This window comes from Rhopilema esculentum, chromosome 11, assembly GCF_057945365.1.
Source record: "Rhopilema esculentum isolate cy_ngs chromosome 11, ASM5794536v1, whole genome shotgun sequence".
NCBI lineage: Eukaryota > Metazoa > Cnidaria > Scyphozoa > Rhizostomeae > Rhizostomatidae > Rhopilema > Rhopilema esculentum.
Window position 1 is genome coordinate 1,310,283 of NC_142825.1, and position 144,179 is coordinate 1,454,461.

Consider the following 144,179-nt stretch of genomic DNA (forward strand, 5'->3'; position numbering starts at 1 on the left):
CATGTAACCAGCATGGCATCCATCATTGCCTGGATCTTTATTGATTTTTAGTAGCTAAGGCTGCTTAATTAACTAAAACGTTTCTTCTTTTGAACAGATTTTACCCCAAATTTTCCACCTAAGCTTGTAAAAACCCTTACACCCACCATTCGTGAGTGTACTAAATATTAACGAGTCATTGCAGTAGATAATAGGCCTTACTAAGCAATAAGAACAAAGGCTACCACACGTGCTTACAAAAAAACAAAATAGCAGCCTAACAACACAAAGCCGCTGACCTAACAAAACAGCTCAACTAGCAAAGTCAACAAGTTAACAAGTTGTAGTTCAACCCAACGAATAGTCATAGTTCATAACAGTGATACCCTTGTGGCAATAGACCCTTTTCACAATCCCTTTTTTGGCCGTTTGACAACGAAGGTGTTTAATGGAATAGAGACAGTTGTTGTTTGGCATAAATCACGTACGCTGCTTCCATGTAAAATATCTACAATTCTTTTAATTAAACCATTTAAACCAAGACAATTTTTTGGAAATAGAGAATAAAGATGTTAAAATGGTAGAAGGTATTTCAAAGACGAAGAAAATATCAGTCGGTAGGCAATGCGCGGCTTATGGGTGTTATAACACCTTTTACAAAACTGATGGATTGCCATCCCGCCTACATTTTCTCAGATTCTCACAAAAGAGCATCGGGAAGCTTTGTTGGTGTAACCTCATAAAACGTGCAGATGGACGTGACGGTATTAATGTTACACTGTCTACATTCCTTTGTGAGAAGCATTTTACTGGTGCGGACATCAGCAGGTATCCAAATCAGTGGCATCTGAAGAGTGGAGCTGTCCTTTCTTTGAATCTGTTCAGTAGCGTCAATTGATTGCCAAGAGTATCCCGCAAAGCCCCAGCTGAGCATACTAGACAGGGAATTTTGCATAACATTCTAGCAAACTGGGTAACCGAAGGTTTTAAAGTTTAAATCATAAGAGTAAAGGCCACTGATCATTCTAAGCCCTGGGAACAAACTGGCAAATGACCGGAAGTTGCGTTTCCGGGAGCATGAAACATGCACGGTCAGCAAAATTTCAACTTTCGAATTTTTCAAATCTGATGATACTATTGGAAAGAACATACAAAACTGAGCAAAAGATTTAAAAAGAGCAATGTGATCTGACCTATAAGCACAAAGTTATGGCTGTGGAAACTTTTCATTTTGTCAAACAACCTGCTTTCTCGAGTTTCCTGATAGTGCAGACGCATAGCGGTAGCATTGTGCATGTTATGGTAACAGCATGAAGTTTGGTACAAGTACACAATCTGATATGCTGAATAAGATGAAGTTCATATCAAGCTTCAAAAAAGCCCCCAAAAGCTATCTTTGGACTGGGGTACTGGTACCCAGTCCTCTTTCTGGTATAGCACTACAACCTTCTTAACATCGCAAGTTATCAAGCTGAAACTTTTTTCTGGCGTTACTTGACGTGCTGTACAAGATGGGATGCAAAAAAGATTTAAAAATTTCACAAAAGCAATTTTTAAACTATGGTTCTTGTACCCAGTCCAAAAGTGGGTCTTGAACTGTAACTTTAAAACTATTCAAGTTGTGAGAAAACTTTCGCTGATGCTGTTTCACCAGTAGATTTGGTCTTTGCTTTGGTCTACAAGTTGATCTATATGTAAATGTGGGCTAATTCAAATCTTCTATGTAGCAAAAATGTAGAGCGTATCCCTGCTGTATTTCATGAAATGCTCTTATCTTTGTTACCAGGTGTGAAAGTTTGTTGTCAAACAAATGCAAATTAATCTACAGAATATGAAATCCCTCATTTCAATTTTAAAGATTTGAATCTTATTTGCTTGGCTTGCAACTGTTCATGATATCCAGTTAGCTATAGGCCAAAATCTTTAATATTAAACCCTAAATCTATACAAAATTGAGCAATTTTCCCTATAGTCCAAGTAACAGTATCGTCATATTTTGTTTATCAATGTAGATCATTTAATTTGAATTTTGACTCGTTTTTTTCTTGTTGTTTTGGCTCTTTTGATGTACGAAACCTAATTTTTTTCTTCATTTTGCATTTCTTAATTTTACATTACATCGGAAATTCTAGAACAAATGATGCTTGGCAATCTTCATGTAGAGGAGGGAGACAAAGAAATAAACGCAGGTGAGTTTACCTTTTTTGATTGTGTTTCATCAGTTATTTTCTATGAGATTCAATAGTGTCAGAGGATCATTCGAAAAGGTTTTATTACACTTACTTTGAAGACAACTTTTCAAATAACTGTTCTTAGTTGATAATCAGTTTGAAAATTGTCTGAGATTTGTGTAAGTCTGAGTTTTAAAGTTGCAGCATTTCCTATAGCGGAGGAATATGCAGATTAATGCTGAAATAGTTGTCAAATACTATCACATGAGTTTAAACATAATTACATTTCTGTACCATAAGTACATTTCTGCGCGAAATTGTCCTAAAATGCACTATTTTTGTTGCGGAATATACGTGAAAACATATAATGCTCTTCCTGTGGTGATGTTTTAGAGACTGCTATGGGGGAGGATGCAGAAGTAGAACCGAATAAAGCTATGTTTCTTGATGTATTAATAATTGTCATAAATTAAACAAGATGGTAGAGAGGCTATCATATAAAAATAATAATTTATGTCTGCTATAGTTTGTCGCTATATATTCCTTTTACATTTTAGAAACCGTGATATTTAATATACTTTTGCACTATTAGATCATTATTATCTTTTCGATGGTTATTGAATCTTTTCCATCCTTTCTTGTAAAGGTTCCCGTAGAGGATATAATGTGGCAATTTTCTTTGCTCATTATAGATCTATTTGGTAAATTTTAGTTTAAAAAGTTTCCTATCCTTGTTTCACAAAATAATAAACCATTATCACAAAAGGGATCATGATACAGCATGTATAAAAACCAAGGAAATATGTTAAGACAATATTTATAAGTTGTAGTTATTTGTACGATTTTGCAGAGTTGGATGTGCGCAATACATGGAAAGGTGGAATTATTATCAATAATATAAATTGGAAAACGAGGAAAGTTGCATTTGGTGATACTACCATTCATAATAATTTTTAGAATGTTAAAATTATCAAAGCATACTCAAACAAAGAAGCATCAAAAATGTTATATAACCTCTCTCTTAGGGCCCTGTGACCTCTGTGTTCATTGATAGAAGTAATTTTAGATAGACCAAGCAGCGAGGTTTGTTTATCAAATTTCTCTTAAGATAGTGACAATTGATATAATATCATGTAGAATTGAAAGTGAACTTCCTTGTGTAGAAGTTTTGATTAATTTTTACGGCTGAGTTAAAGACAGGGTCTTATTAAAAAGTCATTTAGGCCATTTTCTACAACTGTTTGTTGATGTGACGCCTTTGTACAATAAGTTTAAGTAACTCCGTATTATCCACCTTAAGTCAAAACAGAGTATTTGACATTTTCTCCTGATGTTGGCCCAACTCGATGCCATTAACTTGAATATCTTCATGCAATCATCTACGTTCACTAATTGCAGTTTCAGCATTTCTGAACTAAAACTTCCTTTCAAATTACATCAACAACTTTTGCAGATTTCTTTGCAGAATGTCTTACATTTGAAAAATTTAGAAAGCGACAATAATTTCAGCTATATGTGATTTAAAGTTTATTTACCAATGAAAATGATAATGTTGTGAAGATAAATGGTAATTTATCAATGAAAATCTTATGCTATGCTTTCTATTTCCATTTTTCCTTATAGCTAAAGTAGGTGCAAATTTTTTGGCCAACTGTCGCTGAAGAAAATGAAGGCTGGGGAAATTGTTTCTGGAAGGCAACCTTCAAAAAACATTCAAAATATATGGTCAAAGTTAATAGCGGGTGCTACTTAGATACGTATGGGACAGAAGGGTTCAATAAAAATGGTAGCTGCTCGATAGTTCGTTCCTTAAACAGTTTAATTAGAGGTTGGAAGATAAGGGTACTCGTTGTGTGATTATAATCAAATCGATAATAAAATGTATATTATTGAGCTATTTAAAAGTCTCGATTAGGAATTCAGCACACTCTTAGACCTGTCTTCTGCCTTCTCTTGAATGACCATCTGCCTCTTGCCCAATTGGCACTCCCATATTGCCAGTGTTTTTGGGACATTATGCTGTTGCAAAATTCACATTTTGTCCATGACATGGTCTTACACCAGCGTAGTAAATAAGGGACAACCTCAGCTTCACAAGGAAGAACATTTTCTAAAAGGCCTAACTGGGAACATGTGTTGCCAATTCTGCTCCCTGTTTTTCTTTTTTTCTATTCTAAGTTTTTGGAAGATTTGAAAAGAGGTTCAGGGTTTGGGGCAAATGAAATTAAATCAGCGTACTTTTCAGGGTTACTAATAAGGGTCTGTGCAGCTTCAAAATTTATTCCAACGGAAAACAGGGCAGCACCAACTTCCACACAGGAACTCAGTTAAGACGACAGCTCTGCTGACAGATTCAAAATTTTGAGAAGAAGATCTCTTCGTTTTCCATCAGTTGGAATAACTGAAGAATCCTTGTGGAACTGCTGCAGCAGTATGGCCAATTTTTCTATGTTTTGTTTGAACGAGGAAAGCTTCCTGTCATCTAGCAGTGCAAGATCTGCATCCAAAACTGGCAGGTTGTCGTTTATTGTTGAAGCAAGTTCTGATATGGCAACATGAGGCCGACGAAGCCACTCACAGCCTTCTGGCCCTAAGCAAGAAAGTGCCACAGTATCAGTAGGGTAGGGCTCTGCCCGTCCGTAAGGCTTTGAGAAGTTCTTCGGGTAATGGTGGAAGTAACAAACACCTTTCATTATTTTCTTCTTTTTGAATGCCATCTAAAAGTAAAAAACGAAGTATTAAGTGAAAAACAATGGTCATAAAAATGGAACTGGAGTGAAATGTGTAGGTGTTAGTGGCACAAGAAAATGCAGGTCATTCAAAGAGTGCACCCACAGGAGTGCGTTCTGTATCTAGCCATAATATAACCTCTGCCTTAATATAGCCATAATATATCTAGACATAAAATAAGTGAGAAACAAAATATTAGTTAAAAAGCAATGGTCCTTGAAGTGCAACTAAAGTGAAATGTGTAGGTGTCAATGGGACAAGCAAATGGAGGTCATTTAAAGAGTGCACTCTGGAGAGAGCAACATGTGCTGTCCCCTCAGGAGTGCTTTTTGTTTCTAGCCACAATATAACATTTGATAATGTCTGACCCTGCACTTTAGAAATTTTTGTTGCATAACCTGGAAGGAAAGGGTATTTTGTGACCAGTATGTCTTCAATAACACTAGTCATGGGAAACACATTGATAACGTGTCCATTGGGATGAATGGCTATTATTGTTTTATTTGAAATGCTCTTGACAGTAACAAATTGGCTGTTTACAAAACCAATGGATTTATTGACATTGCGTGTCAACATGAGTTTCATGTCTTTATGTATTGGAATAAGGGATTCATCGTCTGCAACAACCAGAGCTAATGGATGCTGTTGAAAAGCATTTCTGACGATAACATCGTTAACAAAAGAAGCTGAACGCCGAGTTACTGTAAGAACAAAAGAATGTGGGAATCGTTTCAATATCTCATATAAATTATCCTGAAGTATATCACTATCAGAAAGAATGCGATCTTTGCATAGTTTATTTATCATATCTTGTGTTGGCACGTCATAGTGAATATAATGTAGAAAATCAAGCAGAATATCATCTTGAATTCTATGTTGCTGAGACAAGGTGAAGCATACAAGATCAGAAATGCAATGGCTGCAGGACATTATGTTTTCAGCCTGGACAGTTTTATTGTTCCTAGTGGAAAGCGGCTGTTGTGGACAAAAATCTTTACAAAGAATGAGAATGGGGCGTGTTGATAGAAGGGAAAGGGTGTGTATGACATGATGGATTTCACAGTTTATTCTTTAAGGTGCAGCAAGTTCAAATATGGTCAGCAATTGTGAAAAAAGTATTTGGTTCATGTTTTATTCACAATTGAAATGTTAATTTTCATTTTGCTGCTCAATATATTTCCTTGAAAAACTTTGTAAGCTCAAACTTGCAGCGGCATTAAAGAACTCAAAAGTGTTTTCAAATGTCCCAAAAAACTTGTTTTTCTGGTGTGGTTCACTTTCTAATTGATATATTTGATTTTTCCTAGTTTCTTAGTTTCGTATTTTTTTTTAAAATCTCAACTGTACAAAGTAAACTCTTCAATTTCTGATTTTGTATTTGAAACCAAAAATCTTGAATTATCTTTGTATGAATACAATTTTCTCTGAAACTATGCAAGATACTTAAAACCAACACCAGAGCTAGGGGTGTCAGAAAAGTTACCACAGGGATAACACCTGCCACAAAATTCATCCCGTTCTGCCCACCCTCCCAACCCGAATTATATATTTGACTCAAAGCAGAGAAGGACTCAATAAAATTTCGGTTTCAACAGAAAAAAAAACAAATGGCAATTCTATAAAAAAATAAATTTTAAAAGTCATTTATCCTTCTTCTTTCCTTCACCATTGGTTTTTGCTTGGGGTATGTCTTCATTGTCGATGATGACACGGCTTTTTCTTTTTTTGGTACAATTGGGCTTCACTTCTTGTTTGTCTTCTTTGTTAGTTTTGTGAATGATCGTGGTTGGCGGTTCCGGTGGCACTGTAGGAGAGTTTAGGTTTAATGATTGTGACGGTAAAGGAGGGGGAGGTGGTGGAATAAGGTGGGCGATGGCTTGATAGATTTGAAGAAGTTGTTATTGGTTACAGTTTCTGCAGAAGTGGTTGTAGAGATAAGTTGGGATGAAAGTCGATTGGTATATGTTTCTGTTGAAGTAGCAGTAGAAAGTGGTTGCGTTGACAGTTGGTTTGTCAAGGATTCAGTTGTTGCTGTTGTAGAGAGATCTTGGGGTGATGTTGTATTGGGTAATGTGGTTTCTTGTGTTTGAAGCTGTGAGGTTAAGGATAATCTATTGGGTGATGAAATTGTGGAGGTTGGTTTGGAGTTATGTAGTAAAGGGAGCAAATCAATTATATTTTTCGTAGTCTTGAAAGTCGGTTCCTTGTTGGGTGCAAAAGTTATCATCTCGGCATAGTTATTAGGATTTGAAATGAGTGTCTGTGCCACCTTGAAGTTAATTCCAATTGAAAAAAGTGCCTCACCAAGCTCAACACATTCGTCCAGTTGCGCTCCTAATGTATTCCCGGGATTCAAAAGGGCCAGTAGAAGATTCCGTCTTTTGACATCATTTGGCACAGTTTGACTTTCCTTGTGAAAAGGAGCCAACAGCTGTGCCACAGGTTGTAAGTTCCTTGTGAAGTCCATTTTCTTGCTGTCGTCTAAGAGGAGGCTTGGCTTCTGTAACACTTCCAAATTATCTGTTACTGTAGAACAGAGCTCTGAAGTTGCCACGTGGGGCCTCCTCAGCCATTCGCAGCTTTCTGGCCTTAGGCTTGTAAGGGCTACCTGTTCTGGCGGATATGTCTCAACGCGGCCATAAGGCTTCAAAAAGTTTTTTGGAAAATGGTTAAAGTAACCAACTCCCTTTCCTTTTTTTGATTGTGTGTAGGCCATTTGTAAAAAAAGAGACGCGATAAGTTGACTAATGCAAACAGGAAAAAAACCCATGCAAGTTTTTAGAAAAATTTATATTGAATTTGAAAATAATACATTAAATCAATGAGTATAATTGTAATCAATTATATACTGCTGAGAATTCTGCATGATTTAAAGCGTAATGGAGGGTTTAAAGTGTATATGTCTAGCTAACGTAACTTTAGGAAACTGGTCTAAACTGTGTTTTGTTCAAAGGAGTGAGAAAATGTAGATCTGTTAGTGACTTTACCGGAGACAAGGCGACATAGGCAGTACCCTCAGGAGTGGTTTCTGTGTCAAGCCAAACTATTACTTTCTTTAATGTCTGGCCCTGCACCTTCGAAATTGTTGTAGCATAGCCGGGTAGGAAGGGGTATTTTGTAATTGTCTGTTCATCTACTATGGTTGTCATGGGAAATATATTAATGACATGACCTTTGGAATGTGTGGCAATTATTGTTTTAGAGGAAATACATTTGACAGTCACAAATTGACCATTAACAAAACCAATAGATTTATTCACATTTCTGGTTAAAATCAATCGCATTCCCTTATGAATGGAAATCAAATTTTCGTCATCAGCAACAACGAGGGCCAGGGGATGTTGATGAAATAAGTTTTTAACCAGCAAATTGTTGATAAAAGATGCAGAGCGTCGAGTAACAGTAATTATAAGGGAATCTGGATAATGTTTGAGAGTTTCAAAAACGCTTTCTGTTACTGTATCTGAATTGCAGAGTATCCGGCCATTTGATAATGCATGTAGCATCGAGTTCGTTGGCATGTCATATCGAATATGATGCAAAAATTCTAGAAGAATATAATCCTGGATTCTGAATTGCTGTGAAAGTGCGAACATTACAACGTATGACATGCAGTGGACACAAGAAAGAATGTTTTCTGCTTGTACTGTCTTATTGTTCTGTGTAGCAAGAGGCTGTTGTTTAAAAGTCTCCACAAAGTACAAGGATTGGCCGTCTAGACAAAATGTTGATAGTTTGCAAAACATGATGGAAAAGCTTCTTGCTAACTTGGGATATTTCATCGATGAAAATGACATCATATAAAGAAAGCATTGTATTAATTGATGAAGACATGCTAGCATGACATTTGAAAGAGAAGAGGCTATGAATTGTATCGCAAGTTACATTATCCTCATATAAATCTTTGTACGTGCATGCCAGAGTGCCGGTTGGTGTGGCAACACAAGTTGCAAGATTGTTCTCAACACAGAATTCAATACACTGCTGAATTGTGTAAGATTTTCCAGTTCCAGGTTTGCCAACTACTAAAGGGAAGCGTTTCCAATCAAGAGAGTTTTCAATAACATTGCAATTGGTCAAAAGAGATTGTTCTCGTTGTTCAACTATTTCCTTGAAATAATTGTAAAAAACGAGTTAATTGCCTCTCAAGTTTAGGTTCTGATTAATACGAGCTTCAGGGAGTGTTGATTTGAAAGCACATGGAAGGATTTGTCGTCTATCAGGATTGTTAAGGTCTATCAAGCTTTCCACGAATGCAGAAATAGTTTTGAGAAAATATTCTTTGTGTCCATATATCTCCAAAGTTGCAGCAAAAGAACAGCCATCCGGGAAACAGGTTGGCATTAATAAATGTGCTTTATGAAAATAAAGAATTTGAGATGGTAGAGAATGATCAAGTGGAGGACTAATTTGCTCCAAAGTTTGATGAGGAAAATGGGCAAGAAGGTACTGAAAGAAATATCCGGGATTGAAAATTGATGCGAACTTAAATCCAACTAAAACAACTTTGTCTTTTTTATATTGAGTAGGAACAGCTTCAGTCTCATCAACAATACGTAACCATTGTGCTAAAGAAAAAATCTCAAAATTTGAGGTCCGTGCTTAATATTTTATTAATGTCTGATTATTTTGAGCTGCTTCTGGACATGGCATGCTTAAATGCTGTAGTAGCTGGATTTAAAGAAGATGAATAGAGGGCATCAGTGTGGAAGGATTCTTTTGCTTTGGAAAAATATGATGTTACATAATTTATGAGCATCTGCTTGCCATTGGAAGTCTGTACATCCATAGAGGATTTCAAGGTGGCCAGAACTGTATCTATATATGCACGCAGACCTAGTGCATGGGCAGAAGGAGGGTGCAATATTTTGAGAACAGGAACTAGACTGCTTTCGTCAACATGAGTGTCATTTTCGCTGATGGGCAAGGTTGACCTGTGAACAGTTTGGCACTTTTTAACCAGATAGAAAAGAAGAGGATCATCTTTGGGTATGTCTGCTCTTATATGTTGATAATCAATATACTTAATGTTTTTCAACCAGACAAGAAAATGAATATGCACTGTGCCTCGCTTTTGGAACTCAAAGCGATAGAAATAAGTTAAAATGTTGTTTTTCATCTTGTTGTGATTGTATGAGAAAATATGATCTGCCCATTTTGAATCATTCGACCCAGAAAGATAGCCCCGTACAATTTGTTCCAATACATGAAGAAAATGTAAAGATTCGATAAAAGGGAGATTAGTTGGCCCATATCCAGTCTCCTCACGGATGTCATCCAGCCATAAAGGTGTTGGAAAGGACCATTCAGAGGGACTGATAGTAATAAACAGTGAAGGGAGGCCAAATTGGCAAACGGCATCAATCAAATAAAGGTGTTGCCATTCCCAATAGCCCTTGGAGAATGGCTTATCTTGCAAGGCTTGAAAAGCAGTGACTGGCAGACTAGAGGATAAACGTGAAGAATGTACAGCACCAGTAATGGTCTTATACAGCCAACGGTCAAAATGGAATTGTAAAATATCAAAATGCAAACTATAATCTACAATGGAAGAGAGGCATTTAGCTACAAAAGATACTTTGGAACTTCTCCTGTCTGAAGAGCCATCGTGTATAGTATCACACCAAGATGTGAAGGGGTATAAATTTGGCCATAATGCACACTCTACCCCCTCCCACTTGTATACATCGAAAATATTTGGCTCTTTGTTCAACCTCACCAGATTGTCCCGCAAATCTAAAAACTTTTTGTAAGAAGATAAAGAGTTCGATATTAAGAACTGAAAAGCGGCTGTACAAATAGCACGGTCTTCCTGTGAGGAAAGGTTTTCTATTTTTTCCTGAACAGATTGCTGGGAGCAAGTTAATCGAATAATGCCTTTTTTCTTTCGATAGCCATATTTCATCCTCTCATATTTTCGAGAATCTACATCAAAAGGTCTTAGTGCCAAAATACGTTCTTTTTTAGGGATGATAGCTCTTTTGGCAAATTTTCGAAAATTGGTACCATATATCTATCAGAAGAACAATGGCACTGTGTCTTTGAATTGCATTTTTGCAATTTTGAAAAATTTGGCAAAAGCTTTTCAGTGATTATGCTATTGCAATTTTCACATTTGCTCCAGGAAAGTGTTTGACACCAGCCCAACAAAGACGAGACAACATTACTTTTTTCAGAAATATGTTCTTTAAACTTGTTGGGAACAAATTGTTGCCATTTGAGCGTCCGGTTCTTGTTTGTGACGTTCCCTGGACTGAATGAAATTTGCCATTCTTGTAGTTGCATTGGGACCTTGGTCAAGAACATAGAATTTCCTTCCATTCCAGTAAGACCGTGCTACATCTAAATTCCAAGGTATAGGCATGATAAGGAAAAGAAAGGTTGGTACTTACAGTTTGTAATGCAAGCTTCTTACAAAAACTGTCAAGTTTCTATGAAAAAAAATGATACGTTGACAATAGGTATATTTTAAATGAATTATGTAATATAGCCTAGTAAATTGGAGGAAAAAGGGTGTTACAAGAAAGCAAAATAAATTGGAAATGAATCTTAGTTCAGAGAAAATTGCAATAAATGAGAAACGGTAGAACTTTGTCAATAATAAATGTTTTGAAAATAGATAGAATATGGTACTTACAATGATTTGAAAATGATTTTCTTTCGAGAAAAAGATATCAAAAGCTGTGTAAGGCGTCTACAAAAGAAAGATAAGACAGTGACAAATTTTATATAAACAATATAAAATGTTAAATGCCGTGAATGTATGATAAAAACAAAAACTATGGATGTTTCAGTATATAAAACTAAGCAAATTTATATGAACAAGACAGAATGGTATATATACACAATGTAAAACACTAAATACCCTAAATATGTGCTGTAAACTCTTTACTATTAACGTAAAATATAAAGTACCGTGAGCTGAAGCGAAAAGTAAACCGTCTGCTAGCTGCGAGTATGTGAAATGAGAAAGAAATCTGTGTGCCAATGACTTTTGTTAAAAATATAGTACTAGGACGAAACAGGTATAATAACTTTTCAAAACGTGGTTAAAAAATAAAGTATTTGATACCATTCGATAGAAAAAAATGCGCTGTTTCTAATGATATATACATATGTTATTGTTTGAAAAATATTGAGAGAGGTAGAGGCAAAAAACAATTGCCACTCCTCAATTTCCATGATGGCTGACCAAAAATCATAATGGCTGACCTGAGTCACGAAAATTGTAAATCAAAAACTATAGAAGATATTGAATTGAAAATTAATACACATGAAGATATAGAGAAGAAACGAATAATGCAGAAAACCAAATTTAAATCGGACCTTTGGGCTTGGACTTATGACGTCATATGTCTTTGTCATTCTTAGTACTTAAGCTCTATAGGATTCACAGGCCTGTATCTCACACATCCTTGAAAGTGATGACATGAAACCAATAAAGTTAGTAGCCAACTATCAAGGAGTATTACACCAGGTGACGATTATGTGATATAAGTCATATTTCTAGAGTAGGGGTGGAAAGAAAATTTTCCAGTACTGAAGCCTAATAGCAATGTAAGGTCTATAGACCAAACATCCTTCAGGACAATGACACGAAAATCTGACACAACCTTACAACTATCAAGATGCAACTTTGCACCAAATATCAAAAGGCTATGTGTTTTGACATTGTAACAATAACATTTCTAAATTTTGTTTCCATACTTAAGCCTTACAACAAAAACTTTGACACGCCCATACAGCACAACCCTGACCTGGACCCTGAAAATCTTTCACATGGATTCATCTCTCAACAATGTCAATGCATTGCATTAACTTTGGTTGAAAATAAATTTTGGTCAAAAAAGTTACTTCTATATCTATAGTAATATTGGAAAAAGGCAGTTCAGTATGTTACATACCTAGGTAACAAAATATACCTTGTTATGTATCCAGTTCACGTTAAAAACTCATGGAATGTGTGAATGATCACTGCCTCAATAGCCATGTTTTTATCAAAATCACTAGATTTCACAAAATGAAGATAGTGTCATTGAAGAAACAAACAATTATTCTCACAATATAAACGTGTCATTCACCTGCAGTTGCTTACAAATATTTATTTCAACTGCAGAATGTTTATCTTTTTTCGGTCAATCTTTTTTTGGATTTGCCACTTTTGTTTTTGGCTGTTCTTCATTGTCGCTGTCCAACTTTTTGGACTTTCTCTTCTTTTTCTTCGATTGCATTGTATCTGCTGCTTCTGGCACTGCTCTTGGAGCAACTGAGTCAGCAGCAGGAACAGGTGCTGTTTGGTTTTGTAGGAGGTTTGGAAAATGTTGTGCAAAGAGTTGAAACATTTCAGCAGGGAAAGGGGACTGTTTGGGAGCTGGTTGCAATGGCTGTGTTGTTGTTACTTGGGGTGTTGAAGATGGTGGCGATGTATTTGTTAGAAGGGTGGTCAATGAAGCTGTTGTTGAAGAAGGAGCTGTAGAGGGTGGGTTTTCTGGAGACTGTAAAATTGATATCAGGGAAGAAAGGTTGGTTGAGGGTAGTACTTGTCTGGATTTTGGGTTTGAAAGTAAAGGTAGAACATCTAATAAGTTTTTGGAAGATTTAAAAGGAGGTTCAGGATTTGGGGCAAATGAAATCAAATCGGTGTACTTTTCCGGGTTGCTAATTAGGGTCTGCGCAACTTTGAAATTGATTCCAATGGAAAAGAGCGCAGCGCCAACTTCCACACAGGTGCTCAGCTGAGACGACAGCTCGGCTGATGGATTTAGAATTTTTAGCAAAAGATCTCTTCGCGCCCCATCAGTTGGAATGACTTGAGAATCCTTGTGGAACTGCTGCAGCAGTACGGCCAATGGTTCCATATTTTGTCTGAATGAGGAAAGCTTTCTTTCATCCAGCAGTGCAAGATCTGCATCCAAAACCGGCAGGTTGTCATTTATAGTGGAGGCGAGTTCTGATGTGGCAACATGAGGCCGACGAAGCCACTCACAGCCTTCTGGCCTTAAGCGAGAAAGTGCTACAGCATCAGAAGGGTAGGGCTCTGCCCGTCCGTAAGGCTTTAGGAAATTTTTCGGATAATGGTGGAAGTAACCAACCCCTTTCATCTTTTTGTTCTGTGTGTATGCCATCTGAAAGTGAGAAACAAAATATTAGTTAAAAAGCAATGGTCCTTGAAGTGCAACTAAAGTGAAATGTGTAGGTGTCAATGGGACAAGCAAATGGAGGTCATTTAAAGAGTGCACTCTGGAGAGAGCAACATGTGCTGTCCCCTCAGGAGTGCTTTTTGTTTCTAGCCACAATATAACATTTGATAATGTCTGACCCTGCACTTTAGAAATTGTTGTTGCATAACCTGGAAGGAAAGGGTATTTTGTGACCAGTATGTCTTCAATAACACTAGTCATGGGAAACACATTGATAACGTGTCCATTGGGATGAATGGCTATTATTGTTTTATTTGAAATGCTCTTGACAGTAACAAATTGGCTGTTTACAAAACCAATGGATTTATTGACATTGCGTGTCAACATGAGTTTCATGTCTTTATGTATTGGAATAAGGGATTCATCGTCTGCAACAACCAGAGCTAATGGATGCTGTTGAAAAGCATTTCTGACGATAACATCGTTAACAAAAGAAGCTGAACGCCGAGTTACTGTAAGAACAAAAGAATGTGGGAATCGTTTCAATATCTCATATAAATTATCCTGAAGTATATCACTATCAGAAAGAATGCGATCTTTGCATAGTTTATTTATCATATCTTGTGTTGGCACGTCATAGTGAATATAATGTAGAAAATCAAGCAGAATATCATCTTGAATTCTATGTTGCTGAGACAAGGTGAAGCATACAAGATCAGAAATGCAATGGCTGCAGGACATTATGTTTTCAGCCTGGACAGTTTTATTGTTCCTAGTGGAAAGCGGCTGTTGTGGACAAAAATCTTTACAAAGAATGAGAATGGGGCGTGTTGATAGAAGGGAAAGGGTGTGTATGACATGATGGATTTCACAGTTTATTCTTTAAGGTGCAGCAAGTTCAAATATGGTCAGCAATTGTGAAAAAAGTATTTGGTTCATGTTTTATTCACAATTGAAATGTTAATTTTCATTTTGCTGCTCAATATATTTCCTTGAAAAACTTTGTAAGCTCAAACTTGCAGCGGCATTAAAGAACTCAAAAGTGTTTTCAAATGTCCCAAAAAACTTGTTTTTCTGGTGTGGTTCACTTTCTAATTGATATATTTGATTTTTCCTAGTTTCTTAGTTTCGTATTTTTTTTTAAAATCTCAACTGTACAAAGTAAACTCTTCAATTTCTGATTTTGTATTTGAAACCAAAAATCTTGAATTATCTTTGTATGAATACAATTTTCTCTGAAACTATGCAAGATACTTAAAACCAACACCAGAGCTAGGGGTGTCAGAAAAGTTACCACAGGGATAACACCTGCCACAAAATTCATCCCGTTCTGCCCACCCTCCCAACCCGAATTATATATTTGACTCAAAGCAGAGAAGGACTCAATAAAATTTCGGTTTCAACAGAAAAAAAAACAAATGGCAATTCTATAAAAAAATAAATTTTAAAAGTCATTTATCCTTCTTCTTTCCTTCACCATTGGTTTTTGCTTGGGGTATGTCTTCATTGTCGATGATGACACGGCTTTTTCTTTTTTTGGTACAATTGGGCTTCACTTCTTGTTTGTCTTCTTTGTTAGTTTTGTGAATGATCGTGGTTGGCGGTTCCGGTGGCACTGTAGGAGAGTTTAGGTTTAATGATTGTGACGGTAAAGGAGGGGGAGGTGGTGGAATAAGGTGGGCGATGGCTTGATAGATTTGAAGAAGTTGTTATTGGTTACAGTTTCTGCAGAAGTGGTTGTAGAGATAAGTTGGGATGAAAGTCGATTGGTATATGTTTCTGTTGAAGTAGCAGTAGAAAGTGGTTGCGTTGACAGTTGGTTTGTCAAGGATTCAGTTGTTGCTGTTGTAGAGAGATCTTGGGGTGATGTTGTATTGGGATATGTGGTTTCTTGTGTTTGAAGCTGTGAGGTTAAGGATAATCTATTGGGTGATGAAATTGTGGAGGTTGGTTTGGAGTTATGTAGTAAAGGGAGCAAATCAATTATATTTTTCGTAGTCTTGAAAGTCGGTTCCTTGTTGGGTGCAAAAGTTATCATCTCGGCATAGTTATTAGGATTTGAAATGAGTGTCTGTGCCACCTTGAAGTTAATTCCAATTGAAAAAAGTGCCTCACCAAGCTCAACACATTCGTCCAGTTGCGCTCCTAATGTATTCCCGGGATTCAAAAGGGCCAGTAGAAGATTCCGTCTTTTGACATCATTTGGCACAGTTTGACTTTCCTTGTGAAAAGGAGCCAACAGCTGTGCCACAGGTTGTAAGTTCCTTGTGAAGTCCATTTTCTTGCTGTCGTCTAAGAGGAGGATTGGCTTCTGTAACACTTCCAAATTATCTGTTACTGTAGAACAGAGCTCTGAAGTTGCCACGTGGGGCCTCCTCAGCCATTCGCAGCCTTCTGGCCTTAGGCTTGTAAGGGCTACCTGTTCTGGCGGATATGTCTCAACGCGGCCATAAGGCTTCAAAAAGTTTTTTGGAAAATGGTTAAAGTAACCAACTCCCTTTCCTTTTTTTGATTGTGTGTAGGCCATTTGTAAAAAAAGAGACGCGATAAGTTGACTAATGCAAACAGGAAAAAAACCCATGCAAGTTTTTAGAAAAATTTATATTGAATTTGAAAATAATACATTAAATCAATGAGTATAATTGTAATCAATTATATACTGCTGAGAATTCTGCATGATTTAAAGCGTAATGGAGGGTTTAAAGTGTATATGTCTAGCTAACGTAACTTTAGGAAACTGGTCTAAACTGTGTTTTGTTCAAAGGAGTGAGAAAATGTAGATCTGTTAGTGACTTTACCCGAGACAAGGCGACATAGGCAGTACCCTCAGGAGTGGTTTCTGTGTCAAGCCAAACTATTACTTTCTTTAATGTCTGGCCCTGCACCTTCGAAGTTGTTGTAGCATAGCCGGGTAGGAAGGGGTATTTTGTAATTGTCTGTTCATCTACTATCGTTGTCATGGGAAATATATTAATGACATGACCTTTGGAATGTGTGGCAATTATTGTTTTAGAGGAAATACATTTGACAGTCACAAACTTGACCATTAACAAAACCAATAGATTTATTCACATTTCTGGTTAAAATCAATCGCATTCCCTTATGAATGGAAATCAAATTTTCGTCATCAGCAACAACAAGGACCAGGGGATGTTGATGAAATAAGTTTTTAACCAGCAAATTGTTGATAAAAGATGCAGAGCGTCGAGTAACAGTAATTATAAGGGAATCTGGATAATGTTTGAGAGTTTCAAAAACGCTTTCTGTTACTGTATCTGAATTGCAGAGTATCCGGCCATTTGATAATGCGTGTAGCATCAAGTTCGTTGGCATGTCATATCGAATATGATGCAAAAATTCTAGAAGAATATCATTCTGGATTCTGAATTGCTGTGAAAGTGCGAACATTACAACGTATGACATGCAGTGGACACAAGAAAGAATGTTTTCTGCTTGTACTGTCTTATTGTTCTGTGTAGCAAGAGGCTGTTGTTTAAAAGTCTCCACAAAGTACAAGGATTGGCCGTCTAGACAAAATGTTGATAGTTTGCAAAACATGATGGAAAAGCTCCTTGCTAACTTGGGATATTTCATCGATGAAAATGACATCATATAAAGAAAGCATTGTATTAATTGATGAAGACATGCTAGCATGACATTTGAAAGAGAAGAGGCTATGAATTGTATCGCAAGTTACATTATCCTCATATAAATCTTTGTACGTGCATGCCAGAGTGCCGGTTGGTGTGGCAACACAAGTTGCAAGATTGTTCTCAACACAGAATTCAATACACTGCTGAATTGTGTAAGATTTTCCAGTTCCAGGTTTGCCAACTACTAAAGGGAAGCGTTTCCAATCAAGAGAGTTTTCAATAACATTGCAATTGGTCAAAAGAGATTGTTCTCGTTGTTCAACTATTTCCTTGAAATAATTGTAAAAAACGAGTTAATTGCCTCTCAAGTTTAGGTTCTGATTAACATGAGCTTCAGGGAGTGTTGATTTGAAAGCACATGGAAGGATTTGTCGTCTATCAGGATTGTTAAGGTCTATCAAGCTTTCCACGAATGCAGAAATAGTTTTGAGAAAATATTCTTTGTGTCCATATATCTCCAAAGTTGCAGCAAAAGAACAGCCATCCGGGAAACAGGTTGGCATTAATAAATGTGCTTTATGAAAATAAAGAATTTGAGATGGTAGAGAATGATCAAGTGGAGGACTAATTTGCTCCAAAGTTTGATGAGGAAAATGGGCAAGAAGGTACTGAAAGAAATATCCGGGATTGAAAATTGATGCGAACTTAAATCCAACTAAAACAACTTTGTCTTTTTTATATTGAGTAGGAACAGCTTCAGTCTCATCAACAATACGTAACCATTGTGCTAAAGAAAAAATCTCAAAATTTGAGGTCCGTGCTTAATATTTTATTAATGTCTGATTATTTTGAGCTGCTTCTGGACATGGCATGCTTAAATGCTGTAGTAGCTGGATTTAAAGAAGATGAATAGAGGGCATCAGTGTGGAAGGATTCTTTTGCTTTGGAAAAATATGATGTTACATAATTTATGAGCATCTGCTTGCCATTGGAAGTCTGTACATCCATAGAGGATTTCAAGGTGGCCAGAACTGTATCTATATATGCACGCAGACCTAGTGCATGGGCAGAAGGAGGGTGCAATATTTTGAGAACAGGAACTTGACTGCTTTCGTCAACATGAGTGTCATTTTCGCTGATGGGCAAGGTTGACCTGTGAACAGTTTGGCACTTTTTAACCAGATAGAAAAGAAGAGGATCATCTTTGGGTATGTCTGCTCTTATATGTTGATAATCAATATACTTAATGTTTTTCAACCAGACAAGAAAATGAATATGCACTGTGCCTCGCTTTTGGAACTCAAAGCGATAGAAATAAGTTAAAATGTTGTTTTTCATCTTGTTGTGATTGTATGAGAAAATATGATCTGCCCATTTTGAATCATTCGACCCAGAAAGATAGCCCCGTACAATTTGTTCCAATACATGAAGAAAATGTAAAGATTCGAAAAAAAGGAGATTAGTTGGCCCATATCCAGTCTCCTCACGGATGTCATCCAGCCATAAAGGTGTTGGAAAGGACCATTCAGAGGGACTGATAGTAATAAACAGTGAAGGGAGGCCAAATTGGCAAACGGCATCAATCAAATAAAGGTGTTGCCATTCCCAATAGCCCTTGGAGAATGGCTTATCTTGCAAGGCTTGAAAAGCAGTGACTGGCAGACTAGAGGATAAACGTGAAGAATGTACAGCACCAGTAATGGTCTTATACAGCCAACGGTCAAAATGGAATTGTAAAATATCAAAATGCAAACTATAATCTACAATGGAAGAGAGGCATTTAGCTACAAAAGATACTTTGGAACTTCTCCTGTCTGAAGAGCCATCGTGTATAGTATCACACCAAGATGTGAAGGGGTATAAATTTGGCCATAATGCACACTCTACCCCCTCCCACTTGTATACATCGAAAATATTTGGCTCTTTGTTCAACCTCACCAGATTGTCCCGCAAATCTAAAAACTTTTTGTAAGAAGATAAAGAGTTCGATATTAAGAACTGAAAAGCGGCTGTACAAATAGCACGGTCTTCCTGTGAGGAAAGGTTTTCTATTTTTTCCTGAACAGATTGCTGGGAGCAAGTTAATCGAATAATGCCTTTTTTCTTTCGATAGCCATATTTCATCCTCTCATATTTTCGAGAATCTACATCAAAAGGTCTTAGTGCCAAAATACGTTCTTTTTTAGGGATGATAGCTCTTTTGGCAAATTTTCGAAAATTGGTACCATATATCTATCAGAAGAACAATGGCACTGTGTCTTTGAATTGCATTTTTGCAATTTTGAAAAATTTGGCAAAAGCTTTTCAGTGATTATGCTATTGCAATTTTCACATTTGCTCCAGGAAAGTGTTTGACACCAGCCCAACAAAGACGAGACAACATTACTTTTTTCAGAAATATGTTCTTTAAACTTGTTGGGAACAAATTGTTGCCATTTGAGCGTCCGGTTCTTGTTTGTGACGTTCCCTGGACTGAATGAAATTTGCCATTCTTGTAGTTGCATTGGGACCTTGGTCAAGAACATAGAATTTCCTTCCATTCCAGTAAGACCGTGCTACATCTAAATTCCAAGGTATAGGCATGATAAGGAAAAGAAAGGTTGGTACTTACAGTTTGTAATGCAAGCTTCTTACAAAAACTGTCAAGTTTCTATGAAAAAAAATGATACGTTGACAATAGGTATATTTTAAATGAATTATGTAATATAGCCTAGTAAATTGGAGGAAAAAGGGTGTTACAAGAAAGCAAAATAAATTGGAAATGAATCTTAGTTCAGAGAAAATTGCAATAAATGAGAAACGGTAGAACTTTGTCAATAATAAATGTTTTGAAAATAGATAGAATATGGTACTTACAATGATTTGAAAATGATTTTCTTTCGAGAAAAAGATATCAAAAGCTGTGTAAGGCGTCTACAAAAGAAAGATAAGACAGTGACAAATTTTATATAAACAATATAAAATGTTAAATGCCGTGAATGTATGATAAAAACAAAAACTATGGATGTTTCAGTATATAAAACTAAGCAAATTTATATGAACAAGACAGAATGGTATATATACACAATGTAAAACACTAAATACCCTAAATATGTGCTGTAAACTCTTTACTATTAACGTAAAATATAAAGTACCGTGAGCTGAAGCGAAAAGTAAACCGTCTGCTAGCTGCGAGTACGTGAAATGAGAAAGAAATCTGTGTGCCAATGACTTTTGTTAACAATATAGTACTAGGACGAAACAGGTATAATAACTTTTCAAAACGTGGTTAAAAAATAAAGTATTTGATACCATTCGATAGAAAAAAATGCGCTGTTTCTAATGATATATACATATGTTATTGTTTGAAAAATATTGAGAGAGGTAGAGGCAAAAAACAATTGCCACTCCTCAATTTCCATGATGGCTGACCAAAAATCATAATGGCTGACCTGAGTCACGAAAATTGTAAATAAAAAACTATAGAAGATATTGAATTGAAAATTAATACACATGAAGATATAGAGAAGAAACGAATAATGCAGAAAACCAAATTTAAATCGGACCTTTGGGCTTGGACTTATGACGTCATATGTCTTTGTCATTCTTAGTACTTAAGCTCTATAGGATTCACAGGCCTGTATCTCACACATCCTTGAAAGTGATGACATGAAACCAATAAAGTTAGTAGCCAACTATCAAGGAGTATTACACCAGGTGACGATTATGTGATATAAGTCATATTTCTAGAGTAGGGGTGGAAAGAAAATTTTCCAGTACTGAAGCCTTATAGCAATGTAAGGTCTATAGACCAAACATCCTTCAGGACAATGACACGAAAATCTGACACAACCTTACAACTATCAAGATGCAACTTTGCACCAAATATCAAAAGGCTATGTGTTTTGACATTGTAACAATAACATTTCTAAATTTTGTTTCCATACTTAAGCCTTACAACAAAAACTTTGACACGCCCATACAGCACAACCCTGACCTGGACCCTGAAAATCTTTCACATGGATTCATCTCTCAACAATGTCAATGCATTGCATTAACTTTGGTTGAAAATAAATTTTGGTCAAAAAAGTTACTTCTATATCTATAGTAATATTGGAAAAAGGCAGTTCAGTATGTTACATACCTAGGTAACAAAATATACCTTGTTATGTATCCAGTTCACGTTAAAAACTCATGGAATGTGTGAATGATCACTGCCTCAATAGCCATGTTTTTATCAAAATCACTAGATTTCACAAAATGAAGATAGTGTCATTGAAGAAACAAACAATTATTCTCACAATATAAACGTGTCATTCACCTGCAGTTGCTTACAAATATTTATTTCAACTGCAGAATGTTTTTCTTTTTCCAGTCAATCTTTTTTCGGTCTTTTTTCGGATTTGCCACTTTTGTTTTTGGCTGTTCTTCATTGTCGCTGTCCAACTTTTTGGACTTTCTCTTCTTTTCTTCGATTGCATTGTATCTGCTGCTTCTGGCACTGCTCTTGGAGCAACTGAGTCAGCAGCAGGAACAGGTGCTGTTTGGTTTTGTAGGAGGTTTGGAAAATGTTGTGCAAAGAGTTGAAACATTTCAGCAGGGAAAGGGAACTGTTTGGGAGCTGGTTGCAATGGCTGTGTTGTTGTTACTTGGGGTGTTGAAGATGGTGGCGATGTATTTGTTAGAAGGGTGGTCAATGAAGATGTTGTTGAAGAAGGAACTGTAGAGGGTGGGTTTTCTGGAGACTGTAAAATTGATATCAGGGAAGAATTGTTGGTTGAGGGTAGTGCTTGTCTGGATTTTGGGTTTGAAAGTAACGGTAGAAGGTCTTATAAGTTTTTGGATTTGAAAGATTTGAAAGGAGGTTCAGGGTTTGGGGCAAATGAAATTAAATCGGCGTACTCTTCATGGTTACTAATGAGGGTCTGTGCAACTTTAAAATTTATTCCAATGGAAAACAGGGCAACACCAACTTCCACACAGGAGCTCAGTTGAGACGACAGCTCTGCTGAAAGATTTTAAAATTTTGAGTAGAAGATCTCTTCGGGCCACATCAGTTGGAATCACTGAAGAATCCTTGTGGAACTGCTTTAGCAGTATGACCAATTTTTCTATGTTTTGTTTGAACAAGGAAAGCTTCCTGTCATCCAGCAGTGCAAGATCTGCATCCAAAACCGGCAGGTTGTCGTTTATTGTTGAAGCAAGTTCTGATATGGCAACATGAGGCCGACGAAGCCACTCACAGCCTTCTGGCCCTAAGCAAGAAAGTGCCACAGTATCAGTAGGGTAGGGCTCTGCCCGTCCGTAAGGCTTTAAGAAGTTATTCGGGTAATGGTGGAAGTAACCAACACCTTTCATTATTTTGTTCTGTTTGTATGCCATCTGAAAGTAAGAAACGAAGTATTAAGTGAAAAACAATAGTCATAGAAATGGAACTGGAGTGAAATGTGTAGGTGTTAATGGCACAAGAAAATGCAGGTCATTCAAAGAGTGCACCCACAGGAGTGCGTTCTGTATCTAGTAATAATATAACCTTTGCCTTAATATAGCTATAATATATCTAGCCATAATATAAGTGAGAAACAAAATATTAGTTAAAAAGCAATGGTCCTTGAAGTGCAACTTAAGTGAAATGTGTAGGTGTCAATGGGACAAGCAAATGCAGGTCATTTAAACAGTGCAGTCTTGAATAAGCAACAGATGCCGTCCCCTCAGGAGTGTTTTTTGTAGCTAGCGACAATATAACATTTGATAATGTCTGACCCTGCACTTTAGAATTATGTGCTAGTTATATTTCTCCTTGCTGCATGCTCAGTCGCTTCACATGTGCCTTTACTAGTTCAGCAGTTGGTGGCGCAGGAACAGAAGCTATATTTGGGGGGAGGGCTGCTGTTGCTGTTCTGGAAACTTTTGCTTCTGAAACAGCACTTGTATCCATATGGCGGCGCCACAGAGACTTTGCTATTAAATCTGTAAGGAAAAAGGCCCATATTACAGCAAAGCATAATCTTTCTTATAATGTTATGAATGAAACTCCACAACTGATCACAAACAGTTTTTGTGAAACATGTTTTGTTAATTAAAATTTGATTCAATGGGACTGATATTTGACAAAACTTATAATCATATTAAACTTACCATATTGGTCAATAAATTTTCAGGAACTGTCACAATGATATTGAATTACTTTTTTCATTAAAAACATTTAAATATTTCTCTTGGTCTTTAGAAAAATGAAAGCATCTGATATACCTGGTACATAGCTGTATGATTTTGCAACTGGAACTGGAGTGGCATACCACATTTTTGTTCTCTTGCCAAATCTCCTACCAAATGCCAAAGTCCCATCCTTTCTTTCAAGCTGGGGCCTGTTAAAATGACTATTGTAGTCAAGGTAGGCTAACTGTGTCCTTGTTACAAAAGCATCGTTTTTTAGCCAATTCTTTTGCTACAATATTCCAAGATAACGTTGTGGAATACCTTGAAAAACAAAAGAAATTAGTTGATTCACTTGAACTTTAACAGAACAACAGAATTCAAAAATTTTAATTAGGGTATATTCAGTACCTTTTTTGAAAAAAATCAAATAAGCCAAAGCCGGTGAGTTAAAAAAAGTCAAGCCAAAGTTTTACTTTATACTTTATCATCAAGAACAACTGTCAATGGTAGTAACCTCTAGCATGCCAGTGTGTCGATTCCGGACATAATAGTCCAGGGACTTCAACAACTTGGGGTCATTAACTTGCTCACGAAGCAGTTTCATCGTTGCACCACCAGGCTCTAGCCATTCTTTATTGCCACATGGCTCTTGCATTTCTTCATGTTCACAAAACTGATGGTCATTGGAAACATGGTTGAGAAGTCTCTTCCAGAGAAGTCTTAGCTTAAGGTTATTCTCTTCAGCATGACTACAGCAGTACCAAAAATGATTTCGTATGGATGGAATCCATGGCTGGAGTTTGCTGTGTGCACGTTTCTTTGCAATCTAGTTAGCAAAAATGCAGAATACTTATAATTTGCTAATTTTGTGTTATTCATTTAATATGAAAAATTATGAAAAACTGCAGCAATTTCTAAAAAGAAAGTCTTCAGAATTCAAGCTATTGTGGGTTCCCTGTTGTGTAATTAGTTTGAATAAAAAAATACAGCAGTGATGACTATTTTGTTTTTAAATCTGTTTATAAATGTATGTACCTCATTTGGCTTCGAAGTTTTTTTGCTGGTCTTATGCCAGATATCTTTTGAGTGAAAAATTCCATCGAGTAGAGGATGCTTTGCTGTGAGAAAAATTGAAATTATTGCACCATGAAAAATATTTAGCCAATAGATTAACTTTAAATAGAAGGGTAATTTCATTTTCATCTGCAGTTGAAATTGTTGCTGTTTAGTGGAAATGGTTTTTAGAAACTGTAATAATAACTTACCCATGAGAGATGCAATAGTTACATGGCCATCAGTACAAACTTCTGACAAAGCTATTCCAAATTTTCCCTTTGCCCATTCCATACATTTCATAAACAAGTGTACTTCAAGCTTTGTAGACTTCAAGTCAACCTTAGGACAAATAAGCAGTTTGCATGTAAAGGCATTGATTCCAGTTATAATTCTGAGTCTGGTTATACTAGATATTGAATACAATGTATTTATTGGGTCATTTACATTAGACATCAGCAAAACTATCAGGAAATTCTAAAGCAATCTCCAAAAATCTTGTATAATTCTATTGGTTTAAAGGCATTTTTTAAAATAAGTTTTTTTAAATGCTAAGGAGTTCTTGGGCAAGCAATACCTCAACTGTAATTTGAAACATCTTTCTGGGAATACAGGGTTGGAACAAATGTTCATACAACGAATAGAGTTTAAGTGGAGATTAAAAGGCATACAGGTTTGGTGCATAGTAAATGAATGTCCAGAAGGAATAATCTCCTTATGAAATTACCACAATAAAACAAAGTTTTGACAAAAAAAAGATCTCAGAATGTATTGACCCATCTTTCTTTTGTCTCCACATTCTAATGTAATCAGTTCATTTGTCACATAATTCATAAGGGTGTAGGTACCCTTTGTTGCGCTGAAACCTGGTGAGTCCATGCGACCATCACCACACAAGATTATTTCCACTTCATTCTGGATTAATGCCTTTGAAAGCCTTTCTCGCATCTCTAGAAATTCTTGGTCAACAGTAGGGGAAACATAGAGCCTTTGGTTGCAGTAAAATGATGTGCTGGAACACTTTCCAAGGTTGATAAAATTACAAAACCTTTTGAACTGAGTGACTGTGCCACCTGACAAGAGCAACAACGTGTCTACAAGATAATTAATTGCCAAACCAGCTGCATAAAAAGGACTCAAATACCATATTTGGCGGTGATTATTAGAACAGATCCATTCCAACTACAAGCAGTATTGTAGCGTGAAATGCTGAATGCTAATAATTTTTGCATCACAGACATCAACATGACAATTCTTGCCAATAAGAATCTTGAGCTGATTAACTGCTGCAATACACTTTGTGTCATTGATTTTTTGAAGCTCATCTGTCAAATCTCCATAAGATGCATGAGTAAAGCCTCCACACCAAGAAGGATTCTCAACTTCATTCTGAACAGCTGCGTATTCAGGACATGTATGCATCATTTCAAATTGCTCTTGAAGCAAAGACTCTTCAACATCATCCAGGATACTGTCAATGTGGCTTTCCTCATTTCTGAATGTTGGATAAAGTAAACATTTTTAAGTAGTGATTGAGTGAATAAATAGAAAAGGTTTTTTGTTACAAACTGTAATCTATATCTCCCATTTCTTTTGAGAGCGACACATAGTCAGTATGTACAAATTCTAAAGTAGATTTCAAATGACCATACAGTAGAAGCCATCTGTAACTAAAAATAAAAAAATTAAGAAGAACAAAAATTACCTTGAAGAACAAAAACACTGTTTTACAAACAAAAAACTTTCAGCAACAAAATCCACAATAATTTTACAAAAATCTCACAAGATGATTACCCCCAAAGAGAACCATAAAAAGAACACAAGGGAGATAAAAAGGACAACTGAACCAAGACCTGATCACAAAATAGCATAGAAAGTAACTCACGGTGGACATTGATGAAAAAGACCTGTGGCTTCTACCCTTGTCTCACAGTTGGCTTCCAAAAAACCAGGCATTTCAATGCAGCTACAATGCAAAAGAAATGTAATAGAATGTTTGAATAATTATTTGCTACCCCATTATACTGCTACCCCATAACTTTGCTTATTTAGTTGTGATGCCACCATTCTCTACTAAAGGTTACAAAACCAAATTTGTAGGTGGGGAAAGGTTTGAAAATGAAACTTTATTACTTGAGTTCAAGTTTCATAATAGGCTAGTTGGACACATATTGTAAATAAGAGGGAGTACTGAGATACGGTTGCTACCAAAAATATTTTTTCTAAACATTTAGGCCTGAGTCCTTGCAGGCCAGAGAAATACCTGATGACTTCAGTTGCAATTTTATCCTTCTTGGGCGTGCTGCAAGCTACATTTTCAGGTATAGCTTGGTCAATGTTAATGCCTTCTTAAAGATAGTTGGAGGGCACATCGATTTCAGACCATATCTGTACCATTGATTTGTTGGTCACCGCTTCCGTTACTGTGAACATTTCAGGCCTGAAAACAATAGCGTGGGGGCTTTTAGCTGCTTAGGGATAACGAACAACAAAAATATTAATTTAATAAGTCGAAGAAGATGATTTCATGAGATACAGATATTAATCTAGGTTATTTTCCAATCATTTTAATTTATTCCAATTACAAGAAAACACATTAGACATCAGTTACAATTTCATAATATTGATTAGGCCTTACCTTTCTTCCGTAGGCCTAGCACCTGTGGAAGTGGTAGCAAGGTCGTGTAAATAGCTTGAGAGATTAATCATTACGGATAACGATTCAAGCAGATGTGCACCTACGCTTTCACTAAAGTAAGAAGCGCGCACTGGCTGCCCTCCCACTTTTGGTGCACTAGAGTCCAGTCCCAGTTCGGCCCATCTTTCACTAGCGATGAGCTTCATATGCCGGTCTCCAGTGTGTCCCTTGCCTATGTGCGATGTAAGTTTTCATTCCATCTGTCACAGCCTTCATGCTTACAAGCTTGAGATAATTCTGTGACAGGCCAAGTTCAGTAATTGACTGAAAAGAAAGCAGTGCCATTGGACCCCTCCAATTGACAGCTAAGGCTGTGTACACTACAGCACTATTCCCATGGAGCCTCTGCACGAACTCAGTCACACACTTGCTAACTTTGTTTTGATGCTCGCTATCCAGGTTTGCGTTGTCTGCAACCACGGTAATATCGATAACATATGATGTCCCATCCTTGGAAATCACCAAATCAGGCCTCATCTTGGTGCCATTCGGAAGGTTCATGAATACCTCCTGACTGACACGGTATACCTTTCGTGTTAGCTTTCCAGCTACAAAGTTACAGAGATTGTCATGCCGTTTTATGCGGTGGACCCAGGCTTGCAGACATACCTGGACGATGTTTCTAATGGTTTCAATTCTTCTGTAAGTGTCACAATCGACCCTTCTAGCAGGTCTTCCTCTACTTGCACATTTAGCCATCGTTCATCATGTCCTTTGGAACTCGTAACCAACCCCTTACCGCTGATCTTACGCAACAGTCAGGCCACTTGAGAGTCTTATTGGTCTCATTGAAAAGTACAAGTTATAGTAAATTGCGATAAAAAATGAATTGTTCGAAATTTAAATGTCCAACCGTTATAAATGCGATGAGAGTTTGTGACGTAGCCAATATTTTCTTGAGAGTTCCTGAGCGTTGGTTTTGCGTGGAGGCACTGCAGTGAGTCGAGTGCTGGGATGTGTTTGAGGGCACTACGGTGAGTCGAGTGATTGTTGCTTGTGTTGAAGATCACTACGGTGAGTCAAGTGCTGGTTGTTGACTTGACGAATCCGAATGAGTTGATTTGATGCTGTGCTGACGAATCCTTGTTTGATGAAAAACTTGAGCTGAGGCGTGTGTTTCATGCCAACGAAGCGTTCATGTTGTAGGCGAAGTAGGATTAACCAACGATGGAGTTGCGTGTCACGTCTTGGTCACCATTATAGGAACGCTATTATGGCATGTGACTTTCCTCTGCTATAGGACATCAAGTGAGCTGGGTTTTACTCATATTTCATCCTCATTGCTACCACTTGGTCCAGCCGAAATTGGCTCCATCATGTCTATCGGTGTAATATAAGAGAGTCATAGTTACTCCCGCCCAAGAGAGTCAGTTTATCACCCAACCAAAATAAGGGAGTCATAATCACTCCCGCCGTTTACCCACGCTTGGTTCAATTTCTTCACTTTGACATCATTTACAGTATATACATGACCAGCAATCACCCACACTTTTTTACCTTTTTACTCTTTCTCCTCTTTTTCGCAGGTGGCTCATCATCATCATTTGAAGAGAGATCTTGTGAGATCATAGCGGTATCCTGGGTTCCCTTCTCAGGATGTGCTCTTTTCTGTCCCACCAAGAAGAGTGAGCGGAGGCTCTTAAGCGTCTTCAATTTTTTAAATGCTTTACCTTCCCCAAACTTTATGGAAATGACTTCTGCATGATTCTCTGGATTTCTGAAGAATGAGGGTGCAACTAGATAGTTGCAGCTCATAGTAAACAGTGCTACTCCTAAAAGAAATTCCTCTTCTGCGAAACTACTTATGCTTTCATCATCAGCAATTGTTTTAGGCACTTTGTTGGCATTGTTTTTTGAGGGAACTGCAGTGGGTTCTTTGCTGTTGTAATGCTGCAGCTCGTCAGAGAAAAGATGGATATTTTTGAGAGTGGAAGAATATTTCTTCTTTTTGATAAGGTGACTTTCTTCAAAGATTTCCAAATTATCCTTCACCGTCTGGGAAAATTTGGAAAGGAAAATATGCAGGCAGACAAGCAGCTCACATGACATCGGACTAGTTCTTTTAGAAACAGTCAAGTTTGTTGGAGCATCTTCAGCACATCTTCGGCAAATAAGGTGCTGACTTTAGTGCACAATTGATGAGAGAATGAAACATGAAGACTTAATAACACAATCTTTTAGAAACAGTACTTATTGCTCTGCCAACCTCAAGAGAATGCAAAAAACAGAAACAAACAGATATTAGCAAGGCCTATTGTTGTATATACTTTAAAAATTTAAAATGAATTATTTGCAAAACGTCGGGAAGTACATGGAGGTTTTTACAGTCTTTCATAAACGAGCCTCTAAAGTGAAAATGTGAGAGCTTACACGCTGACATTTTCACACTGACTTGCATGCCAATTGCCAATTGTCTGAATCTGCAGTTCCTCTTGTACTGAGCAGAATTACTTTTGCAATAACACTTCATCGGTAGAAATAGAACTAAACTGTCTCATAACGGTCTAAACCCAGCTCCAGGTTCCCCATTAGCATGTGAACAAAGCGGTGCTTGGTGAATTCTGCTTCACAATGATAGGAAGAGCCAGCATTGAAGGATAAAAAAGCAAGGTTGCTATGAACGCTTGGCTGCCACAAACAAGTTACACACACACTCTTTTCAGAATCTGACTGCGATTTTCTCATTCACGAAATCTCATGTCCTCCATTTTTGTTCACTTTCGCTGATCATGTTCATATGGTACCAAAGTACGAAATTCATTTCAAAGAAGATCTTTCCTTCACAGTTCGTATGCTCCTGTGGAGTCTTCTTGCTTCTCATGCTTTGTACACTGAAAATCAAATTAACATTATCTTTGGAAATTTGCCCGGGTTTACCACATCAGTTTGTTGGTGGTTGCATTGAGCATTTCGTACCCAAGATGTATAACAGCACAGCAGAGAACCCTTCACATCAAAGTAAATGGTATCGCCGACCTTCTTTTCTTGTTTTGATTTCTCAATCTTCTGATTTGAGGCAAAAGTGAGTAGATCTGCTTTTTTTGGGGTTGGAAATGAGGAGATGGGCAACTCGTATATTAAGGCCAATGGAGAAGAGAGCTGCACCTATCTTGATGCACGAGTTGAGCTGGGAGGCAAGGTCTGGAGTGAGCTTTAGTAGATTTAACAGGAGGGAACGTTTGTCGAGGTCAGAAGGGCTTGTGAGAGAGTCTTTGTGAAAATTCTGAAGAGTGAGGGCAAGTGGTTGTATGTTGGAGGAAAAGGAGCTGATTTTATCTTTGTCTCAGAGAAGACTGTCCTCCTGCAGCAAGGGAATGTTTTCTGTAATAGTTGAGCAAAGCTCAGATGTTGCCACGTGTGGTCTTCTTAGCCACTCACAACATTCTGGGCGAAGTCTTGATAGTGCAATTGCATCAGCTGGGAAACCTTCGACACGTCTGTAGGGCTTTAAAAAATTCTCTGGAAAGTGCTGGAAGTAACCGACTCCCTTAAGCTTCTTTGCATGAATGTAAGCTATCTACAAAATGAAAAAAATTTAATTGGCAACAGGGAAAAAACTGGTTTTGTGATAAGGGAATGAAAAAAGAAGATCTGTCAACGATTTAACTCTGGACAATGCAACATATGCTGTTCCCTTGGGAGTGCTGTCAGTATCGAGCCATAATAAATAACTTTACTTAATGTCTGCCCTTGGGCTTCAGATATCGTGGTTGCGTAGCCTGGGAGAACAGGGTATTTTGTTGTTTGAGTGTCGTTGATGATGCTTGTCATAGGAAATATGTTGATGATGTGACCATTGGGGTGAGTGGCAATAATTGTTTTGGATGAGATGGCTGTCACTGTAACAGACTGTCCATTGACAAAGCCAATTGACTTATTGACATTACGAGTGATCATAAGTTTCATGTCTTTATACACTGGAAGTAAACTCTCATCATCTGCAACAACTAAATCAAGGGGATGGTTTGTGAAGATATGTTTCAGAATGATGTCATTAATGTGGGCTGCAGTTTGCCGTGTGACTGTGAAGACGAGAGAGTCAGGATAATTTTTCAATTTATTGTGCAAATCATGAGTGGACAGAATGCTATCAAATAATACTTGACTATGGCAAAGTGACCGGATCATATTATATGAAATGTTCACTATTATCAACATGTGTATTCAGAGCACTTATGGGCAAACTCGATTTATTTGCAACTTGGCATTTGGGTACGTAGTAGAGAAGGTCTGGGTCATCCTGTGGCAAATCACCTTGAATATGCTTGTATTCAATGTAGTTGAAATTTTTCAACCAGATGAGACAATGTATATGCAATGTTCCAGGCTGTTGAAATTCAAACAGATAAAAGTATGTTTTGATATTTCTTGTTTTTTAGAATGATTATAAGAGAGGAGGTGATTTATCCAAGTTGAGTCATTTGATCCTCATAGCGACGCCCGTACAATCTCTTCCAATACATGAAGGAAATGTATAGTCTCAAAAAAGTGAGGTTGGTAGGGCCGTATCCCGTTTGTTCACAAATGTCCTCAAGCCAGAGTGGAAGTGGAAAGTTCCATTCCGAAGGACTTATGGTTATAAACAACGAGGGTAGGCCAAACTGAGGCAAATCATCGATTGAATAGCGATGTTGCCAAACCCAGTAGCCTTTAGAGAAAGACTTATCTTGCAGTGCTTGAAATGCAGAGGCTGTCTCTTCAGTATTATTACGAGAAGCTTGAATGGCACCGGTGCTCGTTTTCTACAGCTAGGGATCAGAGTGGAATAATAGCAAATCAAAGTTCAGTGAATAATCAATTATAGAGGAAGAGCATTTGGTTAAAAACGATATTTTACGACTTTGTCTGTCTAAGAAGCTATCATGAATGGTGTTGCACCAGAAGGTGAAGAGATACAAGTGTGGCCAGAGTGCACATTCGATACGATCCCACCTATATACATCAAAAGGCAGGTTTACACGATAGTTTTTCCTTAAATTTTTTTTCGATATTGGACCGCGAGGAATGACAACGATCGTGTAAAGGCTACATTGCTGAAAAAAGTTTGATGCTATCTGTCGTTTTTAATCTGCTTAATTGGTGATAATGATCCATCGTTGAAGATTTTATTTTGACTCCGGGTCAAAATAAAATCTCTACCATCATTTTTTTTAAAGGGGCCGACAAATTCTGACGGCATGTCAGCCTCGGGGAGAGAATTTCGAGACTTTTTACTAAGTATTCGCGTGAAGAAATGATTAGATTCATGCTCTGAGAACTAAAATAGACCGGGAAGGTAGTTTAAACTATTTTTAGATAAAAAGAGGTTCGGGTCTCACAAGTTTTCTTTGAGAATGGCCTGTCATTAGCTACACATTAAAAGATTTTGAGCAACAGAAATAGAGAAAAATCCATCCAATAGACAAAATGCACAAATAAAAAATTATAACATGATTTACTGCACTAATAATAACTAGGCATACTCATACTAGGCACTTCCATTGCCAAGGGACCTCGCCGGAACAGATAGGAAAAATGTACTTGCCATGCGCAAAGTAACCACAGGGCACCGAGACACACGGACCCAGGGACCTTGTTTATTGCGAAATGCGCCATTATGAAAAGTTGCCGCCATTATGAAATCGTATCTACGCAACAATGAAACCATGAAAAATTTTATTATGTTTACTTTTGAGCAAAGGTGGAAAAAGGAAATAGAAGTGTAGGAGAGTAAAACAAGGAGATAATTTTTAGATAATTGCTAATAGTTTCAAAGGCATCGAAAATGTCTTTAAAGTTCGTACATTTCTTCGTTTTGTTTGTTTTTTCAGTTCCACCTTTTGTTTTTAATATAAAAATTTTTAAATCTGATTGTGGTTGTGCTGGTTGTGGAAAAATATGGCAACGTGACGTAAATTTCAAGAAAACAAGCAATTTTTCAGTTAATGAGTTAAGGAGCTGCTTTGGAAGAGAAATAAGTCAAGGTGATCTATGTTCAAGTTGTTTTCGGGATGTTTATCGATGGCGTGAAAGTGGAAAGGTTTCACTGGTAAGTACCAAACAAGTTTCCTCCATTTTGCTGGCGAAATGTTTCACTAGAAGTACAATATAACTGCAAATACATAAAATAATAAAACACAACAGTATTCCATATCTCCAAAAACGATTTCCAGTTAAACTAATTTTTGACATTTACGATATTCAAAGGCTTTGTGTATCTTAATGTATAGAGTATCTATGCCTACACAGTATTTAAAAAAATTCAAAATACAAAGTGTCAATCCTAATGCCTATGTTGATTTCTTCCATGAATCAGAAAGTTGTACAGAGCGGAGGAAATAAAGGAAGGAAAAGAAAGCGCACATTTGGCGTCGCTGTTGAAAACGAAGTAAGCACTCAGCGTCAAGTCCATGAAACGAAAACCAAAAAATCTGTTTTAATTGACATAACAAATTGGAAAAAGCAGCACAGGCCTTTTGGAGATGTACTTGTCGGTCCATCTGGTCAGGTTCTTCTGGAACAGTGTGCTTTGGATGAATTTGAATCCAAATTTGATTACATGTCAAAACGTACGTAATGAGTTAATGATTACTTTGTAAATATCAGCTAAAATAAAAAACATCAAATATTTTGGCAGATTCCAAAAAGAATCTAGATAAACTAGCTTGAATATATGCTGCTCAAAACTCACAAAACCAAAGCATTTCTTTGTCTGCAGTGAAATGTTTCGAATCCAACATGTTTTTATATCAACCAGTTTATAGGCTTTCAGCAGCTTATAAACACGATAAAGTGAGTCCATCAAATCTTGACTCAGCCTGACCATCACCTTAGCTTCCGTTTATGTACGTTTGTTTCTTGTGCATGGATTATGAACTGAAAGCGTGGTCTCAACCAACAGCTTGTAAAAATTGGAGAGGTTTGATTGGTGGAGACTGTTTTTCAATTGTTGCTAATTTTTTTAAAAGTCAGTAAAATTCATAATGGCACATTAAAGGTTTCATATATTTTGAGCAACAAGGGGGTTTCCGTCTGCAAAGTTAAGCGTCCCTGCAATAATACGATAATAAGCATTTCAATAAACTATAACGATTCACTAAACTGAAAACAATATTAAATTTGTTTTATTTTGCTCTAGGTACAGACCTGAAAATCGAAATCGATAAACTAAAACATGCAATGCATCGCACATACGGCAAAGAACGGCAACAAATTATTTACGACCCAAGAGCGTTTAGAAGATTTTGTAAAGATAATGGTGCACATATAATATTTGACAACATTCTTGGTTCTTTAACAAACAGTCGACAATCTATATCGAAAAGGTGTTCTCAAGAATTTCGAACATTAGAAATAATTTATAAAATGTGCTATTGTAAAAGCCAAAAATGTAATTACATGCAAAAAGATCATGGAATATATTTTAAATTCAGCCATTTGACTCAAGAGGGTATAGATACCGAGTTTAATCTTGGGAATTTCGGTTTGTCATAAAACATTGTCCAGCGAAATTTCAAGATTGTCAAATACTAATAGAGAAACTGTTAATGCAGCTGTTAAAAACGCTATAGAAAACAAGTGGCTATTGATATTTATAATTGACGATTATACATGTGTTCATTCGACCCGTCGTCCAACAAACCAGCAAACATCTTCTTCCATTAATATGTGCACCATAGTCTGTAGAATTTTTCCGAATATCCCTGCCATTCCCTTAAAATCCACCGAAGAACTCCATCACCCAGACGGTATTGGAACTGAAGTTTTGATAAAAAACATGACATCACTTGCGTCAATGCATGCCTTTAGCCAAACTTACGGGAGCTGTATGCCAGAATGGCTAAAGAACACTTTCTTCGATCCAGAGCACGAGCGCCACCGACTGAATGTCCATCAATACCATAGTTCTGAGAACGTCAGAAAAATGCGATGCCTCGACAATTTGTATTTATTGGATTTTTTTGAATAGCCACTGAAAAGTAGAGAAAATTTCGAGGAGGCACTTAAGAGTGTGATGAACTCTGCCATTAAAGAGTACATGTCTAGATATGCAGTTGTAGTCCCAGGAGATTGGCCAGCGCAGTTTTACATCTGCCAGACCGTATACTCTTCTCTGAATTCGAAAAATAGTTCCAAGGTTGAAAAGAGCTTTATTCAAAACCAGTTTCCAGTCCACCATGACTATGCATTTAACCATAACCATAAAGATGTTCACGGGTCAGCTTTTACCAACCCTTTGCAATCTGCAGTACCGATGCTTGGACCGCTGCACGTATCATTAAATGCCCGAGAGGATGTGATGATTAATTTCCATTTATTTTTCAAGTATATTTATGAACTGGTTTTTCCTCACAGTAAACTCGCTGAAAAACCTAAGCCTTGGAGAACATCACTGATCCTTGAAATAGTATACGGTGGATGGACACTGATTCGTTCACAAATCAAGACGAAATTCTCCAAGTGTAAACACCCACTTTATGCCACATTTCTTAATCTTTTAGACAGTTATATTCCCTTGGTTCTCTCTATTTACAGCATTACATTTCGTTCTAATAATTTCGCTGAATATTTTCTTGCAATAAAGTTTGTGTGGATCATGTTCTATTGCTTCAAGCGACGCCACTATGACAAAGCAACATTGATTTGGTTGTCTAATATCCTTCATTGGAAAAATGACAATTTCGATATGTTCAACTGTTTTAGAAACTTTTTGAACATATCTGACGAGTATGGCGTAGAAAACGCTCATTCAATTATTCGCGCTCAAACAAAAGATGGGGATGATCCGTCAACACTAAAGAGAAAAGCTATGGCAGTATTCCAGTCTAAAAAGTCACAGCATAATTTTAGAAGTTCCTTTACCCCTCCAAAGAAATCGTCATTTAGCCATAATCAGTTAAAATCTCTCAAACTATCAGCTGCAACTCATCTCACGAAAATGTTTTCAAGAATATCTTCTCTAAGTTCCTAACCAAATTTTGAAGACAATCCTTTAGATAATATGCTGAAAGCATTCTACTCAACCGACACCAAAATAAATTCCTTTCCTTTTGGTTACCACACAGAATGGAAACCAAATCCTAATCGCTTTTGTGACCTTCCTGCTTGCATTCTTCAAGAAGCAGACGAGGAATGGGGGATGATTGAAGGGTGTGGCCATTCATACCATATAAGATGCCTGAATGATGTGACATATTGTCCGATTTGTAGAGCCTGTATAAAGAAGGAAATAGAAAGACTATCAACTTCAATAATAAATGGAATAAATAGTAACAAAAGAAAAGATCTTCCAACTGTGCAGCTAAATGCTTCCGAAATAGTGGAGGAAAGATATGATGCTAGTGATTTGGATGCAGAAGATATAAAATTTTGCGAAGTTTTAAGCAATGATATAGATAAACTTACCGAATCGATCGAAAGTTTTCAGCCACAAAGCCCACATGACAATTCTGCTGCTGTTTTTACTCCACTCCATAGAGAAAAAAAACCTCCGCATTGTAAGAAATGTGGTCATGCGAAAAAGGGACACAAAAAGGCCAACCAAGGAGGATTAGAGTGTTGCCTTTTCTGCCAAGGAGGTACCTGCAGCATTGCTGGCAAAACCGTTACCTGCAACTGTGATTGGCATACTGATCCACTAAAAGAATTCGAGGGGAAAGGAAAGAATGTCCACAAAGATCGCAAAAGTACCACAACCAAGCTTGGACACATTACTGAGCATCTTTTACCACCAGAAGCGTCACAAGTTGGAGTAAAAGGCTATGGAACAGGGTCAAATTCTTGCACAGCAATCTCTGTTTTGACATGCAAAGCAACATTGAAGCAATCTTTCTTGTCACCTTCAGTGACTGATGATGTCGACGAATTGATAGGCCGCTACTGTGGTATAATAGCAGAGGGAAACATCCTCTATGAGTTCGTTAATTCTTCAGATGATTCTCCAAACTTGATGGTTGAAGAGGTACTTGAAAACTCCGACGTCGAAGTTTATATGCCTCAACCAATGATACCAATTCTGAATAGGGAACATCTCGAAACGAACTTGAAATCGCTGTTGGAAACCACATCAAATCTCGGTTGCGTGCTTATCGTTTATCCAGACAAGGCTATGTCATTATGCGTTTACAATGACAGAATTTGGGTCTTTGACAGCCACCGTCATTTAGACAGAGGCGCTTTAATTGCCTTTACCTCGCAGGACTACATCGATGATTTCTGTAAATATTTAGACACGGTTTGCAAACGTTTTTATGGCTATGGAGTAGAAGGAAGTAACTTAGTTTACTTAGAACCATATAAGAAATAAATTTAAGTTCAGTTCCTAATCAGTTGAGTTTAAAGTGCCGTAGAACGCCATGCTAACTTTGCACAATTCAATTTTACAACCCCCGTAAAAGAAATGTTGTAGCCTGCAGAGGAATATTTTCCCACTTACAAGCATACAAGCCTTGTCGTCGTCAGCAATTCACATTGCCTTAGTTCAAATATCTAAGCATTGCAAAGTGCCGATTTTGAGATATAATTGTAGTTTTAGTTCCTAATCAGTTGAGTTTACAAGTGCCGTAGAATGCCCTGCTAACTTTGCACAATTCAATTTTTCAACCCCCGTAAAAGAAATGTCGTAGCCTGCAGAGGAATATTTTCCCACTTACAAGCATACAAGCCTTGTCGTCGTCAGCAATTCACATTGCCTTAGTTCAAATATCTAAGCATTGCAAAGTGCCGATTTTGAGATATAATCGTAGTTTTAGTTCCTAATCAGTTGAGTTTACAAGTGCCGTAGAACGCCATGCTAACTTTGCACAATTCAATTTTTCAACCCCCGTAAAAGAAATGTTGTAGCCTGCAGAGGAATATTTTCCCACTTACAAGCATACAACCCTTGTCGTCGTCAGCAATTCACATTGCCTTAGTTCAAATATCTAAGCATTGCAAAATGCCGATTTTGAGATATAATCGTAGTTTTAGTTCCTAATCAGTTGAGTTTAAAGTGCCGTAGAACGCCATGCTAACTTTGCACAATTCAATTTTTCAACCCCCGTAAAAGAAATGTTGTAGCCTGCAGAGGAATATTTTCCCACTTACAAGCATACAACCCTTGTCGTCGTCAGCAATTCACATTGCCTTAGTTCAAATATCTAAGCATTGCAAAGTGCCGATTTTGAGATATAATTGTAGTTTTAGTTCCTAATCAGTTGAGTTTACAAGTGCCGTAGAATGCCCTGCTAACTTTGCACAATTCAATTTTGCATCGTGTATGACAAAAATGTTATGGCTAGTTGATGAATTTCTGCCATTATTCAAGTCTCACCTTGTAAATTTCGTTAATATTGTTTGCAGAGTTTTCTTTGTTTCTTTTTGTAAGCACTTACAGTTTCATCTTCGCCTCCCTGATTTTACCGAGCACATGTCAGATATTGAAGAGCCCGCAAATGTGCGCATAAGCCCGCGACGCTCTGACCAGCGGCAGACATTTTTCCTATCTGTTCCTTGCCGGGACCATAAAAATGTTCTGCGAATATTTCCCTAATTTTTTTCGGCTGAAACTTTAGGCTTATTACCCTTTAGTCTAGCGGGTAAAGGTTCCAGAAAAGAAACAGTGTTACACTCCCTCCATCACCCATCAATCACGTAGTCTGTAGTTGAAGATTCGCCTCTTATCGTCACACCCCTTTTCAGCATACGGTTTCATGCAGTGTTTTGACAACGAGAATGCACTGTCTGCAACAAAAACAAACGGAATGTCCTCTTCGTTTTCGTAAGGCGTCCAGGCAGGATTTCTGGATCTTGGTAAAGGCCTGGCGGGTGGTAAATTGAGTTCAATTGCAGAAAGTTTCTCGGAAAACGAAGAGTTTCGGTACACACCACCATCACTTATCCTACCTTGGCAACCGACATCTGCATATATGAACTTATAGTCATAGTCCACAAAAGCTAGTAAAACTATGCTGTAGAATCCTTTGTAATTATAAAAGGTCCCTCCTGAATTATCTGGATGGTAAACTGCTATGTGCTTCCTGTCTGCTGCTGCAAAAGCATTCGGAAATTGCCATCTCTTCTCGGTAGCATCGGCAAGATTTATCCATTCTTGTTCTGATGATGGTACTGAAAAAAAATTAATCTTTCAGAACGTCATAGATGACCTGGCACACTTTAGGCACAAATAAACTTATGGTGCTGTTATGAATTCTGAACTGGTACTTCAAACTCTGATATGTTTCACTTGTTGCCAGAAATCTTAACGTCACTGCCAGTTTCTCTTCAGCGCTGATTGGTTGTCTCATGTGAGTTGTCTGTCCTTAATTGTACGGACGAACTTTAAACAGCAGTTCCTTCAAATAACGAAAGAAAATACATTTACTAATCTCTAAATTCAAATAAAATCGTGTTGAAAAAAATGAGATCAAATAAAAAAATGGCTATCATCTAAAGGCTTTTACCTGCAATACTGTGGTGGTTAGATACATGATAAAAATATGTGTTACCACTTGTTCTGTGAGCTGTTACATTTGTGATTTAGTAACGAAAATTAATAAACAGGCCTTACCTCAAATGTTGTGGTATTCATTCTCATGAAGCGCCGATAATCTTCTCTGTCAGCCAACCTGAGTTCGCTAACAAGCCCAGTATGTAAGCTCGTGTCTTCTCTTTTCTGAAGCCATTCTTTACACCAAACCTTGCGTATTTTTTTCCTTTTCATTCTTAAAGCGCAGACAATTAACATCGCGCAAGCTGCATCAGTCTCCATGTCGTCCATGTTTTTCGAACACAGATGTGTGGATTTAGCGAGTATAGATGGAAAATTTTATAGATCACGAGGAGCATTGAGGAACTTAAAACCAAAGGAAACAAAATGAGGAATCTGTGACGGACTTTTGCAATTGCGTCAACATTATTTGCGTCAACAATTCCTTGTTTGATTAGGTAGTGATAGCTACAACGCCTACCATTCTTCCCACCCAGCTATCGATGCAATTTCGGCTATTAAGTTTTCTTTGTACCAGTTTAAGTTCCTATTTCGAGTTCCTTGATTTGCCTCAGCCTACCCTTTTCGATTTCGTCATCTACACCGCTTCCCCTTTTTGTTTTTGCAGCTCCTTGTTGGTGATGCCTCATTTCGCTGACGCAAATACCCATTGTACAAATTCCGTGATACATGTAACCCTTGTTTCCAATTCTTGTTTCACATTCCTTGTAGTTTACTATATAAATGGCATCAATCGTTTTCAATTCACCTTCGATATAGCTAAAATTGACTAAATCGATACTTAGAGCATACTAAAAGGGGTTGTGTCAGTGTTTTGCAAGAAGACTAAAGATGGACGAGTATACACGAAGACATTTCCAAGAGTTTATGCAACAAATGGATAATAGCAAAAGGTGAGAGATCTTAAAATGCCACTTTCATCATTTTGCACCAAACTGTTAGCTAGGATTGCTTAGATTTAATAGAATATTCACTGTAAGCCACTTATGATTTAGCTACTTAGTTAGTAAGTTAGAAACGGGCATCTTAAGTGAATCGGGCAGTTAAACAGTGAAAATTTATCACGGTAATATCATGTTATGTTTGTTTGTGATCTAGAATGATAATTCCGTTACAATCAATATTTGCTAATCAAATATTTGTAGAACTGAAGCTGAAAGACGCTCGGAGAGTGACCCGATGACCCCCGAAGCACGAAACGAAAATTAGAATAAAGCGAAAGAAACAACTTCACAATTGTCAAAAAAGAAACAGCAAGCAAAATTTGAATGGCCTGACAACTTGGTCGAAGCTGTTATAAATGATTGGCAAGATGAACCGGTTTTGTATGATGTACCGCACCCAGAGTACCATTTGAAGGATAAAAGGCGAATTGCAGTTCAACGTGTGTCAAATAAAATTGAAGAAGAAGGATTCTCTCCTCTACCCAGTCTGAAGGAAATCACTAGAAAGCTCAACTCTTTGAGAGGGTATTTCGAAAAAAATTTAAGGAAAAACGATCGTGTAAACCTGCCTAAACAGAGATGGCTCTTGACGAGAATTAACAAGTTGTTCTCTCATGTCCTAAAATGAGACATCATTGAAAGTTGTTGCCATAAGCAGATGTGCTTTGTGGAAAAAAATGATTTTTGAAGGAAGGGAATGACCAGTTGGAGGACAGATGTCTTGTAAATGTCTGTTGGAGAGTGTAAAAAAAGATATTGGCAGAAATATGCAAGATAGAGCAAAACCTTAATTCGACCAATACAACATTATTTTCTGCATATCGAGTGGGAACACCTTCTGTTTCATTGACAATGTGAAGCCAGTCAAGAAGAGGTAAACTTTCATCTGCTGATAGAGAGATGGGATATTGTTTGCGAGGTTTCTGGAGGTTAAAAGAACCCACATTTCAGGTTATGCTATGTCTCATAACATTGAATACTTGAAAGCAGTAGTAGCTGGGGATAATGTGGAAGTATACAGTGTATCTGTGTGAATCGATTCCTGGCTTTTGGTGACATATGATGAAACATACCTCATTAGCATTTTCTTTCCATTGATTGTCTGTGCATCAATATTGGACTTCAAAGAAGAGAGTATGGTGCCAATGTAGCCTTGAACATCGATGCCTTGGACAGATGAGGGATATGACATTTTAAGTAGGGGTACACTGCTTACTTCATCTATATCAGCAGGAGTACCATAATAGTTAATGCACTTTATATTTTTGAGCCAGATAGGGAAATGTTGGTGTAGAGTTCAACGTTTTTGAAATTCAAAGCGATAAAGGTTTGTCATGATGTTGGTTTTGCTTCTATTATTGTTATAAGACAAGATCTGATGCGACCATTTGCTGTCGTTTGAACCACACAGGAAGCCACGCACAACTTGCTCTAAGACATGAAGAAAATTAATAGTTTCGTAAAAAGAATAGTTGTTGGTCCATGCCCAGTTTTTTCACAAATGTCCTCAAGGAACAGGAAAGGACCATTCTGTAGGATTTATTGTAATAAACAGTGCTGGAAAGCTAAATTGCTGGACCGCATCAATTAAAAAGCGATACTGCCAGTCCCAATAGCCTTTAGAAAATGGCATATCTTGTAATGCTTGAAAGAAAGTCATTGGCTGATTTGCAGTATTACGCAATGAATAAATAGCACCAGTAATAGTTTTGTACAGCCAACAGTCGAATTGAAATAGAAGTAACTCAAAATGTAATGTATGGTCAATCATTGGTGAAAGATATTTAAATAAAAAATAAATTTTGTAACTTTTCCAGTCAGAAGAGCCGTCATGTATTGTGTCACACCAAGATGTGCAAGGGTATAGGTTTGGCCATAATGCACATTCAATGCCATCCCATTTGTACACATAAACAATAGTTGGTTCTGCTTTAGCACAATGCAAATCTTCCCTTGTATTGAAATATTTTTAGTAGGATGAAGACGGAATGGAAAGAGGAAAGTGGAGGGCTGTTGTACATGGTCTCAGAGCTTCAATGTGAACCTCTGTCAAGGATCTTAGTTGGACTGGAATATTCTGAAAAACATGTATAATAAATCTGTCATTGCGACACTGGTATTGCAGATTGGCTTCTGATTTTTGGGGCTTAATAAAACTTGGCAACAGTTTCTCAGCTATTATGCTATTACAGCTTTCACATTTGCTCCAAGAGAGAGTTTTGCACCAGCGTTCCAAGGAAGGAACAGGAGAATGTGGGAAGGAAGGTATGCAATCGGAAAGGTGTAGCTGGGAGTGAATAGTTTCTAATTCTGTCTTATCTTGTTCTTTCCAGTAAGAGCGTGCAACGCCTTAACTCCATGGAATAGGCATAATAACAGAGAGAAGTGTGTAACATAAATTAAAATGAATGTTACTTTTTGAGGAATAATTCCTTTCATTCAGCAAAAGAGAATCTCCAAGGAATGAATGTTTTGAAGATAAACAAATAATGGTACTTACAGTGTCTTTCTCAGTAAGTATATTTCTTCAAGATGAAAAAATCCTAGAGGCGTCTATAAGAAAAGGGGAAACAGTAATTAAACAAATCGAAAAAATTTTTAAATGACAACTAAAGAAAATAACAATAGTTGCATAAAAGTAAGTATATATTAAGTATATAAATGCATAAAAGAGTCGTTATGGCAGTTGCTGAAATTGATTGAAATGAAAGATTATCGATCTTCAAAGTATAGAAAACAAATAAACTTTAAATGAAACAATCGAAATAATGAAATAAGAAGCTAAAACTTGAAATATTATTGTATTATCCTTTAAACACTTTATTATCAACGTGAAATTTGTTTTACCATTAGCAGAAGAAAATTCAGGACTGTTCGCTAGCTGCAAGTATTTGTCTATTATTTACTTTTATTTAGTAAATCACTTTTTGTATCATTAAAATGTATTCATTTTGATGTGTAAACATGGTCTACTGAAATCAGTCAAAATAAGGAAGACGCACATTTCTGTTCAGAAAGTAAATTTCTACCAATCAACACAACAGTGTCCCATATTTCCCCAAAGTATGTCTCTAAGGTTTAAGCATGACTCTTCCCCTCCAAAATTTCACCCAATAAACAATAATCTGTGTTCTTCTGAGAAACGCCAAACTTTCTATCCTAAGCGATTCTAGTATTTTATTAAATTTAGTCTGGGGGATGCTTTTTTAGCCTTTCTAGAAGGTAAAATTTCAAAAATTTTCTTCCGCGTCGCCCCCAACCATGGTGGGTCCTCCTACAAGAGTAAACTTGATTCTTAGCTCCCAAGGTTCAATTTCTTGGGGCCGTCTCTGAAAAATGTTATCCATCCAATCATACACACAGGTCAATGTACTAAGGAATTTCTGTAAAATACCTTCTATAGAACAGAAAGTCTTGAGAAATCCAAAAATATGTACTAAGTTTTGCAAGCACACAGAAGCAAAGGCGGTTGCAAAATGAATTTCACATGATCACAAAATATAACTGCAGCACACTAAGTAAATGTTGCAGCATACACTAAGTCTGACCTGTAGCATACACTAAGTCTGACCTGCAGCATACACTAAAGTCTGACCTGCAGCATACACTAAGTCTGACCTGCAGCATACACTAAGTCTGACCTGCAGCATACACCAAGTCTGACCTGCAGCATACACTAAGTCTGACCTGCAGCAAACACTAAGTCTGACCTGCAGCATACACTAAAGTCTGACCTGCAGCATACACTAAGTCTGACCTGCAGCATACCATAAGTCTGACCTGCAGCATACACTAAGTCTGACCTGCAGCATACACTAAGTCCATAATACATACCATAAATCCCTTGTGGTGCCATGACCCACTGCATACTTTATATTCATTCGCTCTGCTGACCCCCCCAATTCACATGACAGATTTACGGCCCTGGCCATTAGGGATGAGTGGGTTCGTGGAAAGAGTAGCATTGGATCTAAAAGTTCAAGATTTGTCCAAGGAGCTTGAGAAGATGAAACTTAAGAATCCTAGAGGAGATGACTTTTGTTTAAAGGCACTTAAATCGGATTCAAATAAGATCTTTTGAACAGGACTTTCCGAAAATGTTTTTAATTGCATTTGTAAACTGCTTGAGCCATATGTGCCAAACTTTGTTTACTGGCAGGGCAGAAAAATTTTATGTGCCACAAAATCAGGGAGACAAAGTAAACAGCGGAAGTTGATTCTCTCTTACAAGAGCCAGTTTCTCCTTGTTCTTGTGAGATTAAGACTTGGCCTTTTAATGCAGGACTTAGCCATTAGATTTAATATTTCAGTAGCCTCTTGTTCCAGTATATTTACTACATGGATAAAGTTTCTGTCAGCCTCACTATCCCATGCTCTAATTGTATGGTTATCAAAAGACACAATTGTGTCAAACCTTCCCAATGTTTTTAAAGAAGCAGGTTACCATAAGACAAGGTACATCATTGATTTCACGGAAATATTCATTGAAAGACCCAAGTCCTTACATCCCCAAGCTGCAACTTGGTCTGATTACAGGAAGCTGTAATACCAATAACACTTGTTCCTTTAATTGATGACATAGTGAGAACATGTTGTGCTTTATGTAATCTTAAGCCTCCTCTTATTGAAGAAAAGTAGAGTTGTTGATTTCTTTTCATTGTCTGTCTTTACTTTCTATTTTGCTAGAATACCAAACAATTCAATGTGAAGAAAAACCAACTTGAAGATTCCACAGTGAACTACAAGATATTTCAAAAGGCACAAAATATAGAAGAGGGCAGCATTAAGATTAAATTGATACTGTAAATTGCAAATCCTTTAAATCCTAGATACCAAATATTTCCTACTTGATTCTTGAAGATATTAAAATTTCTTTTGCAATGTCCTAGGTTCCTAGAAAAACAATGATAAGTCCTGGGAGGTGTAAATCAAGCATAAACAGGACACTGTATCAAAATATATCATTGCTCATGTATTGCCAGGGTGCATTCTATGTTGATCCTACGCCGGACACTTTTTTTGGCACTCATAAATTACGCCAAGTCTTGTGGACTTAAAAAAGGGTGCTTCTAGCAGCACGCCAACAGCCAACGTTTCTGGTCGAATATATTTGGTGACCCTCTTTTTGAGAATCGTATAATAAAGGTTTGAGAGGAATGACAAGAGAACTACAACAAGATTTTCACTTAAAATTTCATAAATTAACGAAAACGATTTAAAGAATAGTTAGCTATATAAAAAATTAAAAGAACAAAACCTGGATTTCAAACAATTAATTTCAAAGATTTGGCAATACATTCATGCACAAACATATCTCACAGAGAAACAAAACAGTTGAGTTAATGAAATATAAGATATTAGTACGTAGCTTATTCATACCAGAGTACCTTTCAATTATCAGACAGGAAAGGACAACGGCCTTTATCACTGTCAATACGATCAATTACCTTTGATACAACATAATCCTTATTTCTACTGGAAAAAAACGTGTTCTGTCGGTGCGGCCGCAATTTATCATCTCCCTGAATGTAAGTTTTAATCCCATCCTTGATAATATTTTTGCAGTTTTGAAGTGACGGCAAGGCCCATTGCAGCTTCGTTCTTCTAGCCAGTGTTTCGTTCGATTGCCCTCCTGACTGTTGTTGCGATCTCATTGAGCTGTAAAAGCTTTCAGCTATTGCTTCAGGCCCTCCCTTAGCCAAAAGAATGTCAATTAGAGCGCAAGATGGCTTACTTGCAATGTGACAGATTTCTTCGTTGTTGTAAAATGATTGGTACATTCGCTGTTCATGTAAGCGCACTTTCATAACTTTTCCATTTGAAAATACCATTTTGAACTGACAATCTAATGTATTGCTTTCTTCTTCTTCAAACTCTTCAAGTGTTGCATTTTGAGTATGTAAATTAACATTATTTTGGCTTATAATAAACCATTCTGGGCACTTGCCATTCCAGATGCCTGCTTTAACAGCGTTTTTTATTCTGGACATGTAAAGATACGCCATTCTTGAATCGAAATTCATCCCTGATTCCTTCACATGTTTTAGCTCGCTAATCGTTGTTAATATGCGCTTACATTCTTCCACTCCATATACTTCATACTCACCTTCATCTACAAAATATTTTATTTCTTTATTTACTCTTTTTCCACAGTGAAGCTTAACAAGATTCGCCGCATCAAATACTTCAAATGTTGTTGGTGATTTTTCAGCAAGCGATTCAATTCTAATATTCAAAGCTTCACATAGCTCTTTGGCCAAATTCTTGCGATCTTCTTCGATATCTTTACTGTCACGCAAATGCCACGTAAAGCGAGAATTTCCATCTGCATTTTTTCCATTATCTTTCGTTATGAGCCAACCTTGAAGTAATTCAACTCCTTTGAATTTTAAGCCAGGTATCAAAGAGTGTTCGACTTTTGACAGTCTAGGAAAGACCAGGGGGTGCCCTTTTACAGCTTTTAGCAGAATTTCTCTGACTTTAGGCCACCACATTTGTAGCTTCCAGATTGGAGTGTCAAGTGATTGGGCTCTCAGCATCAGATCAATAATAGGATCCATGATATCCAAAAAGGATAAAAGATCTGCCACAAAATCACTTCCAGCAATCATGTATTGCCACTCTTCGTCTTCATCCCTCCGTGGATGTAACAATTCAAATGCCTGCCAGTACGATTGGTAGCTCTGTTCAATTTTGAGCCACTGCTCATACGATGAACTCATGAAACGCTGAGTAGCATATGACACAGGTCGTCTCGCAGTACTGTCCACCATCTGCAAAAAGGCAAACCCCTTTCCATTTGCCAAAACATGATTGAACACATTACATCTCTTGATAAATCTACGGAAATGTTCTCCACCAGGTGAGTTAGCATCTCTTACTTCGGTAACAGCAAGGTTTAAAACATGGGCTGTATCCCACGTTATGGGGAGAGCGATCACTTTGTCTACATGCTCTGGGATCTCCAGTTGCCGAAAAAGTGAACTTCTGAATCCAGAAGCCTGATAAGGGCCATCAGCTGCCACACCACAAAGCCTTTCCAGAATTTGGGGGGAGAAATTATCAGAAATTGCTTCCAGAAGTTTTAATGCCAATATATCATATGAGGCTTCGGTAAATTCTGTATAAATGGCAGGAGCTGCAACAGGTATTGGGGAGGGTATCCCATTCTTATCTCTGGCGACAACCAATACTGCTTGGTTTGTTGTTCTGGCTGGTGTAGCTTTATCAATGGTAACCCAAAAGTGTGGAGGAAGGAATGCTGATGGGAGTGGCTGATTAAGGAATTCTGCCGTCTTCTTGTTCATCGACTTTTCCAGGCAGTACAGTATGTCATTAAACAGATTCCTGCCATGCCCAATGTTTCCAACATTTACAGAGCAATTTGCGAGTAAAGACACTAACACTTCAAAGTTTCTTGCTGCTGCACCAAGTTTCAAATCCACTATAGCCGCTTTAAATAAATGTGTTGCAGTTGTTGCATTTTCATTATTGGATTTCAAAGCCTGCTTGTATGCTTCCATGGCAATTTTATGTGTCTCTGAGCCGTTTCCTATGATACACATGTGGTCAATTAGCATATTTTTTTCCCGGTACCAAGTCCTATTATGACCTTTGATTAACAGACTCGCGATTTCCTTTTTCAAGAAAATTCCAGTTGCAAATGTTCCACTGCTTCTTGAATTAAGGATTCGCTGTGCTTGTAATGGAGTTAAATCGGCTAATGTTGGCTTAGCTTTCAGATGAAGCTCATAACATGGCAAACATCTCAGAACTGCACAACCACTTTTCTCATCATAGAACCACTGAATTGGCTTTGATGCCTCAACTAATTCATTGATATTGTTGGCTTTCTTCATTGCAGCAACTTGCCTTCCAGTCTCTGGGTCTTCAAAAACAAGCTGCTGTAAGCTTCTGTGCTTTGCTCCAATATCATCCACCTTTAAACTTAATTTATTTATCTCAGTCATAATGGCATCCATGTCTACGGTGCTGTTCTTCTTTGTTGCATCTAATTTTTCAGTTCTAAAAGATAAAAGTGTACTTTGAGTGTCCATTCCAGATATTTCTATCCCATCCAATGTTTCTTTGTCACTTGATTCTGTCATCAACTGAGGCTCGTTGCTGCATGCTTCCAGGGGTTCCAGGGGCTCTATGGGTGATAGGGCCTCCATGAATTTATTTTCCTCACTTTCAGTATTTGATTCAAGTTCATCAAGGTATTCTTCGTAGCTTGGCGTAGCTAATTCTAGATTGTTTTTGCCTTGAGCTGCTGCAGTGCTATGTACCGGGTCTATTGAAATAATCTGTGATGAAGTTGTACTGGTGTTTCTTTCTTCAGGTGTAGTGACTTCTGATACGTTCTGTTTTGCATATTTTAACTTCAATGAACTCACTTCTTTTGCAGCTGTTGGAACAATTGTGCATAACTTCGATCCAGGAATGCTGTGCCATCTATTTTTATGACGTTGAACAGTTGAATGATCTGTTCTGCATACAGATGTATATCTTTCATCCCTTTTTCCTTTCAAGTGTAATTCAAAGCATTGCAAGCAAGTAAAGCTGCCCTTTTCTGACGAGATTTTTTGTCTCTTTTCAGGGATAACTTCTTTGCTACTACTTGCACATCCTTTCGCCCAGGACAAAATCACTTGTTTCTTTCCTATACTTTGCTGCCGACTTTGTTTCTGTTGATTATCTGAAAAACGTTAATTGTTATATTTTATTCATTTTATTCCCGCTATTCATTAAAAGCGATCCCTCTTTTTCTTGGGCAATTCAAAAATAATATGAGCTAATTAGATTAAACCAAAATTAGTCTTTGCTTAGCCAGCATTTCATTCCTTACAAAAATGTGCGTGATTAAGAAGCCATAGAAGCATAGAAGTGAAGGTGTAAGAAACCAAATTAACCGAAACGTTTATTATGATTGCAAAATAGAGAAAAATCTAAAGCCCCCCTCCACATTAATTGGCCTTAGGGGCCATTCAAACAGTACTTGTGCTCAATATCCATCGATTTTGGATCTCCCTCCCTACTGTTTGCTTTTGTACGGTTTGGAGGTTGCCCCTCCCTCGAGCGTAAGTACGTACTTTTAAGTCATCAACTTCTCCCCTCTTGATTGTTTGAATCTATCACTTATTGCACTTGTTTAAAGTTTGCAAAATCAAGTACATACACAGGAAAATTAAAAACCTACCGTTTTCATCAATATCCATTTCAATCCATGTAATATTCTAACGGAACGCAAGTTCTTGGCTTTGCCTCTTCATTTAATATTGAGACCACATGACAAACGTTCGAAAATGTGACAGTACTTCCTTTTTGTGACAGTACTTCCGTTTGAAAGTGTCATCCCAACTTCTGTCGGGAAACGCCTTATCTATATGGACTCACCAGGGTGCATATAATACTCAGCATGCTCCTTGACATGATTTTTCCTTCTTTGTGTCGAAATACGGACCACAGAACCATGGACCACGGAATAACGAAACTAATATAGAAATCAAAGAAAACACCTCGCAGAGGAGATTAGTTAAGCATATCAAATCATATCTCGGCGATGCGCCACGCCGTCACGCCGTTTTCTGTCAACGATACGCCAATAATTCTAAACAAGTCATTGATATTCGGGGTTTTCTGTCGCTGACACGCTAAAAAACAGAATTTTTTTTTTCTACGCCAAGGCATTTTTCTTAGCCCACGCCGGACATATTCGGGCCTACCTACATGAAATGCACCCTGGATGTATTGTTGGTTTTAAACAAAGATTGGTCATGTAAGCATATAAGGTTTGAAGTGCATATGACCTGAAAATCCTATGGAAAACTAACTAGCAACCAGAAAATATTGAAAGCATTGTCACTAACTAAATTAATATTCAAAAATAAATGGCACATAAAAGTCTCTGTAAAAGTCATTAAGTTTTTCTTTCAAGACTTTCCAATATTCGGCATCAAAATTTATAAATTCCATGTGGGAACCACGAAGAATCCAGACAAGAAATATAGTGTCTTTAAGATTTGTTGCTGCCATTTGCACTTGACATTGCGTATAGTACTGGTGATTCCTCCTCAATGACAATCCGTTATCAGCATCCATATCTAAAAATGGCAGTTTTGCATCAGCAACAAGTGGGGAAAAATGCCTGATAGAAAATGGGCATTTCACCTCAAGTGGCCTGCTACCACAACAGCTGCAACTGACAATTCTATCAGGGCTACCACCAACAAACCTGAGATCTTTACAAATGGAAAGCCCCCATTCCCTTATTTTGACCTTTCTGTGACTTTTCTTTAATTTCTTTTCAAATTCGGACACTGCTTCTGATTCCATTTCTCTTTCATATTTCAGTGCTGGAATGTCTTTATTTATAACATGGGTCCCTTCTACATTCTTTAAAATGTTTGTAAAATCTGTTGGTGTGGCAGACTTAGAAGCAGTTTCCATTCTAGTTTTGACTGAATGGGATTTTGATGCCGTAACAACATGCTTTCTTGCATTGTGCCATAAATCATTTGAGTTTTGACCCAAAGTGGCTTTTTCCATTTCTGCAATGTTGTCATCACACATATCTTGGCATAACTTTATTAGATATTCTTCAGGTGTCCTTGATTCTTTTAATATATCTGAATGCAATTTAAAGTTAAAAGTTATCTGTGATGCAACTACCTTTGGGATGGCCTTGGTCTCAGCTGTAAAGATTATTGATTAATCTTCTTTACATATTTTTTTCATGGCAGACAAAACATCATCAAAAGTTAAACTACATGGCTTTTCTACATTTGGTGTGTAGTTCTTTTTAGGAGAACAATTTAACTCTGCCTTCTTCTTTCCTCTCCTCCCAAAGTCTCCTCGTGTTAACTTCAGGTCTCTAATTTTTGTTGGCTTGACAATAGCATTGTTTGGAAGCCATTCACAAGGCTTTGAAGTGCAAGATGGATTAGTCAAACCCATTCTAACAGCAGCTTCAATCCGAAATAAAGCAGCAGTAACATGATTACAGGTTTGACTAATCCCAACCATACAAGAACAGTATCCACACATTACTTTTCCACTAGATTTTTTGATGCAAACCCAGAGCTTGTGTGGCACATCAGAAATTCGCTGAGATGGTTTGCATCTTGATTGAAAAAGGCACAGTTTACTCTGCTCACTGATGTGATGGTAATTTAGTGGGTAAAGCCAGCCTTCAGAATAGTAGCTATATGCTTTAGATGTCTTATAGTCAATAATGTCTTATAGAAATGCCAGGAAATTAAAAATATCAGAATATAATGTCAAGGGCCAGAATTTAACACTTTCCTCTTCTTACAACCATCCTTCTTTCAAATGCAAGGGATCTGGTAATACCTCATCCAATACTTTGAGCTTATGATGATACTCTTTATCAATTTCCATTTTTACTTCTTCTGCTGTTTGTAGAATAGGCACATTATTTTCAATAGCAACAAAGGCTCTCGCCACCAAATCATCTTTCTTTCCCGTAACACACAACCCTCGGAGAGGTAAAAACGACTTCAACTCTTCTAGTTTCATCGATCTCAACTGCTCAATATCCATTTCGAAAATTCATATAAAATGAATTAGAGGTCGAAAACGGCCTAAGCACAATGCTAATTCTGAGGGAATTTCCGTAGCCTGCCAGAGCAAAGTTCTTAAAAAAGCTTTTAAAAAAGCTGTTCCCGAAGATAACAGACCACGCACAGCGAATTCATTTGCTTGTCAACAACGAAACAGTGAAGTGATATGTTCTCAAATCGAACAACCGGCACTTCACTGCACATAACAACTTGCTGTAACTATGGCGAACAGAAATTTTTTCACCAAATAACTTGTGCCAGGCCCGGATTAGAACGTGGCGCAGCTTATTGTGAAATGGTGTATTAGCAAAGTGCAAGGGAAAACAATTAAAGAAGCTGTTCTTTGGATGGATACAAATTGCTCTCCTGCTGGCTGCTGCTATGTAGCATTGTCTAGAGTCAAATTCATTGAACATATTTCTTTTCTTACGCCACTAACACCTGCACATGTCAAAACTGTTACAACAATTTCTTGTTGAAAACGTTAACCAAATACTTGTACATGACAGATATTCACTTCAATTATATAATCACTTCAGTATTCTGACAGTCAAATACACTAACATGTAATGAATTTACGTGACACTAATTTTACATCATACACAGCATATTACGATCGTTAATACATATAACGAAGAAAACCCAACAAAATGCCAACATCACACATAGAAATACACAAAAAACTAAAAAAAACTACTTCAAAAACTGTTATTTCTATCATGACTTTGAGGCAGTGAACCACCTCAAATAATAATCAAGCAACATTATTTTATGTACAATTATAGGGATGATGTTGTCCTGTAACACAATAAGTTATTCTATCATTACCGTTCTTCTCCCTCAGTTGCGACATTATTTAATTTGAATCCTGTCATTTCTCAATTCTACAGATGACATCACCGAGCAAATCATCACCTTTCCAAAAGGAAAAAGACATTGGTGTCAGCTTCTTTAATCAATTTACAAAGTTGTTCTTGCGGCTTTATGGACCAGCTGTTTCATGAGAAAATGTTCCTTCAATGGATTTGGCCAAGCCTGTTAACTGCGAATGGCTCCTACGGCCAACCTTTGCCTTGAGTGACCTCTATCAGTCAGTGGTGGACAACATGGAGCTTCTCAAGGAAAGCCCATAAGTAAAGCCTAAAAAAAGCAGTTGATGAAGACATTGAAGAATTGTGCGAAGCTCTAGCATAGTTTAATACGCGTGACACAGAAGCTGCACCAACAACCCAGGATTGCAACACAATCATAAAAACAATGCTCGCTAATGACTCCCTTGCTCACTTCATGGAAGAAGCATACCAAACAGGGGGTGCCCTTTTCATAATGTCTTGCCATTATTTAATGTCAAGAACCATAATAACTGATCCAGAGGCATATGCCTCCAAAATTGCCCTTGTTGGTGGTGGGGATGAAGAGTGTAAAAAGAACTCATCTGTAGCAAAACTAAGAAAAATATTCTTACAATCAACAAGTAAAAAAAAACCGGCAAAAAGGAATATTGCCAGAATGCTGCAGGAGCTTGAGGACGAGGAAAGTGACAATGAGCCACCACCGAAAAAAACCCAAAAAGAAACAAATTATAATGGAGGATGAAGATGATGACAGGGCCAAGATGCAAGAAGCACAAAACAATTGACAATTGATTGATCATCTTAATTTTCTCGTTATTATATTGCAATTTATTCCTGTTTATCCAAAAATTCATAATATTTCACCATTTGCATTTTGTTCTTATTTGGGTTATGCTTTTATAAGATTTTCAGTATGAATACAAACTGTGAAAGCATGGCCTATCGATCCCCTAGTCTTTATGAGTTTAAGCAAGGGGTGTCAGAAAAGTTACCACAGGGATGACCAGAGACTCTATTTGCATCATTTTATACCCACCCTCCCAACTCCTGTTTTTTTTTGCACTTGAAGAAGAAAGGCGAAGAGAGCAAACAAGTGTATATTTTATGCAAAGTAATGTAAAAGTCGGAGAAAGGTGTATTTAGTGTCTACGAAGTTATTGTTTCTTTTGCTTCTTCTTTGTAGATGATGTTTTGGAGGAACTGCTACTGCCAGGAATTTCATCCTCATCGTCTGCAATGAACCGCCGTTTTCGTTTCTTCTGTGCAGGAGGCGATGCAGCTGCAGGAGTCGATAAAAGTAGAGATGCCAGAGACAGTGCAGAAGCCAGTGAAGATCCAAGGAGCACTAGGAGCTGTAGCAGGAGGTGGAGCTGTAGGAGGAGGTGGAGCCATAGGAGGAGGTGGAGCTGGTGGAGATTGAAGATATTGAGCCATGGCCTGTTGGCATGATTTGACTTGGGGAAGGTAGTTGAGGTACTGGAAAGAGCTGCTGTTGAGAAGCGGGAGTGGGATGAAGAAGATGGGATGAGGTGCTGCTTTGTGATGATGGAGATGGCACTTCATGAGTGGAGATGGAAGAGGGGATCGTTGGGTTATTTGTGAGCAGAGAAGTTAATGATGTAGATGTGTCAGAGGGTTGTTGTGTTGTTGAAGAGCGTAGCAAAGAGGTTAATTGGGCAATGTTCATTGAAGAAGATGGCAGTGTTGACTTTGAATGATGAAGTAAGGAAAGCAGATCTAAAATATTTTTTGAAGATTTGAAAGGTGGCTCTCGATTTGGGGCAAAGGTGAGTAGATCTGCGTATTTTTCGGGGTTTGAAATGAGGAGATGGGCAACTCGTATATTATGGCCAATGGAAAAGAGAGCTGCACCTATCTCGATGCACGAGTTGAGCTGGGAGGCAAGGTCTGGAGTGAGCTTTAGTAGATTTAAGAGAAGGGAACGTTTGTCAAGGTGAGAAGGGCTTGTGAGAGAGTCTTTGTGAGAATTTTGAAGAGTGAGGGCAAGTGGTTGTATGTTGGAGGTAAAGGAGCTGATTTTATCTTTGTCTAAGAGAAGACTGTCCTCCTGCAGCAAGGGAATATTTTCAGTAATAGTTGAGCAAAGCTACAGATGTTGCCACGTGTGGTCTTCTCAGCCACTCACATCCTTCTGGGCGAATTCTTGATAGTGCAATTGCATCAGCTGGGAAACCTTCGACACGTCCGTAGGGCTTTAAAAAATTCTTTGGAAAGTGCTGGAAGTAACCGACTCCCTTAAGCTTCTTTGCATGAATGTAAGCCATCTACAAAATGAAAAAAATTTAATTGGCAACAGGGAAAAAACTGGTTTTGTGATAAAGGAATGAAAAAAGAAGATCTGTCAACGATTTAACTCTGGACAATGCAACATATGCTGTTCCCTTGGGAGTGCTGTCAGTATCGAGCCATAAAATAACTTTACTTAATGTCTGCCTTTGGACTTTAGATATCCTGGTTGCGTAGCCTGGGAGAACAGGGTATTTTGTTGTTTGAGTGTCGTTGATGATGCTTGTCATAGGAAATGTGTTGATGATGTGACCATTGGGGTGAATGGCAATAATTGTTTTGGATGAGATGGCTGTCACTGTAACAAACTGCCCATGGACTTATTGACATTACGAGTGATCATAAGTTTCATGTCTTTATGCACTGGAAGTAAACTCTCATCATCTGCAACAACTAAAGCAAGGGGATGGTTTGTGAAGATATGTTTCAGAATGACGTCATTAATGTAGGCTGCACTTCGCCGTGTGACTGTCAAGACGAGAAAGTCAGGATAATTTTTCAATTTATTGTACAGATCATGAGTGGACGGAATGCTGTCAAATAATACTCGACTTTGGGAAAGTTACCGGATCATGTCCTGTGTAGGAATATGGAGGCTTATGTGCTGAAGAAAGTTAAGTAGCAGATTGTCACAAATCCTGTATTGTCGTGTAAGGGTGAATGTGAGAACATGCGAGCGGCAGATTTGGCATGAAAGTATGTTTTTAGCCTGAACAGTATTGCCATTTTTTGTTGCCAAAGGCTGCTGTTGGTAGAAATCACCGCAGAGGACAAGAATCGGGCGCCTGTTTAGAACATTGATTGTGTTAATGACATAATGGAACAGATCAACGCTGACTTGCGAAATTTCTTCAATGAATATGACATCATATTGTGATAGGTGTGAATTGATGGAAGAGACAGTAGTCATCATCATTGTTCATTCAGCCGCCGGCGGGCTGCTTGTGCACCTCTGAATGATACCACACCACAATCTTCTGTCTTGCGCCTGTTCGATACATTCCCGGAGAGATGCACCAACCAGGGCCTTGATGTTATCTGTCCACCGGTGTTTCGGTCTACCTCTACTTCTTTGGCCCTCAACCAAACCCAACATTACGGTTTTTTCCAGCGAGGAAGAGTCTCGGCGTGCTATGTGGCCGAAGTACCGTAGTTGTGCTTTTTGAGTATTTCTCAGCAGGGTTTTCGAGTGCCCCACTCTCTCCAATACCTAAATGTTTGTAACACGGTCGCTCCATGATATTCCAAACAAGCGTCTGTAAGCCCACATTTTGAAAGCATCGATCCTGTTCCTTTCGCGTTGTCGTAATGTCCATGTTTTGCAGCCATAGGTGGTGATTGAGAACACGAATGATCGCAATATTCGGAGTTTCGTGTTGCGTGTTATGCTGCTATCTCGCCATATTGCCTGCAGCTTTCCAACAGCCGAGCGACCAATTCCGATTCTGCGGTCGATTTCTTTCCTGGACTCTCCCTCTGCTGTTATGTACGATCCAAGAAAGTTGAAGTCTTGAACTCGTTCGACTTCTGTGCCATCCACAGTCACGGTGTCTTGTGTCTGGTCACCGATCGCCATCAGCTTGGTCTTGTCTTTGTTGAGATATAGTCCCACTTTTTCGCTTTCATCCTTGATCTTGTCCACTAGTCTTTGCATGAGGCCGATAGCAGTTTCTAAAAGTGTGGTATCGTCTGCGTATCTCAGTTCGTGTATTCGGTTACCGCCAACAGCGAAACCACAGTCCTCTCCTTGTGCAGGGCCGGTTCCAGGAAATTTTCCCTTGGGGGGGTGTAAGCTCTTATGTACCGAGTAATTTTAGAAAAAACAATACCAAAAATTTTGAGCTCAACTAATCGTGATCAGAACTAACAACTAAATGACTTACACTAACTTTAATTTAAGAAATTTAACTTTAACGAAAGAACTTTAATTTTAACTTCAATCTGAAAAAAGCGTTTCAACCAATTACAGCACGTTCTAATAAAAATACAGAGTCAATGGTGGGTCAAAAAATAACCCTCGGATTTTTGCGAGTCATTTAATTAGGAGCTTTTGACCCAGCCTCTTTTTCAGTTCTTATAGCGCAATATATGAATAAATTAACTTTAAGTAGTGTCAAATCGAACTCTTCTGTTTTTAAGTGTATCCAGTTCTTGACAACATCTTCCAAGTTGACATTTTCAGAGAAATCCTTCTCGCATGATATCAGCATCAGAGATTCCAGGCGGTCCTGGAGCATTGTGCTCCGCAGCTTAGTCTTCACCAACTTTAGTTTGCTAAAAGATCTTTCATTTGAAGCCACAGTAATTGGTGCTGTTTGAAGGAATGTATATGCTGTGTTGCTTGCCGGATAAATGTGCCTTCGACTATATACGAACTTTGCAATTTCACGGACTGTCATGCTCTTCACCAACTTTTTCTCTTGGAAGTCCTCTCTCAAAACAGTAAGCTCTGCAATAAGACTGCCACTTGAAACTTTCCCCGACAACAAATGCTCCAGATCCTCTGCTTGTTCTTCCCTTAAGTTATCCCAAGGAGGCAACAAAACAGTGAACGGCTTTATTTTCTTCAAAATGCTACCCCAGTTTTCTTTACAATCTGTAATTATCTGATCAAGTACAGAATAAATCTCTTTCGAATAAAACGTCTGGAAGGAGAATGCCTCCTCGTTGTCTCGGTTTTCATCAATTCTTCTTGGAATCAATCTTCTTCTGTGGCGGTGCTGAAGCTGGATTTATTCCCATGTGCATTGCAATTTGTGTGGCAGCTTCAATCTGCTTTTGCACGTCATCTTCATTTCGAATCTTTTCTAACGCCCTAGTTGTCGATGACACTAGCTCAAGTGCGTCGAGTAAATTCAAACCCTCTTCCTGAAGTTGCACAACCAGAACCTTACAGCGCCGCATTATGAATCTCATAGTAGCCAAGCTGAAAACAAAATCAAATGTTTTCATTTTCTTCAAAATTGCTTTGGCTTGATCCTGTGTGTTTTTGTCACAGTCAAGTTGTCTATCCATTATCTGCTCGAGCAGCGAGACGATTACTGTCAAAGAGATCCAGACACTGTCAATAGATTCAGATCTAGCAATCCAACGAGTTTGCGAAAGATTTCGCATCTTCAAGGCCCCTTCTATTTCAACTTGTGCTTTTTCAAGTGCTTCAGATCGCTTGGTGCTACTAGAAAAGAATGTGTACAATGACTGTAATATGTCAAACATCGATGATACAAGACTGCTTGCTTTGGAGCTTCGTTCTACATATGTACTCAGCCTGTGAGCCTGGCATGGGATGTAAAGGATTTCCTTTTTGTGTGGAAAATCTTATTGAATTTTATCACTTAGCACTCGTTGGCATCCTTTATACTTTCCAGACATACATGACGCAAAATCGTACGATTGAAAGACGAGTTTTTGTGGGTCCACACTACACTCATTGAGAGCTTTCAAAATTTCTGCAGCATGGCCTTCTCCGGACTTGTCTTTGAGAATCCTCAGACACAGTAAACGCTCAACCGGCTTGGCATTGACGACGTATCTTACAACAATTGCCATCTGATCTTTATTGCTTGTGTCCGGGGTAGTATCAGCCATTACTGAGAACGCTGAGACTTCCTCTAGCTCCTTCACCATACGATGCCTCACTGCGTCACCTAGCAACTTTATCAACTCATTTTGGGTGTCTTTGCTCATATAGGTAACATGGTATGGTCGCATCCTTGTTTGGTTCTGCCTGTATTTCAAAATGCCGCACAATCTCATGAAAGTTGCTGGATTCCTCAGTATTTCCACGAAATGCAAGGTCCTGCATAGCCATGGTGCGAGCAGCATCACATAATATTAACATAATTTTGGTGTTAAACATTGCGTCGTCAGTTTCTTTAATCATTTCATGACGACGAGACAAATCCAAAAGTGCATCAACGTTCTGATGTGGGTTAGTGAATCTTGCAAAATCTCGTAATGCTTCTCTGTGACTTTGGCTGGTGAAATGCTGTATCAGCTTGCCCTTCTTTCCTTTTCCAACACTCTTCATTTTGTGCCACTGTCTAACGCCATTAATAGTCCATGAAGCATCTGAAGAGGGTCTTCCAGCGCCGTTTGGAAATAAGGAACAAACATAGCAAAATGCTGCGTCATTTTGAACGCTATATTCAAGATGTGGAAAATCTTTGAACCAGGTGCTTGAAAACTTATTTTGTTTACCAGATTCAATGAATGCATTACTTGGATAAACTGTCAAGCGAGGCTGGTAGGGACCTAGGTTTATCACAAAACAGCATTGGCTATCCGACAAATCTTTTTTTCTTTTTCCAGGGTCGTGTTCTATTAGTGCTGCTGCTTCTCCAGGTTGTACAGATCCTTTTTGCCTGTCAATTTTGACTTTAAGTCGTTCAGCAGATTTTTCTAAATCATTACACTGGGTTTTAATCTCGTTGGCAAACTCTTTTGCAGATATCGCAAACTCTTCTATATTTGGGGTACATGGTTGTGTTAGAATGTTTAACGTCAAATTACCTCTTTGCTCCAAAGTGGATAGCAGATGCTTGAGCTTTCCCGCACAGCTAATCCAATAATCATCATTTTCATCATCGGTGTCATCGTTTTCGGATTTTTCAGCCTCACTCTCGCTCTCCTCATCAACCACATTCTCACCGACAACATTACTAATATTAGATACTGATTCTTCTTTTGCAGAATTCGCTAACCCAATCTCTTCGGTTTTGTCATCCAATATCTTCTCAGATGAAGATGAAGAAGATGAATTTTTTCTTCAATTGGATTATCTTTCTTGCGTTTAGCTGCTTCGAAAGGGTTTTTAACTGCACCTGCGGTTTCATATGGCACATTTTTGCCTTCATGTTTCTCTCTATTGTGTTGGAGGCGATAGTCACTGTTGAACTGGGAATTACACCCTTTTGCCTTGCATCTTATTTTTACTTGTCTTCTTTTCATAGCAGTGAAACATAGCCTGGTAAAAATAATTGTTCTCAGTTTTACTTCAGATGAAGAGACCCACTTGAAAAAATTCTCAAAAGCTCAAACTCAGGCCTTGTCAAATCTTGGAAAATCTTGCTTTTCAAACAGGCCTAGACTTTTTGTCACAGGCTTACGCGAGAATTACAAAATTCAAAACAAATGATTATATGGATATGTCTTCAGAAAATAAAATTCAAAAAACAGAAAGATCATTATTTGAAGCAAGTTTTTGAGTTACCTGAAAAGCTGCCGTTTCCCTTTCAAGTAGCGTAATACTTATTACTGTTACTATTTTTTTCAATTCTACTTTTGTTCGTCAGCTCAGCTTCATTCAGATAAAGGATTACCAGAGAATGTTGCTTCGCGGGTTTCGCGCCTTCTTCACAGGTGGTGTCAGTCACTATGTTTAGTTTTATTGAATAAATCGATTAGTGGAATTCGAACAATAGGGAACAATAGAGTAAGCAGGAAACACAAATGGTTTCTCAGGTTCTCACCGAATGAGACCACACCAGCAAATATCACATGGTCTTTGTAGGCACAGGGCAATAATGAAGAAAACTAGATATTCAAAATGTTATGCATATTTAATTGCTTTTTGCGCAGTGATGCACTACACAGCATTTAATATAAAACTTTGAACATAATTTTACCGACCAAAAATCGAACTTTACCGAGTAAATCGCCAAACTCAATTCTTGGGGGGGTGTCACACCCCCCCACACCCCCCCATGGAACCGGCCCTGTCCTTGTGCGACCTGTCTCATAATGTATTCGCCGTAGATGTTGAAAAGTAGCGGTAAAAGAATACAACCTTGACGTACGCCTTTACCTATGTTGAAAAAGTCCGTGATGCCGTCGTCGGTTTTAACAGCTGCACCTTGTGATGAATATAAATTCTTGATAAGATGTATGATATGTAATGGAAATCCCATCTTCTCTAAAATGTTCCAGAGCATGTTGTGATCCACGCAATCGAAGGCCTTACTGTAGTCAATGAAGACCATGAAAATACGTCGGTTCTTTTCGATGGCCTTTTCGATAATCCAGCGCATGTTGGCGATTTGGTCACGTGTACCACGACTTTTTCTGAAACCTGCCTGTGTTGGTGGGAGTTCATGATTGAGGTGGTTTTCCAAACGTGCTGCTATTATATAAAGAAGAATTTTGCTCGCGTGTGAAATCAAGGAGATGATACGGTTATTTTTGCATTCCCTTGTGTCACCTTTTTTCGGTAAGGTAATCAGCAGTGATTTGGTCCAGTCATCTGGCCATTCTTTGGTGCTCCAAATCCGATTGCATAATTTGAGAAAGATCTTCTCTCCACTTACACCAGTTGCTTTCAGTAATTCTGCCGGTATGTCATCTATGCCTGGACTCTTATGTTTCTTCATTTTTTTCAAAGCTGCAGAAACCTCTGATAGCAGAATTTCTGGTCCATCTACGTATGTACTTGATATTGGTGGCACATTGCTAATCCGGTCATCTTTTTCAGGCTTTCGCAATATTCTTTCCATCTTGCTTTTATTTGAGAAGATTCAGTGAGGACGTTGCCATTGACATCTTTTATGACAGATAGACGCGTCGCAGGTTTGGTAGTGATTTCCTTGATGAGCTTGTGCATAGTGCGCGTATTGTGGCACTGTCTGTTGGTTTCTATCTCCTTGCATTTCTCATTGAGGTAGTTGTTCTTATCCTGTCGGGTAGATCTGCGAATATCTCTTGTGAGGTCATTGATGCGTCTACAATTAGTCGAGTGGTCTTGACTTTTCAGTTCACGACGTTTAACAACTAGATCAATGGTTGCAGATGAAAGCATTTTGTTGATTTTCTTCGTGTTCGGTTTCCTGAGAGTTTCCTTTGCTGAGCATAAAATTGCGTCTTTCGTTTTTTCCCATATTTCATTACTGCTTCCGAGTTCCTCGTCCAGTTCAAGGAGCACATCAAATCGATTACTGACCGAAACTGTGTAGACGTCTGTTAGACTGGAGAGATCATAAAGGAGAGTGGTTGGTTTTCTCTTAGATGTTTTGAGCTTTGTTTTGAACTTTGCCATGAGAAGCTGGTGATCAGTTCCACAGTCAGCGCCAGGCAGAGTTTTACACGATTTGCAGCTGGACATCCATCTTCTCGGTATGATGATGTAGTCGATTTGGTTGCGAGTGCGTCCATCTGGTGATAAAGTTGCGAGTGTGACATCTGGTGAGACAGTAGTAGCATGGGTTTTGAACTGAAAAATGCTGTGAATCGTATCACATGTCACAGCATCGCTGTAAAGGTTTTTTTTATGTGCAAGCTAAAGTACCTGTGGGAGTAGCAACACAAGTTGTTAAACCATTCTGTAAAGCACAAGCAATGAACTGCTAAATGGTGAAGGATTTTCCTGTCCCTGGCTTGCCAAGGACCATAGGAAAACGTTTCCAATCTGGACAAGACTCATCCAAAGCAATGTTTGTTGCAAGAAATTCTTCCTGTGCCTCCATAATTTGCTTAAAATGAGTGTAAAAGACGAGTTGATTTGAAGTTAATGCTAGAGTAGTAGGGGTGAGAGCAATGGGATTAGCAGAAGAGTGAGTATGTGGAAGAAGAGGCCTTGTCAAGGTCAACAAGACTTTGAAGATAGAAAGCAATTGTATCGAGAAAGTACTGTCTGTGGCCATTTACCTCCAATTGTGAAGCAAAAGAACGTCCATCATTGAACGTGTCTGGCATCAATGAACAAGCTTTATTGAAAAAGTATATTTGGCTTGGTAGATTTGTGTCACTAGAAGGCAGTATGTCAGTCAAGGCTCTACGAGGATAATGTGCAAGTGCATATTGAAAAAAGTATGCCGGATTAAAAATTCAAACCAACCAAGACAACTTTGTTTTGTGGATATTGTGTAGGGATTGCTTCACATTCATTGAAAAGTCGCAGCCATTTGAGGAGAGAGAGATGCTCACAATCTTGTGTCCGATTGTAATACTTGGCAATGGTGCTGTTGTCACTGGCTAACTCAGGTGTAGAAGGAATGGCCAGCTTCTTTCGGGAAGCATTTGTCCATGATATCTTCCCTGACAACAGTAACACCCACATTTCGGGCTCTGCTATGTCAAGAAACACGGTATATTTGAATACTGAAATACTGGGAGGAAGTGTAGAACAATAAAGGGCGTCATTACGAAAAGATTCTTTTGCTTTGCAAACATAGGAGGGGACATACTTTAGAAGCATCTGCTTGCCATTTGTGGTCTGGACATCCATAGATTATTTTAGTACTGGAAGCAGAGTTTGAACATAGGCACGAAGGCCAATGTCATGCGCTGAAGGTGGGTGAGATATCTTAAGAACTGCCTCATCAGCACTGTTATCAACATGTTTATTCAGAGCACTTATGGGCAAACTCGATTTGTTTGCAACTTGGCATTTGGGTACGTAGTAGAGAAGGTCTGGGTCATCCTGTGGCAAATCACCTCGAATATGCTTGTACTCAATGTAGTTGAAATTTTTCAACCAGATGAGACAATGTATGAGCAATGTTCCACGCTGTTGAAATTCAAAGCGATAAAAGTATGTTTTGATATTATTTTGTTTTTTAGAATGATTATAAGAGAGGAGGTGATTTATCCAATTCGAGTCATTTGATCCACATAGGTACCCCCGTACAATCTGTTCCAATACATGAAGGAAATGTATAGTCTCAAAATAAGCAAGGTTGGTGGGGCGTATCCCGTTTGTTCACAAATGTCCTCAAGCCAGAATGGAAGTGGAAAGTTCCATTCAGAAGGACTTATGGTTATAAACAACGAGGGTAGGCCAAACTGAGCCACATCATCAATTGAATAGCAATGTTGCCAATCCCAGTAGCCTTTAGAGAAAGACTTATCTTGCAGTGCTTGAAATGCAGAGACTGTCTCTTCAGAATTATTATGAGAAGCATGAATGGCACCGGTGCTCGTTTTGTACAGCTAGGGATCAAAGTGGAATAAAAGCAAATCAAAGTTCAGTGAATAATCAATTATAGAGGAAGAGCATTCGGTTAAAAACGATATTTTACAACTTTGTCTGTCTGAGAAGCTATCATGAATGGTGTCGCACCAGGAAGTGTGGCCAGAGTGCACATTCGATACGATCCCACCTATATACATCAAACAGAGATGGCTCTTGACATGAATTACCAAGTTGTTCTCTCATGTCCTAAAATGAGATATCAGTGAAAGTTGTTGCCATAAGCAGATGTGCTTTGTGGGAAAAAATGATTTTTGAAGGAAGGGAATGACCAGTTGGAGGACAGATGTCTTGCAAATGTCTGTGGGAAAGTGTAAAAGAAGATATTGGCAGAAATATGCAAGATTAAAAATAGAGCAAAACCTTAATCCGACCAATACAACCTTATTTTCTGCATATCGAGTGGGAACAGCTTCTGTTTCATTGACAATGTGAAGCCAGTCAAGAAGAGGTAAACTTTCAAAAGCTGTGGGACGTGAAAAATATTTTTGTACTATTATGTTACTTGCAGCTGCATCTGCTTATAACTCTTCATCTATATGGGTTCGTTTTTCATTAAATTGGAGGAAGATATATGACCAATCTGACACTTTTTTACAAGATGAAGAAGGCTAGGATCATCGTATGGAATATCAGCAGGAATACCTTGATAGTTAATGTACTTGACATTTTGAGCCAGACAGGAAAACGTATGTGTAGAGTTCAACGTTTTTGCAATTCAAAGTGATAAAACTATGTGATGATGTTGGTTTTGCTTCTATTATTGTTATAAGACAAGATATGATGCGACCATTTGCTGTCGTTTGAACCACACAGGAAGCCACGCACAACTTGCTCTAAGACATGAAGAAAATTAATAGTTTTGTAAAAAGGAAGAGTTGTTGGTCCATGCCCAGTTTTTTCACGAATGTCCTCAAGGAACAGGACCATTCTGTTGGACTGATTGTAATAAACAGTGCTGGAAAGCTAAATTGCTGGACCACATCAATTAAAAAGCAATGCTGCCAGTCCCAATAGCCTTTAGGAAAATGGCATATCTTGTAATGCTTGTAAGAAAGTCATTGGCTGATTTGCAGTATTACGCAATGAATGAATAGCACCAGTAATAGTTTTGTACAGCCAACAGTTGAATTGAAATTGAAGTAACTCAAAATGTATTGGTCAATCAATGATGAAAGACATTTAAATGGAAAATAAATTTTGTAACTTTTTCGTCAGAAGAGCTGTCATGTATTGTGTCACACCAAGATGTGCGAGGGTATAGGTTTGGCCATAATGCACATTCAATGCCATCCTATTTGTACACATAAAAAATTATTGGTTCTGCTTTAGCATAAAGCAAATCTTCCCTCGTATTGAAATTTTTTAGGAGGATGAAGACGGATTGGAAAGAGGAAAGTGGGGGGCTGTTGTACATGGTCTCAGAGCTTCAATGTGAAATTGTCAAGGATCTTAGTTGAACTGGCATATTCAGAAAAACATGTACCATTTATCTGTCATTGCGACACTGGTATTGCAGATTGGCTTCTGATTTTTGGAGCTTAATAAAACTTGGCAACAGTTTATCAGCTATTATGCTATTACAGCTTTCACATTTGCTCCAAGAGAGAGTTTTGCACCAGCGTTCCAAGGAAGGAACAGGAGAATGTGGGCAGGAAGGTATGCAATCTGTAAGGTGTAGCTGGGAGTGAATAGTTTCTAATTCTGTCTTATCTTGTTCTTTCCAGTAAGAGCGTGCAACATCTTAACTCCATGGAAAAGGCATAATAACAGAGAGAAGTGTGTAACATAAATTAAAAGGAATGTTACTTTTTGACAAATAATTCCTTTCATTCAGCAAAAGAGAATCTCCAAGGAATAAATGTTTTGAAGATAAACAAATACAGGTACTTACAGTGTCTTTCTCGGGAAGTATATTTCTTTAAGATGAAAGAATCCTTGAGGCATCTATAAGAAAAGGGGAAACAGTAATTAAGCAAATCAAAGAAATTATCATTTATAAATGACAACTAAACAAAACATGTCAGTTGCTAAAATTGATTGAAATGAAAGATTATCGATCTTCAAAGTATAGAAAACAAATAAACTTTAAATGAAACAATCGGAATAATGAATTTAGAAGCTAAAACTTGAAATATTATTGTATTATGCTTTAACACTTTATTATCAACGTGAAATTTGTTTTACCATGATCAGAAGAAAATTCAGGACCGTTCGCTAGCTGCAAGTAAGTGAGCTGAGAAAGAAGAACTGTTAACAGATAATTTTGTACACAATGTTTGACAAAAACAAGTAAGGTCAAATAACATTTCTTAAAAAGATAGGAAATGTGAAAAGCTTGACACCATTAGATAGAGCAGTTTCTGCTCTTTCTAATGATATATACATGTGACTGGTTTGGATAAATATTGAAGGAGATATTAGCACAAAAACCGCTGACACACCTTATAATTTCTAGAATGGCTAACTAATCACCATAATGGCAGACTAATCACCATAATGGCAGATCCTAGAAAAGAAGAAGTGCAAATGGAAAAGTAGAAGAGATATTGTCTTGAAAATTGACACATAGATACATAATCAGAAGAAATAAGTATTGCAAGAAGAAAATTGAAATCAGAACTATGGGCGTGGACCTGTGACGTCATGAATTTTGATCAATTTCAGTACTGAACCCTCATATCATTGAAAGGCCTGTAAGTCAGACATCCTTGTAGATAATGACTCAAAAAAATCACGAGACTATCAAATGACCAAGATACAACTTTGTACGAAGTTAGAAAGGAATTCCTTATACAACATTGCAACAATGATACAGTGAAATTATGTTCCCAGAGTTTTAAGCCTTATAACAGAAACTTTGCCATGCCCTTACAGCCTAACCGTAACCTTGACTCTAAAAATCTTTGGCATGAATTCATTTCTCAACAATGTCAATAGGCTGCATTCTTTTTCATGAAAAAGATTTATTTAGAAAAAAAAGAATTTTATTCCATACTTAATCCTAATAAAGTTGATTGAGAGATTTACAAAAACTCCTTGAGATTGATGGCAGATAGCCTTGTGTGATGATAGCTAGCAATTAAGGACTACTACATCAGGTGGTAATTATTGAGATAGGTGTCATCTACCCATGTCAGATGTCACCTTTGAGGTAAGACGCGACTTGGCTTGTTCTCGCTCAAACATTTTCTCTCTTAAGGATGAAGCCATTTTATATAACCAAATGGATCAAGATTACATAGAAAAGGACATTTTTTCCAGGTCTAAACTATTCACTAACGTTTATATTGCGGGCAGCCATAGGCATACCATTGGACCTCACCTTTGTATTTCATGTTGCATTATTTATTTACTGAGGTAATTTCCGACAATATAATCGTAGATGCAATAAGTTTCTTCTACAAGATTCCGATAATTTATGCACTGGTGAACCGAAATGAGTTTTCATTGCTTTACAAACAAAATGCATCCAAATCTAGGCTTTTTCAGTGTAAAATGGGTCCTATTGTACACAGAAATCACGTCTCCAAGCTCAGATTGTCTTTTATGCTCTGTGTCAAAGTTCAGACCATACAACTAAGCCAAGTGTCAATCACCTATTCGTCGCATTTCTATATGATTGAAAACACTTTCATTCCTCCCAAAAGCAGCTTTACAAATGATCTTTTCGGCTTTTATGTAGTATTCCCAATTCATTCACCAATAGTTTCCAAGGGAAGAGAATACAGGAAACCCATTCTGTTACTTTTATCAATCTGTGGGGATATTCATCCAAATCCTGGCCCTTCCTCATGTCAAATGCATACCTGTCGACTGTGCAATGAGCATGTTGACACAAAAAAAGGGAACTTGAGCAAAGCTTACTTAGCCTAATATGCTTGCAAAATTGCAATTTTTTACTTTGCAACTTGTTCAATGACAAGGAACTTTAAATCATTGAAGATCATGCCTAAATTCGGAAGGGTTGCTGCTGTTAGGTTTTCCTTTTTTTATTCAATCATTTCTGTATAGAATAGCCTGCCAGCCAGACAGTATTGTGATGCAGGCGAATTCGGACACCTTTTACAACCTATGTCCAAATCACCTCAGTAAATTTTAATGTTGTTGTTGACTGGGCAGAAATTTGTATGTTAAATGTAACTGTAATGACGCTGATGATCATCTTTCTAGAGTATGAGAGTAATGAAAATTTCCCCATACTGAAGCCTTATAGCATTGTAAGGCCAATGAGTGCAACATCCTTCAGAATAATGACACAGAAATTTCACAATACTTGCAACTTATGAAGATACAACTTTGTGCCAATTTATAGAAGAATACCTTTTATAACATTTTGTAACAGTGACAATGTAAAGTTGTAATCCCTTACTTAAGTCTTATAACATAAACTTTGTCACGCCCTCACAGCCCAAAAAATCTTGGTCCCCAAAAATCTTTGGCATGCATTCATCTCTCAACAATGTAAATATGTTTGAAGAAGAAGATATAAGTTGGTTTGTTACGGTTTCTGCAGAAGTGGTTGTAGAAAGTTGTTAGGATAACAGTTGGTTAGTTAAGGACTCTGTTGAAGCTGTTCTAGAAAGTTGTTGCGATTATGTTGGTAATGATGTTGTATTGGGATAAGTGGTTTCCTGTGTTTGAAGCTGTAAAGTTAAAGAAAATACATTGGGTGATGAAATGGTGGAGGTTGGTTGGGAGCTAAGTAGCAAAGGGAGTAAATTAATGATATTTTTGGTGGTCTTGAAGATTGGTTCTTTGTTGGGTGCGAATGTTTTCATATGTGCATAATTATTGGGGTTTGAAATCAGTGTCTGTGCAACCTTGAAGTTGACCCCAATCAAAAATAGAGCAGCGCCAAGCTCAACACATTGATCAAGTTGTACTGCTAGTGTGTTGCCGGGATATAAAATGGCCAACAAAAGATTTTACCACTTGGGACAATTTCACTTTCTTTCTGAGAAGGAGCCAAGAGAACAGGCTGTAGGTTTTCTGTCAAGCCCAATAATTTCCTTTCATCAAGAAAAAGGCTGGGCTTCTGTAAAACTTGCAAATTTCCTGTTATTGTAGGGCAGAGCTCTGACGTTGCCACATGGGGCCTTCTAAGCCATTTGCAGCCTTCTGGCCTTTGGCGTGAAAGGGCTACCTGCTCTGGTGGATATGCTTCAACTTGGCGATAATGATATATCAAATTAGCTCTGACAAAACTTCTCTTGAAGGCGAGTTTGTAAAAACAAAAAATGTATACAATTATAATACACGGCAATCTTCTTCTGAAGGTTTTTCTCTTCCATCCATCTCTACAAACTTTAAAAAAAACTTTCTCACTTTCGATGGTATTAAATTTTGGAACTCCCTACCTATAAAGTTAAAAAAGATGGATAATAAACACCACTTTGTGAAACAGATGAAATATTTTCTTACGAACAAAATTTGACATTTGTAGGCTTGATTACTTTATGATTTTTTTATAATTGCACTTAGCTGTTATTACAATATTACAGTCTTATTTTTATTTCGTTCTACTTTATTCTATTCTTGTTATATCCTACTGTTATTATTCAAACTTAAAATCGTCATTATAAACACGTCAATTTGGATAGATGGCTCGATAGTTCGCCCAAAGTTCTTTCCATGTGTCCATCAGCCTAAAATTGTTTAATTCTCATTGCTCTCTATAAAATATTGCGATTGACCATTCATTGTTATTTAGCCATATTAACTTGGATATTTTATATTTAGTATAATTATGTTAACCGGTATATTGTAATTAATCAATTTTATGTTGGAAAAAATATTTTGAGTTTAAGTTTCAAAAAGTTTTTTGGGAAATGGTTGAAGTAACAAACTCCCTTGATTTTATTTTATTGTGTGTAGGCCATCTTTAAAAAATAGAGACACTGTAAGTTGTCTGACGCTAAGAGGAAAAAAACCCATGCAAGTTCTAGAAAAATTTCTAATGAATTTGAAAATCGTAAATCAAATTGTATAATCGTATAATTATAATGAATTATATACCGTTGAGAATTCTGCATGATTTAAAGCCTAATGGAGAATTTAAAGCGTATATGTTTAGCTAATGTAACTTTACAAAACTGGTCTAAACTGTCTTTTGTTCTAAGGAGTCAGAAAATGTAATCTTTTAGTGACTTTACCAGAGATAAGGCGACATAGGCAGAAACCTCAGGATTGGTTTCTGTGTCAAGCCAAACTGTTACTTTCTTTAATGTCTGGCCCTGCAACTTTGAAACTGTTCTAGCATACATTAAGTAAAAATATTTTCAGCAGATTAAATTTCTGACAATAAACTGGGGCGGAAAAATTTTCGGACAAGCTTTTGGCATTTCAGACAAATTAAAATTTCAGACAAAATGTTGCCTGGTCTTTTGAATCTGGAAAGGAAAACTATGTCCAGTCATTGATTTACTAAAAATATTCATCTTCTGGATCGAAATCCCTTTTCAAAATCACTTTTCTAAAGTAAAAGAGGAAAGAAGCAGAATCACTAATATTCTTGTTTATGTTTATTTATGTGTTACTATTTCACAAAATTCATAAGCACTTTTGTTTGTTCAAACATTTAAATCTTCAAAAGGGTCTTCTAGCTCAAATTCAAGGATAATAGCTTCATCAATTCCGGCTATTTTGAATCCTTTTCATATCATATCACCAAAGTTGAGCATTTCATACAAGCCAAGGAGCCACCTAGCGAAAATAGGCTTCATTGCTTACGGCTTGAAAGGAACTTCAACCTCATAAACATCCCTTCCACTTTCAATTTGGGATGAGATTTCTTTCGCATACCTTTTTTAAAAACTCTTTAGTAGAGCCATTCACTGTGATGTCTAAGGGTTGGAACTGATCTGTCAAGTTTGCCGGAATGTAAACCAGTGCGCATCCATTGCTTTCAAGGTGATTTTGGTACCTTTGGGTTTTCTGACCCTTGAAGACATCAAAAATTAACAACGACATTTGCTCAGCAGGCAAATTAAGCTCGGCTTTCTTCTTTTCAATAACTTTTGTCAGATACTTTAAAGCTTTTTCTTTGTTGCTCCAATGATTCTAAGTGAATGTGAGATCAAATTCACCAGGAAAACTAACATCTTTTGGCAGGCATCTGTCAGTTTTGCCTTGGTAGATTAATTACATGGGAAAGAAGTGTCCGGACTTAGTGATAGTGAAAGTTCCAGTGATCTGCTTTTTTATGCCCTTGCCAACCAATGGTATACTGGAAGCGCCTTTTTTCATGGAGTGTATGATTTGAAACACAAATATACGGCAAAGGCGTCTGGTCAAAATTTAGTATCAATTCATCCGATACCTGGTATCTCGCTTGCAAAATTTTTATTCTTCGCTGGAAATCGAGCTTTCTTTCCTTCAGTATCCTTGGAGCCACAGGAATTCTTGCAGTTGTTGCCACCCTAGGAGATATTGTGCGGCCAATGACATCCACTCTATAGAGAATTTGATGTGCCCAATCTGCATTTAACGAGAGGGTTGATATTTTCTTAATTGCTGTAAAAGTGCAAACTTTACAACGTAAGACATGCAGTGGACACAAGAAAGAATGTTTTCTGCTTGTACTGTCCTATTGTTTCGTGTAGCAAGAGGCTGTTGATGACAAAAGTCTCCACAAAGTACAAGGATTGGCCGTCTAGACAAAACGTTGTTAGCTTGTAAAGCATGATGGAAAAGCTAACTTGGTATATTTCATCGATGAATATGACGTCATACAAATAAAGCATTGTGTTAATTGATGAAGACAGGGTAGCATGACATTTGAAAGAGAAGAGTCTATGAATCGCAAGTTACTTACTTTATCCTCATATAAATCTTTGTACGTACATGCCATAGTGCCGGCTGGCGTGGCAGCACAAGTTGGAAGATTATTCTCAATACAGAATTGAATACCTTGCTGAATTGTGTAAGATTTCCAGTTCAAGGTTTGCCAACTACTGAAGGAAAGCATTTCCAATCAATGGGGTTTTCAATGAAATTGCGATTGGTAAAAAGATATTGTTCTCGTTGTTCAACTATTTTCTTGAAATAATTGTTGATTGCCTGTTGATTGCCAGTTGATTGCCTCTCAAGTTTAAATCCTGATTAATATGAGCTTCAGGGAGTGTTGATTTGAAAGCACATGGAAGGATTTGTCGTCTATAAGAATTGTTAAGGTCTATCAAGCTTTCCACGAATGCAGAAATAGTTTTGAGAAAATATTCTTTGTGTCCATATATCTCCAAAGTTGCAGCAAGAAAAAACAGCCATCTGGGAAACAGGTTTGCATTAATAAATGCGCTTTATGAAAGTAAATAATTCGAAATGGTAGAGAATGATCAAGAGAAAGATTAATTTGCTCCAAAGTTCGATGAGCAAAATGTACAAGAAGGTACTGAAACAAATATCCAGGATTGAAAATTGATGCAAACTTCAATCCAACTAAAACAACTTTGTCTTTTTTATATTGAGTAGGAACAGCTTGAGTCCCGTCAGCAACACGTAACCATTGTGCTAAAGAAAAAGTCTCAAAATTTGAGGTCTGTGCATAAGATTTTAGCAATGTCTGATTATTTTGAACTGCTTCTGGTGACAACGGTAAAGGAAACTGTTTACCAGTGGCAATTGACCAAGAAAGTTTTTTGGACGTGAGCGGGACCCACTTTTTTGGTTCTGCTGTCTATGGACATGGCATACTTAAATGCTGTAGTACCTGGATTAGATGAAAATAGATGAAAAAAGGCGTCAGTGTGGAACGATTCTTTTGCTTTGGAAACAGAAGATGTTACATATTTCATGAGCATCTGCTTGCCATTAGAAGTCTGTACATCCATAGAAGATTTGAAGGTGGCCAGGACTGTATCTATATATGCACGCAGACCTAGTGCATGGGCAGAAGGAGGGTGCAATATTTTGAGAACGGGAACTTGACTGCTTTCGTCACCATGAGTGTCATTTTCGCTGATGGGCAAGCTTGACCTGTGAGCAGTTTGGCACTTCTTAACCAAATAGAAAAGAAGAAGATCATCATTGGGCAAATCTGCTTTTATATGTTGATAATCAATATACTTTATGTTTTTCAAACAGAGAAGGAAATGAATATGTACTGTGCCTCGATTTTGGAACTCAAAGCTATAGAAATAAATTAATTTGCTGTTTTTCCTCTTGTTATGATTGTATGAGAAAATATGATCTGCCCATTTTGAATCATTCGACCCAGAAAGATAGGGCCATACAATTTGTTCCAATAAATGAAGAAAATGTAAAGATTCGAAAAAAGGGAGATTTGTTGGCCCATATCCAGTCTCCTGACGAATGTCATCCAGTCATAGAGGTGTTGGAATAGACCATTCAGAGGGGGTTGGCACTAGATCATAGTCAGCTAACGTACATACATCTATGAAACCGAGGACTAGGTGGAATAAGATGGAGGTTATATGCAATGGCGGAGGTTTCTGACTTGATGAAACAATATATGACGGTTAACTGATGTTAGATCCAGTATGTATTAAATGCTTGGAAATTTTTGGATATTCTGCTACAGGAATCATGCTTAAGAGAAAAAAAAGTAAAAAGGAGGATACGCTGGGCAGGCTCTCTGACAGATTCTGTGAATCTTGCATCAATCGTCCGAATTTTAAAATAAATTTTTGTTAGACAGGCTCCGGTCCTGTTTTAAGATTTGGGGCACATATGCAAGTAAGAAATATTTAAAGGCAAAGCTCAGAATTTGACACAAAAGTAATAAACTCATTTTCGCTAATGCAAAATTAGTCAAACCCAAGCAGGTAGGATGTAGGATTAAGGATGATATGCATAATCCTTAATACGTTTGATACATAAGATAATGAATGGCATGTAGCTTCAAAACTTTTGACCCTTGAACTAGAGGCGTTGTTCATACTTGGAAAGATGATTTTGATTATTCAAAAGAAATAACGTTCAATTGGTCAAAGAGTATTGCCAATGATAGCGCAAAGTTTTTGGAATTATATTAGGCCAGCAGCATTGATTTTATGTTGCTTGATAATAATTATCAAATGACTTAGCTTTAAATGGCTAATAGAGATGTTGTCTTGTGGGGGAATTTAGACTTTGCTTTTAAATGCTAGCCTTAATTTCCTATAAATTGTTGTTACAAAATCTATTCAAGTTTAATTCAATGTTCACATCTATGACAAACAAATATATTGTTTGTTACAAGTGCAGCAGCTTGCTTTGCCGACCACTCTATGCATCTTGGCTGGTCATAATGGTAGCAATTGTGCTTCAAGCAAATGCAAAAAGTGCTGCACATGTACACTTCTTTCTTGCAAGGTGATGTTTTCTTAGAATGTGGGGAAAATGTTATGACTTTCTGCTCAAAGCATTGCAGCAAATGTTCTCGCATCTTGTCTTGATACCAGTTAAGGGAGTTAGGATCTTGTTCACTGCCAAGTGCAACAGCCTTTGCGATGCTGTAAAGTCCACAGTCACAGCCACATCTCTGAAGCTGCTGTAAAATGACAGTTACATCCAAATTAACATCATCTGTAGCCAAATGCTTGTACAAAGGGACAATCTAGCGTTTCAAAGCATCATTCAAACACTGCTTGAAGTTACTAAGTGACCTCCAATGTTATGACACCGAATTGTCTGATTTAATGCTGGGGCAACATTCACCTTCTTGAAATTACTCATTGCTGTAATGTTGTTAAGACCTACAAACATGGAGAATTATTAGTTAACAGTGCCTCAAATACTAACAATTAGAGTGAAAATGGCTCATAAGGCTTTGATATTCTGGCAAAAAAAGAGATTTTCAGCTATAGAAATGAAATAAAATGGACAATTGATAAATTATAGTAAAAATTATATTAAATTAATCAAAACCCATATTTAATTGTATTATATTATATTACAGATTATATTACAGATTATTTTAATAAAGTCTTATTTCCTCCGCTTACAAAAAATCTATTTATAACATTATTTGTGATACAATTTTGCAACTAACCTCCAACTCCAGTTCTCAAGTTCTTGATAAGCTGTTGTGCAGCATCCACATGTTCGTCTGACAGCTAACCAACTCATAGTCAAGCACAGCTTTAAGTTCACTGGTTAGCTTTATCCCATCAATCTCAACCCAGACATTGGTCTCCTTTGACTGTTCCGGGATCAATTCAACATTAATTCTTGTTATCTCTCTACATTGTCTACCTTTTCTTTTCTCATTTCTGCAGTTCAAACCCTTCTTTGAAATCTGTTATGTATTTTTTCGGCAGATGTAGTATTGAGTACCTTTTCCCTGATTTCTTTTTTGGTGAAAGTGTCTTTTGCCTTTTTTGATGCTTTCTTGTATATGACAAGATTTGATTTATCATTTTGTTGACATCAGTGAACACCTTTTTATCTTGAAGCAAATACAGCTGATCATGCAGCATCTTTAATGACTGCACACAGCTACTTCTTAGTCTGGACCGCTCATTTCTTCTTTTGATTGGGACCATTGTATTTTGTTTGACTATTTCAACTGGCTCTGTGATTTTTTGTGAATCCGGTTGAATTGGTGAGTTTTTAGTCGCTGGCAGCAAAACTTAGGTTTTCTCATGAGGACAGTTATCAGGATTGCTTGCATCAGCAGTGTGCTGATGGTCATCATTTGCTGGTTTCACAAATAAGGGTCAAGTGTAAATTGAGGGTTTTTTGTGAAGCTTGATCCAAGGGCCTCCCAGCCAATACATGGCATTTGTACCACGGCAATGATATGTATGCAAGGTAGTTTGTTTATCTTGTTATCCTTGCATTGACAGGAGGGTAGGTAATCTTCTGACCCCAACCAAACTTGATATTTCTCCTGACCACTTATTATAGTGAAGAGCTTCTCACTATTTTTGGTTACATTTGATGGCCCTATGTTGGAGCTCATCCTGTTCATCAGGTGATGGACAACACTTTTTGGCCGATTGTTTTTCGTTTTCAGTCTACCTACTTCTTGTAACTATCCGGCAAGAACTGGTTCAAAATTGTATGAACAAGATCTGAAATTGAGCTGTTTCTTCTGCTTTCCAGATATGATGTCTTAAGCCAATTGTTCTGTCGCTCTATGACATTATTTGTATAAATTGCTACACGCAGTGATTTGTCTCTGTAAAATCTGATTAATTTCTTAACCAAAAGGTAATTAATTAAATCCAACTGATGTTAGGTTTCGGCATATGCCTCTTAAATAACTGCATTCGTTTTAAGAAATCTAATTATTGTTTTTTAAAAGCCATATCTTGAAGTGAATTTTTCATTATCACTCGGCGTTATAAATATGATTTTTCAAACCCTATAACATGAACAACATATAGTTTGAGGGCTGTATGAGGGTAAATAACTCGAGGAAATGATTCAACCATTTAAATATATTGTCATTAAAAAGTCTTATTTCAGTAGTCTATCCAAACTATCCTACCGTTAAGTGAAGCTCGCAGAACTCAGAGAAATATTTGCACAGGTGCTCAGACTTGTTCCAAGGTTGGCTTTCTTGTAAAATACAAATGTTTCTTTCCAGCATGAATTTACTGCTGCTATTCGCATGACCACTAATGCCATGACTTCCTTTCGACAACCATTCGTTCCATGCTTTCTCATGATGAAAGGCACATATGTAATTGTGTGCCCCTATGGAGTGAAGATAAAAAGAATAGAAAAATTAATTATGATGGTGCTCTCTTTTGATATGAAGTCACTTCAGGAACCCGATATAAAAGGAACTCGTTATTGAGGCTGTTACTTGCTATCAGCTGATATCGCAGGCGAGTACGCCAATATTCTTTAGTTTAACTTTTTACACCAAGACAACAAACAATGCCAAATCGATGTGTTGTTGGGAAATGTGGGGCAGTATATAGCGATGGACTTTCGCTTCATAAATTTCCTAAAGACGAGAAGATAATTAAGTTATGGGTGAAGTTCGTCCAGTGCACAAAAAAGGACTTTATGAAACACTCGGTGTCTAGTTGCATTTGCAGCCTGCACTTCAACCCAGATTGCTTCAAAAAAACCCGGTTGCTGATTCTCTTGCCTTTGGCAAAAGGTAAGTTATATATATATATATTTCCAACTTATTGATGTAACGTCTGAATGTATAGTTATTTTGCACCTATTTCATCAAACTAAACATAAAATCATTTGAAATGATTCCTTGAAGGATTCCTACAAGGTTCTTAGCTGTCGGTTTCTGGTGTAATTTTATCGAAATAAGCACAAAATCATTTGAAATAAGCAACATGGAAAAGACACATAAGAACAACAACGCCTACTTGTACTCACATGGCATCAATTCTGATGCCAGTGAAGAAGGAGAATAGCCAGCAGCCATCGCAAAACCAAAAAGGGGCAGCAAACTATGTAGCTAATAAAACAAAATGGAAGATTGTCAAAAGTAGAATCATATGACTCTTGCAAACAAAATAATAACGAACAGGGTTTCAATCCTTCAATCGATAAAAAGGAAAGGAAAATGACGAAGAATAGTTTATAAAAACCCAGCGAGACAGAGGTTTTGGCTGGTAAACGTCTTCAAGGCCGAGCGGTGAGGATCCTTTGTCTCAGGCTCATTTGCATAATAGGAAGATTAGAATTTAGTAGATTGACCCAACTTTTCATCTTGGAATTCCTATTTGCCAGAAAATCAACACAAGACACATTCAGGCTCTTTGGTTATAGTACCACTCAACATCTTGAGATTATTAATGTTTAGTTTTGTCGACATTCAGGGAACTATAACATGTAACCAGCGTGGCATCCATCATTGCCTGGATCTTTATTGATTTTTAGTAGCTAAGGCTGCTTAATTAACTAAAACGTTTCTTCTTTTGAACAGATTTCACCCCAAATTTTCCACTTAAGCTTGTAAAAACCCTTACACCCACCGTTCGTGAGTGTAATAAATATAAACGAGTCATTGCCGTAGATAATAGGCCTTACTAAGCAATAAGAACGAAGGCTACCACACGTGCTTACAAAAAAAGAAAATAGCAGCCTAACAACACAAAGCCGCTGACCTAACAAAACCGCTGAACTAGCAAAGTCAACAAGTTAACAAGTTGTAGTTCAACCCAACGAATAGTCATAGTTCATAACAGTGATATCCTTGTGGCAATAGACCCTTTTCACAATCCCTTGTTTGGCCGTTTGACAACGAAGGTGTTTAATGGAATAGAGACAGTTGTTGTTTGGCATAAATCACATACGCTGCTTCCATGTAAAATATCTACAATTCTTTTAATTAAACCATTTAAACCAAGACAAGTTTTTGGAAATAGAGAATAAAGATGTTGAAATGGTAGAAGGTATTTCAAAGACGAGGAAAAGATCACTCGGTAGGCAATGGGTGTTATAACACCTTTTACAAAACTGATGGATCGCCATCCCACCTACATTTTCTCAGATTCTCACAAAAGAGCATCGGGAAGCTTGAGTGGTGTAACCTCATAAAACGAGCAGATGGACGTGACGGTATTAATGTTACACTGTCTACATTCCTTTGTGAGAAGCATTTTACTGGTGCGGACATCAGCAGGTATTCAAATCAGTGGCATCTGAAGAGTGGAGCTGTCCTTTCTTTGAATCTGTTCAGTAGCGTCAATTGGTTGCCAAGAGTATCCCGCAAAGCCCCAGCTGAGCATACTAGACAGGGAATTTTGCATAACATTCTAGCAAACTGGGTAACCGAAGTTTTTAAAGTTTAAATCATAAGAGTAAAGGCCACTGCTCATTCTAAGCCCTGGGAACAAACTGGCAAATGACAGGAAGTTGCGTTTCCGGGAGCATGAAACATGCACGGTCAGCAAAATTTCAACTTTCGAATTTTTCAAATCTGATGATATTATTGGAAAGAACATACAAAACTGAGCAAAAGATTTAAAAAGAGCAATGTGATCTGACCTATAAGCACAAAGTTATGGCTGTGGAAACTTTTCATTTTGTCAAACAACCTGCTTTCTCGAGTTTCCTGATAGTGCAGACGCATAGCAGTAGCATTGTGCATGTTATGATAACAGCATGAAGTTTGGTACAAGTATACAATCCGATATGCTGAATAAGATGAAGTTCATATCAAGCTTGAAAAAAAACCCCAAAAGCTATCTTTGTACTGGGGTACTGGTACCCAGTCCTCTTTCTGGTATAGCACTACAACCTTCTTAACATTGCAAGTTATAAAGCTGAAACTTTCTTCTGGCGTTACTTGACGTGCTGTACAAAATGGGATGCAAAAAAGATTTAAAAATTTCACAAAAGCAATTTTTAACTAAGGTTCCTGTACCCAGTCCAAAATTGGGTCTTGAACTGTAACTTTAAAACTATTCAAGTTGTGAGAAAACTTTTGCTGACGCTGTTTCACCAGTAGATTTGGTCTTTGCTTTGGTCTACAAGTTGATCTATATGTAAATGTGGGCTAATTCAAATCTTCTATGTAGCAAAAATGTAGAGCGTATCCCTGCTGTATTTCATGAAATGCTCTTATTTTTGTTACCAGGTGTGAAAGTTTGTTGTCAAACAAATGCAAATTAATCTACAGAATATGAAATCCCTCATTTCAATTTTAAAGATTTGAATCTTTTTTGCTTGGCTTGCAACTGTTCATGATATCCAGTTAGCTATAGGCCAAAATCTTTAATATTAAACCCTAAATCTACATAAAATTGAGCAATTTTCCCTATTGTCAAAGTAACAGTATCGTCATACTTTGTTTATCAATGTAGATCATTTAATTTGAATTTTGACTCTTGTTTTTTCTTGTTGTTTTGGCTCTTTTGATGTACGGAAACCTAATTTTTTTCTTCATTTTGCATTTCTTAATTTTACATTAAATCGGAAATTCTAGAACAAATGATGCTTGGCAATCTTCATGTAGAGGAGGGAGACAAAGAAATAAACGCAGGTGAGTTTACCTTTTTTGATTGTGTTTCATCAGTTATTTTCTATGAGATCAAATAGTGTCAGAGGATCATTCGAAAAGGTTTTATTGCACTTACTTTGAAGACAACTTTTCAAATAACTGTTCTTAGTTGATAATCAGTTCGCAAAATTGTCTGAGATTTGTGTAAGTCTGAGTTTTAAAGTTGCAACATTTCCTATAGCGGAGGAATATGCAGATTAATGCTGAAATAGTTGTCAAATACTATCACAGCTTAAATGAGTTTAAACATAATTACATTTCTGTACCATAAGTACATTTCTGCGCGAAATTGTCCTAAAATGCACTATTTTTGTTGCGAAATATACGTGAAAACATATAATGCTCTTCCTGCTGTGATGTTTTAGAGACGGCTATGGGGGAGGATGCAGAAGTAGAACCGAATAAAGCTATGTTTCTTGATGTATTAATAATTGTCATAAATTAAACAAGATGGTAGAGAAGTATTTTATATAATTGTCATATAAAATAATAATATATGTCTGCTATAGTTTGTCGCTATATATTCCTTTTACATTTTAGAAACCGTGATATATAATATTCTTTTGCACTATTAGATCATTATTGTCTCTACGATGGTTATTGAATCTTTTCCATCCTTTCTTGTAAAGGTTCCCGTACAGGATATAATGTGGCAATTTTCTTTGCTCATTATAGATCTATTTGGTAAATTTTAGTTGAAAAAGTTTCCTATCCTTGTTTCACAAAATAATAAACCATTATCACAAAAGGGATCATGATACAGCATGTATAAAAATCAAGGAAATATGTTAAGACAATATTTGTAAGTTGTAGTTATTTGTACGATTTTGCAGGGTCGGATGTGCGCAGTACATGGAAAGATGGAATTATTATCAATAATATAAATTGGAAAACGAGCAAAGGTGCATGTGGTGATACTACCATTCATAATAATTTTTAGAATGTTAAAATTATCAAAGCATACTCAAACAAAGAAGCATCAAAAATGTTATATAACCTCTCTCTTAGGGCCCTGTGACCTCTGTGTTTAATGATAGAAGTAATTTTAGATAGACCAAGCAGCGAGGTTTGTTTATCAAATTTCTCTTAAGATAGTGACAATTGATATAATATCATGTAGAATTGAAAGTGAACTTCCTTGTGTAGAAGTTTTGATTAATTTTTACTGCTGAGTTAAAGACAGGGTCTGATTAAAAAGTCATTTAGGCCATTTTCTACAACTGTTTGTTGATGTGACGCCTTTGTACAATAAGTTTAAATAACTCTGTATTATCCACCTTAAGTCAAAACAGAGTATTTGACATTTTCTCCTGATGTTGGCCCAACTCGATGCCATTAACTTGAATATCTTCATGCAATGATCTACGTTCACTAATTTCAGTTTCAGCATTTCTGAACTAAAACTTCCTTTGAAATTACATCAACAACTTTTGCAGATTTCTTTGCAGAATATCTTACATTTGAGAACTTTAGAAAGCGACAATAATTTCAGCTGTATGTGATTTAAAGTTTATTTACCAATGAAAATGATAATGTTGCGAAGATAAATGCTAATTTATCAATGAAAATCTTATGCTATGCTATCTCTTTCCATTTTTCCTTATAGCTAAAGTAGGTGCAAATTTTTTGGCCAACTGTCGCTGAAGAAAATGAAGGGTGGGGAAATTGTTTCTGGAAGGCAACCTTCAAGCCTCAGACAGTGCATGAATCCATTGGTTGTAAATTCTGCTTACATCAGACTGTTCTACACCAAAACGTAATGCAAGATCTGCATTCAAAAGACCCAATTTTAATTTCATCAAAATTAACAGCAAATGATCATCTTTTGTGATCTTGGTGCACTTGTTAATCTTTTTCAAGGCAATAAGAGATAGCACCCATTGAAACACAGCAGTATTTGGCAAACCAGTGTAAAGGTTTATGAGTTTATCACTGCTACTAATCCTGAGGCACCAAGATATCTAATAGACTTGAGACCATATTGAAGACAGTTTTTTTTAATCATGTATAGGTCACCTTTACTGGCCTGTCTTGTGTAATACTGATGAACAGATGAATTAAGTAGGAAAAAGTCATGAAAGCAAGTAGGTGAAGTTTTATTAACAGAATCAAAAAAAAATTAATAATCGAAGTTCAAAAAGTTAAAAAAGTTTTAAAAGTTTAAGATAATTGAAGATTGGAAGAGAAGGAGACGTGCGAGACTCAAATGAGATGGCTCTGACAGCTTTCTTCTGTAATTTGAAAATTGGATCAATGTATGATGCATATGTTTCACCCCAAACAATCAGACCATATTGTAGGAAGGACAGAAACAAAGCATTGTACAAGCAAACTAGGACATCTAATGGAAGTAAGTTTCTAATTTTGAAAAACATCCCACATGTTCTAGCTAGTTTTTTAGAGAGTTCATTGAGTTGATATTTCCAGCAAAGATGCTCATCCAAGTTTTAATCTTTTAATCTGTTTCTTCCCTATTTTGATATCGGGACCAAAAGGAACATTAGAAGATGAAGAATGAAAGATGATGTAGTTGGTCTTATCAATGTTTAATTATAGTTTATTTGCATCAAGCCATTTCTTTACTAATCTCAGCTCTTTGTTGACAATCTTCATCGAATTAGTTAAATCTTTGGGTTCATAGTAGATGTTTGTGTCATCAGCAAAGAGATAAAAAGTAAGTCTCTTAGAAGCATTGGGTAGATCATTGATATAGATAAGGAAAAGTAATGGACCCAGTGCAGAACCTTGTGGAACACCGCAAGTAATTGAAAGTAAGTCAGAGTTATTTCCATTTAACAGAAACATATTGCTCTCTATCAGATAGATATGATCTAAACCACTGAAGGGCACATCCACGTATACCATAATGTTCCAATTTTGAAAGCAAAATTTTATGATTAACTGTATCAAAGGTCTTTTGCAAATCAATAAAAATACCACAACCAAGTCTTTTGTTATCAAGTGTATTTCTTATAGCTTCTGTTAAACTCACAAGGGCATGATCAATTGAGTGGTTTTCTTGAAATCAAAATTGTAAAGAATAAAGAATATTATGGATTTCAAGGAATCTATAAAGTCGTCTATACATTAGCTTCTCAAATATCTTGCTGAAAATTGGTAGAAGAGAAATTGGCCGGTAATTTGAAGGGAGCTCGGGATTTCCTTTTTTGAAAAGAGAAATAACCTTGGCAATTTTGAGTTTATCAGGGAAAATTCCAGACTGGAAGGTCTCATTAACAAGAAGAGCAAGGAGTGGTGAAACAGAGTGTCCAAGAACTGTAAGTAATTTTATTGGTATACTATTAGAGCCTACAGATTTGGAAGGATTTAAAATATTGATTAGATCATTAACTTTTAAGGAACTGGAGAAAGGAAAAATGAATTACAGGCTCTATTAGATAAATATTCAAGAGGAGATTTTGGAGTTAGCGGTTTTGTCTTTGTTATACCATCAGCAACATTGACATAAAAGTTATTAAAAATGTTAGACATTTTAGAGGGGTCTCAATTTAAGTTTTCATCTTTACCTTTGATTTTGTTAATCGAGCAAGAAGTAGAGGACTTATGAGAAATTATTGTCTTGATACCTGACCACATTTTTTTCATATTTTGACTATTGATAGATAAATATTTATGAAAATACCTTGCTTTACTCTCTTTTATATCATTGGATAGACGGTTCCTAAACTTCTTATACAACTTGAGGTCTTCAGGGGTATGGTGCTTTTTTATTTTCCGCAGAATTCGGCCCCGGATACTCATCATCTTCAGTATTCTATTATTTATCCATGGTTGATCCTTGAGTTTCATTTCCTTTCTTTCTAATTAATTGGAGCATGCTTATTTGTCAAGGTATTAAGATCTTTCAAAAATCTATCAAACTTACTGTTCACATCCAAGTCACTGTTTTCTAGGTAAGTAAAGTCAATTTGATTAAAATCCTCAAAAAAATTTATCTTCCTCAAAACTGGATTAATCATATTTGAATGATTCAGATTTACCACAATTTACATGTGTTAATGGTCTGTTAATAAACTGGGGAAAATGGTCTGTGATTTGCATTAAAATATTTCCACTTGTCACATTAGCATTGGCAGCATTAGTATATATGTTATCAATGATTGATGCTCTATGTTCAGAAACTCTAGTTGGATGAAGAATGCAAGTGAGAAGGCAGTGTGAAAAGAAGTTGTTGACAAAGTCACTTGTTTGTGTATGGGAAGCAAAATCTAGAAAATTGATATTGAAATCACCCATAATAAATAAAAGCTTATTTGATGATCAGTTTGAAAGTATATTTTGAAAATGAGTTGTGAGGTTATCAATACTTGAACTTGGATGTCTGTAGACACAGCAAATAAGGAAATTTTTGCCATTCTTGTTTTCAATTTCAACCCATACAGTTTCAAAATCCTCTGTACAAGAATCCAAGTCAATTCTTGGCTTTGAAGTAAGAGAGTCTTTGATATACAAACCAACACCTCCATTTAGAGAAAGAGATGAAGTTTTGAAAAAGGTATAGCCAAGAATATGAACATTAGATGAAATGGGATTGTCATTAGAATGCTATATTTCAGACAATCCTATCACATCAAGATTCAAATTAGTGTGAGCAGCTAAGGAAACTAATTCATCATGATGAAGGGATAGACTTCTTATATTAGGGTGAAGGATAGAGAAGTCACGAGAGGATAACTGTAAAGAAGAAAATTCAGGCAGAGTGAAAAAGCGAGATTCAATATTCTGAGGCATATGTTCATCAATATAATAATCACTAAGATTAGGCAAGTGAATAAGGTTAGAAGTAATTTCAAAGGAGGGTGCTGAGTCAATGAATGAGGGTAGATCAAAATTATTAAATCCTAGGATTTCTTCATTTGATAAAAAGCCAAACGGAAAAATATCAATAGAACATTTTGTGCAAAACCAAGAAACTTCATCAGGTTCTTTTTCAAGTTCTTTGTATTCTGAAGCAGAAGTGTCATTGCATTTCATATGAACATAGAAATTGCAGTTATCACAAAAGAATGCCTTTTGGTTGACATGTATATTTTTGTGGCAAATACCATATGAATCATTAGCTTTATTTGTCATACTTCAAATTTTGTTATGGTATCTATGGTGCCAATAATTTTGTCTGAACACTGAGCCTGAGAGAAAAATTATGCATTCATTAATGAGAACATAAATAATAAGTAACACAACAAACTTTATGAGTTGAGTCAGTAAATGAGACTGCAGCAGAAAGTGTCAAATGATATTTCTGCATCACTGTCTGGAGGCTTTTTATTCTGATTCCCTGTTGGGTCTTGGTTTTGTCTCCAAGAACTAAATCGACCCTCTTTGATCACCAGTTTGTCCATTACAAAATAGGCTACCTTGCACGTGCAGCTATCAACTTATCTTTCTGCAAAGCTCGTTTTTCTAAAGTGCGTTTGGCATAGTCAGGGAAAAACTTTACTCCTACGGGTTTGAGTGACCTTGCTTTTCTTAGGATTGACTCTTTATCTTTCCATTTGCAAAATTTAGCCACAATTGGCCTTGGCTGATTTGCATACCATGGATTCTTATTTCCACTCTTTATCCTGTGACATCTTTCTATCTCAAAGTTTTGTTCAAGATGAAGCTTATCCTTCAGCGCCTTTCTCACAACATCTTCTATGTCATCCCAAGTTTTCTCCTCATCTTTATTTTCTGCGATACCAAGAATATTTATGTTGCTCCGACGGCTTTGGTTTTCTATGTATTCTAATTGCGATTAAACATTCTTTGCATGGTCATTGATCATGTTAAGATTGTCAGTTTGTAGTGCAATTTTTGCATCCAAGATGTCAGCTTTATTCCGCTCTTCATCGACCTGAGCTTGTGTGAATTGCAAACTGACCTTGAGATCGTTAATTTCCGTTTTAACTGATTTAAGTTCATCTTTTACATCCTGAATTAACATGACAAACGTTGATTTAAATGCGTCAGCTTGATTCTGGATGAGCATTTTCACAACTTCTAAAGTGACAGTGTCTTGAGCCATGAATTGAAAGCGAATTTAGGCCCACGTGTGTGGTCAAAGCTGACTAAAACTCAAAAACAAAATGATGTTTATTCATGCAAAGATGTATTCTTCCATGAATTTGAAAGTTACTAGAACTGAAATTTATTTTATTAAAACATACTGGTCGCAAAAAATGATACTAAACCTTAAATAATGAATGTGTCATGCGAGCGGTAATCACACTCGTCATGATGCTGTCATGATAAACGTCCAATGTATTACGATCATTACCCAAATAAGTTAGCTGAAATCCGGCATGTAGATCTCAGTGAAAAGGAATTTCCTTAGAAATTCATAGCGTTAGTTTCCGACAAATAAACTTGCACTGAGATTCAGGGTGCAAATTTCTGTAAGAGGAAGTTTATTTGAAATTTGTAGTGTAAATATCTGATTGGGAAACTTGTTATACACGTGGAAATTTCGGCAAGTAAAAACTAGATGAAACTGAAGCATTTCTTGTTGTGGTCCCTGCTCTGTTTGGCCTAAGCCTTGCTACAATTTGAATATCAAATAAACTTTATCGTGAATATCAACATTGTCTTTTATCATGCCCATTTCATAGTGATTTATTTTTTCCAAGATGCTGCTACTGAAAAGCTAGGGATTTAGTGCCCCCTTGAATCATGCATGCATTGGACGTGGAAGATATTCCAAGGGCCAGCCCTTCCATCAAAAACTTTCTGACATCTCTGAGAAATGATTTCAAAGTCTCTAGAATCAAGGTGGAATCTTTGCATTCTTGCCTTCAACTAAGAGACAAGGTAGGCGAAGTCTATAGATATGTATATAAACCGTATACTTTTCAAGTTTAGGCATCTTCTGTGTCAATAAATGATCCGAATCCTCCTATTTCTTTTTTTAAATTAAGGGAATTTTTGTCTGAAAATATTTTATCTTGAATATTCTGTACTGAAATTTACAAGTATAAACACAAAATATTGCTAATCCTGTTTTGTTTAAGAGGTAATATTGTTCAGAATATTTGCTTTTCAATTTGGATGTTCTTGACATTGACCTTACTGTTCTTGTGTAATCTTATTTTAATTCGATAATTTTTACATATAGCTAACAATATATACATCATTTAAAAATATACAAGTTAACTAATCAAAATCGAATATACAGAACAAATAAATAAAATAAATATTTTCTAAATAATACAATTAAGTTGGTAGGCAAGCACAAGCACTACATTTGCAGTTGGGACCGTCCCATTTTTTTATTAAAACCTTAAAACTTTTCGGATTTTCTGCCGATTTTAGTTCATTCGGTAGGCCATTCCAAATCTGTGGCCCAATGGACTTGAGACTCTTGGACCCGAAAGTTGTTTGATTAGGCCTAAAATGTGCTAAATTATTTGGATTTCTTGAAGAATAAATTGAAGAACGTAATTCAAAAATGCTCTGCATAAATGGTGGATTCAAATGATTCAGTGTTTTAAATATTTCAATGCAAAGGAGTCTTTAGCCGGCAACATGCATCGTGCTTTTACTTGATCTCGAAAGCAAATCATCATACGAACTTGTATGATCATTATAAAGAAATCTTAGAGCACGTTATTGTAATTTTTCTTTTTTTGCAATGATTTGGAAGATGAGAAACACCAAACCAAAGGACAATAGTCAAAATTAGAATATACGAAACTCTGAACAAGGATCTTTTTCTCCTGAAAGCCAATGAATGTCTTTAATCTTTCTAGAACAATTAATTGCGTTGCAGCCTTTTGCAAAGATTCGAAATATGTTGGTCGAAATCAAGTCTATAATCCAAAGTGACTCCTAAAAGTTTCACAGTCTCCTTAGATTTGATTATTTTACCGTTAATGTTAATTTGTTCTCCACTAGTATTTGTTTGGTTTTTCCTAAGCAGTAAAACATGGAATTTTTCAGGATTAGCAATCATTTCATTTTGTTCTAGCCAAGCTAGAGCAACTCCAGATTCTTTTTCCATATATTGATAAGATCGGGTATACTTTTAGAGAAATAAGCAAGAGTATTGTCGTCAGCATAGTTATAGAGAGTTGCCTGTTTTATGAAAAGAAACAAATCATTTACATAAAAGGTAAACAGGATTGGGCCCAGCACAGATCCTTAGGGTACACCAGAAATAACCTCTAGGAAGGAACTGTAAGTATTGTTTATCCGAATGCTTTGTTTACGTTGCTTGAGATAAGAATAGGTAAGGACAAGCGCATCTTCATCAAATCCGTATGCATGTAGTTTGGCAATGAGCAAGTCATGTGGAATGCAATCAAAAGCTTTAGAAAGATCCATCAGGACTGCACCTAGGAGGTAATCGTTGTCGAGGTTAGACCTCCAATCTTCAATCATTCATATTAATACATGATGGGTGCCGTAAGCTCGTCTATAGGCCGCAATGAAAACAGAAAGTGTGTTATCTAAGTGTTGATTAATGTTAATTATTGCTTGGTGACATAACTTGCAAAAAGCGTTTTGTGATCCATCAAAAGTTTGTTTAACCCATGAATATTTGTCTCGTGGTCCTCGTACGAAGTTTTCCATTTAGACATGATTGCAAGAGAACAAGAAACAGGGACAATAACCCTATGCTAAAGGCTGGTTTTCAAATATCGTAATTCGTCGGCGATGATTACATCGCACCAGGGATAGACATGTTATTACACTTCACACATCATGTTCTGCCTTAAAAAGGAAACCTGAAAGTCTCAGAGAAATGGACTAAAATTGAAACAGCTGTTAACCGAAATATCTGTTAAAAATTCAAATGCTCAAAAAATTTTGAGAATTTTTCATATAAATCCCAAATAAGCCAAATATTTGGCCAAATCCAAATCATATTTTGAAAGCCAAACACGTTTTCATAAATCAAAATTTCTAGAATTTGGATTAGAAAAATCCAAACTGGCAACCCTGAATCTGTGTTCTTCTGAGTAACGCCCAACTTTCTAACCTGAGCGATTCTAGTATTTAATTAAATTTAGTCTGGGGGACGCTTTTTTAGCTTCTCTAGAAGGTAAAATTTCAAAAATTTTCTTACGCATCGGACCCAACCATGGTGGGTCCTCTTACGCCAGTAAACTTTATTCTTAGCTCCCAAGGTTCAATTTCTTGGGGCCGTCTCTGAAAAATGTTATCCATCCAATCATACACACAAGTCAATGTACTAAGGAATATCTGTAAATTCCTTCTATAGAGGAGAAAGTATTGAGAAATCCAAAAATATTGACTTTTGTTTTTAAAGTAATTTGCTCCTCAACTGTTTCCATAACACGTACCATAAATTCCTTGTGGTGCCATGAACCACTGCATACTTTATATTCATTCGCTTTGCTGACCCCCCAATTCACATGATAGATGTACGGCCCTGGACTGGAAAGTCTGTTGATTTATGTTTTTGTCTATATTGTTTCAAAAATTCTTGAAATTACTTGTGCCTGAACTGAAAAACCCCATGGGTCCCAAGCTGCCTCCATTATGCCACCTTTATCTCTTTATTCATTGCAATATTTTGCATGGCAAACATTGTCAATTTAGCTAAACCAGAGAATTTAAAATTTTTGTAAATGGTTTAGTTTTCATTTTCATCAGCAATCAACATCTGTGCAGTTGTACAAATGAACATACATCATGAAATTAAATGTGAAAATTCTCAAAAGTTATACATAAACATGATGCATATATTGTTTTTTATGTTTAAGGTATCATGGATTTTGACACAACAAGTCCCTTTAAATACACCCACTTCACGTAAAAATTCTTAAAAACCCTTATATGTATTGATATATGGAAATTGATATTATATTGTGTAGATGCTATCAGGAGTTTATTGCCCATCAGCTGTTTGAAGTTTTTAATAATTGATATGTAACCACTTCATTGTTACCATATTGTAGAAACAAGTTAGCACATTGATTGAAGGTGGAATGGAAATTTCAGATGTCAAAAAAGCTAATTTTTGAGTTGCAATCGAAGTACACTGTAAGTCAAATACACCCCTAAGTTGGCTTTAACCCCTAAGTTAGATATTCCAATTAGAAAAACCAACTTTAATAAAATAATAAGATATAAGCAATAAAATATTATAAAGCTAGATTTTCCTCAATGTTTCTATCATACAAATTTTGTTTTCATTTCTTCAAACATTTTCTTTATAGTGATCAAATATTTTGATTGAATATGACATTTAGATTATGAGAAACACCTGTTAATGATGGGCAATGTAAACTTTAATTAAAAAATTATATGGCACATTGGTCTTGTATTTACCACCAGTACATCTGTGTCAGAATTGTAACTGGATACACAAACCATGGTTACTATAACGGGAAATGAGTAGAAACGACTAGGAAACAAGAATAAACAAGTGGAAACTACTTTTAAATTTTAATTGTGGTACAAGTTTATTTTTTTAGTGGAAATCCTGCAATAATAGCTATGATAGTAGATGTTGATATGGTATTTTTGTATAAAGAATTAAACTATGAAAACCTGATATGAATGCCAGCATTGTAAGAGCAAATCTCACTGGCATTGGGATTAACATGAAACAACTACCGGGAAGGTTGAAATATTGCAAATTGCCTTTTTCTCCCTGAATTCAACTGTTTTAGGAACTTACCGAAACTTTATAGAGGCTTTAGGGTAACGCTCCCAAACAAAGCATTGTTCATTAAGTGGATTGTCAACCTATACAGCTTGTTCCTCTATGCAAAGTCACTAATTGTTTCATGTTGTTTTCTTATTGTTTCTTCTCGTTTTGTATTCGTTTCTTGTTGTTTCCTGTTATAGTAAACACACTATTACGACATGTGTCCAGGAACATTCCAATGAGCTTTATAAGTTCCTAAACATCTTTAACCTCTACAAACCCTAGCTTTCAACTTGCCTTATGAATAAGTTTTATTGCACTGTTTCAAGGAAAATGTATCTTCCAAAAACAAAGCAATAGTAAATTGATAAAATCGTCTGGAGTTGTGCTGTCTATTTGTGTTAAGGGTATCCTGCCAAATACTTAGAGTTTATTCACAAATTTATAGTTTTTTCAAGAGTGGATGAAATTTCAAGGTGATGCCTTTAGTTATTTAGCAATTTGCTTTTTTCCTTTGTTGTTATTGACTTGAAAATTGTCCTTTCATTGTTCTATCCTGAATCTCTTTATATTAAGGTGATTTTTAGTAACATTTCTAGGTTAGCTTACGTTTTAGGTTACCATTTTCTCTTTGCTGTTTCAGAATAAACTTGACCCAAACACAAACATTCTTAGAACAATACAAAGGCTGAAAAAGATAGTGGACACAAAATCAGTAATTCTTTTCTAATTTTTTTTCACTGCTCTTTTTATGACCAGTATACTCCCTCCTGCTTTTCTAGTGGTTTCTATTCCTAATGATAGTGAGATTCTAATCAAAATCGTATTACTTCCGGGATAACTGTATAATCTGTAATTAGAGACTATGGAAGCAGGAGGGGATGCCTCCCCACTATTTCCCAAAATGATTTAAAACTATACAAAAAATTACCTACTCTTATAATACAATATAATAATAATAATAATGGAAACCTTTCATTTTCAATTCAATTAAAACTACAATTACAAATTTCACTATTACAAAGGTAATTTGCAATTGGGTAGCCTGGGTTTCAAAAAAAAAAAAATTACAAACACAAACAAAAGAAATTAACAAAAAAAAGGAAAAAGTGTGTTCGTCATTGTTTGTTTTAGAAGTCATCAGTAGCCGAGATCGTTAGAATTGAAGAAGTTCAGGATTATTCCAAGATTTATTTCTGCGGCAGAAAATGTAATAGGTAGTACGGATAGTTAGGCTGCGAATGAGATTCGAGTATTTCTCTCTTTTGCGGTTAGCATTAACATACAAGTTAGTTTCGTATCCTACTGTAAGCTCGAGTATGAATAGTCGATGGTCAGAAGTGACTAGAAGTAGATCAGGACGGAGAGAGTCTCCTGTTATGATAGAGGGTGAGAGATAACCTGAAAGGTCTGCGTAAAGAGAGCAATTAGGTATAGCTTATAAAGATTGTGCTAGGAAGTTCAATGCAGAGTTATGGCGTCATGTGTAACGGCCTTCTTCGAGGTATGTTTTGCAGTCTGCAACAATGTGAAGTAACGTTTCTGGCATATGGCAAAAAGAGCAATCGGACGACTGAGTAATGTTCCATTTAGATAGGTTTTTTCGCGTGGCAAGGGAGTTGCTAAGATATTTGATAGTAAAACTGTAAATGTTCTTGGGCATGTTGCTTTGAACCGTGGTCCATATTTTAGAGGCTATAGGAAGAAAGTGGTCAGAGATGAAGGAAAGAACGGTACCTTGAGATACAAGATGGTTTTGAAGGCGCTCTTTATGTTCTGATCTAACTGCCTTCAATACTTCTCTAGTATTCCTGTAAACATCATATTGGATGTTCATGCTCTGGCTGGTATTTTTCCACAAAGATTGGATGTTTTTGTTGGGAGAGGATTTCAGTGCATTACGACAAACAGTTTGACACTGCATGAATTTAACAGAAGGAAGAATCAAGTTAAGACCGAACTGGTTTTTTGACAGAATAATGCCACTTAAAGTAGCACTTATGGGTAAATCGAGCCAACGGCGGATAAATGCAGAAACTTGATTATCAAGGTTTTCGACGATCAAGGTTTTTGATAGATCGGCTACTGTGAGGTGCCACGAAACTTGTGAGAGAAGATAGCTGTTATAAAGAAGCAGCTTATTCTTTGGATGGAGAGGTAAAGAATCAATTTGCGTTAGGAGTTCTGTGAAGATGGAGCTGAGCTTAGACATATGTTCTTGGTTGCTCATATTAAAATGGAAGTGACGCCCAAGATACTTAAAAGACTCTCCATTTATGACAGGAGGGACCATTTCATTATTGATGAAGAGCTTTGGCTGATATTATAGCGAACGTGTTGAGAATTTTTTAATACCAAAGGTTGTGCATTTGTCTACTCTTATAATCATGTTAGACCATTGACACCATCTTGTAAAGCAGTTTAAGAGTAGCTGGTTTTCTTTCTCTCCATTTGTAATGACTGCAGCATCGTCTGCAAACTGAAACCAGTGCTCTGGGGTAAACATTCAGTCTGGTTGGCTATGGGGAGAGAAACCAAGTTGTTTGAATTTTTCTGCCTTTATGTATTGAATGAAAGTGTTAAAGCACATGTTAAATAGAAGGGGACTTAGGCAATCACCTTGAAGAACTCCACGTTTAACAGGAATAGCAGGGGTAACAAATTTATCTGTGATAATAGAGGTTTTAGAATTTATGTAGAGACTAGAAATCAGGGACTGGATGTTTTCTGGTACGTGGTGATAAGACAGAACAGATTTGATTAGATTGTGATGAACCTCTCTGAAGGCATTTTTTAGATCCAATAATGTTATGACTAGAGACCGTTGTTTTATTCGAGCTTTGTCTATTATATGGCTCATCATCGCAGTATGTTCTAGTGTACCCGATATCTGATGGGTAAAACCTTTTTGAATCTGATGTTCTATGAAACTATTTTGTTTGAGAAAATCAAATACAGAATCTTGGAGACAAGATGTGAAGATTTTTAGTGGGACCGATTGGAGAGTGATAGGTCTGAAGTTTGATGGATCCTCTGTATCTCCTTTTTTGTGTATTAATATAGTGCAAGCTTTTTTCCATTCCGATGGGACATGTCCAGATAACCAGATTAAGCGAATCAAATCAGTTAAGAAAGAGCGAAGATAAGGACAGCGTTTGAAGCAAATCACTGATATTTTGTCAATTGGACAAGGAGAGCTAGAGGATTTCATGCGACGGATAATGGAGGTTATCTTTTGGTACGGAGGAGGATCTGAATGAAAAGGATGAGTAGGATTACTGAAGGAAGGAATCCAAGATGGAATGGGAAACTGTTTGTTTGGATGCTTAGCAGAGAGTGTTTCTATAAAGAATTGTTTGCAACGCTCTAGTGAGAACGATGGAAGAAGGGAAGGTTTCTTTTGTAGAAAGCGTTTAACATAACCCCAGAAATTTTTAGAAATAGAAAGATCATGGTCAAGTGTTTCGCAGGAAGTGATAGTAGATGTCTTCTTAGCAAGTTTGCTACGCAAGAGACGGGAGACGTATCGTATTTCGTCTAACGAAGCATGACTATCCTTAAGTAATTTCAGATCTTTTTTCAAGTTTTTGAGGCTATGATGTTGATACTTTTCGACCAGTCCTGTGTTTGACTTGTTCTCTTGAAACCCATATGTCTCTTTACAATAATTAAAGATGACTTCATTCATGTGGATGATGGCTTCACCAATCGAATCCTGACGGAGAGTGAAATTCGATAAAATTGAATGGAAGAACTGATTCGCAAGTTTCCACTGCTCATCTGTTTTTGGGAGACGTACACCGGGTTTTAAATCAATTATTTCCTCAGGTAACGTATCCTGACCCGTATTTGTGTCTGGCAAATCATCGGCGACCTCTTCAAACAACTCTTCTTTGTCAAAACCGGTAATGACCCTGCAACTGCATTGATGTAATTTCAATCCTTTGATTCCTTTGCAAATCTTGTCACAACAGCATTTCACTTGACTGTTAGCGGGAGGTTCAATTCCATTGTCGATCAAAGGCATGTTAATTGCTCCGTTGGGGCCAATACCATTGTTGTCGACACGTTTCCTACAGCGCCAAGTATGGCGGCCTAACGATACAAAATCTTTGCCACAAGTTGCACAAACCACGAATATAGACAGGAGCGTAAGCAAAGTGCAACGAAACATGATCGAAGTAAAACAAGGACGGTCAGCAACGTTATGAATCTCAAAAGTATGGCATAAATACAATTTCCAGGCTTAAATTTCGACGTTTAAACAAGAACCGTGTGCAGTAACGTCCGCATGCCACCGCTCGACAACGATAATAATAATAATAATAATAATAATAATAATAAATCGAATATTTTAACAGGATAACCTATCAGTACAATATGTATTGTTATCATTAGGGTCTTGATTTTTAGCATGTTTAAAAAAACGTTTAAGCCCTGTCAATCTGTTATATGCTCTGTTACGTCTAAATCTGTTAGTTCCTTGTCTATGTTGAAATTTATCTTTTGTACACAGATTGATTAATTTGTCATTTCTGATATATCCCATGAGCTTCATCTATTTTGTTTTTTGTTAGCAAGACAACCTACCAACATCAACACTGATTGCCCAACCCCAGCTAAGCAATTCAGATTCCTCAGAAAGCGAATGTCTGCGTGACTTAGTATTATATTTCCAACTAGTCTCTCGCGTGTCTCTTGACAAATTTATGACAGTTACTGTTTTACCATACATTAATTTCCTGTTTTTCTATAAAAAAAGCTTCTTAAGGCCAATTTCCACTTCGCTGGGATTTCAGATTATAGACAAGATAAACTTTTTTCGATTTCACACACCTTTAGATTTTGGTTTTCAATCTACACTTCAATGACGTCCGGGAAAATCTTTCCTATAATTGGGTGACTTTTGACAAAAAGTCCATATATCAACAATTGTGTTTCAATTGTTGTTTATGCATATTGAAAATGGCCGAGCTCTGAGTTTCACACTTAATAAGATCATCAGACAATTGGCATGTAGAATTCTTGAAAAGCCCAAAAATTAAAGTTTGATAATCACTAGCTTTCTATTAAAAAATCACACTTTCTATTCAGTTGACAGCTGTAATGGTAGATAACAGTTTGGAAGATTTGCAGAAGAGCTCATTAATGACGGTAAGCCATTTCATGTTCATTGATGGAAATAAGGGACTTGAACAGCAATTCCTATATGAGAAGTGTTTTTAATACAAGACAGAAAATATGTCCAATACATAGCCTTTGATAAATTACTATAAAACCCAGTTATGTTAGTTCCACATTTTTTCTTGATTTCCCTTTGATTTCCACATTTCTTCGAGATTTTTACATGATAACTTTTTAAGGATAAACTATTTTTCCAGATCCACCCAGTCCTTGTTGGATTCAGCAAAGCTTGCAGAGAGGAGTTTGCCAAGCCATTGACAGATGTGAAGAAGGAGGAACTCAAAGAAGAAAATTATGTTGCTCCAGAATTATTTAGCGGTACCAGTTCATCCTCTGCAAAAGGCTATACATGTCTTCTAATAGACTGGTTCCACTTCTCTAAAATAGTTCTTAAAAAGAGATCAAGAGGCATTTTCGGGTAGAAGCTGGGATCCAGTTTATTTTGGGTATTTCGACCATGCTGATTACGAATTTGGCGGATCCCAAGCGAAATTCGCTAATTTAAAGGCTTAATTTGCATATTCAAAATGGCTGCCGGTCAAAAAACTTCAAGGTATAACCAAGGGACCCTCCGAACCGCATAAAGTTCTGGCAAGTGGTAGAATATAGCAAATATAGAAAAAGTAAAGAAATTCAAGAATCTTAGTTGCATGCAGCCGATCTTGGTCAGCAACAAATTCTAAGATTTGTCACGCACAGACTGACACTGTCTGACACAGCCCATGATATCCTTCAACGAACCATTAAAAAGATGCAGAGCGCTTACCTTTCAAAACCTATATGAAGTTCCAATAAATTCAAACTACAAGGAGAAGCAGACGATTTTCAAGGCCGATCGAAATATCCTCATGCAGCTGATCACTGCTTATGAAGGCAGCCGTGAAGTTGATCTTAAGAGTGTGCTTTCTCATGAATTGATGCCAGTTCCTCATCTCTCACTGAAATGAACTGTTTTTTTCGGACTGGAAGCAAGTCTGTCCTTTTTGACAAGCTAAAGGATAGCATCAATTGTCCAGAGAGTATCGATCTTCATGGAATAACAGCGTGCTTAATAATCGATGGTCAGGCTCTAGTGGTTTTCATAGGCAAACCAAATGGTTGCTCTTCGTTTTGTGATTTAGCAGACACCTTTGTTTCAAATGGGTAAACGCTACCAGAGATTTAGCAGTGCTTCAAATGGGTAAACGCTACCAGAGAGTTGACGTTGTTTTTGACCGCTATAGACAACTATCAATCAAAACTAGTACCAGACTAAGGCGGAAAAAAGCTAGCCGGCCTGTTCGCCGAGTTAAAGAGAGCGGTTTGGTACCTCTTCCAAAGTTCTGGTCAAACTTCTTTGCATTGCCAGAAAACAAAGCAGATCTTGCACGATTCCTGTCAGAAGAGTTGCTTCGCCAAGCAACTGAAGATAAAGAAATTGTTACAGCTGGTGGATTTATCAATGAATTGCTTGCCCAGTCATCGAAATATTACACTGATACCTTGTTTTTGATTGCAGACCATAAAGAAGCAGACACCAGACTTGGATGTGATACAACTTCGTACTTGTCTGGGAGTACAAATGGCATCTGCATAGAAAGTTTTTAAAAGTCTCATGAACTCTTGCAAAACATGGGAGAAGGAGGTATTAGCAAACGGGGTATTTTGCGGAAAGCAGAAAATTTTTTTTGCCACTGTTTTGGTGCAGGCCACAAATGAAGCCTGATACGTTCTATTTTTCAAGAAAACAAAACCCGAGGCATTGCCTCCAACAAGTGATGTCGCACATCTTCACATAAAAAGAGCACACTTCCAAGCAATGATATGGAAACAAGCTGGATCACGGCATCAAGACTTACCGTCACCTACAGATTTCGGATGGGAGCTTTCTGAAGATCAATTAAAGCCGATTCTGATGACAGTGAAGCCATCCCTACTGCTTCTCTGGAGATGATCTTTTGTGGATGTAACACACGATGCAGAACTCATATAGCTTAGTTTGCTTTAAGATTTAGATCAGACACTCGTTCAAATCTTAATGTAGGGTCAAGCTTCACACTGCAGACCTTGCGCATATCAACATGAGAAGAATCCTCAAGAATTCTTGACACGTATGGAAGAATTTAAAAATTAGCAAAGAAGCTTTGAGTGAAACTACAACTGTTTTTTTCTTAACAACTCTCAAGAATTATTAGTCAGAAGATAGTGTTAATTTGCGCAAGGCCTGTAATGTAGCAAGTTGTGTGGCAAATGCAGCAAAGCTGAAAACAACGAATGCAACTGACCTATAATCGATTAGATTCAAGCTTGGACCCACATTAGAGACCTTCACAAAAATGCAGCATAGTAGAACTGGATATACAAAAGGAGCGTGTTCAGCCACTTGAATATTCAATGTTGACATTTCACCCGATTACTACTTGGGGGAAAATTTCATTTGAGAAATGTCATACATAAACTTGTCGTTAGTTCGAAAAATGAAGAGCCGAAAGTTTGCCATTTTTCCTAAAATTAAATGGGCTAAATAAAACTGGAAGATTTTATTTTAAATGGTAGACACTAACCAGCTAGAAAACCAAATCAATGAGTTTAATTTTTGCTGGAGGATCAAAGATAATCGAGAATGCCACCATTCGACTGATTTCGAAGAGACCTTAGAAATGTTGCATGACCTTTTCAATTTTTGATGGCGTGAACAATTTTAAGTTAATGACATCATCATATTTATGACGTCATGTAAATCACAGAAAATGTAATAGATCAACTTTACTAGCCCAAATTGGCTCTCTTTATCTTTAAAAGTAAATTCAAGACATTTTAGAGTATTTGCACCAGTAATTAGGGGTTTAAATGAAACAATGACAAATTGGTGTAAATAAATCATGAATAAGCGATATAGATAATAAACTTAAATGGAAATCATATCTCTGATTTTTACTTTTTGGTGCATTTTGATACATTCTAGAGACTATAAAAGGACTTAATAATTAAAGCTGAGATATTACCAATAGTTGGCAAATTCTGTCATTTTCTTCAATTATGACATCATTATGACGTCATGGATGTAATGAAAAATTTAAAAAGTTCCCTGTTGTGTAGATTTTGTTGCTGTACACCATTTTACCAAGTTCTGTCCTCATAACGGCAATATAAGTGAATATCCTATTCGAATGCAGTGTCATGGATTTTCTTGGCAGCATTTTGAAGATTTCGACTGGCAGCCATTTTGATATGCAAATTAAGCCCTTAAATGAGCTAATTTCACTTGGGATCCTCGAAATTCGTAATCAGCATGGTCGAAATACCCAAAATCAACTGGATCCCAGCTTCTACTAAAAAATGTCCCTTGTTTTATAATTTCTTGGAATTGGAACCAGTCTATAAGACAAAACGGGCCTTGAAATTCTTATGCGCCAACTGCCTGGAAGCCAACCCAAAAGAAAGGCTGTGTTTTAGTGAACTCGAAGGTCGCATTTATTTCGCTGTCATACCTTAAAGGGCTTAAATGTAATCCTATCATTCAGTTCTACACATATGAAATTAAAGGCATGTCCCTTAGTAATGAATAATTACAAACATAATACTCCACCAATTCAGCTTTGGCCTCATTATGAAAACTACATTATGAAAAGTTCTTTGTAAAAGATGTTTGACGTCAGATTTGAACTCAAGCAATGGATTCAGTAAAAAAAATTTATGTTGCAAGTGATATTGCCAATAAAGTTAACATTCTAAAAAAAGTTTTACCGTGATAAGGGAATTAGAGTAAAAAGTTTGACTTAGAGCAATTATTGCGATCAAACCGATTAAAGCATAAACATTACGGAACATTGTACCCAAACTAAATGAAAGATGAAAGGTGGTAAACGAACAAGTTGGGAGTTATTTCTAAAATGAGGCTGCATTTTAATTTGGTGTATAGAATTATATGCACCTTTTTAGGCAAGAAACTCCCTTCCTAGTGAATTTTCTGAAATTTCTGCCCTGTGGAATAAAAACTTTTATATAGTTCAAATTAATTATTTTAAAATAAAGTTTATGTTTCGATGGTTAATGTTGTAGCTTTCTTCACCTGTTGACTTTAGAAGACTCTTTAAGAAACTGTCTGTAAATAATTGTAAAAAAACTAGCTTGCAAGGATCTTGCATTATAATTCTAATTATTATTCAGTTATTGGCATGTTTTGCAGTAATGCATCAGCAAGTTTTTTATCCAAATTCTCCTCTGACTTCCAGGTGTTGTCCTGTCATTATACCCTTTCTACTTTAAGAAGAATTCCAGCTGTCCATCACTTTTTCTACTTATTTCTCTTACTGACTCAATTTTGTAAACCTATTTTTTCTTAAGGGACATCTTGTTTGTGCACTTCTTTTTGTTTTTAGTATCAGTCTTGTGTGTTGTGCCAGTCAGCTCCTTTTTCATTGATCTCTTTAATGCTACAGACACAAAAATTAATCACAGTTGAAAATTGAAAGGAAATAAACCTTCTTGATATTTTTGTATCATAATCTTAACTTGTCCTTCTGTTTTGGTTGCCATAAGAAACATTGTTATTTAATCATGAATATAGAAAAGCCACAAGTGAAGATTTTATGAATAATCTTTTTTATTCCGTTTTTTTTGAAAACTTCATATACAGGCACTCTTTGATGCATTGTTATATATTTTATATTTTTCAATATCATAAAGTATGCACGATTGCTTTAGCTTTTCATATGTCTTGTTCAGCACTTTCTGTATTAATATTTTTATTATATATATTTAACACCTACAATGTGCTTAAGCAGCTAAAATTGCTAAATAGTAAAAACAACATTAGGCTTTGTCTCAGCAGTATGACAAAGTAAGTAATTTAAGAAACCCCACTTAGAATCAGATTCAAGCGTAAACATAAACATAAAGAGCGTAAACGCTGTAGGGTAAAAAGTACCACAGAGTGGTTCGCAAGAGTTAAGTTCTAGAGGACTGTATATATTCAGAATAAATGTAAGATAAATAGTTTGATAGTTTGACGAACGAGAGAAATATGGAAAGAAATCACCTGGTTGTCTTTAGAAATACCATAAAATCATCAGAAAAACAGTACAGCAAGAATGATTCGAATAACATTTAATCTTCGTGAGAATGTCAATACAACGACGTTTCGCAAGAGTTTTTTCGAATGAATGTTTTCAATAGTGTGTAGATACGTCTGTGCGCTAGCGTTTAGATAATAATAATAAGTTCCAATTTGCCACACCTATCAATATCGTAGCCTCGTTTTCATGGTTTGCTCACACTCCCACCTTGGCCAGTTAAATACTGGTCAATTAAACGTCTCTTCTCCGCACCAACAACTGCTGCTGTTCGAAGGGGTCGTGTCCTTAGAGAATTGTTCATGTCGTGACTTTGTAACGGAACTAAAGGTTCAGAGCATGTCACTTCGAGTGGAAATAATTTCTGTAACGGTCGAGCTATAACGTTTCCGTTTGACAGTTGTATATTTGCACCACGAATTTCATTGTCTCTTCCAAAAATCAACGATTTGATTCTTCGGAGATTCCAGAATAGGCGATTAGACTTATTTTTGTTGTGCACGGTGACTATATCACCTTGATGTATGGAAGATCGATGTTCATCGCGTTTGAGATTGCGATGCTGCTCGCGAAGTTCTGATAAATATTCTTTTTTCCAACGTACTTTAAAGTGCTCGAGAGTTAACAAGAGATATTTTATTCTTTTAGTTAGGTTCTCTTTCGTTCCCCATTCTTGTTGATCTTCAGAATCTCTCGCTACCGAATAAGGCAAGGAAATGAGACGTCTACCCATAAGTAGATGTGATGGTGTTAAAGGCTCAGAGATATCTTCAGGATACAAATGAGTCAAAGGACGCGAATTTAGGACAGCTTCTATCTCGACAAGAACAGTGTTCAACTCATTACGATTTAACTTTGCAGATCCTACAACCTTCTTCAGACACGATTTTGTACTTTTGACCAATCTCTCAAAAAACCCACCCCACCAAAGGGCCTTGGGTAGATTATACATCCAACTGATTCTTCGTTCTGCGAAAAAATTCCTTACTTCTGGTAATTGAAATAGTTTCACGAGCCTCTTTGATGCAGATTTAAATGTCATAGCGTTGTCTGATACGACTAGAGACGGTATGCCTCTACGTGCAGCAAATCGACGAAAACACATTAGAAACGCATCAGCTGATAATTCGTCGACTAGTTCAAGGTGTACAGCGCGAGAAGTAGCACATGTGAAGAGCGTGATGTATACCTTCTTCATCTGCTTCTGATCACTCTTGACATCAAAATCAACTCCGACTGAAGTAAATGGGAAAGAATCTTCCACTCTGAAGCGCGGTAAGTTCGCGGTTTTGGGATTTCCATAGGACATTCCTTGTAACCTTTTACAGAGAGTACACTTGCCGATAACTTTCTTGACAACTTGACGTCCCTTTACTATCCAGAAGTGACTACGTAATTCTAAAAGAGTTTCCTTCACGCCACCGTGAAAGACATGCTTGTGACAATCCTGTATCACTAACTTTGTAAGGTGATTTTCTCTGGGAAGTAGTGCTGGAAATTTGCTTTCAAAAGGAATGTCTGCATTACTAAGACGACCTCCGCAACGAATAATTCCGACTTCGTCTTTGAAAATACCTAGTTGCCGTTCAAACTGCTTGTTCTCGTGTTTAGAAATATCATTTTGAACTTCTTTAATCCAATACAATTCTGCCTTCGCCATCTCTTCAGCTGAAAGCTCTCCATCGAATTTTTGACTTTCTTTCTGCAGTTATGAAGGAAACGCAGTACGTATGAAGTAACGCGATAGAGGCATGAAATGCTGCTGAAATTCTCTAACTTGATTACATTTCTCAAAGAATTTTTCTGCACAGCATCAGCTAGCAAAACCGTGCTGGACTTCTCCTGTGAGACATTATTTTTACGGATTTCCTCTTGACATTCCTGCGGCATTTCATCTTGACGATCAACGTTAGGCCAATTTCCAGGATTTTCTTTTAACCATTCTGGACCTGACCACCAAAGATCATTCATTTGCAGTTTCGTGACGTCATAATTGCGAGTAGGAACATCTGCAGGATTTTCCTTTCCTGGGCAGTGTGACCAGAGGTTAGGATTGACCAATTTTCTGATTTCTTGGACACGGTTTTCAACAAATATCTTCCATTCCTTTCCTTCTCCCAATATCCAATAGAGTGCTGAAATCGAATCTGTCCAACACTTGACCACTTTAGTTTTAACAACAGGACTTAGTGAATTTTCCACAGAATCGATTAATCGTGCAAGAGTTAGACAAGCTAGCAGCTCTAGTCTTGGAATGGTTGTTTTAGATAAAGGTGCTACCCTTGATTTAGACATAACCAAGCTCACGTGACTTTTTCCGTTGACAGTAATCTTAGCATATACCGACGCTACATAAGCACTTTCAGAACTAACGCAAAAGCCGAAAAGTCCGACGAGGTCAGGTTTCCCATCGATGGAACCAAAATAGTACCTTGGTACAAAAATAGTTTCTACTTTATCTAATTTGGAGATGAGAAATTTCCATTCTTTGTCAAGTGCTTCAGGTAATGTTTCATCCCAAGACAATGTTGCCTTAAAGAGTTTCTGTAAAAACACCTTCAGAGGAGTAGTCACAGGTGAAATGAAACCTTGAGGATCGAATACCTTTGCAACTAGCCTCAATACATTGCGCTTGGTAGGAATCAATTCGGCAGCGAACTTTGCAAGTTCTGACAGCTTCAACTCAAAGACATCCTCTTCGAGATCCCAGTTTAGCCCTAAGACCTTTATGCATTTTGATTTGTTATCAATTTCTTCCATAGATAAACTTGACTTCGCAAAAGATTGGTTTTCTTCTGTTGTAGGTAAAATGTTTTCTATACATTCGCTAGAATTGGATTCAAAATCTTCCATTTTGTCCCTAACTTCTTTAGAGTTTGACTGCCATTTTCGGAGTCGAAAACCTCCTTCAAGCATGAGGTTTTTAGATATTTCATAAAGATTTAAAACTTCTTCGATAGAATGTCCTCCGGAGTTTACGTCATCATCATAAAGCGAATTAAGAAGTTTATTACACACCTCAGGGTAATCTGTAGAATAGCTTTCAATGTGCTTTTTCAAGGTTGCATTTAGCAGAAACGGCGAGCATGTAATCCCAAAAACAACACGAGAGAATCTGTAAGTAATAATTTTTGGCTGCTCGTCATCTAAACTGTCTACCCAGAGAAAACGAAGAACGTCCCTATCAGATGGGTGAACTGACACCATATGGAACGCTTTTTCAATATCTGACGTTAAAGCGATTGGGTTTAGACAAAACCTTGCAATAATTTCAGCGACAGTTTTAAGCAAACACGGTCCAGGGTAAAGACATTGATTTAACGAAACACCAGTTTTATCCTTCGCAGAGGCATCATAAACCAAACGCACTTTGGTGGTTTCTTTATCCTCCCTAATACAGTAAGTCCCCGCATATAAGAAATGTACATATAAGAAACTGCAGCCTGCCAGCACAGAGAATATTTTCTCCTCTATAAGAAACCAGTTAGCCTCATTTTTTTCCCAATTTCTTATAAATGATGCTAAATGGAGAAAATCTTTTAACAAAATTTAAACTTTTTCCGAGAAAACCAACTGAACAAATTGAACAAAAACAGCAATACAAAAAACAAATAGCTTTTTCTATATAAACCAGTTTTAAAAAGAATAGTCTGCAAAACCTTCTGGTTGGATTAAATTGTCATCACTGCCATCAGCAGTCATAAGTAGTCCTGTTCTCTGAAACATTTTCTTTCTGTTACCAGGATATTCAGAGTTAATTAACTCCAATGCACTACCTAACCATTCAGTCAAAAGAATTCTCCTTTCACTTGCACTGAAAGAAGACTGCCATTTCTCCAAATTATCACTTTCTTCTAGATGTTTATCTAGTTCCTTTCCCATCAATTTCTTTATCAGAAATCCTTCTCCTTGATCAATAGGCTGGCACTTGTCAGTTTCCTCTGGAGGCAATGGGTAAACAACTGTTGATGCTAATTCTCTGCAAGTTGCATGAAATTCCTCTGTCATCTGACAACCAAGGTTATCCAAAAACAAAACATTTTCACTGCTTTTATCAACTGCTGGAGCAAATGTCTGCTTGATCCAGTTTAGTGCAACAGAACGATCCATCCAAGCATTCTTTTGCCAGTACACATGTACTCGCTTGTCATATGCATCCTTTTCTATTTGGGAAACATTGCCTTTTCCCCTGAAAATAATGGCAGGAGGAACATGTTGTTCATCTTCTGGACTTATACAAAGCTGCAGGGTACATTGTCTCTTGTCTAGTCCACTACCTGGTTGGGAGATCCATACACTATTGGTGCCTTTCTCATCATATGTACTTTGTTGGTCAATGACAAATGGACATGGTACTTGATCCATATTGTACCTTCTTGTGGGAACCCAACGGCCCCATTTGTCATCAAGCTGAATTGAATAATTATGTCGCTTTCTTGATTGGACATCTTTTCTTAACTGACGATGGAAGGATTGAATAATAGGAAGCTTTTCAGTGTTACCAATCTTCTTCTTATTTGTTCTGCAACGAAGTGAAATGAAATTCCTCTTAGAAAATCTGTGCAACCAATTTTTGGAGCCTTTGAAGTTGTCAGCCACTTCGTCACCATAAAATAATCGCAATGATTGTCTCATTTTTATCTTCAACCATCTTCCTCCTACTTTTAATCCTCTAGATCTGTGTTTTCTGAAGTCAGATAAAAGTTTCTGCTCTGCAAGTGGGTACTTCTTCAAGTAATAATTCCTCAAACGCCGTCTTGTCCGCCCAGTCCCACTACTGTCTGCTCCAATTCTCTTTCTCTTAGCTCTTATTTTATCAGCCTCTTGTTTCAGATCGTGCTCCTGCTTACTCCATTTCCAGACCATGGACTTAGAAATTTGATATTTTCCAGCAACTTCTTTGTACTTATCCTTGGTGTTTTTACTCTTGGCAGCTGTCTCTAAGTCACGAAGGACATTCAACTTGAAATAAATGGTATATGATCGCCTTTTTGATGAAACTTTTGCTTTTCTGGTTTCCTTTGCAGGACTGTTCTGTTTTGGAAATTCTAAATTTATACCATCCTTTTTAGCTTGGTACACTAGTGATGACTGCGGCAGTTCCGACCATACAAAACTCTCTTTTACATTCACAATAGCTTCTTTATCAGGATGTTTGTACTTAATGTGATTGTTCAAATATTGATTGCTGGTAAAAAATTTGCTTTCTCCACAAAAAGGGCATGTAATGCCATCAGTTTTCTTCTCACATTCAGGCACAAAGTCTTCCAGTTGAACTTTAAAACAGTTGCCTCGTGCTGTCTCAATCTTTTTCGTGAAACCGAATTTACCAAGAGTTGCTTGTTTGCTGGTGGAAGCAGGCTTCATCACTCAGGGATCAACGGATTGAATCAGTGGATTTATAACTTATGACCGTTTGACAGATGAACCGGCGAAACTTTAGGCCCTTCTTGACACGCCAGTGTTTCAAAAATGCAGTGCATGCTAGTTAGTTTCAGAGTGAGGTCAAGTCAAAAGGGTTTCACAAACAACATCAGCGACACTATCTCTGGACACTAAGACTTTTGAAAATGGCGGATAATTTTGTGTTTTTCTTGGAAACTGTGGTTAGAGGTTATCATGCTTATTTGTCAACATATAAACTGACACTAGGTGAGATTTTGGTAATCACGCCGGATCCAGATTCAGTAATGCATGATAAATATGTGATGAAGTATACAACAAAGGAAGAAGAGCACATTGTTGGGCATATTCCCAAACATTTATCTCGACTTTGCTTCAAATTCACAGAAGATGGTGGGGAGCTAGATGCAGAAGTGATTGGTAAAAGGTTTAATGCTGGAAATGGCATGGGAGTTGAAGTACCAGTCGAATTAAGTTTTGTTGGAAACAAACAATACTTGGAGAAATTCAGGTCAAAAATGATCTCAGCCATAAGGGCAGAGGAAAAACTGAATTCAAGCACAAGCAATAAAGTTGTGGAAATTAAGTTGAAGATTAAATTTCCAACTGAAATTCAACTTTGGGGGGAGGACATGTGATTCAAGAACTACAATATATGTGTACAGACCTTGGTTGTGGCTTTTGTGTCACAAGAATTCTCAAGGGCTTTTTTAGGGAAATCAAAGTCAAGAATGGTATTTGACAATGGACGTCTCAAACTCTCACAAATATATGACCATACTCTACTACACCACTAATTTGTTGTGTAGCTTCAGCACTAGATTTGTTCAAAGTAGATATACAGTATTTCATACTTATTTCATCCATACTCATCTATTAGGGTATCCTGTGTTATAATGAAACATGTTCCTTGAATTCAAAAAGATGTTTTTTTACACAAGAAAGCCTTCTGTAAAAAGAAAATTTCTTAATGAACATATAAGAAACCAGCCAGCCTGATTTGAAAATATTTTCTTACGTATAAGAAACTCAACAGCCTGATTTGAAAATGTGAGTTTCTTATATGCGGGGACTTACTGTAACTGGGTGATGAGGGATATAGTGCGTTTTTCCAACTCCACCAACAAAATGAGAATCAACTCTTTCAATAATACCCCTCTTTTCTTGATCATTTATAATGGAATCATAATCGTTCAAGAGTTTTCTATTCTTTTTCAGTTTAGAATAAAGCCCAATGAGACGTTTTTGGCAAAGCTCGAAATTGTCGGGAAGAGTTGGGTGGTCTTTTTTCCAAGGAAGTTTAACCTGATATCGGCCTTCTGAAAATTCAATTCGTTTTTTAATATTCGGAACTTTCCAAGGTCCAAAATTTGGAAACTTGCTCCTCAATGGAAGTTTGATCTTGCGTAACATTCAGAACATGAGTTGATTGAACGAAATTGGCGTGTGTTGCCGAAATGTCTGGGCACTGAGCTACAGGTCCTGATAAAATCCATCCCAGGGTAGATTCTAGTGCTATTGGAGATCCTGGCTCCCCCCGTATCAAACCACCTTGCATAAAATGCCAATAAAAATCAGAGCCTATAAGCACGTCAACCTCCAGTTGCTCGTTGTTTTCGGCAGGAAAATCTGCTAGAGGTAGCCCCTCAAGATGTCGATAATTGCTGGCAGCAAAATTTATTGGTTGGCTTTTCAATGGAGAACAAACAATGGGTACAACATAAGCATTGACATACATATTAAGGTCGTTATAAGGACTTGTTACACAGAATTGCGTAATATCGCAAGTTTGTAGATTTCCTCTGTCGGACCCAAACCCATTTATCGTGAGAGTTTCTTGAGAAATAATGGGAAGGGCTAGAAAGTCCTTCAGCCTCTTCGATATGTATGACCGTTGACTTCCAGAGTCAAAAATCAAACGCGCGACGGTCCTTTGCCCGGGGTTTTCGGCCCTTGAAATATAGGCCTTGGCTGTCTGTAAAAGAACCGCATTTTTGCAGTCAACAAACATTGTAGTTGTTGCCTGGCCAACATCTCCTGTTCTTCTTTGCTGATGTGCTGCGCTAGATTGTGTTGGAATTATCGGATTAGCCGATATTGCACCTTGGCTTTCATTAGCGCGCGGCGGAAAGAGTGCTTTGTTTTCGCAAACACTAAGATGGTGTCTCTGCTGGCAATTAAAACAGCGAATGTTACTGGGGCAATATCTGGACAAATGTCCTTTCTTTAGACAAACAAAGCAACGACCTTGCTTTTTCAGAATTTCCTTTCGCGCTCGGGTATCCGTAATTACGTTACATTTAGCAGAAGAATGCGAACTTTTGCAAAATGAGCAAGTAATTTGTGCACCATTATTCAAAAGTGCTGAGGTTGTATGAGTATTTCCATAGAAATGAGAATTTCGACTTCTTGAACTGCCCTCTTTTTGTGCAACATTGGATTTCTGCGAAGTTAATTGACCACATTGTTCTCTTGCCTCAAGCTCAGACTTCAAAATTTCTAAGACTGTTTCTACTTTCCAATCGTCTTTTTGGGTAGCTTTTGTAACTAATAGAGTTATACTTTCAGGAATTTTACTCATGAGCATGGGCATAAGAAGAGCTCCGTATTCGTTAAGATTTACTTTTAATGATTCAAACTTTGAATGTTTACTTCTAATTCATCATACAGTTTTCGCAAGTTTTTGAGATCTCGTTCCGATGAAACTTGGGGCAGATTTATTAAACTTTCCATGTGAGCATTAATGATAATTTGTCGGTTCGCAAAACGATTTTGCAGAATTTCAATAGCTTCACCATAATTTGAGCCAGTAACTTGAATGCCTGATATAGATTTTGCAGCGGGACCATCTAACAACGACTTTAAATGTCTGAATTTGTTAGCCGGTGAGAGAGCATCACTTTTATGGACAATTTCTAAAGAGTCCCACCATTCAATCCATTTCTTCGGATCTCCATAAAATTTAGGATGCTCTAGTTTTGGTAATTTCGCTGCAGAATCAACATACGAAGAGTTGGTAGAAGTAGATATGTTTGGCCGAGATATTTCCGAATTTGATTGGCTTCCATTTTCAAGTTTCAGACCTGACAGTTTATCTTCAATTTCTACTAATAAACCGGAGATATCAGATTGAATTTCTTCGCATTGAATCACTTTGTTTTCGATATCATAGTCCTTCGTTTCAAGAAACACCTCTTCGTCAATTTTCCTAAGAATGTTCGATTTTTCCTTTAAGAAAACTGATAGTTTTTGAAGAACCAAAATTGAAGGACTTTCGCTATATATTTCGCCCCTGGCATGGTTTAAGAGTTTACTAGTGTGCGCACGGTAACCAGCTCTAATTCTACTTCGTTTAGGGCGTTGAATTAATTCAGGTACGGAAGTGTCCGCTGCTTCACCCTCTTGCGACATAGTTCATAGTTCATGGCATGACATCAGATTTATGCAACAAGTAATAAAAATCCAAAAGATAAAGACAACAATTTGTAACTAAGAAAGGAACGTCAAACTAAGTAAACAGCGAAATCTGTAGAGGTTCATGGACCATTTAAGAAACCCCACTTAGAATCAGATTCAAGCGTAAACATAAACATAAAGAGCGTAAACGCTGTAGGGTAAAAAGTACCACAGAGTGGTTCGCAAGAGTTAAGTTCTAGAGGACTGTATATATTCAGAATAAATGTAAGATAAATAGTTTGATAGTTTGACGAACGAGAGAAATATGGAAAGAAATCACCTGGTTGTCTTTAGAAATACCATAAAATCATCAGAAAAACAGTACAGCAAGAATGATTCGAATAAGATTTAATCTTCGTGAGAATGTCAATACAACGACGTTTCGCAAGAGTTTTTTCGAATGAATGTTTTCAATAGTGTGTAGATACGTCTGTGCGCTAGCGTTTAGATAATAATAATAAGTTCCAATTTGCCACACCTATCAATATCGTAGCCTCGTTTTCATGGTTCGCTCACAAGTAATATATAGTTTCCAGAAATTGTAATCGTTACTTTTTTATTTGTTTTTATAATCGATTATTTGGATTAGTTTACATCCAATATGATCTATGGATGAAATTTTTATTTTTAAACTTGACATTGAATGAAATTATGTACACAAAATAGCACTTGTGCAATATAATCGGTTTTTGTCCTTTTTGTTTTTGCATCATACAGTACACCTTCTTTCAAGAAATAAAAAACAAGGCAATAATAATTATACAAAAAGCAGGAAAATATGTTCACATTACATTTGCTATCTTTTTCAGCAGTTGGTTTTGCTTTGGCTTCTCCTCTTACGGTGCAAAGCATCAACAACAACAGCATTAGACTTATCAGGCCCCTTCCCGCCCTTAAATAAGCTTTGATTGATTCACCAAATTATTTTCTGAACGACATGTTTTAAAGGGTGGTAAGCAGCTTAATTGAGGGTTTATGGCTTGTTCTTTGGGGATTCCTGAGGTGTTCAGAATCAATATACTGGGTTATTTGCCTTTCACTTGATTGCAGTACATTGTAAAATCTATTTTATTCTCATCCTGAAAATTACTACTCTTGATAATAATATATTTTTTAGGTATACTCTTGTTGTTGCTAATGTTGTAAAGTAGCTTTTTTTAGAATATATATTGGTGGTTGTGTTATTCAGCTGAAGCCCAATGTTGCTTCTTATTGTTTCAATAATTATATTCATATACACTGAAAACCAACCTGATGCAAGGTTTCAGAAGCAAGGACTCCTGCAGAATTGTCTTGCTCCTCCATTTCTATTGACATAAAATTTAGAAGAATCAAACTTAATAGCATTCAGTAGTACTATCTATAGTTTATGCATGATTGTCCATGAACTATGGAGAGGTGGAGGGAAACATCATCTTGATTTAAATGGCTTAATATTTTGATACGAATTCTTTAATTCTCAATCTTTTATGAAGTTTTTTGCAAAATTGATTCAACAAAGTCACATAAATTCTGACTGGTAGAGAAATGAAACATGACTCACCTGGTGCCTCGTTTGATTCAAGGACTTGAAAACTTGGCTCAAGGTCTTCAATATTACCTTGTTCACTTATAACTATTGAAAAAACAATAATTATTATGGAAAATTTTCATTTGCATTTCAATTAGAACTACAATTACAAGTTTCACTATTACAAAGGTAATTTCCAATTGGTTAGCCTGGGTTTAAAGAAAATACTTTTGCAAGCACAGACAAAATAAATTAAGAAAGAAAAAAGGAATATTAATAATTAGGGATGTTAACAGATCCACATAACATGGCTATTCTTTGATAAATGAGATATTGTCTTCGATTCAAGAAATATTGTCCTGAATACAAAAAGGTTAAAAAATGTTTAAAAAGTGTCTATAAAATGGAAAAAACAAACTTAATACATGGTACCTTTTTAAAAGCATTTTATTTTATTTACTTAAATGTTGCAATTTTGTTCTTTAGAAAGTCTTTGATGATGTTACAAATTTACTGTAGATACTACACTTCCTTATGTTTTCTGACAAAGAATTGAAAAGTTTTGCTCCATTATCCTGGAAGGTGCCAGTTTCTTTTTGGATAATGAGTGATTTTGCTCATCTTGATCAGATATACATGTGATATATATTGATAATCAAACAAAATACATTGTTTTATGATTTTGTGATATGTGTTATTTTTACATATATTGAATGGCTTCTTCCCTCACCAAATCAAATATTGCTGATTTTTAGTTTATATACCTTCAAATTTGATTTTTGCTCATCTTGATCAGATATACATGTGATATATATTGATAATCAAACAAATACATCGTTTTATGATTTTGTGATATGTGTTATTTTTACATATATTGAATGGCTTCTTCCCTCACCAAATCAAATATTGCTGATTTTTAGTTTATATACCTTCAAATTTGATTTCATTTTTGTTTTCTATTATTATCTGCATATAATGCTTCCCATATGCTGATGACTTTTTCAAAGTAAAATTCATTGGAAGACCAGTTGCTTTTATTTTTCCATCTTCCACCATTTTATACGAAACACGCCCGCATTTTCCATTCGTTGCCTCATCTGGAAAAAATGAATTTTTCTAAACAATCTTAAATATCTGTTTGCATTGTGTATCTTTGTTATGTAAATTTTAAATCTTCAAATATACAGTTTTAGTAAAAAAAATAAATACTTTCAGTTTAAATAATTTTTCACTGAAATTCGATGTAAACATAACTAATTGTTGTTTTCCTTTGTATGCAATACTGGGCTTTATTCTATGAAATGATAAACATTAACCTACTGACTTTCTGGTTAAACATCCTCTGCACCTCCTCTCTGAGTTTGCCTCATTGATTTTCCTTGTTTGCAGGTAGTATCCCTTCAATATAGATTACAGAAAGTTTAAAGGGGGTAGTATGAAGGAGAAATTGGCAATAAAAAAAGTTCCTTGTTGAATGGCAATCCTTGCTGAACTGGTAAAAAGCAAATCATCAAGCACAGTTATACTCAAAATAAGTTTGAAACGTAAAAATGGTAAAGTGTAAGATAAATAGACTCTTTGATAAAATTAAAACTGCTTACCTTCACAAAAACTCAAGAGATTGACTTCCACACGGGGTTGTGAATCTATGTATTCTACTGCTTTCTCAGTCCCGAAAACAGTTGTTTTAGATTTTGTTAAATCGTCAACAAGGACAACTACTTCTTGGTCACAGGCTCCTAACTTATCACACTGAAATTAAAAAAAGATAGAGAAAGAATTTACAGTGCCAGAATGTTTGTTTGAAGCATGTTTGTTTGTAAGACAGAACAACAAAAAATATACACATGAAGATGATACACAAATGTTTTACTGTTAATCTTACTTTTCGAAAATATCAAACTTACAAGTTCTCTCATCTGCACTTTTATGCTTTCTATATATCCTCTCTTTTCAGACTCTCCAAGGTCTGAGATCTCTGGTGGTGTAAATGACTTAACTTGTACCTCATAAACAGCCTTTTCTCTGGCAGAAAATGATGCCCAAAGCTTATTGGCTTTAGAAAGAACAAGAGATGGTGGGTTCTCCTCGGACACTGAAAAATGTATTTATAGATTGTTATTAAAAAAATGGCCAAAAAAACAGATGCATATACAAGCCATCACAGTTGTATACGTATTACACCTTAAGTCTAAATTAGATCGTCGGCAAGTTCATTGACACCGCCGTCGGCAAGTTCATTGACACAGCCGTCGGCAAGTTCATTGACACCGCCGTTGGCAAGTTGACTGGCATTCCATAAGTGAAGTATTTAGCGATGGCCCTGAGCAAAGAGATGTATTACAACCTTGTCACCCATTCATGAGTTAATCACCTATTAAACATGAATCTACAGAGTAACCTCTAAGTAAGTAAAAAGAAGTTGATGCAGTTGCATAATACAATACCTTCAGCTGACAAAAGTTCTCTTTTGAAGAAATAAAACCCACAAAGTCTTCTCTTGTACAGCTTAGCTTTTTTCTTTTGCTTCTTGGAAAGCGGGGCAACAATCCTCTTTTCTTCCTGCTTCCGATTATCAATCTAGTGCTGAAAGACCCATCACAGTACGAGAATGCATGGTAGCGAAATCTTAATTTTAACCATTAATTTCTACACTTACTTTCAAAACGTATTGTGACCACTTTTGATAAAAGAACTATGGCGCTTAGCATATAGTCCACGTCGGGTTTGCTTGTGCAACAGAAACTAGTTTGGATACATAGACAATCTTTTTTTCAAATGATTCTGGGATTCAACAATAATAATTAACTGTGTATACCAAAGATCTGTTTAAAAGTTGAAAAACACTTCAACTTTTGTATCAAGACAATAAAAACATTTAATTCTTACAATTTTTCTGACTGGGGTGACTCTTTCCCAACTTTTCTCATGAATTTATATAAAGAATTATTTATTTGCTAGGCGACATTTTCTCTGGCAAACTGAGTTCCGACGACAAATCTCGGATCTTTCTAAAACTGGCTTCACTTGAATAATCTGTTAAGCCATTCATCCATGCTGCTTCTAAGCGAGCTTTATATGTACCCATATCCATTCTGGCTTTTTTCGGCTGGTTTCCAGGCATTTCGATTGAATGTGTTCCAAATTAATTGACCCAGTCTAGTGCTGCCAACCACAATATGACATTCCAATCTATTACTACCACCGTATCTATTTTTACCTACTCGCAACTCCCAACCCTACGCAGCGGCTCAATTTTCTACCCACTCACATTCTTCTTGCCAGAGGTGTTGGGCATTTTCAATGCTGCATATTTGTGATTGGTTCATTGCATGATGTCGAAAATAAATTGAACATATATTTTTCATTGTTCTAATTCTAGTAGCTCAGTTGTGGCCAACCAGCGACTAGAGACTGATCTTTCCTTATTTGGCTGTATGAGATACAGAGACACTTTATGATGAAGGTCGCCATTGTGTTTATTGCCGTTTGTGCAAATTATTCCAATTTTTACATTAATATGCACACATAGCTCTGCACCCTATTGTATACTTGTTTGTAAACTGTTCTGTTACCAGTCCTCTCATTAAGGTAATTGGATTTATAGTAATTGCACACCTAGGACTCAGTCGTTAACACTTCTATTATCTAACATTTCCTGGGATTTCCTACTTCTGTTGCTTTTATAAAGCTGTGACAAAACACTGCTATCTTTAAAGCCTATTTTGAACGTGTTTTCCGACAGAAAACACTACACTGATAATTTTCCCACTGTAATCAATGGCCGCAATTTCTCAAAGAGCTCTTGAGAATTCTTATATACCAAAATAATTATTGATCTGGATTCATTGTGATATTTTGAAAAGGGAAACTCCATAATGATATCATGTTCAGCAGGGTTTGATGACTGTTTCTATGAATTCGCATAAAATTGATATTATTAATTCGCATCACCCTATATACCCAAAATAAACATTCATCTTGGTCCGATAAACCCAAAATAATTATTTATCTGGATTCATTATGATATTTTGAAAAGGGAAACCTTATAATAATATCATGTTCAGCGGGGTTTGATGACTGTTTCTATGAATTCGCATAAAATTGATATTTTTAATTCGCATCACCCTATATACCCAAAATAATCATTCATCTAGGTCCGATAAACCCAAAATAATTATTGATCTGGATTCATTATAATATTTTGAACAGGAAAACCTTATAATGATATCATGTTCAGCGGGGTTTGATGACTGTTTCTATGAATTCGCATAAAATTGATATTATTAATTCGCATCACCCTAAATACCCAAAATAATCATTCATCTAGGTCCGATAAACCCAAAATGATTATTGACCTGGATTCATTATGATATTTTGAACAGGGAAACCCTATAATAATATAATGCTCAGCGGGGTTTGATGACTGTTTCTATGAATTTGCATAAAATTGATATGATTAATTTGCATCACCCTATATATCCAAAATAATCATTCATCTTGGTCCGATAAACCCAAAATGATTATTGATCTGGATTCATTATGATATTTTGAACAGGGAAACCCTATAATAATATCATGTTCAGCGGGGTTTGATGACTGTTTCTATGAATTCGCATCAAATTGATATTATTAATTCGCATCACCCTATATACCCAAAATAATCATTCATCTTGGTCCGATAAACCCAAAATGATTATTGATCTGGATTCATTATGATATTTTGAACCGGGAAACCCTATAATAATATCATGTTCAGCAGGGTTTGATGACTGTTTCTATGAATTCGCATAAAATTGATATTATTAATTCGCATCACTCTATATACCCAAAATAATCATTCATCTTGGTCATATAAACCTAAAATGATTATTGATCTGGATTCATTATGATATTTTGAAAAGGGAAACCCTATAAAGATATCATTTTCAGCGGGGTTTGATGACTGTTTCTATGAATTCGCATAAAATTGATATTTTTAATTCGCATCACCCTATATACCTAAAATAATTTTTCATATTTGTTGTGTATGCGCGCGCGATGCCTAAGATCCGCTGCGACCTAAGGCTAGACCTAGAGAGCACACGAGACAAGACGCCATGTTTTCACTTCAACCCTGATCTAATCTAATCTATCAACTCTAATCCGAGGCTAGTATAAAATGGTTTATGCCTATTACATTATATTCTCCCTTTTCTTGAAATTGTCCTCTAGGGCTTCTGTATGATTTGTAAACGTAACCAAACAAACAATTAATATAAACAATGTTCTTCAGCTTTAGTCCTTTAGCGTAGATGATTGTTCTTCAGTGTCAGCAAAAGTATATGTGATATTCATCCATCAACAAAACAAATATATAATCTTCAAAGTTCCAGCTTCTTGATTATAATGAACATAACTAGTAGAACTCCAATGTGTTGCTCAATCAACTTGTGCAAAGTCAATCAATATAAATATATACAACCTCCTGTCTGTCCTTTTTATTCAGTTTTTCCTCTTACGACTCCTTCTTATTGGGAATTTCTTCACTTGTACTTGTTCTTGAATGGCTGTTGGAACAGAATCTGGTACAAAAACTGATGTTCTGTTGTCAATATCTTCTTGTATGTCTTCATTGCTTTGTTCATTCCAATGATCCTCAACAATTCCTTCCTTAAACCTATTTTCACTATTTTGATGTATGTCAGCATTATCACTTTCATGCAAACTAGAATTATTGTTTTCATTTAAGTATGGAGTGTTATTGGCGTCATTAGCATTAGTGATTGCTCTATTCGGTCTGCGCTCGGAACGCGTTGGCCTTGCGACATTTTGCGCATTGTCAATTAAGAGTTCCTCTGCTAAGATGTCTTCCTCTTCATCTGTGTTGTGTGTGTTCTCCTTTTGAGGTACTGCTTGTCTGTTTGATTCACTCTCGTTGTATTTCTTGAGATGAGCTTTGTTCCTGTAAAATTTGTTTCCTCTTTCATTCTCTAGTAAAGCACTTTTCCTGTAGATCTTGATGACTTTGAATTTCTCATTTAACCAATTTGGAGATAATTTGTCATTTTTCCAGAGATTCTTTACTAGCACTGTGTCTTGTTCCTGAATTTCACTGTCTTTTGCATTCCTTTTGATGTCTGTGTAATTTTTCATTTTTCCTTTCTTTTCTCTGTCTTTCCTATCTAATTCTGTGTCTTGTGATTCATCCTTTGCATATTCTGGTATGTCATTCTTGATACCACGTCCAAAAAATATTGTAGCTGGGCACTGTCCTGTTGTTGCATGTGGGGTTGTTCTGTAGAGAAGTAGAAACTTGTTCAGCTCTTCTCTCCAATCTTTTCCTTCTGCATGTGCACATTGATTTGCCTTTTTGAGTGATCTGTTGAATCTTTCAACTTCACCGTTGACCCATGGTGAATACGGTGTCACATTCCTTAGCTTTATCCCATGTTGTTTGAGGTACTGTTTGAATTCGTCTGAAATGAACTGTTTTCCATTGTCAGCAACTAATTTGTGCACGTAACCAAACATAGAAAATATCTTATCTAATGCTTTGATTACCGTCTTTGTGTTGATAGTTTTGACTTGTGCAACTACTGGGTATCTTGATCTGTAGTCTATGAGTGCTATTAAGTAATCCTTTGTTGGATATGGTCCTTGAATGTCCAAAGCTACTGTGTGCCAATTTGTTGAGGGTATCTTTGTTACCTCAAGTGGTTCAAAATTGACTTTATTGGATCCTGTTACTTGACATGCATGGCAATGTTTTATCAAGTTTTCCACTTCTTGATCTATTCCTGGCCACCATACTTTTTCTCTAAGTAATCCTTTAGTTTTCACAATGCCTAAGTGATGTTGGTGTGCTGTGGCAAGTATTCTTTGTCTTAGATCTGTGGGAATTATTAGCTTTGTGCCTTTTAAAATAATATCATCTTTGATCCAGAGGTCTTTCCGGTTCAGAAAATATGGTTTGTATTGTGGACTTTTTTGACCATTTCTCTGATTTGATCTGTTCTTTGATGTTTTTCAATATTTCATCATTTCTTGACATTTCTTGAATTTCCTCTATTGTGACTGATTTAGGAATAGCATCATAAACAATTGAGTTGATGAAATGTTCTGTATCATCACTTAACTTTTCTCCTGTAGCTGGTAAAGGTGAACGAGATAGTACATCAGATGCATTTGTGTGTCCTGGTTCAAATTGAACAGTGAACTTGTATGGTTGCATTTTTAGTAACCATCTTTGCAATCTTGGTGTAGGGCTTCCTCTTGCTGATAATAGTTTTTCAAGTGGTTTGTGGTCAGTTACTATTGTAAATTCTCTGTCATACAAATAGTAATGAAACTTCTGTGTTGACCAAAATGCGGCTAAGCCTTCTCTTTCTGTCTGAGAATATCTTTGTTCTGTTGGGCTTAATGCATGTGATGCATAAGCAACTGGCTTGAATTGTCCATCTTGTTGTTTTTGAGTAAGGATTGCTCCTAGTCCTACTGGTGAAGCATCTACAATAACTTTTGTGTCTGCATGAGGCTGGTAATAAGCCATCGTGCTTGCATTTGTAAGGCTTTACTTTAACTTTGTGAAACTTGCTTGTTGTTCCTTGTTCCATGCGAATGTAGTTTCCTTTCTGGTGAGTTTCCTCAGAGGTTCTGTAAGTAGAGCATAGTCTTTGATAAAGTGTGAACAAAAGTTGACTAGACCTAGGAAACTTCTTACTTCTGTTGCATTTGTTGGGACTTTGGCATTGTTGACTGCATTCACTTTGGATTTATCTGGATGAATTCCTTTGTTTGTTAGACAATATCCTGCAAATGTGAGCTTTGTTGTTCCAAATACACATTTCTTTGGATTGATCTTTAAGTTTCTGGCATGCAATGCTTTGAATAGCGTGTCAAGACGCTCTGCCATTTCATCTCTACTCGATGACCATATCAGAATGTCATCTGATATTGACCTTGTGCCTGGGCAACCTGCAATGCTTTGCTCAATAACCTTCTGAAACTGCTCAAAGGCTGAACTGGCTCCATACACAAGACGTTTTGATTGAAAACAACCTTCATGTGTTAGAAATGTTGTTATGTGCCTTGATTCCTCTGCTAACTCTAGTTAATGATACCCTTCTTTTAAATCAATCTTTGAAAAGTATTTTGCATTATGCAACTCTGGGAGGATTTCTTCAACTTTTGGAATCTGGTGTCTTTCTCTTACTATGGCTTCATTGGTTCTTCTCATATCTAAACATAATCTTATGGTTCCATTTGGCTTTGGTACTACTACTATTGGGTTTATCCAGGTACTCGGACCTTTAACTTTCTCTATGCAGTCATTTTTCAACAATCTTTCTAGTTCTGCAGAAACTTTCTTTCTTGTATAATATGGTAATCTTCTGATTGGCTGCTGAACAGGAATGACATTTTTATCAATATGTAGTTTTTACTTGTAGTCTTTGAATTTACCCATGCCTTCAAATACTTCTCTGTTGTTGTCCAGAACTTTCTGAATCTTAGGATCTATTCTGTGTTCAGTTGGCTTTTCTTGAATGATTTCATTTACTGATTTGTGAAGTGAATTTGTTGGATCTGCTTTAGAACCTAGAACTGGGCCTACTCTTAAAATATCAAGCTTTTCTGCTGTCTTTTGTCCTAGCAATGCTCCTCCTGAACCTTTTGTGACATAGAATTTTGCTTGGGTTTCTTTCCCAAATGCTTCAGCTTTTGCTCTGAATGTTCCTTTTAGTTTCAATGGTTCTTTGCCTAGATAAGTGAATATCTTAGTCTTGCTGCTTTTAAGTTGTGGTTCTTTTGGCAATTTCTGAAATGATATCTCATCAATGATGTTCAATGTTGATCCACTGTCAATGAGCATATTTATTGGTGTGCCATCTATATAGACTGGATATACTGGTCTTTCCTTGCTTCCAATTTTGAATACTGATGTTTCATCATCACTTGAACTTTCTGTTGTGACTTCACTTGCTCTCACTTGATGATTTTCTGGTTTATTTGGATTTTTGGTCTTGCAGCATTTTCCAAAGTGTCCCATAATTCCACATTTCATGCACTTTTTTCCTTTTGTCACTCTACAGTCTTTACTGTTGTGATTTTTCATTCCACATCTTCCACATTGTTCCCTTTGTTGAGTGTATTTTTGATTTCTGTTTGCTTGCCTACCTTTGAACTGGTGTTTATTTGGCCTTATTTTATTCAGGTCTGAGAAAGATTCTTTCATTGTGTCAGCTGATGAGCCTGCACCATTTTGTTGTTCTATCTTCTTTGTCTGAAGGTCTGATTGTTCCACGAGCTTTCCTATTGTTAGAACTTTATCTAATGTGAGATCTGGCTCTTGTAGCAATCTTTTTCTAAGCTTACTTCATTTGCATTTTGCTATTACTTGATCTCTTATCTCATCTTGTGTTGCATCACCATATTCACAATGAATGATTAACTTTTTCAACCTAGTGACATATGAATCTATGTTCTCTCCTGTTTCTTGACCTGTTTCATGAAATACACATCTTTCAAATGGAATATTCTTCTTGATATCAAAATGACTATCTAACTTATTCACTGCCTAGTCATATGTTGTGCCTACCTCACCTAATGTTTCAAATATGTCTTGCACTTCATCTCCTACAAGATGCAAAAGTGTTGCCCTCTTTTGGCTATCATTTTGAATACCTGTTGCATTCAGAAAATAAACGAACGATTTCTTCCATTTTTGCCATCTTTGACTTACCGTGGAAGGATCTCCTTTTGGATCAAATTCCTTAACTGGAGGTAACTGAATCGATACTGGTTGAGGTTGCTGCGCCTGGCCTATTTGATTATCGTTTTCTTCCATATTTCGTATTCTCTTGTCGAAATTATTACTTTCTAATTCTTCTTTGGGTTCTTTAGATAACTCGTCGCCATAATATGTTGTGTATGCGCGCGCGATGCCTAAGATCCGCTGCGACCTAACGCTAGACCTAGAGAGCACACGAGACAAGACGCCATGTTTTCACTCCAACCCTGATCTAATCTAATCTATCAACTCTAATCCGAGGCTAGTATAAAATGGTTTATGCCTAATACATTACAATATTGGTCCGATAAACCCAAAATGATTATTGATCTGGATTCATTATGATATTTTGAAAAGGGAAACCCTAAAATAATATCATGTTCAGCGGGGTTTGATGACTGTTTCTATGAATTCGTATAAAATTAATATTATTAATTCGCATCACCCTATATACCCAAAATAATCATTCATCTTGGTCTGATAAACCCAAAATGATTATTGATCTGGATTCATTATGATATTTTGAACAGGGAAACCCTATAATAATATCATGTTCAGCGGGGTTTGATGACTGTTTCTATGAATTCGCATAAAATTGATATTATTAATTCGCATCACCCTATATACCCTGTGGGGGTTTCAAATTAATGACCCTGCGCTGTACAAACGCCTCGTCCCTCTAATAGAGACGAAACTCCAGAAAGGTTCCCGGTTCATTATTGAAAATATATAAAAAGACAAAGGCGAAGAAGCACTGCGAATGTTCTATATAATTATATGTGAAAAGACTTCTTGATACTGTGAACTTTACATTAAATTTACATATTCCATGTGTGAGATAATTTCTAACGTAGCGTTCATCTTGCGAGTCGTGTCTCTCCTTGTCTGCCTTTTTTTTTTCGAAAAAGTTGAATTGCATGTCATCAATCACATGACCTAATCGATTTCCTTCATCCTCCCCCCTTTGATTGATTACTCGATCAATCAAAAAACGATGTTGAATTTACATGAATACATATTACAATGAAAAAAAGGGATTCATTAGCGTCCTTTAATAAAAGTGGTAACATCTTCATCACGTATCATTGCGATTTGTACATCCTCTTCTTCTTCTGGTACTTTGTCTTGATCAACTTGTTCTAACGAATCTTGAACCTCTATAGGATACAAGTGCTGTATCGAGCGTTTCAAAACTACGACTTTCCCCGAATTGTCTGTTGTGCGTACTTCTGCTGCACGTACAATGTTGTCTCGCCCTGGTAGGAGTCGCGTGATTTTTCCGAGTTTCCATTTCTGTCTCGGCGTTTTATCGTTGTGAATCGTAACTATATCTCCTTGTTTTGGAATCCTTCGTAATTGTTTTCCTTTTGAAGTATATCTTTCACGAAGCGAAGTCAAATATTCTTTTTTCCACTGTGTAACGAATCTCCCAAGAAGTGTTTCGAGATATTTCGCGCGTCTAGTTAGTGTAGTTTTATCCGAATCTGCGTTGTTTTGCGTAATTTCGTGTTTATCGAGTAATCGGCGACCTGTAACTAGGCACGATGGAGTTAATGGCGTCTGGGTTACGTCTTCATAAACGAAGGTAAGCGGGCGCGAGTTTAGTATCGCTTCAGTCTCAATTAGAACGGTTTCTAATTCTTCGTAAGTCAAGAGAGCGTTTTTTAGCGTTTTTCTCAAACATCGTTTTGTTAGTTTTACCATAATTTCGAATATACCACCCCACCAACTCGCTTTCGGAATATTGAATCTCCAAACAATACCTTTACTATTTACAAATTTTTGCACAGCACAATCGATGAATGTTTTTCCATTATCTGACAAAATTCGCGCTGGTATGCCTGGACGAGATATGAATCGTTTCAACGCACGAATGAAGGTACTTCCACGAAGATCTGGAACGAGTTCTAAATGTATTGCTCTCGTACTAGCACATGAAAACAAGGCAATTTAGCATTTATAAGATTGATTATCATTGTTGTAAATGTCGCGAACGAATAAGGGTCCTGCGAAATCTATACCGATTTGCGAAAATGCAGCGTCTTGAGATACACGATAAGGTGGCAACGGAGGAGCGGAAGGTGTATCATACGGCTTTCCAATCATTTCCTTACACGTAACGCATTTCGATAAAATAGATTTAACTAGTTGCCGACCTTTGCTTATCCAATATTCAGATCGAAGTTCCGTTAAAGTTTCTCTTACCCCGTTGTGTTTTACAGTTTCATGACTTTTTGTGACAATTAAACGTGAAAGATGATGTCCCCTTGGCAACAAGACCGGATACTTGGTTTCGTATGGTAAAGGGGCGTTGTCAATTCTACCTCCTACACGTAAAACCCCTTGTGAATCCGAAGACACTCGCAAGTTTTTCTTTGTTTCCTTGAAACTTTGGTCATTTTCGAATAAACGTTGAGCTTCTATGGCCCAGCGGTTTTTAACTTCGTTAGTAATTACGGATGGATACATTTCTTCCCGTGTTTCATTTGAGATTTCTCGACGGAGTAACTTAATAAACTTGAAAACGAGCGTCGTAACGCGAATTAGTTTGTCAAAATTGCTGAAATTTTCACAAGGAATAACTGAGTTTAAGCTAACGACAGGTTTAGCTGTTGAAATCAAAACATTCGAGCTTTCTTCGTGTTGTGAAACGTTTTGTTTAATTTTGTTTTCTTGAGACATTTCGAATTTAGGCCAGTGTTCTGCTTTCTTTGTGAGGAACTCTGGTCCATTCCACCAAAGGCTACTTTTTGATAATTTTGAGAAGGCAATACCCCTCGAAACGATATCTGCCGGATTTGTGTGAGAAGGGCAGTAACCCCATTTTTCTTTCGCGATTAACGACCTTACTTGTTTTAAACGACTTTGAACAAACGGTGTTTGAAGTTTTGTGTCGTCGTGGATCCAATACAAAACTACTTGAGAATCAGACCAACAAAATATGTTTCGAATGTCACAAGAATTGCTCAGTGCTTTGTGAACTGAGGATATTAATTGAGCTAGCGTCAAGGCTGCCATTAATTCTAAGCGTGGTATAGTTTCACCTTTCAGTGGGGCAATTTTGGATTTGGCTGCAATCAGTTTGACAATTGAGTCCTTGTTTGTGTTAATTCTTAAATAAACAACAGCGCCATAAGCCGATTTACTCGCATCCGCGAAACCGTGAATTTCCAAGGATAATGCGTCATTGCTTCCCAGGTGTCCCATTATGCAGCGTTCTATTTGAATAGTCGGATTAGCGGAAAGGTCTCGACTAAAATCACACCACCTTTGACAAAATTCCTCTGGTAATTGCGAATCCCAACTTACTTTTCGACGTTGCTAAAACGAGGAACAAGCGGAACAACCTAGTAACAAGCGGAACAACCCAGTAACAACCCAGGAACAAGCGGAACAACCCAGTAACAACCCAGGAACAAGCAGAACAACCCAGTAACAAGCGGAAATGTGAAGTTATTGTTTTGTAAATAACACATGGGGGCGTTTATAAGCCAACTCTCTAAAGTTCGTGTGGGCTAGCACGTGCACTATCAAGAGGCCGTCAAACACTTCCGTTATGTAATTTTTTGGCAATTCGCGGCCATTTTCCCTCCTTTTCACACAACCGTACATAGTTTGATGGATCAGAAAACCTGTCGTTGTGGTTTTTCACTCGAATCAAACACCGACATAGCAAGGCAAGGGCTGGTACACAAAAAGCCCAAATTGAGGGGTCGTAAATTGAGGTGGGGGATAATATTTAGAATATATTAATGGCAACCGAAGGGGCAAAAGGACCGGGGGGTGTGGGGGTGTCACACCTCCCCGATAGTATCTCAATGAGAAATTTCAGGTAAAATCTCAATAAACTAACAACAAATGTTGCCAAGTTTGTACGAGAAATAATCAGACAAGGCAAAAAATTGGAACTTCTCCTGTGAACTGAATCGAAACTCCATTTCTAGGCATAGATTTTTTACTCATTACTTTTGATTGTACACTTTTAATTGTCGCATTTTTTATGTTGCTACTGTTGTTTTATCTGCTGCAAATTGTTGCTTATTATGTTTGTAAGAAGAAGCACTCGATTAACGTAAATAGCTGATGTAAGAATGGCTCTTCAACTAAGTGTATTTAGATAAATTAATTTTTTTATGATGATGATGAAAACGCCAAACATTGGTTGCGTGTTTGTCACCTTGCCATCATTAGTTCACGATACTGCGCCATTCAATCGCCTGGGGAGAAAATGACTTTGATGTACCTACGAGAAACTGATGGTTTGCCCAGAAATAATTTTACTGAGGCGGAAAGTTGACTTCTTCTTTAATCCAAATTATAAGTTGTAAGAGAAATTAACAATAAATATTTGAAATTAACAACAATGAAGTAAACAGGCTACTTGCTTTTTTTTATTAAAAAGGTATCTAGGCCAAGATGGCCTCTAACGTAATTACAACATTAATATAACAAGAAAAGTTAATATAGTTACTGCTACAACAACTTTTCAAACGTTAATATCAACTCAGTTTCATGAAAAATACAATGGTTAAATGCGTATGTTTTCTGTGTTTGACATCAAAGGCTAGAGAGGGGGGGGGCTTAATAGAGAGGGGAGGCTTATTTAAAGTTTTTGCTTGATAAGGGGGGACTTAATAGAGAGGGGGGCTTAATAGAGCTTTTATGGTAGCTCAAAATGCGTTTTAGAACATTTCTTCCAGTCATTTCTTGCAATCGTCTTTTTTGCATACTTTTGCTATTTTCAATAAATTTACCCTCTATGTCTAAGGGCCTCCGTGAAGGCATTAATCAGGCATAGAAAAAATTTCTAAGGGGGGAAGGGGGTCTAGTCCCAGATTGCCGTATAGAGATGTTTAAATGCAAATCAGATAAAGGCTTACTCTGAAGTTGAAAACTGAAGAGGCCCTCTTCCTCGTTTATTAATTTTTGAAAATCTATCTTCATCCCAATAGACGTACTTTTAAGATTGTTATTAACTCACAAGAAACTCGGAAGAATCTCTACTGAAAATGTAGGTTTATAGATATCATTCTATTTTTTTCATTTTTGTGTGACTGTATTTTGAACATAAAAAATGCGACAATTAATAGTGTACAATCAAAAGTAATGAGTAAAAATCTATGCCTAGAAATGGAGTTTCGATTCAGTTCACAGGAGAAGTTCCAATTTTTTGCCTTGTCTGATTATTTCTCGTACAAACTTGGCAACATTTGTTGTTAGTTTATTGAGATTTTACCTGAAATTTCTCATTGAGATACTATTGGGGAGGTGTGACACCCCCACACCCCCCCGTCCTTTTGCCCCTTCGGTTGCCATTAATATATTCTAAATATTATCCCCCACCTCAATTTTCGACCCCTCAATTTGGGCTTTTTGTGTACCAGCCCTTGCCTTGCTATGTCGGTGTTTGATTCGAGTGAAAAACCACAACGACAGGTTTTCTGATCCATCAAACTATGTACGGTTGTGTGAAAAGGAGAGAAAATGGCCGCGAACTGCCAAAAAATTACATAACGGAAATGTTTGACGGCCTCTTGATAGTGCACGTGCTAGCCCACACGAACTTTAGAGAGTTGGCTTATAAACGCCCCCATGTGTTATTTACAAAACAATAACTTCACATTTCCGCTTGTTACTGGGTTGTTCTGCTTGTTCCTGGGTTGTTACTGGGTTGTTCCGCTTGTTCCTGGGTTGTTACTGGGTTGTTCCGCTTGTTACTAGGTTGTTCCGCTTGTTCCTCGTTTTAGCAACGTCGATTTACTTTTAGTTTGCAGACAACCTGAAATAATTGCTTTAGCGGTAACATGGCTGGACACAATAGCCCTAGCGGATCGTAAATTCGCGCGATGCTACTCAATATGTGACGCTTTGTAATAAGCTCCCGCGCGGTGGAATTAAACACGTTGGTTAAATCGAATTTAAACGTGTCCGATTTTTGATTCCATGTTATCCCCAATACATTTGACTCTTTATCCTCGTTCGTTTTGATTGAATTTTCTTCAGTTTTAGATACATTACTGTCCAAAACAGTTAATTTTTCTGCACCAGTAAAAATTTTTTCGGACTGGTGAATGCGATCGAGTAGACCTTGATCGTTTGAGGCCCATTTTCTCATGTTAAAACCTCCTTCCTTAAAACAACGCTTAAGTTTCTCGTAAACTTCGAAGGCTTCATCTTGTGATGCAAATGCGCATGCGTAATCATCTACGTATAGAGATTTAACAACATTGCAAACGAATTTAGGATCAGATTCTTCGTATCTTTTTAAATGATACCTTATAGTCGCGTTTAAAATGAACGGCGAGCAAGTTAGGCCGAAAGGGAGTCGAGCGAATCTGAATTTGGCAATTTTCGGATTATCAATATTTGCGTCTTCCATCCATAAAAAGCGTAAAAGATCTCTTTGTTTAGGATCGATCGAAATTTGCAAAAATGCTTTTTCCATGTCACCAATAAGTGCAACTTTTTGCATTCTAAATCGTAGCAAAACGTCGAAAATGAGTGGAATCAAGTTTGGCCCAGAATGTAAGCATTCGTTTAAGCTCACTTCGCCTGCAGCTTTAGAGCTAGCATCGTAAACTACCCGCAGTTTCGTAGTTTTTCTTTCCTGTTTTACGACACCGGTATGTGGAATGTAATGTTTGGAACCTAGATTGGCGTCATCATCTTCTTCATCTACGCGCTCGATTATGCCTGAATTCGATTGTTCTTTAATAACAGCGTTATATTGCGCGAAAAGTTCAGGTTTAGATTTCAAACGATTAAGTTGCGAATTTAATCGAGTTTTTGCGACATTAAAGTTATCTGGAATTACTGGATGCGACTCCTTAACTGGTAATGAAACTTCATATCGTTTACCATCAAATGTTATTTTATCATTCATAAGAGCGTCAGTTTCAGATTGAGGTTGATTTGATTTGACACCTATGTTCTCGCGGTCCCAAAATTCCTTAATTTCTCGAGTTATTTCGCATTGATTTTCAACAATAATTGAGCCAGTTTTTAAAGTATGGGCTACAGTTATGTTTGATGTACAGCTAGTTTGAGCTGAGACTGGAACTGGACCGCTCAGAACAAATCCAAAACGAGTAAGAATTGCAACCGGACTGAGCGGCTGGTTCCCCCGTACGACTTTATCAAGCAAAAAGCAATGCACGAAATCAGCTCCGATCATTACATCTACCTCTAAATCTGTTAGCCCGTCCCCACTGTCAGCTAATGGCAAGTTTGTTAAATGTGGGAACATAGACTGTGCGATATTCATTACTTGATTTGAAACAGGACTGCAGATCAAATCTACTACATAGGCGTTGATGTAGACAGTTAAAAAATCTGCACACTTTACAGCTAATTGAACGGTATCGCATGTTTTTAGTGTGCCCTCGTTATTTCCAAATTCTTTAATTAATACTTTGCTCGTTTTAACCGTTGGAAGTTGTAGTCTCTTAATCGAGAAGTTATATAAGTTTTCTGTGAGCGTGAGTCTAAAATCAATCTCACATTACAAATGTTGTACTGATTATCAATGCGATGGACTTGAGCCTTAGCCGTTTGTAAAAGTGTAGCGTAATCATCAAAATCTTGAGCAGTGTATAAATTTGTATTTACATAATTCCGACTTTGAGACACATTTTGCTGTGAAGGCTCGACGTAAGGCTGACGTGCGCGTTGTTCAGAGCGATAATGTTGAGGCGATCTTTCGGCGTAATTTGACGAATTTTGTGCGCGCGACCCACAAATTGAAGAATGATGCTTTCCTTTACAATAATAGCAGCGTGTTCTGTTCGTGCATGATCGACTGTTGTGTCCTGATTTCAAACAAACGAAACATTTCCTCTTTTCTTGCAATAATTTTCTCCGCGCGTCAGGATCGGTAATAATACTGCAACTCGCCGAGTAATGTTTTTGTCCGCAAAACAAACAATTTGGCATGAATCTGCTTTCAGGTTGGCTGTTTTCAGTGATGAGTGTTGCCACGGTAGGTTGTGGTCTGCGAAAATCAAAATTCTTAGTATACTTAGTATCTCCGCGCGGCTCCTTGCTTCTATGGGTGTCTGCGATGGTCGCTAGAGAACATTTCTCGCGAAGTGTTAGTTCTTCTCCAAGTTGCTCTAACAATCCAATAACATCCCATTCATCTTCGAGTTTTCTGCTGACGAGCAAGCGCAATTCTTGAGGTAGTTTGGACATTATTACCGGCGATAAAACGGCACTATAGCTATCACTTGAAACTCCAATCGATTTCAAGCTGCGAGTCGCTGATTCCATCTTGTCATACAAGGATCGCAAACCTCGTAAATCCTCATTCGAGATAATTTTTGGCAAATCCATAATGCTTTCGATGTGTCGCGATATAATGATTTGCTTGTTTCCAAAACGCTTTTCTAGAAGTTGTATGGCCTCATCGTAATTTTCATTTGTAATTTGCAATCCTGCAATCGTATGCACGGCATCTCCAACTAACGACTTCTGTAAGTATTTCAATTTGTCAACATTAGAGAGCTCGGGATGTTCATGAATTGTCGATTGAAAACTGTCCCAAAATGTTATCCATTGCGTAGGATTTCCATCGAATATCGTTAGCGATAATTTTGGTAGTTTCACTTTGATTGTAGCGTGTGCTCTTGAACCTGAAACATTTTCGTGCGTGATTGTGTTTCTATGTTCAGTTTCGTCGTGAATTGCTTTGATTCGGCATAATATATCTTCGATTTCTTCTTCGAGTTCACTTCTTTCCAAAATTTCTCGTTCGATATCCTGATCATCATATAAATCTTCGATTTCGTCGTCTAAAGCCTCGATTGTTTCTCTTTTCTTTTCGATTGTGGTACGTAGTGAATCGAGTTTCACTCTCACCGCGCGCGGTGCGGTGTCTTCATCGGGCGGTGGCAGTAGTTCTTTTGCTTTCGCGATAGTATTTTTAATCACTAATCGATGGCCATTTCTCTTCTTGATTTTCTTTTTCAAGGCTTCTTGCTCCGCCATTTGTTAATCTGAATCCCAGCGTCACGGCACCATAATGTGGGGGTTTCAAATTAATGACCCTGCGCTGTACAAACGCCTCGTCCCTCTAATAGAGACGAAACTCCAGAAAGGTTCCCGGTTCATTATTGAAAATATATAAAAAGGCAAAGGCGAAGAAGCACTGCGAATGTTCTATATAATTATATGTGAAAAGACTTCTTGATACTGTGAACTTTACATTAAATTTACATATTCCATGTGTGAGATAATTTCTAACGTAGCGTTCATCTTGCGAGTCCTGTCTCTCCTTGTCTGCCTTTTTTTTTTTCGAAAAAGTTGAATTGCATGTCATCAATCACATGACCTAATCGATTTCCTTCATACCCAAAATAATCATTCATCTAGGTCCGAAAAACCCAAAATGATTATTGATCTGGATTCACTATGATATTTTGAAAAAGGAAACCCTATAATAATATCATGTTCAGCGGGGTTTGATGACTGTTTCTATGAAATCGCATCAAATTTATATTATTAATTCGCATCACTCTATATATCCAAAATAATCATTCATCTTGGTCCGATAAACCCAAAATGATTATTGATCTGGATTCATTATGATATTTTGAAAAAGGAAACCCTATAATAATATCATGTTCAGCGGGGTTTGATGACTGTTTCTATGAATTCGCATCAAATTGATATTATTAATTCGCATCACCCTATATACCCAAAATAATAATTCATCTTGGTCCGATAAACCCAAAATGATTATTGATCTGGATTCATTATGATATTTTGAACAGGGAAACCCTATAATAATATCATGTTCAGCGGGGTATGATGACTGTTTCTATGAATTCGCATCAAATTGATATTATTAATTCGCATCACTCTATATACCCAAAATAATCATTCATCTTGGTCCGATAAGCCCAAAATGATTATTGATCTGGATTCATTATGATATTTTGAACAGGGAAACCCTATAATAATATCATGTTCAGCGGGGTTTGATGACTGTTTCTATGAATTCGCATAAAATTGATATTATTAATTCGCATCACCCTATATACCCAAAATAATCATTCATCTTGGTCCGATAAACCCAAAATGATTATTGATCTGGATTCATTATGATATTTTGAACAGGGAAACCCTATAATAATGTCATGTTCAGCGGGGTTTGATGACTGTTTCTATGAATTCGCATCAAATTGATATTATTAATTCGCATCACCCTATAAACCCAAAATAATCATTCATCTTGTCCGATAAACCCAAAATGATTATTGATCTGGATTCATTATGATATTTTGAAAAGGGAAAGCTGATAATAATATCATGTTCAGCGGGGTTAGATGACTGTTTCTATGAATTCGCATCAAATTTATATTATTAATTCGCATCACCCTATATACCCAAAATAATAATTCATCTAGGTCCGATAAACCCAAAATGATTATTGATCTGGATTCATTATGATATTTTGAACAGGGAAACCCTATAATAATTTCATGTTCAGCGGGGTTTGATGACTGTTTCTATGAATTCGCATAAATTTGATATTATTAATTCGCATCACCCTATATACCCAAAATAATCATTCATCTTGGTCCAATAAGCCCAAAATGATTATTGATCTGGATTCATTATAATATTTTGAACAGGGAAACCCTATAATAATATCATGTTCAGCGGGGTTTGATGACTGTTTCTATGAATTCGCATCAAATTGATATTATTAATTCGCATCACCCTATATACCCAAAATAATCATTCATCTTGGTCCGATAAACCCAAAATGATTATTGATCTGGATTCATTATGATATTTTGAACAGGGAAACCCTATAATAATATCATGTTCAGCGGGGTTTGATGACTGTTTCTATGAATTCGCATAAAATTGATATTATTAATTCGCATCACTCTATATACCCAAAATAATCATTCATCTTGGTCCGATAAACCCAAAATAGTTATTGATCTGGATTCATTATGATATTTTGAAAAGGGAAACCTTATAATAATATCATGCTCAGCGGGGTTTGATGACTGTTTCTATGAATTCGCATCAAATTGATATTATTAATTCGCATCACTCTATATACCCAAAATAATCATTCATCTTGGTCCGATAAACCTAAAATGATTATTGATCTGGATTCATTATGATATTTTGAAAAGGGAAACCTTATAATAATATCATGTTCAGCGGGGTTTGATGACTGTTTCTATGAATTCGCATCAAATTGATATTATTAATTCGCATCACCCTATATACCCAAAATAATCATTCATCTAGGTCCGATAAACCCAAAATAATTATTGATCTAGATTCATTATGATATTTTGAACAGGGAAACCCTTTAATAATATGATGTTCAGCGGGGTTTGATGACTGTTTCTATGAATTCGCATCAAATTGATATAATTAATTCGCATCACTCTATATACCCAAAATAATCATTCATCTTGGTCCGATAAACCCAAAATGATTATTGATCTGGATTCATTATGATATTTTGAAAAGGGAAACCCTATAATAATATCATGTTCAGCGGGGTTTGATGACTGTTTCTATGAATTCGCATCAAATTGATATTATTAATTCGCATCACTCTATATACCCAAAATAATCATTTATCTTGGTCCGATAAACCCAAAATGATTATTGATCTGGATTCATTATGATATTTTGAACAGGGAAACCTTATAATAATATCATGTTCAGCGGGGTTTGATGACTATTTCTATGAATTCGCATAAAAATGATATTATTAATTCGCATCACTCTATATACCCAAAATAATCATTCATCTTGGTCCGATAAACCCAAAATGATTATTGATCTGGATTCATTATGATATTTTGAACAGGGAAACGTTATAATAATATCATGTTCAGCGGGGTTTGATGACTATTTCTATGAATTCGCATAAAAATGATATTATTAATTCGCATCACTCTATATACCCAAAATAATCATTCATCTTGGTCCGATAAACCCAAAATGATTATTGATCTGGATTCATTATGATATTTTGAAAAGGGAAACCTTATAATAATATCATGTTCAGCGGAGTTTGATGACTGTTTCTATGAATTCGCATCAAATTGATATTATTAATTCGCATCACCCTATATACCCAAAATAATCATTCATCTAGGTCCGATAAACCCAAAATAGTTATTGATCTGGATTCATTATGATATTTTGAAAAGGGAAACCTTATAACAATATCATGTTTAGCGTGGTTTGATGACTGTTTCTATGAATTTGCATAAAATTGATATTATTAATTCGCATCACCATATATACCCAAAATAATCATTCATCTTGGTCCGATAAACCCAAAATGATTATTGATCTGGATTCATTATGATATTTTGAAAAGGGAAACCCTATAATAATATCATATTCATCAGGGTTTGATGACTGTTTCTATGAATTCGCATAAAAATGATATTATTAATTCGCATCACTCTATATACCCAAAATAATAATTCATCTAGGTCCGATAAACCCAAAATGATTATTGATCTGGATTCATTATGATATTTTGAACAGGGAAACCCTATAATAATATCATGTTCAGCGGGGTTTGATGACTGTTTCTATGAATTCGCATAAAATTGATATTATTAATTCGCATCACTCTATATACCCAAAATAATCATTCATCTTGGTCCGATAAGCCCAAAATGATTATTGATCTGGATTCATTATGATATTTTGAACAGGGAAACCCTATAATAATATCATGTTCAGCGGGGTTTGATGACTGTTTCTATGAATTCGCATAAAATTGATATTATTAATTCGCATCACCCTATATACCCAAAATAATCATTCATCTTGGTCCGATAAACCCAAAATGATTATTGATCTGGATTCATTATGATATTTTGAACAGGGAAACCCTATAATAATGTCATGTTCAGCGGGGTTTGATGACTGTTTCTATGAATTCGCATCAAATTGATATTATTAATTCGCATCACCCTATAAACCCAAAATAATCATTCATCTTGTCCGATAAACCCAAAATGATTATTGATCTGGATTCATTATGATATTTTGAAAAGGGAAAGCTGATAATAATATCATGTTCAGCGGGGTTAGATGACTGTTTCTATGAATTCGCATCAAATTTATATTATTAATTCGCATCACCCTATATACCCAAAATAATAATTCATCTAGGTCCGATAAACCCAAAATGATTATTGATCTGGATTCATTATGATATTTTGAACAGGGAAACCCTATAATAATATCATGTTCAGCGGGGTTTGATGACTGTTTCTATGAATTCGCATAAAATTGATATTATTAATTCGCATCACCCTATATACCCAAAATAATCATTCATCTTGGTCCGATAAACCCAAAATGATTATTGATCTGGATTCATTATGATATTTTGAACAGGGAAACCCTATAATAATGTCATGTTCAGCGGGGTTTGATGACTGTTTCTATGAATTCGCATCAAATTGATATTATTAATTCGCATCACCCTATAAACCCAAAATAATCATTCATCTTGTCCGATAAACCCAAAATGATTATTGATCTGGATTCATTATGATATTTTGAAAAGGGAAAGCTGATAATAATATCATGTTCAGCGGGGTTAGATGACTGTTTCTATGAATTCGCATCAAATTTATATTATTAATTCGCATCACCCTATATACCCAAAATAATAATTCATCTAGGTCCGATAAACCCAAAATGATTATTGATCTGGATTCATTATGATATTTTGAACAGGGAAACCCTATAATAATTTCATGTTCAGCGGGGTTTGATGACTGTTTCTATGAATTCGCATAAATTTGATATTATTAATTCGCATCACCCTATATACCCAAAATAATCATTCATCTTGGTCCAATAAGCCCAAAATGATTATTGATCTGGATTCATTATAATATTTTGAACAGGGAAACCCTATAATAATATCATGTTCAGCGGGGTTTGATGACTGTTTCTATGAATTCGCATCAAATTGATATTATTAATTCGCATCACCCTATATACCCAAAATAATCATTCATCTTGGTCCGATAAACCCAAAATGATTATTGATCTGGATTCATTATGATATTTTGAACAGGGAAACCCTATAATAATATCATGTTCAGCGGGGTTTGATGACTGTTTCTATGAATTCGCATAAAATTGATATTATTAATTCGCATCACTCTATATACCCAAAATAATCATTCATCTTGGTCCGATAAACCCAAAATAGTTATTGATCTGGATTCATTATGATATTTTGAAAAGGGAAACCTTATAATAATATCATGCTCAGCGGGGTTTGATGACTGTTTCTATGAATTCGCATCAAATTGATATTATTAATTCGCATCACTCTATATACCCAAAATAATCATTCATCTTGGTCCGATAAACCTAAAATGATTATTGATCTGGATTCATTATGATATTTTGAAAAGGGAAACCTTATAATAATATCATGTTCAGCGGGGTTTGATGACTGTTTCTATGAATTCGCATCAAATTGATATTATTAATTCGCATCACCCTATATACCCAAAATAATCATTCATCTAGGTCCGATAAACCCAAAATAATTATTGATCTAGATTCATTATGATATTTTGAACAGGGAAACCCTTTAATAATATGATGTTCAGCGGGGTTTGATGACTGTTTCTATGAATTCGCATCAAATTGATATAATTAATTCGCATCACTCTATATACCCAAAATAATCATTCATCTTGGTCCGATAAACCCAAAATGATTATTGATCTGGATTCATTATGATATTTTGAAAAGGGAAACCCTATAATAATATCATGTTCAGCGGGGTTTGATGACTGTTTCTATGAATTCGCATCAAATTGATATTATTAATTCGCATCACTCTATATACCCAAAATAATCATTTATCTTGGTCCGATAAACCCAAAATGATTATTGATCTGGATTCATTATGATATTTTGAACAGGGAAACCTTATAATAATATCATGTTCAGCGGGGTTTGATGACTATTTCTATGAATTCGCATAAAAATGATATTATTAATTCGCATCACTCTATATACCCAAAATAATCATTCATCTTGGTCCGATAAACCCAAAATGATTATTGATCTGGATTCATTATGATATTTTGAACAGGGAAACCTTATAATAATATCATGTTCAGCGGGGTTTGATGACTATTTCTATGAATTCGCATAAAAATGATATTATTAATTCGCATCACTCTATATACCCAAAATAATCATTCATCTTGGTCCGATAAACCCAAAATGATTATTGATCTGGATTCATTATGATATTTTGAAAAGGGAAACCTTATAATAATATCATGTTCAGCGGAGTTTGATGACTGTTTCTATGAATTCGCATCAAATTGATATTATTAATTCGCATCACCCTATATACCCAAAATAATCATTCATCTAGGTCCGATAAACCCAAAATAGTTATTGATCTGGATTCATTATGATATTTTGAAAAGGGAAACCTTATAACAATATCATGTTTAGCGTGGTTTGATGACTGTTTCTATGAATTTGCATAAAATTGATATTATTAATTCGCATCACCATATATACCCAAAATAATCATTCATCTTGGTCCGATAAACCCAAAATGATTATTGATCTGGATTCATTATGATATTTTGAAAAGGGAAACCCTATAATAATATCATATTCATCAGGGTTTGATGACTGTTTCTATGAATTCGCATAAAAATGATATTATTAATTCGCATCACTCTATATACCCAAAATAATAATTCATCTAGGTCCGATAAACCCAAAATGATTATTGATCTGGATTCATTATGATATTTTGAACAGGGAAACCCTATAATAATATCATGTTCAGCGGGGTTTGATGACTGTTTCTATGAATTCGCATAAAATTGATATTATTAATTCGCATCACTCTATATACCCAAAATAATCATTCATCTTGGTCCGATAAGCCCAAAATGATTATTGATCTGGATTCATTATGATATTTTGAACAGGGAAACCCTATAATAATATCATGTTCAGCGGGGTTTGATGACTGTTTCTATGAATTCGCATAAAATTGATATTATTAATTCGCATCACCCTATATACCCAAAATAATCATTCATCTTGGTCCGATAAACCCAAAATGATTATTGATCTGGATTCATTATGATATTTTGAACAGGGAAACCCTATAATAATGTCATGTTCAGCGGGGTTTGATGACTGTTTCTATGAATTCGCATCAAATTGATATTATTAATTCGCATCACCCTATAAACCCAAAATAATCATTCATCTTGTCCGATAAACCCAAAATGATTATTGATCTGGATTCATTATGATATTTTGAAAAGGGAAAGCTGATAATAATATCATGTTCAGCGGGGTTAGATGACTGTTTCTATGAATTCGCATCAAATTTATATTATTAATTCGCATCACCCTATATACCCAAAATAATAATTCATCTAGGTCCGATAAACCCAAAATGATTATTGATCTGGATTCATTATGATATTTTGAACAGGGAAACCCTATAATAATTTCATGTTCAGCGGGGTTTGATGACTGTTTCTATGAATTCGCATAAATTTGATATTATTAATTCGCATCACCCTATATACCCAAAATAATCATTCATCTTGGTCCGATAAGCCCAAAATGATTATTGATCTGGATTCATTATAATATTTTGAACAGGGAAACCCTATAATAATATCATGTTCAGCGGGGTTTGATGACTGTTTCTATGAATTCGCATCAAATTGATATTATTAATTCGCATCACCCTATGTACCCAAAATAATCATTCATCTTGGTCCGATAAACCCAAAATGATTATTGATCTGGATTCATTATGATATTTTGAACAGGGAAACCCTATAATAATATCATGTTCAGCGGGGTTTGATGACTGTTTCTATGAATTCGCATAAAATTGATATTATTAATTCGCATCACTCTATATACCCAAAATAATCATTCATCTTGGTCCGATAAACCCAAAATAGTTATTGATCTGGATTCATTATGATATTTTGAAAAGGGAAACCTTATAATAATATCATGCTCAGCGGGGTTTGATGACTGTTTCTATGAATTCGCATCAAATTGATATTATTAATTCGCATCACTCTATATACCCAAAATAATCATTCATCTTGGTCCGATAAACCTAAAATGATTATTGATCTGGATTCATTATGATATTTTGAAAAGGGAAACCCTATAATAATATCATGTTCAGCGGGGTTTGATGACTGTTTCTATGAATTCGCATCAAATTGATATTATTAATTCGCATCACCCTATATACCCAAAATAATCATTCATCTAGGTCCGATAAACCCAAAATAATTATTGATCTAGATTCATTATGATATTTTGAACAGGGAAACCCTTTAATAATATGATGTTCAGCGGGGTTTGATGACTGTTTCTATGAATTCGCATCAAATTGATATAATTAATTCGCATCACTCTATATACCCAAAATAATCATTCATCTTGGTCCGATAAACCCAAAATGATTATTGATCTGGATTCATTATGATATTTTGAAAAGGGAAACCCTATAATAATATCATGTTCAGCGGGGTTTGATGACTGTTTCTATGAATTCGCATCAAATTGATATTATTAATTCGCATCACTCTATATACCCAAAATAATCATTTATCTTGGTCCGATAAACCCAAAATGATTATTGATCTGGATTCATTATGATATTTTGAACAGGGAAACCTTATAATAATATCATGTTCAGCGGGGTTTGATGACTATTTCTATGAATTCGCATAAAAATGATATTATTAATTCGCATCACTCTATATACCCAAAATAATCATTCATCTTGGTCCGATAAACCCAAAATGATTATTGATCTGGATTCATTATGATATTTTGAACAGGGAAACCTTATAATAATATCATGTTCAGCGGGGTTTGATGACTATTTCTATGAATTCGCATAAAAATGATATTATTAATTCGCATCACTCTATATACCCAAAATAATCATTCATCTTGGTCCGATAAACCCAAAATGATTATTGATATGGATTCATTATGATATTTTGAACAGGGAAACCCTATAATAATATCATGTTCAGCGGGGTTTGATGACTATTTCTATGAATTCGCATAAAAATGATATTATTAATTCGCATCACTCTATATACCCAAAATAATCATTCATCTTGGTCCGATAAACCCAAAATGATTATTGATCTGGATTCATTATGATATTTTGAAAAGGGAAACCCTATAATAATATCATGTTCAGCGGGGTTTGATGACTATTTCTATGAATTCGCATAAAAATGATATTATTAATTCGCATCACTCTATATACCCAAAATAATCATTCATCTTGGTCCGATAAACCCAAAATGATTATTGATCTGGATTCATTATGATATTTTGAAAAGGGAAACCTTATAATAATATCATGTTCAGCGGAGTTTGATGACTGTTTCTATGAATTCGCATCAAATTGATATTATTAATTCGCATCACCCTATATACCCAAAATAATCATTCATCTAGGTCCGATAAACCCAAAATAGTTATTGATCTGGATTCATTATGATATTTTGAAAAGGGAAACCTTATAACAATATCATGTTTAGCGTGGTTTGATGACTGTTTCTATGAATTTGCATAAAATTGATATTATTAATTCGCATCACCATATCTACCCAAAATAATCATTCATCTTGGTCCGATAAACCCAAAATGATTATTGATCTGGATTCATTATGATATTTTGAAAAGGGAAACCCTATAATAATATCATATTCATCAGGGTTTGATGACTGTTTCTATGAATTCGCATAAAAATGATATTATTAATTCGCATCACTCTATATACCCAAAATAATAATTCATCTAGGTCCGATAAACCCAAAATGATTATTGATCTGGATTCATTATGATATTTTGAACAGGGAAACCCTATAATAATATCATGTTCAGCGGGGTTTGATGACTGTTTCTATGAAATCGCATCAAATTGATATTATCAATTCGCATAACCCTATATACCCAAAATTATCATTCATCTAGGTCCGATAAACCCAAAATAGTTATTGATCTGGATTCATTATGATATTTTGAAAAGGGAAACCCTATAATAATATCATGTTCAGTGGGGTTTGATGACTGTTTCTATGAATTCGCATAAAATTGATATTATTAATTCGCATCACCCTATATACCCAAAATAATCATTCATCTAGGACCGATAAACCCAAAATGATTATTGATCTGGATTCATTATGATATTTTGAAAAGGGAAACCCTATAATATTGTCATTTTCAGCGGGGTTTGATGACTGTTTCTATGAATTCGAATAAAATTGATATTATTAATTCGCATCACCCTATATACCCAAAATAATCAATCATCTAGGTCCGATAAACCCAAAATGATTATTGATCTGGATTCATTATCATATTTTGAACAGGGAAACCCTATAATAATTTCATGTTCAGAGGGGTTTGATGATTGTTTCTATGAATTCGCATTAAAGTGATATTATTAATTTGCATCACTCTATATACCCAAAATAATCTTTCATCTAGGTCCGATAAACCCAAAATGAATATTGATCTGGATTCATTATGATATTTTGAAAAGGGAAACCTTATAATAATATCATATTCATCGGGGTTTGATGACTGTTTCTATGAATTCGCATAAAATTGATATTATTAATTCGCATCACCCTATATACCCAAAAAAATCATTCATCTTGGTCCGATAAACCCAAAATGATTATTGATCTGGATTCATTATGATATTTTGAACAGGGAAACCCTATAATAATATCATGTTCAGCGGGGTTTGATGACTGTTTCTATGAATTCGCATAAAATTGATATTTTTAATTCGCATCACCCTATATACCCAAAATTATCATTCATCTTGGTCCGATAAACCCAAAATAATTATTGATCTGGATTCATTATAATATTTTGAACAGGGAAACCTTATAATAATATCATGTTCAGCGGGGTTTGATGACTGTTTCTATGAATTCGCATAAAATTGATATTATTAATTCGCATGACTCTATATACCCAAAATAATCATTCATCTTGGTCCGATAAACCCAAAATGATTATTGATCTGGATTCATTATGATATTTTGAAAAGGGAAACCTTATAATAATATCATGTTTAGCGGGGTTTGATGACTGTTTCTATGAATTTGCATAAAATTGATATTATTAATTCGCATCACCAAATATACCCAAAATAATCATTCATCTTGGTCCGATAAACCCAAAATAATTATTCATCTGGATTCATTATGATATTTGGAAAAGGGAAACCTTATAATAATATCATGTTCAGCGGGGTTTGATGACTGTTTCCATGAATTCGCATAAAATTGATATTATTAATTCGCATCACCCTATAAACCCAAAATAATGATTCATTTAGGTCCGATAAACCCAAAATGATTATTGATCTGGAATCATTATGATATTTTGAACAGGGAAACCCTATAATAATATAATGTTCAGCGGGGTTTGATGACTGTTTCCATGAATTCGCATAAAATTGATATTATTAATTCGCATCACCCTATAAACCCAAAATAATGATTCATCTAGGTCCGATAAACCCAAAATGATTATTGATCTGGAATCATTATGATATTTTGAACAGGGAAACCCTATAATAATATAATGTTCAGCGGGGTTTGATGACTGTTTCTATGAATTCGCATCAAATTGATATTATTAATTCGCATCACCCTATATACCCAAAATAATCATTCATCTTGGTCCGATAAACCCAAAATAATTATTGATCTGGATTCATTATGATATTTTGAAAAGGGAAACCCTATAATAATATCATGTTCAGCGGGGTTAGATGACTGTTTCTATGAATTCGCATCAAATTGATATTATTAATTCGCATGACCCTATATACCCAAAATAATCATTCATCTAGGTCCGATAAACCCAAAATGATTATTGATCTGGATTCATTATAATATTTTGAACAGGGAAACCTTATAATAATATCATATTCATCAGGGTTTGATGACTGTTTCTATGAATTCGCATAAAAATGATATTATTAATTCGCATCACCCTATATACCCAAAATAATAATTCATCTAGGTCCGATAAACCCAAAATGATTATTGATCTGGATTCATTATGATATTTTGAACAGGGAAACCCTATAATAATATCATGTTCAGCAGGGTTTGATGACTGTTTCTATCAATTCGCATAAAATTGATATTATTAATTCGCATCACCCTATACACCCAAAATAATCATTCATCTTGGTCCGATAAACCCAAAATGATTATTGATCTGGATTCATTATGATATTTTGAAAAGGGAAACCCTATATTAATATCATGTTCAGTGGGGTTTGATGACTGTTTCTATGAATTCGCATCAAATTGATATTATCAATTCGCATCACCCTATATGCCCAAAATAATCATTCATCTTGGTCCGATAAACCCAAAATGATTATTGATCTGGACTCATTATGATATTTTGAACAGGGAAACCCTATAATAATATCATGTTCAGCGGGGTTTGATGACTGTTTCTATGAATTCGCATAAAATTGATATTATTAATTCGCATCACCCTATATACCCAAAATAATCATTCATCTAGGTCCGAAAAACCCAAAATGATTATTGATCTGGATTCATTATGATATTTTGAAAAGGGAAACCCTATAATAATATCATGTTAAGCGGAGTTTGATGACTGTTTCTATGAATTCGCATAAAATTGATATTATTAATTCGCATCACCCTATATACCCAAAATAATCATTCATCTTGGTCCGATAAACCCAAAATGATTATTGATCTGGATTCATTATGGTATTTTGAAAAGGGAAACCCTATATTAATATCATGTTCAGTGGGGTTTGATGACTGTTTCTATGAATTCGCATCAAATTGATATTATCAATTCGCATCACCCTATATGCCCAAAATAATCATTCATCTTGGTCCGATAAACCCAAAATGATTATTGATCTGGACTCATTATGATATTTTGAACAGGGAAACCCTATAATAATATCATGTTCAGCGGGGTTTGATGACTGTTTCTATGAATTCGCATAAAATTGATATTATTAATTCGCATCACCCTATATACCCAAAATAATCATTCATCTAGGTCCGAAAAACCCAAAATGATTATTGATCTGGATTCATTATGATATTTTGAAAAGGGAAACCCTATAATAATATCATGTTAAGCGGAGTTTGATGACTGTTTCTATGAATTCGCATAAAATTGATATTATTAATTCGCATCACCCTATAAACCCAAAATAATGATTCATCTAGGTCCGATAAACCAAAAATGATTATTGATCTGGATTCATCAAAATATTTTGAACAAAGAAACCCTATAATAATATCATATTCATCGGGGTTTGATGACTGTTTCTATGAATTCGCATAAAATTGATATTATTAATTCGCATCACCATATATACCCAAAATAATCATTCATCTTGGTCCGATAAACCCAAAATGATTATTGATCTGGATTCATTATGATATTTTGAACAGGGAAACACTATAATAATTTCATGTTCAGCGGGGTTTGATGACTGTTTCAATGAATTCGCATCAAATTGATAT

At 36.4% G+C, this 144,179-nt stretch overlaps 11 protein-coding genes, 1 long non-coding RNA gene and 1 pseudogene across 22 annotated transcripts; 2 read left to right on the forward strand and 11 right to left on the reverse strand.

Annotated features, from left to right (window-relative positions):
- Positions 1-4,730: 4,730 nt before the first annotated feature.
- LOC135693180 (uncharacterized) lies at positions 4,731-25,526 on the reverse strand. 10 transcript variants are annotated; one of them, XM_089111131.1, is made up of 7 exons: positions 23,845-24,235; positions 21,914-23,562; positions 20,470-20,526; positions 20,225-20,263; positions 12,962-14,005; positions 11,518-11,574; positions 10,635-11,311 (listed from the first exon to the last, which is right to left on the reverse strand). In XM_089111131.1, exon 5 carries the CDS (start codon positions 14,003-14,005, stop codon positions 13,016-13,018), a length of 990 nt encoding a protein of 329 aa, XP_088967257.1. In that variant the 5' UTR covers positions 20,225-20,263; positions 20,470-20,526; positions 21,914-23,562; positions 23,845-24,235; the 3' UTR covers positions 10,635-11,311; positions 11,518-11,574; positions 12,962-13,015. The 10 variants fall into 10 exon arrangements, 9 of the variants coding, with proteins under 9 accessions (XP_088967253.1, XP_065067645.2, XP_088967257.1 ...); XM_089111130.1 differs by having other exon boundaries at positions 20,748-23,562; XM_089111129.1 differs by having other exon boundaries at positions 12,962-15,635; positions 20,748-23,562.
- A 238-nt stretch (positions 25,527-25,764) lies between these two features.
- Positions 25,765-29,941, reverse strand: LOC148958819 (uncharacterized). Of its 2 annotated transcripts, XM_089111145.1 has the most exons (3): positions 27,068-29,941; positions 26,690-26,770; positions 25,765-26,299 (listed from the first exon to the last, which is right to left on the reverse strand). In XM_089111145.1, the coding sequence occupies exons 2-3, from the start codon at positions 26,758-26,760 to the stop codon at positions 25,987-25,989; spliced, it is 384 nt and encodes a 127-aa protein (XP_088967271.1). In that variant the 5' UTR covers positions 26,761-26,770; positions 27,068-29,941; the 3' UTR covers positions 25,765-25,986. The 2 variants fall into 2 exon arrangements, with proteins under 2 accessions (XP_088967271.1, XP_088967270.1); XM_089111144.1 differs by having other exon boundaries at positions 26,690-29,940.
- A 5,554-nt stretch (positions 29,942-35,495) lies between these two features.
- Positions 35,496-36,452, forward strand: LOC148958820 (uncharacterized). The gene has a single exon (XM_089111135.1). It carries the CDS (start codon positions 35,496-35,498, stop codon positions 36,450-36,452), a length of 957 nt encoding a protein of 318 aa, XP_088967261.1.
- A 2,652-nt stretch (positions 36,453-39,104) lies between these two features.
- LOC135689586 (uncharacterized) lies at positions 39,105-39,765 on the reverse strand. The gene is made up of 2 exons (XM_089111193.1): positions 39,690-39,765; positions 39,105-39,586 (listed from the first exon to the last, which is right to left on the reverse strand). The coding sequence occupies exons 1-2, from the start codon at positions 39,763-39,765 to the stop codon at positions 39,105-39,107; spliced, it is 558 nt and encodes a 185-aa protein (XP_088967319.1).
- LOC135693179 (uncharacterized) lies at positions 39,675-40,238 on the reverse strand. Its single transcript, XR_016144221.1, has 2 exons — positions 40,029-40,238; positions 39,675-39,813 (listed from the first exon to the last, which is right to left on the reverse strand). It is a non-coding gene; the product is annotated as an uncharacterized LOC135693179 (long non-coding RNA).
- Positions 40,239-45,881: 5,643 nt separating this feature from the next.
- Positions 45,882-50,130, reverse strand: LOC135683980 (uncharacterized). The gene is made up of 2 exons (XM_065199406.2): positions 50,112-50,130; positions 45,882-49,610 (listed from the first exon to the last, which is right to left on the reverse strand). Exons 1-2 carry the CDS (start codon positions 50,128-50,130, stop codon positions 46,303-46,305), a joined length of 3,327 nt encoding a protein of 1,108 aa, XP_065055478.2. The 3' UTR covers positions 45,882-46,302.
- Positions 50,131-50,663: 533 nt separating this feature from the next.
- LOC148958821 (uncharacterized) lies at positions 50,664-52,402 on the reverse strand (annotated as a pseudogene).
- A 24,179-nt stretch (positions 52,403-76,581) lies between these two features.
- LOC148958822 (uncharacterized) lies at positions 76,582-77,293 on the reverse strand (the record flags this gene model as incomplete). The annotated part of the gene is made up of 2 exons (XM_089111195.1): positions 76,582-76,797; positions 77,054-77,293. Coding segments are annotated over 2 exons (456 nt in total), but the record flags the coding sequence as incomplete, so codon positions are not given.
- On the forward strand, positions 77,292-89,299 carry LOC148958823 (uncharacterized). The gene is made up of 3 exons (XM_089111157.1): positions 77,292-77,677; positions 80,471-80,527; positions 81,379-89,299. The coding sequence occupies exons 1-3, from the start codon at positions 77,449-77,451 to the stop codon at positions 81,483-81,485; spliced, it is 393 nt and encodes a 130-aa protein (XP_088967283.1). The 5' UTR covers positions 77,292-77,448; the 3' UTR covers positions 81,486-89,299.
- A 15,499-nt stretch (positions 89,300-104,798) lies between these two features.
- On the reverse strand, positions 104,799-106,768 carry LOC148958824 (uncharacterized). Its single transcript, XM_089111111.1, has one exon. It carries the CDS (start codon positions 106,766-106,768, stop codon positions 105,038-105,040), a length of 1,731 nt encoding a protein of 576 aa, XP_088967237.1. The 3' UTR covers positions 104,799-105,037.
- A 4,722-nt stretch (positions 106,769-111,490) lies between these two features.
- LOC135693903 (uncharacterized) lies at positions 111,491-114,692 on the reverse strand. Its single transcript, XM_065212480.2, has 5 exons — positions 113,372-114,692; positions 113,091-113,168; positions 112,700-112,867; positions 111,804-111,875; positions 111,491-111,567 (listed from the first exon to the last, which is right to left on the reverse strand). The coding sequence occupies exons 2-5, from the start codon at positions 113,107-113,109 to the stop codon at positions 111,491-111,493; spliced, it is 336 nt and encodes a 111-aa protein (XP_065068552.2). The 5' UTR covers positions 113,110-113,168; positions 113,372-114,692.
- A 7,888-nt stretch (positions 114,693-122,580) lies between these two features.
- LOC135695689 (uncharacterized) lies at positions 122,581-124,746 on the reverse strand. Its single transcript, XM_089111199.1, has 2 exons — positions 123,561-124,746; positions 122,581-123,380 (listed from the first exon to the last, which is right to left on the reverse strand). Exons 1-2 carry the CDS (start codon positions 124,744-124,746, stop codon positions 122,581-122,583), a joined length of 1,986 nt encoding a protein of 661 aa, XP_088967325.1.
- A 2,536-nt stretch (positions 124,747-127,282) lies between these two features.
- Positions 127,283-128,803, reverse strand: LOC148958825 (uncharacterized). Its single transcript, XM_089111200.1, has one exon. It carries the CDS (start codon positions 128,801-128,803, stop codon positions 127,283-127,285), a length of 1,521 nt encoding a protein of 506 aa, XP_088967326.1.
- Between the last annotated feature and the right edge of the window lie 15,376 nt (positions 128,804-144,179).

Bases quoted from the DNA above. Each gene is read 5' to 3' on its own strand.
- LOC148958819 (XM_089111145.1), bottom strand. From the start codon at position 26,760: ATGCCTGGTTTTTTGGAAGCCAACTGTGAGACAAGGGTAGAAGCCACA. The intron at 26,300-26,689 runs GTGAGTTACTTT...TCCAACATTCAG, and splicing joins CTTTTTCATCAATGTCCACC to AAATGAGGAAAGCCACATTG.
- LOC135693180 (XM_089111127.1), bottom strand. From the start codon at position 14,005: ATGGCATACACACAGAACAAAAAGATGAAAGGGGTTGGTTACTTCCAC.
- LOC135689586 (XM_089111193.1), bottom strand. From the start codon at position 39,765: ATGAGACAACCAATCAGCGCTGAAGAGAAACTGGCAGTGACGTTAAGA. The intron at 39,587-39,689 runs GTTTGAAGTACC...ATTTTTTTTCAG, and splicing joins AACAAGTGAAACATATCAGA to TACCATCATCAGAACAAGAA.
- LOC148958823 (XM_089111157.1), top strand. From the start codon at position 77,449: ATGCCAAATCGATGTGTTGTTGGGAAATGTGGGGCAGTATATAGCGAT. The intron at 77,678-80,470 runs GTAAGTTATATA...CGGAAATTCTAG, and splicing joins TCTCTTGCCTTTGGCAAAAG to AACAAATGATGCTTGGCAAT. The intron at 80,528-81,378 runs GTGAGTTTACCT...ACGATTTTGCAG, and splicing joins AGACAAAGAAATAAACGCAG to GGTCGGATGTGCGCAGTACA.
- LOC135695689 (XM_089111199.1), bottom strand. From the start codon at position 124,746: ATGGGACACCTGGGAAGCAATGACGCATTATCCTTGGAAATTCACGGT. The intron at 123,381-123,560 runs GTATAGATTTCG...TATCTCGTCCAG, and splicing joins CGCTGCATTTTCGCAAATCG to GCATACCAGCGCGAATTTTG.
- LOC148958825 (XM_089111200.1), bottom strand. From the start codon at position 128,803: ATGAATATCGCACAGTCTATGTTCCCACATTTAACAAACTTGCCATTA.
- LOC148958820 (XM_089111135.1), top strand. From the start codon at position 35,496: ATGAACTCTGCCATTAAAGAGTACATGTCTAGATATGCAGTTGTAGTC.
- LOC135693903 (XM_065212480.2), bottom strand. The intron at 111,876-112,699 runs GTATATAAACTA...TTTTTTCAATAG, and splicing joins AAATGAAATCAAATTTGAAG to TTATAAGTGAACAAGGTAAT. The intron at 111,568-111,803 runs GTGAGTCATGTT...TTATGTCAATAG, and splicing joins TGAATCAAACGAGGCACCAG to AAATGGAGGAGCAAGACAAT.
- LOC148958824 (XM_089111111.1), bottom strand. From the start codon at position 106,768: ATGAAGCCTGCTTCCACCAGCAAACAAGCAACTCTTGGTAAATTCGGT.